At 41.4% G+C, this 116704-nt stretch overlaps 1 protein-coding gene across 1 annotated transcript; it reads left to right on the forward strand.

Annotated features, from left to right (window-relative positions):
• The first annotated feature begins 32174 nt into the window (after positions 1-32174).
• On the forward strand, positions 32175-97690 carry LOC140357798 (adhesion G protein-coupled receptor E5-like). Its single transcript, XM_072442313.1, has 23 exons — positions 32175-32257; positions 32508-32625; positions 35019-35633; positions 85054-85185; positions 86503-86653; positions 87818-87943; positions 88129-88272; positions 88745-88924; positions 89539-89685; positions 89760-89797; positions 90200-90274; positions 90373-90402; positions 91017-91179; positions 91263-91376; positions 92174-92349; positions 93176-93358; positions 93837-94040; positions 94920-95158; positions 95230-95296; positions 96057-96148; positions 96279-96438; positions 97232-97297; positions 97384-97690. Exons 1-23 carry the CDS (start codon positions 32175-32177, stop codon positions 97426-97428), a joined length of 3348 nt encoding a protein of 1115 aa, XP_072298414.1. The 3' UTR covers positions 97429-97690.
• The last annotated feature ends 19014 nt before the right edge of the window (positions 97691-116704 follow it).

Genomic DNA, 116704 nt, shown 5'->3' on the forward strand with positions numbered 1-116704 from the left:
AATGCAGAGGCTCTGAAATAATAACGAGCGCCACATTTACAGATGAGAAAGGCTGAGAGTGGAATTCAACATTTTATAACTTCATAAATAGATAGATTATTCTGTTGAATTTCACATGGACGATGGCAGAAGAAGTTGATCAAGTTTAGAAAGTTTAAAAAACACATCCTAGAAATGGAGAAAACTGGAGATGCACCGGACGAGGGGAAGACAACAGGACGAGGGGAAGACAACAGGATGGAGGGAAGACAACAGGACGAGGGAAGACAACAGGACGAGGGAAGACAACAGGACGAGGGGAAGACAACAGGATGAGGGGAAGACAACAGGACGAGGGAAGACAACAGGACGAGGGAAGACAACAGGACGAGGGGAAGACAACAGGATGAGGGGAAGACAACAGGATGAGGGGAAGACAACAGGACGAGGGAAGACAACAGGACGAGGGAAGACAACAGGACGAGGGGAAGACAACAGGATGAGGGGAAGACAACAGGATGAGGGGAAGACAACAGGACGGAGGGAGGACAACAGGACGAGGGAAGACAACAGGACGGAGGGAAGACAACAGGACGAGGGAAGACAACAGGACAAGGGAAGACAACAGGACGAGGGAAGACAACAGGACGAGGGGAAGACAACAGGATGAGGGGAAGACAACAGGACGGAGGAAGGACAACAGGACGAGGGAAGACAACAGGACGAGGGGAAGACAACAGGATGGAGGGAAGACAACAGGACGAGGGAAGACAACAGGACGAGGGGAAGACAACAGGATGGAGGGAAGACAACAGGACGAGGGAAGACAACAGGACGAGGGAAGACAACAGGACGAGGGGAAGACAACAGGACAAGGGAAGACAACAGGACGAGGGAAGACAACAGGACGAGGGAAGACAACAGGACGAGGGAAGACAACAGGACAAGGGAAGACAACAGGACGGAGGGAAGACAACAGGACGAGGGAAGACAACAGGACGAGGGAAGACAACAGGACGAGGGAAGACAACAGGACGAGGGGAAGACAACAGGACGAGGGAAGACAACAGGACGAGGGGAAGACAACATGGACGGAGGAAAGACAACAGGACGAGGGGAAGACAACATGAACGGAGGGAAGACAACAGGACGAGGGGAAGACAACAGGACGGAGGGAAGACAACAGGACGAGGGAAGACAACAGGACGAGGGGAAGACAACAGGACGGAGGGAAGACAACAGGACGAGGGAAGACAACAGACAACAGGACGAGGGGAAGACAACAGGACGAGGGAAGACAACAGGACGAGGGAAGACAACAGGACGAGGGAAGACAACAGGACGAGGGAAGACAACAGGACGAGGGGAAGACAACAGTGTAATGTCATCAGTTTAAAACCATAAACTAAAAGCACAATCATTGAAAAAAACATTTGTAAAGTAATTTCTGAATCTAATTGAAGAAGCTGCTGTAAGTCAAGGAAGACATTGTATTGATATATTTATGATTTGTTTTTAATGCATTCTAAATTATTTGTGAATTTTGTGCGTTTTTTTCTTTTCATTTTCCCATTGAACTATTTATGACGATAAGAACAGCTACTTTCAAGGTAAAAGCTAATGCACAATAAACAAATAATAGAGAGAGAGAGGGAGGCGAAAGAGAGTAGAGAGAAAGAAACAAAGAGAGAGAGGAAGAAGAAAGGGAACAGAGAATGAAAGCGAGAACGACAGAGAAATAAAGAAAGAGACAAAGAAAGAAAGAGAGCAGTAAAAAGAGCAATAAAGAGAAAAAGAAAGAGAGCGACAGCAATAAATGCTAGATTGATACATTTAATATCCTCTACATACAGAACATACAGAACATGCAGAACATACAGAACATGCAGAACATACAGATCATACAGAAGATGCAGAACATGCAGAACATGCAGAACATAAAGAACATAAAGAACATACAGAACATGCAGAACATACAGAACATGCAGAACATACAGAACATACAGAACATGCAGAACATGCAGATCATGTAGAACATACAGAACATGCAGAACATGCAGATCATACAGAACATGCAGAACATGCAGAACATACAGAACATACAGAACATGCAGAACATACAGAACATGCAGAACATGCAGATCATACAGAACATGCAGAACATGCAGAACATACAGAACATGCAGAACATGCAGAACATACAGAACATACAGAACATACAGAACATGCAGAACATACAGAACATGCAGAACATACAGAAAATGCAGAACATACAGAACATGCAGAACATGCAGAACATACAGAACATACAGAACATACAGAACATGCAGATCATACAGAACATGCAGAACATGCAGAACATACAGAACATACAGAACATGCAGAACATACAGAACATGCAGAACATGCAGATCATACAGAACATGCAGAACATGCAGAACATACAGAACATGCAGAACATACAGAACATACAGAACATACAGAACATGCAGAACATGCAGAACATGCAGAACATACAGAAAATGCAGAACATACAGAACATGCAGAACATGCAGAACATACAGAACATACAGAACATGCAGAACATACAGAACATGCAGAACATGCAGAACATACAGAACATACAGAACATACAGAACATGCAGAACATACAGAACATGCAAAACATACAGAAAATGCAGAACATACAGAACATACAGAACATGCAGAACATACAGAACATACAGAACAGAAACAGCACACATGCTGGAGAGAAGAAGCCTGAACCACAGTCCCGTGCGTCTCCTTTAAAGCTTTACATACAGTCTACACTCGTTTGATCACAGCCTGCTCGGGGCCACAGGGCTGCGCTGGAGCTTCATGCGTGATCGCTCCCCTCTTTGCCCCCTCTAAGGGCGTGTCTCTGGGGACGCACTCCGGTCAGCCTGCCTGTGCACGCCGCTACACCCCACACTTATAATTATGCTCCGGAGATACGCTTGTTTTGTATCTGGAGGATTGGGAAAAGCAAATGCAATATAAATGGATCTTTTTTCCTTATAGTTTAGAGCTGTATATATAATGTTCAGCGGGAGAGAGTGTAAAGGATGATGTTAGTAGATGTGGTGGACCTTTAGTTTTTAAAGCATTTACATCATTTATCGCATTGAATTTAAAATGGAAGTAGTGTTGACTTTTTGTACCACTCTATATGTTAAATTCAACCAAAAGAAGTGGTTTAACGATCAGGTGTGGAACCACAAGTCATCTGGTGTCTGGTGTAAGTTGTAAATGTTTAAATTTGTTCAGGGGTTGCTGATGAGGTGCTCCCTCTGCTGGTGATATTTTAATTTTTTAATTTTTTTTTAGCTGTATTTGAAATGCTTTTACACACTGTCAATCTGCTGTTACTTTGTGCAAAGAAAAAATGCCAAATAAATTCATAAATAAATGAACAAATAAATAAATTGCACAATTCACACAAAGGCAATTTCAAGTCCTTTGCAAACCAAAAAAATACATCACAACAAAATACAGAATGACAAAAATAAAAGTATTAATAGTCTTAAGCAATGTGCTAAAAAGTGACAAAAACAGGTTAATAAATACAACACACTGGTAAAAATGGTTGGTCTAAATAAAAATCTTGATTGGATTTTTTTAGACTAAATACAAATATCTACAGTATTCAGTTAAAGTTCCATAAGTTCTTGATATAGTTCTGTGATATTCAGCTTTAAACTTTTATATTGTAAAAATGCAATGGGTCTTATTTCAATGGCAGTCATGTAGATGGATGGTTTCACTTCCACATGCACTTATGCTCGCTGTTGTTACATCACAGAGCTAGTTAACGTGCCACAATTGACTTTTCTTGTCACTCACAGTATAAAACATGTCCCCTGCTCCCAGGAGCCGCGACTCATTACTATTCACCGTCACTCAAGCACAGCACAACACGTGTTTTTGAGGAGACAGAACTCAGCGTCCAAGCACAAAAAGCATTCTCATCCGGCAATCATACTCATCCCATTCCTTTTAACCTCCAAATACACAAAATATATGACTTGGCTGCGCAGGTATTTTGTACTCTAGAGGTTCTATTGTCGAGGATAAATCAGGCAGTTAAAATTCAAGTGCCCGACCCAAATCATAATCGACAGTGAAAAAATGAAAAGGGTTATATTGTAACTTAATTTGAAAATGGACAAATTAGACCGACTTTGGACCAAATGGGACAATAACACCATATACATATTTACGACTATGTGTTATTTCATGTTATACCTAAAAAATTATAACAAATAACAATGCAGGAATGTTAATGCAAATGTAACGTCTTGCACATTAAATTAATTTTAAAAAAGCTTTTTACATTTTTAAACGTATATAACAAAAAATAAGATATGAACAACATCCATTAGTTGCTAAGTACAATGGTTTATGTTCCATTTAGCCAATCCAGTGTTTAAAGACGCTCCTAAACGCACAAACCAACGTCAAGACCAGCAGTTCTTTGTTTAAGTATGATTGCAATAGTTCAAATCAGTTCAGCTAGATACTCTGACATCTGATGATTTACACATTATTTAAAGTGGGTCTTTAAGGTCATGCTCAAAGACATGACAACACGAACCCCTCTGCAGGATGTTGTCATTGTTAGCTTTGGTTTGAATTCAATTTGTCATTTACAAGTGAATTACAAGATAACCTTATAATAAATATAGCCATGCACTGGAGGGTAATCTAATATCATCCAAAGCCAAATCACATCACATAAAGAGACGTTAAAATGTGATGTCGAGGTGCAGAGAAGTGAAATAAAAACAGCTGACAATAAAGCTCAGCTTTAGCCTCATCTCACAGCCACACACACTTAGAATTATTAAACATATTTTTTTGTGAATTGCGGAAATTTGACCTCATTATGAAAAAGTCTAATTCAAGTACAATTTACAATTTTTTCTTTGAAAACTTTAGTTTGGGTGAAGTCAGCTGCTCACGAAGCAGACCTCTGCCTCTGGACCCAGAGCCATGTGCATTTAGCTTTTAAAAGAACCACTTGAAGGAGCTCTAAAGTGAACCAGAGGCTTATATTTAGGGGCAAAACTCCTCTCACCATATCCACATATCTCTTGATAAAGTCGCATGTTTCTTCTCCATTGTTTAAGCAAATGAGCAAGCCGTAATTATAATCCTTTTAAATCTTAACGTTTCAAATGATGTCTCCTCTGTAGACTTGCAGACTTAAACAAAAGAAAGCCTTTGTGCAGGTGCAACCATGCCTCGCTTTTATCCTCTTTGGTCTTCATGTGTCACATTATACAAAAGAAATGCCCAAATTAGAAGTATGCTGTGGAGGTGTCTTTGCTTCATTTATGTTTTATCTGTGCTTAAATTAAATTAGTCACAGTTTATCAGGTGAAGAATCCAGCCTACTAACCACTCTAATATGTGTCTCTGGGGTGCAGGAGATTGTGTGAGTCAGATTACAAAAAGAACTATTTCTAATTGAGGTTTAAAGAAGTGGGAGTAAAAGACACTGGTTATTAGAGAGGGAAAAGAGAGAGAGAGATTTTCATTTTAGATGGGATTGTGCATATTGGCAGCCACTTTTCTGTCAGTCTGCTCCTGGGCATCTGTGGCAAAATATAGTAGAGCATATTATGTGGATTAATAAATAGAGTAAACGGCTAGCTCACTGTTAGCGTCAAAATTAAATCCAATTAAATCTCCATACTAAATACTTAAAGATCAGGCAGGGGACAAGTGCGCCTCAATGCTAATGCTAATGCTAATTTTGAGCCATAATCAATAATTTGTACAACCACAAAATTAGGTAAACTTTGTGTAAAAACAATCAGGCAGTCTTTACTTATAGTTTAAATTTAAATAAGAAATAAAAAAAATTGCATTAGCTTTGAAGTGGCGTGAGCTAGCTTGTACAGTATTCTGCACAGAGCTAATTTATAATCAACAAATAGTTTATTAAGAATAATTCAGGCTTAGTAACTACTTGATTGAGCCCTAAATCCTAACCTATTAATTTATTCTTAATAAACTATTTGTTCATTATAAATTAATTATTTGTTGCTTTATTAAGGTGAACCTAATTAAGGTGTAGTTATTAGTTTGAATAATAACAGGATGAATAAATACGACTAAATCTGCATTAAATTGAAAAAGGCAAATTTACTGAATATGCTCTTTTGTGACACCATTGCATTTTGGGGTCTCGAGGAATTCCAAGTGCTCAAAAATTAAGCATCAAGTTTATTGCGAAACGAATGAAAACCAAACAACCTGTGGCTGCAGCTGGCGTACTTGTCTACGGGTTAATTTAGTTTCCATGAGCATCAGACCAATGTAAAATAGGCTCGAGAAATACATGATATATAAGCAGTATGAGGAGAACCATGACCGAGGAGGCCACGCACACGGCTCATTTAGATCATTCCCGTTCATGGGCTTTGTAACAACAGTCTGAGGAAGAACAAGCCCTGGACTAAAACTGTGAGGAGACCTTGCTCAACACCCGGTCTGGAGAGACGGGAGATGGCGGAGGAGAGTGGATCGGGGATGGAAGACATTCTGGACGGCGTGGAGGAGCAGCCTTTTCTGCCTGCACGTGCCCGGAAACGTAAAAAGTCCCTTAGCTCGTCCGAGGGTTCTGGGAATGAGCAGCAGGATGAGGCTGAAGCTATTGATATCCGGGGTGAGAGCAGAGACTGTAAGGTGATCATAAAGCTTGCACAGGATAGTGCATCCTTTAAGGAGTGGAATTCAGTGGCATTGTCAAAGAGCCTAACTGTAGCTGTGGGAGTGATCAAGAGTGCGAGTGTCCTTAGAGATGGCTCGCTGCTGGTCGTGTGCAAGGACGCGGCTCAGCAACGGAAGGCGATTGGAACTAAACGTCTGGGTGGAAAGGACATTCTTGTGTCTGATGCTGAAAGAAACACGGTCAGAGGAGTTATCCTAGGTGTCCCTACGGCGACGTCTGTGGATGAAGTTAAGGAGAATTTGACTGGAGTTACAGTGGTGGACGCTAGGCGTTTGAAGGTGACCCGGTTTGGGGTAAGATGTGACAGCTTGTCGGTAATGGTAACACTTGAAGGGAGGTGCCTGCCTAGTAAGGTGTTCATTGGGTACATGTGCTATAGCGTCAGGCCATATGTTCCGCCGCCCCTGCGTTGCTTTAAGTGCCAGCGCTTTGGGCATATTGCAGCGGTCTGTAGAGGGAAGCAAAGATGTGGTAAATGTGCAGGAGATCATGAGTATGGGAAGTGTGACGTGGGTGCAAAACTGAAGTGCTGTAACTGTGGGGAAGAACATAGCTCTGCCTACGGGGGATGCAGGTTTAGCAAAAGAGCTGCTGAGGTGCATAAAATAAAGGTCTCTCAAGGTATATCCTATGCAGATGCAGTCAAGAAAGTTTCAAGTAACGAGTTTAGAGTAAATACAGAGAGAGGAGCCAGCGCTGCTCCCAGCCAGGGCGAAATGAGAAAGGCCAGCGTGGCTCCCAAGAAGTGTGAAGGTTTCAAGAGTGGAGGTCCCAAGTGTGCAGGTTCCAGAATTAATGAGAATACCCTGGTTGTGGATAGAGAGGATTTTGTACTCTTTATGGTGGATGTTGTAAACTGTGCTGCTCAGACTCAAAGCAGAACTGAAAGGATCAGGATCATTGCTAAAGCTGCAGGGAGATTCCTTGGAACAAAGGAGCTTGATTGGGCAGATATAGAAAACAGGCTAAAGGCGCTAAATGGGAGTCGGAGTGATGGGGGTCTGCTTTTGGGGAGTCAGAGTGATCAGAGTGACGAGATGGGGGTGGGGGTGGTCTCCTGTCCTCGCCCAGTCTCGTAGACGCACGGCTACCAAGCAGCGACGTCAGTGGACATATTAAAGCCTATAGAATGAAGCCTAAAGAATAAAGCTGTACGGTGGAAGCACCGAACGTCAAAGAAGGAGAGGAAGATGAAGAAGAGTCTCCCTGGAATAAAGCCGGTTGTTGTCTGAAACAACAACAACTGTTCTAGTCACAGGGACATATCATGACCTCATGGGCTTTGTAACACCAAAGCAATGGAAGGAGTACTTTTACGGACTACGACAGAGTCTGAGGACTACGACAAAGTCTGAGGAATAAAGTCTGGCGGTAATGCAACACTTGGATGCCAACCGCCATAAAACAACAACAACAACAACAAAGTCACAAAGACATATCATGACCTCATGGGCTTTGTAACACCAAAGCAATGGAAGGAGTACTTTTACGGACTACGACAGAGTCTGAGGAATAACGTCTGGCGGTAATGCAACACTTGGATGCCAACCGCCATAAAACAACAACAACAACAACAACAACAACAACAACAACAAATTGATTTGATCAGGCTGCATAACCTTCAGAGGATTAGCCATGGAGAAGGAAGAGGCCGTTTTGTGTCATGAATGTGCGATAAAGACGCTCAGCATGCGGCTCATATGCCCACGCTTTTGAAGAAATACTGGATAAAAGATTGGATTGGAATTTACACAAGTGGAATACTCTCTTATTTAGATGTTTTAGGTATTTAATATGTAATTTGTGTACTTATGTAATGAATGAATCTATGTATGTATGCATTTTATGTATGTGCGTTTGTATTTTATGTGTGTATTTTTGTAAGTATGTTTTTATTTATGTATTTTTTGTATGTATGTTTGTATTTTATGTATGTTTATATGTATTGTCTATATATATGTTTATATTTATGTATCTATTTTGTATTTAAGATAAGATAGGATATTCCTTTATTGTCCACACATGGGGAAATTTTGTTGTTGCAACGCAGGTAGATACAGAGGAAAAACTCCTATAGACAAAACCTCTTATTTCCTAATAAGGAATGGAGGGGAAAAATAAAGATAAAATAAAAATAAAAACATCAGATAATACTAATAATAATGGTAAAATAAACACTCTATTTACATCAGGGTTAGGGTTTATACATACAATACAGTATACAATGTAAAAGAAAAAGGTTTTATTTAAAAAAAAAAAAAAATAAGAAAAAACTAGGTGAGGGGAAATATAGCATTTTAGCATAGAAATCTGAATCAATGCCTGAATAAAAATAACATGTTTTAATTTTTTTCCAGGGGGGAGAGAGGAGAAACATTGAACACAAAAGATGTGATGATGCAACTCAAAGGCCAGTGTTCCTTTTTAAGCATTTATCTGCAAAGACATTTCAGATTAAATGACTGTCCTTTTAGAGGAATAGACTGGTTTGGTCTCATTTGTCACAACTGAAGGCTTTTCACCACAAAATGGAGTAAAATAATACACTCCTTATAAAACTCAGCACACCTTCATTAGCCAAATTAATCCCTCAAAAGAGAACGTTCGGCCTGCGAGCCCCTTTTTGGGCACCCTGACCTGACCATCTGGCTAAATTCCCGAATATAATAACTGCTTTTACGTCTACAGTAATCATGTACCCACCTTGTTGTGCTTTCCCTGGCGACACAGTAAACAGGTTTGTTATTGACAAGCGAGCGACTCCCCCTCTGAGAGAGACGGAGCGAGTGTGGGTGAGGATGTGTGAGAGCCGGGTCACCTGCCGGTGCAATTTTCCCAAAACCACACCATCAATCACCAGAAATGACAGGATATAATAAGAAGAATGTATGAATTTGAACTGCCTGTTAGCATAGTATCTACATGAGTCCATGCAAACAAATGCATGTTAAAATCACCATGTACTCTTTACTCAGATTTCACAAGAACAGCACATTCATGAACATTATTGCATATTGTAAATTAGACATATTTTATCACATTTGAATCCATTAAAACAACATTTTCACAAGCCCAAAGTTGCTCTTTTTCTCTTCCTTCTACCATTTCAGCCCAATCTCCACCACCGCAGCAGCAGAATCATGAGCCTCTTTAAGTCGCTTCACTACCAAAATTAAACTACAAAACACTCTTAAAGGAGCTGTAATTTTTTACTTTCATGTAATTAAAGGTTTTTTTTTAAATTGCCCAAGTGCAGAAAGATTGTAAAAGTAGCTGTTCGGGTGAAAACGAGATAATGTAGCACTGGAAGCATTTAATTATAGAGCATTTTATTCCCCCAGAAGTAGAAAGTGCGCTGTTAGCATGCTAATTGTTGTTAGCGTTATCGTCGCTCACTCCCTCTGAATGTTGTGAAAAAGGGCTTATATTAACTCATCATGGGGAATAATTAGTATGTTCAAAATGCATTAGGAAAGTGAGCGATAGCTGTGGACCGCTGCAAGGAGTTTAAAATGTGTGTTTAAGGCAGTCAAAAGCAGGTGCAGCGCCTTTAATATAACTGGAAATCTTGTTTTCGCGGTACTTAAATATCGATTTTTGATATTCCATACCACAATGTGTAACACTCCATAATAACGACACTTTTATTAGCCTTAATAAAGCATGAAGAAAGACTTAATTCATTATGAACTGATTGTTTATGAATGATTCACGCTAAGTAATTAAAATCCTAACACAACATTTTAATACCAACCTTAAACTAAGTATTTGTTCATTATTAATTTGGTATTTGACCATGCTTTACTCAGGCTCATTAAGGTGTAGTTATCATAAAATAGTATTAATATGATATATACTTTGATATTAGTAGTTACTTTGATATCATACAGTGCGCTTTTACTAATTCTGAATTATAAGACTGTTAACCTTTCAGAGACAGTCCAACTTTGTCCTTTAATATCTTCAATAATAGCAAAGAAATTATTAAAATTGCATAGACACTTATTTAGTATGAGTACCTGTTCAAATATTATCTAGTGTTGATTATGGACATAAGAACTGAAATATCATAATATTGTATCATATAACATGGAGATATGATTGTTTATAGCACTTTTAATTCATTTTAAGTCTTTGGAATCCATTTAACCAGTCTTTTTAAACATCAAAAGTAGAATTTATCAATACTAGTTTTGGAATCATATCTAGATATCATTTATTTGTCAACCCAACCTTAAAGTTTCCCATAGTTACAGACTGAAATGTCATGAGAGCTGACCAACACCCATGAAATATAATAGAAAAATGGCTTGATTGGCTGTCGAATCTGCAGTGCAGTCTTTGTCAGTCTACATTACGGTCTGCCCCAGGGCGGGTACAGCAGCTCGTACACACTCCCGCACGTCCCTCTCCCTCCGCGCTCCCCTTGGGGTCCTGTTTAAAGCAATATAGTTGCCGGAGTTTGTGACAACACTGCAGAAACTAGTACGCAGTTTCAATCAAGAAAAAACAATGGTTGACGGTATCTGACGGGCCAATCAGATTTAGTGTTGCACTGAGGTGAAGGAGGGCTGTTCAGAGCCCACGGAGAAATGTGTTCCCTGAATTTGGTCATTAAAGTGTTGAGAGAGTCAGTCAGGTGAAGCAGGGGACAGAAGTGAACTTAGGGACCCGTGTAGAGCTTGGCCTCGCGTACCAAGGATTCAACTAAATGTTATGGTTCACAACAGGCACGTTTCCACTGGTTTAAATAGTTTTGTTTAGGGATCTGCAAAAAATGTAGTCTAGTTCTGATAAAGCTCAAGATCCTTTTAAAACTGTTCAGGAAAAGTCGTATTTTTTGTATATCAATAGACACTGAAATAGTGAGTAGAGTGTCTAGTTTCGACACTAGTTTTAGTATTGATTAATAGCAGATTTCTGATGCTTTTGACAACTTTAGTGCTTAGAGATCGTAACCATTATGTTGAGCCCTCATGCTTAGCCAAACTAGGCTAGCGCACGTTAGCATCGACAGTTTCCTGTTTTTCAAAGCATGGCACGCTCATCAATCCCGAAAATACCATATTTGCAATGGATAATGCATCTAACATTATCCACACCCAATGCCTGACATAAAGAAATATGAAATTGTCGCGCAAAGGCACAGAGAAGTGAAATAAATGTAGGGGGAAAGCTGTTTCCCAAGCATGAGAAAGCAAAAACGAAAAACAACTTAAGTCTGCAATGTCAAACCCCTATAAAAGGGAAATGGTACTTTAAGGATTGGGATGAAGCGAAAGTTATTTGGACAAAGAAGAACGAACACCACCGCTGGATAAAAGAGGCAGTAGAAATCCCAAAACGTGCCCATAGTCGCCAAAGTCTGTAAATCTGCCGGCAAAACACAAACAAACACTTGTCTGATGGAAATGAAAGTATCTAGAAACTTAATTAACCAACTTGTGTTATTTACTATTTTGCATATACTTTTTAATAATCTTGTTTTGTATATGAATAGTATGTGGACATTAAAACACCATTTAGGGTTTATTATTGCTTGAATCAATAGCAATTTACTACAGAGCGCTGAAGTGTTGTTTGCTTTCAGGCTAAACGCACAAACGGATATCAATAGAAGCAATACACTCGCTCACTGTTTTGAAAGGACACAAACCACAATATGCAATATTTGAATTGTTATTGACCTTTAAACATGATCTTGAGTACCTCTGCTTTGAACTTAAAATAATTCCTACATATTGATTTCCATCAGACCTATGTCTACATTGGGAGTTGCCATGGGGGAGGAAAAATAGCTAGCCATTAAGCTAATGTTAGCACACAGTTGTAATGAACTTGATTTGACGTCAGAAATGCCCAGAAATGTGTCAAGGTGAATATTTATGGACTTAAAATCAATGCAAGAAACCTCCTGATGTATATAAAACCTCATAAATGAAGCTAGATACAACTCAATGTATGTTTAAGATGAGGGAACAACATTATAACATTAAAAAAACTCAAAAAAGACCACTCTCCATAATAGTTTTCTGTAAGGCGTTGTTAATTTATTGATTATACTGTAGTAAGTGAGAATTCTAATGCTAACAGCATTATTTTTGTACAACCGCACAGGTAGTTCCGGCAGCAGTTAGTCACATTCTATATCACTACGCTGTGGACATCACAATAGCAGCGAGTGTACTAGGAGGGACTAGAATGAAGTAAACAGAAATAACTGATCCCTCGAACAGCAAACGCACAGCAAACTGTTTGTTATTTGCTATTGCAGTTGGCGGGACCATGGCATGAGCGGTTGAAACAAAACGGAGCAGTGCGTTATACATTTTAAACTCTGCTGCGCGTTCTAGACTTCAAGACGCCGCGTCACGCTTTACGACGCGCTGCTCCTCGTCATTTGTTCTTGTTTGTACAGATTCTGAGACTATTTTTGGTCGAGTAAAATGAGAAAATTGCTGTTCAAAATTGCTGTTCAAAATTGCTGTTCAAAATGCCTCTCAAAGCCGCACTGAAGGCCATATTCTTAAAGAGAAATATGTCAAGCCTAGCAACTGGTGCCAAGAGCATGACGACCACATCATAATCATAACAGCATAATGTAACTTCAGATTCCAAAACGGCTTTCTCTGCTTGAATTCACCATCATCTCATATTATGCAAATACTTTAGTTTTCACGTCGCATGTCAAGAGTTCCGTAACAAATACATACATTATTCATTCCCTCTCAGGGGCGCTAACACAGAATGTTTAGTATAATAATTAGGACTAAAATATATACTGTACATATAACTGACAATTTTCAAATGCAATCTATACTACATCAACTTAAATGTAAGGTAGTTTGTTTTTATTTGTAAACCATTCACAAAGTTGTATTTCATAAATTACAGGAATGAAAGTGAATGAAATACTTCACAGTATTTGATTTCACTGTTGTCTGAATACTCGTGATTAACTGTTAAATATCGATGCTTCTTTTCACAATAATCATAACACTAAACTTCGATAATGTGACATCGCTTGTGGTAAATGCGCGTGATGTCGTGGGAAGTGTTCCTGATAAATTCTCCCATCAGTCAACTAACAATATTTTATAAGTGCAGTTTTGCCCAAAGATCACACTCAAAAAGTGTGACTCAACCACCAACATTCAATATTTACTGCTGTCCTTATAACTGAAACATATTTTCTACATTCAAAGGTGAAATGCTATGCAACGGTATTTTTACAACAACATTTTTAAAGTATTTAAAAGTCGAATGATTCTTAAAGGAAACATATTCTGCATTGTTTTATTCTTTTTTGCATTGTTATTGGCCTTTAAACATGCTCTTGTTCCTTTGCTTTGGCATTTAATTTTTTTAAACTTCAAACTTTATACCTGTTGTACATATAAATTATAGTTTTCCACCAATCGAGTAGGTATTTGTGGATAAAAAGTAGAAAAATCTGTAGAAAATGACAGGAAGTGACATCACACTAGAGATAATCATTCCAGTCAAAGTTTATGCAGAATTTACACAAAGAAACAACTATTTTGACACTAAACATTAATTCAACAAAATTAAAATGCTCTCATATATTTTTATTTGTCAAATAAATGTTGTGGTGATTTTCTAGTGTGATGTCATCAATTGCAAACAGGAATTAAATTATAAACTTAAAAAATGTGCTAGTCTGTGATAACATTTTAATAATTTTTATCAAAATTTTAAATATATTTATCTTAACTGCATTTTAGCTCAATGAGTCCAACATGGCATAGGCCCTTTAAAATATTGTATCTACTACCAGGGGAAAATAACCAAAAGCTAGCTTGACCCCAACATGCACGCAGTTGTAATTTACATAATTTTTACAGCAGAAAGGCTCAAATGAGGAGAAAATGTATTGACTTAAAAAAAGCGCAGAAAATGTTGGATGTCTATTTATGACATCACAAAACTGAGAAACCGAATGCTTTGCGAGGCTCAGGGGAAGAGGACGTACTAAACAGGATTCAACAAGCGTGAATGAAGCTAAACACAACTCCAACTATGTTTTTGATGAGAGAATACATTTTTATTACTTAAAAAAATTCATAAACACGTTTCCTCGTATATAAATTAAACACATTCATTTACTGAAAACAACTGTGTAATTGATTAGATTTTTTTCTTTCATAAAACATTTCTGTCAATATAAAATGATGTTTGAAGCGGGTTGAATAATGAAATTTAAAGGAATACTATACTTGCGGCATCTTGCTCTGGACTCACCATGTTTGTGTTTACATTTTGTCTTGGTTTTCAAGTTGATTATGCAATTAGAAAGCAGAGTGAGCTCCTCGCTTTGGAAATAGGGACCATTTACAATATCGCACTGCCACTATCAAACCAGCACATGTTGCAGCTTTTAAATAGCTTAATAAATCATAACACGCCCCTTGAAGGATTGAAACTGCTATAGTTTGTATTTGCTGCCCACTCGTCTCGCTCCCTTCCTCCCTTGCTGCATGTGTCCTTCTGGTCGGGCAGAATGTTCCGGGGCCTGCACAGCTTGAGGCCAGAGCTGAGAAAGAGGGAACAGTGAGTGACAGGGCAGTAACGGATGAGATATCTATAAACCATCAGTATGATATACGCTATTCAAGATGAGTTCTTCTGCTCGTGTCGTATCAAAAAGCTATCGTTGAAAAAGGCTGTGGTTTTGAATGTAAATTGTGGTGTTGTCAATCACTGCCACAGTCGACTGTTCCAACGTATGTTTTGTATCCAAGCAACGCAGTACAAGAACAAGGTTTCTTCCATTGTTGTTTTATTTGGTGGTGGTGAAGAAGAAGAAGACCAAGAAGACAAAGAAGGCCAAGAAGAAGAAGACCAAGAAGTAGAAAACAAACAAGAAGAAGAAGACCAAGAAGTAGAAAACAAACAAGAAGAAGAAGACCAAGAAGTAGAAAACAAACAAGAAGAAGAAGACCAAGAAGTAGAAAACAAACAAGAAGAAGAAGACCAAGAAGAAGAAGAAGACCAAGAAGAAGAATACCAGGACCAAGAAGACCAAGAAGAAGAAGACCAAGACCAAGAAGACCAAGAAGAAGAAGACCAAGACCAAGAAGACCAAGAAGAAGAAGACCAAGACCAAGAAGACCAAGAAGAAGAAGACCAAGACCAAGAAGAAGAAGACCAAGAAGAAGAAGAAGACCAAGACCAAGAAGACCAAGAAGAAGAAGACCAAGACCAAGAAGACCAAGAAGAAGAAGACCAAGACCAAGAATACCATGAAGAAGAAGACCAAGAAGACCAAGAAGAAGAAGACCAAGACCAAGAAGACCAAGAAAAAGAAGACCAAGACCAAGAATACTATGAAGAAGAAGACCAAGACCAAGAAAACCATGAAGAAGAAGACCAAGAAGACCATGAAGAAGAAGACCAAGATGTACCATCCCTTTGACGGCTCATACAGAAGGAGATTTGTTGATATTTTAAGCCTGATTTATTGATGTTTCAACCTTTAAAACTGTAGCAAAAAATGTAATTTTTACGAAATCTCCTCTGTATTCTTTGTTTTTAATTCAAGATATTCAAGCTCAATTAAATGTTCCGATTTATGTCCCAAATACTGTATGTTTTTTGGGCTATTTTTTACATAACACACCTTATTTATATATAAAACCATTATAAGATGAAAAATGATATGTTTTCCTTACATTCATGTCAGTGATCTACAGAAGATTCACATTTAAGCTTTTTCCCCCTATTCCCCTGCAGTGTCTCGGCACAATAAAGTACTAAACACCCTGAAAAAACTCTCTTGCCACTTTCTTCTGTTCAACTCAAGCTTGCATTTCTGGCCCAAATCCTCCAGTTGGACTACAAATCCGCACTACAAATCCCCACACTCCTTGCACATATTGTATAAGTAATAACAATTGAGTGAGCTCGTGCCAGTTCGGTGACAAGCTTCGTAGTGAGTCAGAGTTTCGACATGTGCACCGGTACAACGGCGGAACATTGTGGATTAGTCGAGCAGGGGCGTTCAATAATCCCACCTCTCTGTTTCGCACAGGCGGGAAATGCTCCACAGCCGGTCGGTTTAGATTCGTCCTGGCTGAAGACTGCACGAGCGTGAACAGCGAGATTAGTTTGGGATTTTTTTGGGATGCAAGGGGAAAGATGTCGGTGTAATCCCTCATTCGTCCAGGCGTGTTCCATAGTAGAAAAAGCTTCAGTTGTAGTCATCTGGACTCAGTTTGAAAAAATAGACGTTTCGACTCTCATCCAAGAGTCATTGCCAATAAAATAATTTAGATCGAGAACTCCGATATTAATACTGTTCTGTGGTAAGACCCGCCCATTGGGAGGAGCCTTCCTGAAGTAGAAAGAGTTGTTTGTTTCAACAGAAACTCCCCCCTTGTATCTACCGAGCTAGCCTATTCAGAATTTTAATGGCCTATTAGAATCCTCTTTGTCTTTGTGAGACCCTGGCTCAACCACCCTGAGTACCTAATTAGCATCTACATGTCCTGGTCCTCTACCTTTCCAGGGGTTCAGTATTCCATTATAGATACCAGGACGATTAAACCTTAGCCCTCCATTTCTGTTTAAAGAAGGTCTTTCTTTTTTAACAAAAATAGCTTCCTTGACTCCTCTTTCAAACCATCTTTTCTCCCTGCTTAAAACCTTCACCTCACCGTCTTCAAACGAGTGATTAGAGGCTTCAAGATGGAGATGCACGGCACTCTGAGGTCCTGAACTTGTATTTCTTCTGTGCTGATAGAGCCTCTTGTGTAGAGGCTGTTTAGTCTCACCTATGTAACGTTCTTTACAGCTTTCTTCACTGCATTGGATCGAATAAACTACATTGCTCTGTTTTTGAGTCGGCAACTTGTCCTTAGGATGAACCAGTTTTTGTCTTAAAGTGTTTCCTGGTTTAAAATAAACAGGGACTTCGTGTTGTCTAAAAATTCTCTGCAGTTTTTCCGACAGGCCAGACACATAAGGGATAGAAACACCCTTCCTTCTCTGTCCAGTTTCCCTTTTGTCCTGCTTCTTGGTTCTCTTCACTCTGTTGAGAGCCCAAGCGGGGTAACCACAGGCTGAGAGGGCATTTCGGACATGTTTTTCCTCTTTCTTCTTGCCCTCTGAGCTGGTGGGCACACCTTGAGCTCTGTGTTGTAAGGTTCTGATCACACCCAGCTTGTGCTGTAGTGGGTGGTTGGAGCCAAAGAGCAGGTACTGGTCCGTGTGTGTAGGTTTCCTATATACTTCTATTTGGAGTTTCCCGTCCTCTCCTCTGATCGTGGAACAATCAAGAAAGGCCAAGCGATTCTCCTTAGCGTCTTCTCTTGTAAACCTGATATGTGGGTCCACAGCATTGATGTGATCAGAGAAGGTTTCCAGCTCTTGTTCCTTGATTGTTACAAACGTATCATCGACATAGCGAAGCCACAGTTTTGGAGCTATGCCTGAGAAGGAGGCCAGTGCCTTCTTCTCAAAGTGCTCCATGTACAGGTTGGCCACTATGGGAGAGACGGGCGAGCCCATGGCACAGCCATGAATCTGTCTGTAAAATTGTCCCCGTAATTGAAAGTAAGTGGTGTTCAGACAGATGTCCAACAGTTTACATATGTGTTCAGGTGTCAGTTTGGTCCTTTCCTGTAGGGTGGTGTCTTCCTGCAGTCTGATCCTCACTGCTGCTTACTGCATCAGAGGTCGGGATGCAGGTGAACAGGGACACAACATCATATGAAACCATGAGGTCATCTGGGTCCAGTTGGAGATGTTTCACTTTATCCACAAAGTTGTGCGTGTTTTCCACATGATGTTCCGAATTCCCCACAAGCGGAGCCAATATAGTTGTTAAATGCTTGGCCACATTGTAAGTGATGGAATCTGTGCTGCACACTATGGGTCTGAGTGGAATATCCTTTTTGTGTATTTTTGGAAGGCCATAAATGCAAGGCATGGCTTCCCCAGGATACAGTCTGTAATACAGAGGCCGGTCTATCGCTTCCTCTTTTTCCAGCCTTTGTAAACAGTCTATCACTTTCTTCTTGTAGCCACTGGTCGGATCTCTTTTCAAGCGTTCGTATGTGGTCGTGTCCTCGAGGAGGGTGTGAACTTTGGCTTCGTAATCAGCTGCGTTGAGAATCACAGTGCAACGTCCCTTGTCTGCTGGGAGGATGTTGATGCTATGATCTTTTTCCAGTGCTGAAAGTGCTTTTCTCTCTTCAGATGTGAGATGTGAAACTCCAAATAGAAGTATATAGGAAACCTACACACACGGACCAGTACCTGCTCTTTGGCTCCAACCACCCACTACAGCACAAGCTGGGGGTGATCAGAACCTTACAACACAGAGCTCAAGGTGTGCCCACCAGCTCAGAGGGCATGAAGAAAGAGGAAAAACATGTCCGAAATGCCCTTTCAGCCTGTAGTTACCCCGCTTGGGCTCTCAACAGAGTGAAGAGAACCAAGAAGCAGGACAAAAGGGAAACTGAACAGAGAAGGAAGGGTGTTTCTATCCCTTATGTGTCTGGCCTGTCGGAAAAACTGCAGAGAATTTTTAGACAACACGAAGTCCCTGTTTATTTTAAACCAGGAAACACTTTAAGACAAAAACTGGTTCATCCTAAGGACAAGTTGCCGACTCAAAAACAGAGCAATGTAGTTTATTCGATCCAATGCAGTGAAGAAAGCTGTAAAGAACGTTACATAGGTGAGACAAAACAGCCTCTACACAAGAGGCTCTATCAGCACAGAAGAAATACAAGTTCAGGACCTCAGAGTGCCATGCATCTCCATCTTGAAGCCTCTAATCACTCGTTTGAAGACGGTGATGTGAAGGTTTTAAGCAGGGAGAAAAGCTGGTTTGAAAGAGGAGTCAAGGAAGCTATTTTTGTTAAAAAAGAAAGACCTTCTTTAAACAGAAATGGAGGGCTCAGATTCAATCTTCCTGGTATCTATAATGGGATACTGAACCCCTGGAAAGGTAGAGGACCAGGACAAGGACATTTAGATGCTAATCAGGTACTCAGGGTGGTTGAGCCAGGGTCTCACAAAGACAAAGAGGATTCTAATAGGCCATTAAGATTCTGAATAGGCTAGCTCGGTAGATACAAGGGGGGAGTTTCTGTTGAAACAAACAACTCTTTCTACTTCAGGAAGGCTCCTCCCAATGGGCGGGTCTTACCACAGAACAGTATTAATATCGGAGTTCTCGATCTAAATTCTTCTTCTTTTATTGACAATGACTCTTGGATGAGAGTCGAAACGTCTATTTTTTCAAACTGAGTCCAGATGACTACAACTGAAGCTTTTTCTACTATGCAAGGGGAAAGACAAAACGGGCGAACAGGAACAAGTTTTATGTGAAAAATAGTTGCGACGATCCATTTCCAACATGTATTTTGCAGTTTGTAGTGTGTAATTTTCTCGACAAGCAGCAAAATATCCCGTCTTATTAAATGTAAAAACTGCTTACCCTGTAGTTTAGACCTTTGTGAACCTGCTCTGAAATGCATAGAATTCTTGTACTAGTTCAGCAATTGGAGTTTCAGTTTTTTCTCAAACGTTAATACTCCTGGGCATGACTAGAATGTGCGCAATGTGAACAGAATCTTAAAACATACATTGTAAATCAACTGAGAGGTTTACACACTGAACAATGACTTTTAACGAGGCTTTGACCTAAATGTGATCGATGGGTTGGTACTTGTCCAAACACTCATGGATTATTCATAATTAGCTTTTTTTGAGGGCTATCGCTTACAGATAAAGGAAAAAATACAAGTTGCTACGCGAGCGATAGCATTAGCATTGAACGCCGCTTTTACGAACTATATTTCTACTTATAAATAATTATCTCGACGGAGCTACAATGTTCGGAAATCCCATTAAACACAATTTATTTGAAGATATTGTTGTTTTTACTGTTCAATTTGAGTGACAATGCAAAGTAAATTGTCTCCAAAACCGCGCTTGCCCATATGCTTTATGTTAAGTGGACAAACTACATCTTATTATGCTATACTTCTCTTTAAACATGTATATTTTAATTTAAATATGAGCGTAGAAACACACATTTCACTGGTAATAAAGAGATTGGTGAAGAACAGTCAGAGAAACATCAAGGTCAACTGATATTAGTGTGATTTTTCACACTTTGTGGCCTATTTTCTTCCAAAAATGCCTGAAAAAATTACCCCCAATTATAACTGAAGCAGTTCCTGAACCTCTGGAGCCTTTGTGAAGCTGAGACTGTAGTTTTGGACTTTGATGTCAGGTTTACTTTAATTATAAGTAGAAACAAGCGCTGCGGTTTCTGGAGGGATCGGCTGATTGACACTAGTTTGAGCATTTTTAGGATTGTGACAAGTATTTTTTAAAGGCTGAAGGTAAAGTCACGAAAAATGAGTTTTGGGGACTTGTAAAAAAGCAAAAATGTGCAGGCGGAATCCATCATCTATTATTTTTAGTTTTTTATTTTGACTCTGACGCTTCCAAGATTGATTGACAGGAAATAAGTGGGATTCAGCTTTATTTGTATGTACAGCATATCAAGCAGCTTGAGAGTTACTTTTATCAGATGGTGGCCAAAATGGAATACATCAAGAAAAACACCCTAAAAGTAAAAGGTTAGCAAACTCTAAGGTAGTTAATGGGTAGTGGGCAGTTATTTGGATGAAAACGAAACCATTCTTGTTTCAACTATAGCGTGTTTTACTCTCCGCAAAGCAGGAAGTGTGCTGTTAGCATGTTAGTTGCAGTTAGCTTTATTGTGAATGGCAAATTGTGACTTCAAGCGCTTATGAACTCATCGCAGAGAATCATTAGAATGCTTGGACTGCATTAAGTAAGTTAATGATACATACGATCTGCTTCAAATCAACTCGTTTTGTTTTTCATGTAGTTAAAAATCTGTATTTTATGTTAAAGGTGCTGTAGCTAACTAAAGCTAGCTATAGCTATGACATTTTTAGCAGTTTCTGGCTGTTTAAATAATGGAATGATAGTAAGGCTAATGGCTAGCATGATCGACCCAAATTTGGCTAACGTCTCAAATTGGGCATAAAAACGTATTAATACAAGAAAAAATTTCCTTCAACTACATTTTTCGCACTGTTTTTCCTTTATACCAGTAGTACTTTAACAGGTTTTTTTGGAACTGTGCTGGTACTTTTTCAACAATAGCCAGTCCTACTCTTTGCTAAGTGCGTTTATGCTAGGTTAGCGGTACACACAGCATTAACAGCATGCTTCTCTACTGACTATTACGATGACTGACTATTAGCATTTGCTTGTAAATGTCTGAGGCCGTCAAAATCTGCAGTGACTCAAATTGCGCTGTCCCTCGAGCACATGAGCATTTAGATGAAACGCATTTAGAGCCTGCTGCGCATTGCATAACTCGCCCGACTCTGCAGCGCTTTCATGTGACGCCGGGAGATGACTCTTTTGATTGCAATGTTTATTTGGACGTGATGCATATATTCTTTTACCTGCCTGTAGTGAATTATCAAACACAACATTTTTCCAAAGTCTAATTAGCTTCACACGCCATAACACTCCAGCGGATGTTTACTGCCGCTTCGAATGCACCACTCGTCATTGTTTTTTTGTGCAGGTATGCTACGCTAACGGGTATTTCTGAATGTATTATGAGCAATTATGACCAATAAATAGAAAATAATGTAAACTAAACTAAAAATCTTACCTAGTTTGACAATGTTGGTGCAGTTTATAGTGTTATTTTCTGGACGGACATGAAAATAGATGTTGTCGTTGCCCAGTTTGGCAGTTTTACACACGGCACATGCCCAGATAATTTGGCGCAAGAGGTGACGTTTCTAAAATAATCATACTTGGGACAAATCTAACTTTTGAGATTTGTTTGATCAATTTTGCTGTTAGAATAGACAATATTTGGTCAGAAACAAAGCTTTAAAGTCTGTAAAAAGGCTGGATTTGATCATGAGCTGAAACGGTCCTTTTGTTTTCTAAGATGAAACTCTGAAATATTCAAACTTCCATGTGACGCAACCAGTTCTCAACAGGCGAGTTCGTGTGTAGCTGCGGGTCGCCTTGATGATCGACGGCAGTTGGAGTGTCCGATGGGGGGAAAAAACACCCAGCGGCCTCGTGCAGACCAATAGAGTTAAACCAGTAACTTCACAGAGAATAATTGCCCCCTACTGGTGACCCTGGGGAGTGAAGCAGCGTCTGTGAAATCTGTGCTTTACAGTGAAGAAGGTTATAGTTACAAGAATCTGGTGATGTTGTGCTCACATGTTTATTTCAATTGCTTGAGAAACCAGGGACTAAAGTATAAGGCAAGTCCAAACCAGGAACCAAAGTGCAGTAGTCCAGATCAAGTCCAGACCAGGTCCAGACCAAGAAGAGATTAATAAGGAAATAATATGGAAAAGTAAAAATGTATGTATATAAGTCAACTTTAGGAAATATTTTTTTTTAATAATACAGCATCAAAACTTCACATTTCTGTTTTCCAGATTCAAAGATAATGGACCTAATTTGGCGACATAAAGATGGTTTTGAGTTGTGAATTTGTTTAGTCTTTTTTACATAATATTATGCACTTTACTAATACTTTTCATCCTAAAAGAAAAGCTCTTTAGTACCTGAGATTTAATGAGTTAAACATGAGCAGGTACAGAAAGCACAAACCAAGCCAGAATCTACATCACACAAATAGAAAACACACTATTGTTTAAGGAAATGACGGTTTGGGTGGATCTCTTTCTGTTTCAAAACTGTACAAAAACACTTGTAGCCACATGTGTACAACGCATTCTGAGTTGTCTAGACCACAAAACTATTTTTTCTCTACAAATTTGACCACATTTGAGGTCTCTATACTGCGGTTTAGTGGTGACAAAGGTTTTATAGAGTTTAGAATGTTCTGAATGTAATGTTTTACTTTATCAAAGGCTACGTCTTCCTGCACCTGTTCAAATGAGCCACTTTATTCCAAGAGGCACAGTTGTTGTTCCTCATGTTGTTTTTACTCTCTGTCACGCTGTGTTCAGGCACTTAATGAATCGTTTGTGCAATTCATTATTCAATTGTGGATTTTTTGTGTTCTGTCAAAATGATTAAAACCTAAAACAAATGAAGCCTGCGTAAATTCAGCCTGGAAGACCTAACTCCATCCATCTACGTCAAGGCCTCCATGGAAGGACCCCTCTCCATGGCCCCTGCACCTGCTCCTCATCCCCAATCAACGCTCCCAGTGACTCCTCCCCTGCTCCCAATCAGCACCAGGCGGTCACATTTAAGCCCTCAGGCAGATGGTTCGGCCGCTCAAACCGTACTGCGACCCACCACCTCCCCAGCTCCTCCTCTGCATTCCCCTCATCCTCTACCTTCTCTTCACATCTACCACCACCAGTCTCCAGGCTCCGGGGCGAGACATCTAATACAAATAGATCATGGAGTGCCCATGATTGCAACGTCTTCCGCCGGGGTCTGAGCGCCAAATAACTCTCGAATAAAGCTTGCTCAACAGTCCATTCTCGTGGTCTCTTTGTCTCTCCAGGGTGAAATGTCCTCATGTGCACATCATTTTTCTAAACCACATCATGTGAAAAGATAATTCTCAGTATTTACACTCATCAGGTCCAATCAGCCCAAACAAAGAGAAATGAATAAAGCGTGCTATGCAAAGAGGTCGGGAGGCTAAAAGATTTACCAAATCATGTTTTGAAAGTTGCTGCAATAAAAGCATTTACTAATTCATGTATTAAATTGTCTTCAAAAACACTTAAGTTCTGAATTCAATCATCTTTTAAAGACTCCATTGATTAAAGCTTTACTCCATTAAACATAGCAAACCGAGTCCTCTTGATTCCGATGTATTCAGAGATGCTCAAAACACAACACCTGTGGAACAGACACGCAGTGTGAAAAATGGACTCCTCGGTTTGGTTTAAGAGAGAACGTACCACAGTCGATATTCTTATTGACCGAAGGGAGATGTAGTATTTGTTTAACTATTGATTTCCACAACACAAGCGCTTATTTGTGCGTTTTAGCCTCCAGACTGCACGAGCGAGCTGAGTCAGCATCTCCTCACGTGTACACGCGCTCGGCCGTGAGAATGAATGGAGAGGCATTACGCTTGTAAGTCTTTATCATTTTCTTTATTATGGATGAATGGATGTGTTTGAAAATGAATAATATAAGGCAAAAAGAGCTATTCAAACTGCAAAACTACAACAAAACTAGTTCATTTTAAACGTGTGTATTGCTCAGTTACCTATTGCAATCCTAGCATCTGAGAGCATGGTCAATATTTAAACAGCAATAAATAATAGATGTTATTAGGCCCGAGCCCCAGCAGGGGGAGGGCCTATTGCTCCCGCAACGCTGCCGAAGGCAGCGTTGCAACTGTCTGACCAAACATGCGGGCGCAGCCCGCATGTTTGGTACCCCGTCGCCCCTGGCAAGTACAGTGAACTAGCCCATGCCGAAGGCATGGATCATGCATACTTACTCCTGCTATGACAGAAATAGTCAACAATTAGTGAATGGGCTACGCCCATTCACTAATTGTTGACAACAGCAGCGCGAAGCGCTGCATTCCTCCAAAAACCCTCCTGGCATCGTCCCGTATGCGAGAATCCATGCCGCAGGCATGGGCCATGCTTGTATCTGCTCAAATCAATGGAAGTCTATGGGGAGTGGGCGGGGCATCCCGACGGAATAGGGAGTGACGAGCGCGTAAGCGCTCGTGATGATAATTCCACCCCATGGCGGCATCGGGAAGGCTTAGAGCTTTCAAACGATGTATCATTTGTTGTTATAGTAAAAACGGCTATATTGTTTTTGCTAAAAATATTATTATTATTATTAGGCCCGAGCCCCAGCAGGGCGGAGGGCCTATTGCTCCCGCAACGCTGCCGAAGGCAGCGTTGCAACTGTTCGACCAAACATGCGGGCGCAGCCCGCATGTTTGGTACCCCGTCGCCCCTGGCAAGTACAGTGAACTAGCCCATGCCGAAGGCATGGATCATGCATACTTACTCCTGCTATGACAGAAATAGTCAACAATTAGTGAATGGGCGTAGCCCATTCACTAATTGTTGACAACAGCAGCGCGAAGCGCTGCATTCCTCCAAAAACCCTCCTGACATCGTCCCGTACGCGAGAATCCATGCCGCAGGCATGGGCCATGCTTGTATCTGCTCAAATCAATGGAAGTCTATGGGGAGTGGGCGGGGCATCCCGACGGAATAGGGAGTGACGAGCGCGTAAGCGCTCGTAATGATGATTCCACCCCATGGCGGCATCGGGAAGGCTTAGAGCTTTCAAACGATGTATAATTTGTTGTTATAGTGAAAACGGCTATATTGTTTTTGCTAAAAATATTATTATTATTATTTTTCCTGTTCTTCTTCAGCGCTTTGATCTCTAATTTGACCCCCTGAACATGCTCAAAAACTCACCAAACTTTGCCCAAAATTCAGAATCGGTGAAAAATTTTATTTTTTCTGGGCCATTTTTTTTTTCGTTAAAAAATGGCGCGACAGCGCCACCGACAAAAGTCAAAATACATTGCGCCTATGGGAGACGTCCCGAGGTCAACTTTGGCGTAAAGCTACGAAATTCGGGACACGCATTCCTCTCGTGAGGATAAACAAAAAAAAACATTGTGGCCACGCCCCCAAACTTACCCTATGGCCGCCATCTTCCTTTGAAAATGAAAACAAGCTGAGTTAGCCATTTTGTTTACGTCAAACTTTGACGAACTCCTCCTAGGGCGTTTTGCCCACCGACTTCAAAATCGGCGTACGTCCTCTGGACAAGTGGGGCATCTAAAGTTATTCAATTTTTTGAGATACCTTTTACGGTCTGTGTGCGGCGCAGCCGCAAAGTTGGACAACTTATTTTGGAATATTGCAGGTCTAAAAATTGCTCCCATTTGATCAAAACCAGTCCGATTAGGACCAAATTTGAATCAGTTGTTAAACTTTCTAGTTTGGACCAGTTTAGGCTGACAAAATTGAAATGGCAGTGATAGCGCCCCCTACAGAGTGACCTTTAAATTAACATTGAAGGTCAAAAATTAGTTTTACCAAAATTGTCTAAACTTTACCCAAAATTCTATTTTGCCGTCCCGATCACAAAAGCCAATCACAAAAATGCCTAAATTTTTACGCCGTAGTCGTAGCGATGACAGAAACCTCCCATGTTATCCCTATGGGAAAACCACAAAATCTCTCAAATTACCACATTTTTATGTTTTACACTTTAACGAAGTCCTCCTAGTGCGTTTTGCCCACCAACCTCAAAATCGGTGTACGTCCTCTAGACAAGTGGTGTATCTAAAGTTATCCAAATTTTAAGGATAACTTTTACGGTCTTTGTGCGACGGAGCCGCAAACGTTTCCCAGAATTCTGACTATTTGGCCTTCAGAGTGGCCTATAAACAATAGAGTTTTTCCAAATGACATGATATTTTGAACAAAATTCTAATTTGCCATCCTGATCATAAAAGTATGAGAGCCAAAGTCATATTTTGTACGGCGTAACCGTAGCGTTGACAGAAACATCCCATGTTATCCTTATGGGAAAATCGTAGAATCGCTCAAATCACCACATTTTTACGCTTCACACTTTAATGAACTCCTCCTAGGGCGATTGTCCGATCAAGTTCATATTTGGAGAATATCATCTACACAAGCGGGGCATCAAAACTTACCCATATTTTGATTCTAAGTGCTACGGTCTCTGTGTGGCGGACCCGCAAATATATGTCAGAAATGGGAAAACAGCGAAATCTCTAAAATCACCACATTTTTACGCTTCACACTTTAACGAACTCCTCCTAGGGCGATTGCCCGATCAAGCTCATATTTGGGGAAAATCATCTACACAAACGGGGCATCAAAAGTTATCCATATTTTGATTTTAAGTGGTACGGTCTCTGTGCCGTGGAGCTGCAAATATACTGTCACAAATGGGAAAAACGCCAAATCCTTGAAATGTTCACATTTACGCTTCACACTTTAACAAACTCCTCCGTGGGCAATAGCTCGATCAAGCTTTACTTTGGGAAAAATCATCTACACAAGCGGGGCATAAAAAGGTATCCATATTTTTATTCCAAGTGCTACGGTCTCTGTGCGGCGGCGCAGCAAATTTGACTGACACTTGTGTTCATTTGCACTGGATTGGCCATGTCCAATGTGTCGCCGTCTGTCAAGTTCTTTTTTTATTCAAGACACAATAAGGGCGCCATCTTTATCAAGTCAAAAGCGCAGAGTCGGAAGGCCGGCGGCCCGCGAGGGCCGTTGGATGCCGCTTGCGGCTTTAATTATATTTCTTTTTTAACAGTGAAAGAAATATAAGCGCCGCAATCTTCAAAACGTAGGAATAGTGGATTTTAAAAACACAGAGGAGCTGTTACGGGTTTCTATTGCATATAAGCATTCACTTTTTCAAAAGGACAAAACTACATCAAAACAAACATTTAAAAACATATATATTGCACTTTTTTGAGGAAAAAATGAAGCTGCAAAGTGGCAAGATGAACGTTCACAGCGTTTATGTGCCGATGATGAAAAGAGTACCTTCAATGCACTATTTCCTCTTATTTCTCTCTATTCCTCTCCTCTTTTTTCACTACGCCACAACTAACGCACAAGGTAGAAATTAAAATGACAAAGCTTGACAGACGCAAAGACTAAATCATAGATGAGACCAAATACACAAAAAGACTTTCAACTTAAAATACTGGAAACACTTTTCTTTTTCTATGGCATTGTCCCGAAATTACTCTAACTTAGCCCAACCCGGCACGTTTCTTCACTTTACGAACCCATTTTGTGAGTTGATGAAGCCTCTCGTATTTGCTGTTTGTTTGGGAAAATGACTGTCAATAATGATGGCCTTTCAGCTAGTGTCATGTTTAATGAGCCTTATGAATATTCATAAACAGTTGGGAAATGGCTGATTTTATATGTCGCTGCCAATATAAATGGGTAAATAGTGCTTGAGGTTTATGCATGGGAAATTGCATAGTGTTGTTGCATAGAATACCCAACTCATTGAACTAAAATGCAGTTAAGATAAATATGCTTTAATTTAGCTAAAAAATGTCATCACACTTTATTACTCAGCAAACACTGGGCAAAAATGTCACTTCCTACCATTTTCTACAGATTTTCCAACATTTTCTCCACAAAAAACACTCGATTGGTGTAAAACTATGTGTACAACAGGTAAAAATACACCAACTACAGTAGAGTAACCTGCTTGGTTACAAACTCATATATAATTGTTCTTTTGATGTTATTATGTGATGTTCCTCCAATCAGAAAGCAGAATGAGCCTCACGTGAGTCTCTCAGTTCCAGTTTGGAAGCTGAAATCCTCCGGCTTCTGCATCGATCATGAACCAGAGCTAGTTTGGTCCCTTCATCTCAGCGAGTCTTTAATCCTGGAGAAGAAGCAGCCGAACATGAGCCGTGGCCTGAACACAAACTGAGAATGACAAACACTTGAGTCTCTATCAAACAATGTCTTTTGCCTTATGCTGCCATCCCTGTTACTTTTCCTATTGTCTAACGTTATTATTCCATAGTTAAGTCACTTTTTTATTATCGATTTTAGCATTTAGTATTGCTCTTATCCTCTTTTAAATCATAACAGGGCTTTGAGTGACACATTTTCGTTCTGTCATGTTGTTTTTGCATGCTGGAATGACCATAAATTAACCTTGTAACCTTGTATCTACAGGTTAAAGCTCAGTTGTGATTATAGTACAATTGTTAAGATCCTTATAATCACTTTAATATCTATAGCCAAACGTAGCAACAACTTTAATTTGCTAAAGGTTGCGTTCACGTTCTAGCATTTGTCCAGCATTAAGTCATAATCTCAGATGGAATTCTTTGTTTGGCATTGGCTCCACAAATCTGCTATAATAAGTCCTTTCAACAGTTGTAGTTGGTTAATGGCACCACTTTCTTCATACGCTCGTTTGTGCTGACGGAGAACACGTTGAACTTTGTGACGGTTTTTCTTTCATGTGCATCGGCCCTCGAATTACAGAAGTGAACCATAAACCAGCTCAACAAATCTGCAATCTGACCGTTAAACAGCAAATTCCACAACAGAATTCTTCCTGGAATCTGTTTTTTAGATTCATTTAAACTGACAATAACATTACAATTAACACTATATTTTAAACAATACAAGAAGATGCATGTAGCCTAACTGTGTCTTGTTACGTAATACTTTGATGTCACCAGTGCCACAGCAGAACTCCCACAGGGACCCATGATGCTGTGTTTTGGCACGGGGCTCATGGGTAATGTAGTCCCAAGGAGACAGAATTCCCTTGAAGGCAGAGCGAGCTTCAGTGCAGCACAAGACAAAAGGCTATTGTTGACACGGGACAATAGGGCTCCATTATATCCCCCCTGAGTAAACACTGTAAGCTTTGATGCACACGATGAGGCTCTTTCAGCTTGTTTTTTTATCCAAACGACTTTCAAGTCTGTTTGATGTGATCTGTAAAAGCTTCTATCGAATATTCACCACGTGTTTTAGTATGTCCATGTTTGCTTTTTGTATTTCCAATCTCATTTTAGTTTGTAAACCTGTGTGCGGGTGGCATTTGTGCAAATTCAGAATGATCCTCTTCTGTGCAGTGAATACACAAGCTTATTTTTCATGTAAATTGTTTGTCATGCAGGTGGGTATATCAACAAACATTCATGTTAGCATTCAAGTGGTAATACTGAAATACTTTCTGCAAGGCAAGTTTACCCAAGACATACTCATACATACAAATATAATATCTCTAAATCCAATTAAATGAATGGACAATATTTAGTCAGAGGTATCATGGCGCAGTAATGGGGAGTTCTCTGTTAAACATGTTCTTACAATTACAACTAAACCTGTGTTCAGAGCCTTAACCTCCTCCTCAGTCTGTGTTCAGGCCCATGTTCAGCTCCTCCTCCTCCAGAACTCAAGTCTCACTGAGCTGCAGAGGTCAAACCAGCTCTGATTCATGATTGGTGCAGGTGCTGGGCTTTAGGTAGTGACCATCAGGTCAGAGACAGGACAAAGCAGAGCTTTAAACACACTGGATTTTGGCTTTGAAGCTGGCGACACAATCATGTGAGGCTCTGCTTTCTGATTGGATAAAAGTCATAGGAAGTAAAACACCAAAGGCTTGTTTGAGATAAGCTAGACCTTCACAGATCAGATCGGTGTCAATAAACTTCCCCCCGACTTCCTTGGATAACAGAAAGCTGATCGGACTTCTGCTGTGATTAGACACATGCTCGACTGCCTCCTCTTCCTGTTTCCTCAAAGCAGAGATCAACTTTAGATCTGGGCAAAAGTCTCTTTTATGAGATGCAAGTCTTATATAGATGTCTATGATTCATAATATATATCTGTTTGATCAAGGATGCTTAGACTAATAAGATGATGTGCAAGAATCGAGCGGTATAATTGCTGCTCTGATGAGAGTGTGGAGGACACAGAGAGGGTGTACACACTTGTACTTTATTATTGAAGAAATGACTTTAATGAACACGAGACCTGAGTGTTGGTGGTGGTTAAGTGCAACGCTCATGGATCCTGCAGGCGAGATGCAGTTTAACTCCAACAAGCCTCAAATGAAAACATAAACTTCACTTATCTGTCCGATGTTTTTGTAACTATTAATAAATCAAGCTGCTTTGACTAATGTTTGACTAGTGTTAGGCAAGTGCAAGACAAACAGTCATAATCTAGGACTTTTCTGCTTAAACTTGCCAAAAGTATCACTAAAATACACTATCATTGTGCTGTGACTTGGGAGGTCAATCTTTTTTTTGAATCAGAACGTTACCGGTTTGAGCCCAGTACATACTTTTGTTGTGTCCTTAGGCTAGACACTTGCCCATTTACCTTTCCTAGATATGAATTCCATGTGATTATAGGAGAGTAGCTACATTAGCTTAACACCACCGAATATGAAGAGTGACTAAATTTAATCCAGAACAACTTCAAATGTCAAAAATGCCCAATTCAATTGAAGACTAATACAAAATATATCACTATTGTCATTATTATTATTATTATTATGTAACAAAAAGACACTAATTGCAGCTTCAACTCGAGGCAAATTCTAAAACTTTCCAAACAAACCCTGTTGGCACGCTGCACACCGCTGAAGACTAACTGCAAATATTGAGTTGAAATATTAATTCTATGTACAGATTGGAGACACAAATAAAGGGCTCAGTAACTCTTCCACCGCTCACATCATCGCCATAACAACTCTCAGCCAGGCATTCACTGGAGACGCTCACAGGGGGGAGCGAGTTAGTATCTCCTCCAGAGTGCAGATGTAAAAATGGGCGACAAGGCTAAAATATTTATACGCGGATCTTAGCCAGCGCGCCGGGAGATACATAGACGGAAAGATGGCGAGCGATACGGCCTGCCAGGGAAAACGCATCGCTGAAAAAAAGAGAAAAGAAACGGTGACGGCGCGAGATGATGAGATGTGTGTACGCCACAGATGCCAAATAAATCTAGGGCAGGGCGGGGGGAAAAAACAGAAAAAGTAGGGCATTGTTCCAAAATCCACTCTGGCCAACTGTGCGATTATACTGTGCGTAATATAGTGTCTGTTTATCGCAATGTTTCCATCACCTGGATATGCAAATGGAGCAAGAAGAACAAGTCATGCTAGTTTTTGTTTGTTTTTTTCCGCGTTCACATTGCACGCTTTGATGAGTCCATTGTGATTCCAGCCACACACTTGTGCTCTGTCATTACCCGCGGAGAATCGCTCGCTTTCATTCGGAGGAGGATGGCGTGGGAGATGGAGAGCCGGGCACGGTGTTACTAGGGGTCAGGAGGGAAAAGAATGTCTGTTTCGGAGGGGGGGGGGGGAGGGGGACTGGAGTAAAACGGCAGATGGCGTCCTGACTTAACCGGTAAACAGCGATGAAGTAAACAAACTGCAAAGAAGCTAAAGAACCACTACGTGAACATACAGTGAGCTTTAACAAGGCTTAACGGCCAAGTGGGAACAAAATGTTGAGTTGCAAAAAGTATCTTTAGGAATTCCATTAGCGTTTGCTGGGTGATAAAAGTTAAGAGTTATTCATGTGCAAAGCAAATAATAAAGTAAAATGAGCTGAATTGGAGTGATAACTATTCTATGAGGGGCAATGGGCAGCAAAATAGTATAAACATAACATCTAACTGAAAGCTGAGCTGATGTTGGGTTGTAAAAACACTGCAGTTTTATGCTGTATATCATTTTCTACAGTAGTAATGATATTACTGTTAAAAGTCACTTCAATTTAATGCAGTACCTGATCACCACCTCAGCACTAGAGTACCTCATCACCACCTCAGCACTAGAGTACCTGATCACCACCTCAGCACTAGAGTACCTCATCACCACCTCAGCACTAGAGTACCTGATCACCACCTCAGCACTAGAGTACCTCATCACCACCTCAGCACTAGAGTACCTGATCACCACCTCAGCACTAGAGTACCTCATCACCACCTCAGCACTAGAGTACCTCATCACCACCTCAGCACTAGAGTACCTCATCACCACCTCAGCACTAGAGTACCTGATCACCACCTCAGCACTAGAGTACCTCATCACCACCTCAGCACTAGAGTACCTGATCACCACCTCAGCACTAGAGTACCTCATCACCACCTCAGCACTAGAGTACCTCATCACCACCTCAGCACTAGAGTACCTGATCACCACCTCAGCACTAGAGTACCTCATCACCACCTCAGCACTAGAGTACCTGATCACCACCTCAGCACTAGAGTACCTCATCACCACCTCAGCTGTAGAGTACCTGATCACCACCTCAACACTAGAGTACCTCATCACCACCTCAGCACTAGAGTACCTGATCACCACCTCAGCACTAGAGTACCTCATCACCACCTCAGCACTGGAGTACCTGATCACCACCTCAGCACTAGAGTACCTCATCACCACCTCAGCACTAGAGTACCTGATCACCACCTCAGCACTAGAGTACCTCATCACCACCTCAGCACTAGAGTACCTGATCACCACCTCAGCACTAGAGTACCTCATCACCACCTCAGCACTAGAGTACCTGATCACCACCTCAGCACTAGAGTACCTCATCACCACCTCAGCACTAGAGTACCTGATCACCACCTCAGCTGTAGAGTACCTGATCACCACCTCAGCACTAGAGTACCTCATCACCACCTCAGCACTAGAGTACCTGATCACCACCTCAGCACTAGAGTACCTCATCACCACCTCAGCTGTAGAGTACCTGATCACCACCTCAACACTAGAGTACCTCATCACCACCTCAGCACTAGAGTACCTGATCACCACCTCAGCACTAGAGTACCTCATCACCACCTCAGCACTAGAGTACCTGATCACCACCTCAGCACTAGAGTACCTCATCACCACCTCAACACTAGAGTACCTCATCACCACCTCAGCACTAGAGTACCTCATCACCACCTCAGCACTAGAGTACCTGATCACCACCTCAGCACTAGAGTACCTCATCACCACCTCAGCACTAGAGTACCTGATCACCACCTCAGCACTAGAGTACCTCATCACCACCTCAGCACTAGAGTACCTGATCACCACCTCAGCACTAGAGTACCTCATCACCACCTCAGCACTAGAGTACCTCATCACCACCTCAGCACTAGAGTACCTCATCACCACCACAGCTGTAGAGTACCTCATCACCACCTCAGCTGTAGAGTACCTCATCACCACCTCAGCACTAGAGTACCTAATGACCACCTCAGCACTAGAGTACCTCATCACCACCTCAGCTGTAGAATACCTCATCACCACCTCAGCACTAGAGTACCTCATCACCACCTCAGCAATAGAGTACCTCATCACCACCTCAGCACTAGAGTACCTCATCACCACCTCAGCACTGGAGTACCTCATCACCACCTCAGCATTAGAGTACCTCATCACCACCTCAGCACTAGAGTACCTCATCACCACCTCAGCACTAGAGTACCTCATCACCACCACAGCTGTAGAGTACCTCATCACCACCTCAGCTGTAGAGTACCTCATCACCACCTCAGCACTAGAGTACCTAATGACCACCTCAGCACTAGAGTACCTCATCACCACCTCAGCTGTAGAATACCTCATCACCACCTCAGCACTAGAGTACCTCATCACCACCTCAGCAATAGAGTACCTCATCACCACCTCAGCACTAGAGTACCTCATCACCACCTCAGCACTGGAGTACCTCATCACCACCTCAGCATTAGAGTACCTCATCACCACCTCAGCACTAGAGTACCTCATCACCACCTCAGCTGTAGAGTACCTCATCAGCACCTCAGCTGTAGAGTACCTCATCACCACCTCAGCACTAGAGTACCTCATCACCACCTCAGCAGTAGAGTACCTCATCACCACCTCAGCTGTAGAGTACCTCATCAGCACCTCAGCTGTAGAGTACCTCATCACCACCTCAGCACTAGAGTACCTCATCACCACCTCAGCTGTAGAGTACCTCATCACCACCTCAGCACTAGAGTACCTCATCATCACGTCAGCACTAGAGTACCTCATCACCACCTCAGCTGTAGAGTACCTCATCACCACCTCAGCTGTAGAGTACCTCATCACCACCTCAGCACTAGAGTACCTCATCACCACCTCAGCTGTAGAGTACCTCATCACCACCTCAGCTGTAGAGTACCTCATCACCACCTCAGCACTAGAGTACCTCATCACCACCACAGCTGTAGAGTACCTCATCACCACCTCAGCTGTAGAATACCTCATCACCACCTCAGCACTAGAGTACCTCATCACCACCTCAGCTGTAGAGTACCTCATCACCACCTCAGCTGTAGAACACACCATCACAACTTTATATTTTCTTTAGTAATTATTCTATTAAACTGATAAAATATAAACTGAACTCTGTCACGTCTGTTTTGGATTGATTCAAAACAAATCCTCTTAAATGGAACAATTGTCTTATTTATTTTCATTTGCAACAATTCCAGATTTTTCACTTTTAATCATCTGAAAAATTCCGCTTCTCACACAAAATACCTTTGTTTGTGAGATCGGAAAATCCACTCGACACATCAATGGTGGATTTCATTTACAGCGCGTATCACACAATAATCAAATGAATTCATTTGATTATTGGAGCCTCAAAGTCTCTTCACATTGCAACATTCATTCACTCACTCTCCATATAACATTACCTGAGGCTCATATGGTACTGCATGCATTTATCATATATCATTTATCATATATCATATCCATATTGTTATAGCATGTACAAGTGGTTTAACTGGGATATGAGATAACTGAATGATAAAAACGATGAGTTGCTGAATATCTAACAACCAAAAGACCAAATTTAATGCGTACAGGAACATTTTGTTGACGTATAAGAAACAAAATCTTGTCATTTACTTATTTTATGTTCCCTGTGTTAGCGTTAGCATACGTCATGTAGCTTAAGGTGTTAGCGTTAGCATACGTCATGTAGCTGAAGGTGTTAGCATACGTCATGTAGCTGAAGGTGTTAGCGTTAGCATACGTCATGTAGCTGAAGGTGTTAGCGTTAGCATACGTCATGTAGCTGAAGGTGTTAGCGTTAGCGTACGTCATGTAGCTGAAGGTGTTAGCGTTAGCGTACGTCATGTAGCTGAAGGTGTTAGCGTTAGCGTACGTCATGTAGCTGAAGGTGTTAGCGTTAGCGTACGTCATGTAGCTGAAGGTGTTAGCGTTAGCGTACGTCATGTAGCTGAAGGTGTTAGCATTAGCATACGTCATGTAGCTGAAGGTGTTACGTTAGCATACGTACACCTATTCACCATGTTCTTTAATCTGTTATTATTTTAAACTGCATTTCAAGATGAAATGTTTGTTCTTGGTCTTGGATTTTATCAAATACATTCATCCCAAAAAAATGCGACGTATCTATGTTTTTTTCTTCTCTATTATGTATTTTTGGGCTGCATTTTTTGACTTATACTCCGGAGCGAAAAAATACAGTATTCAGAATGTTCGAAAAAGTAAACTTGACAATGTAAAAAAATCACATACGCACTCAACTTGGAAAAAAACAAGTTTCGAAGAGACAGGACTAAATGGGATTATTATTTAGAAGCGCATTTGTTCTTTTCATGCGATGCCCTTTTTTATCTATTAAAAAAAATGTCATCATTAAAACTGTATTTTCTAAATTACCCTCTCTGTTTTTTTTTTTTCTCTTAACTTGCTCTTGGTTTGTTTGTCTTGTGTTTTTTCTTTTCTTTTCTTTAAATCAAAAAAAGAAAATACTTTTGTGAAAAGGAAACTTTGTGGTTAAAATATAAACATTAGATAAGTGCTGTGAGGAGTAGGAGACCGGTAGGAACTGCTGGTTTGTACTGCAAATATGTGTAAAATATTACACAATCATTACATAAGAAGACTTATTTTCTATATTTGACTCTTTTAGCATCTGATATCAGAACTGTGTCAGACTTGGACCTGAGAGTCTCTGGTTCAAAACCTGGTTCAGAGGATTTTCACTTCAGAAGTATTTTATGATGTCTTTATTACTACTTCAGTGTCTGATTATCGAACGTCTTCTTCAGAACAAAGAGAGTTACAATTGCCATCTGTGTCTAAATAGATCATTGTGTTAAAGCTACTGCAAAAGCACAAAATATAAGATTGTGCCAACATGATATGAGGGTTTAAAACTTGAGTGACAAGTTGTGGAATTTGCGCCGAAATATATACATTAGTTTCAAAGTGATTTAAAAAAACACAGTAATTTGACAGACATCGCTGAATTTTCCGTCTTATATAAAGATGCTTGTTTTGTTCACAAATTATGCTGTTTCTTGAGAGGCTCTATTATACAAGTCTGTGAAACTTCCTGTATGAGAGCCACTTCATGTAGCATTGGGGACAGGAATATCCACCTCTAAACAGCTGCAGAGAGCGGCCTGAGTCATGTGCAAACAACATCAAGCTCCATCATTATGTGGCCAGTTATGCAACATAGCTAAGATATTACTAAATCACTTTGAAACATTTATTAACATTTTTTACTCAAGTTTATCAGCCACTCTACGGACTCTACCTCCTCTGCTGCCCTCCAACGCAGCAGCAGAACCAGCCGCCTCCCCATCTCCTTCACCATTACAAATATCTAAGGTGACAAATGGTCTACCTGTCGCGTACCAACGTTAAAAACTGTATTAAACGACCAAAATCGCACATCTTACTTTAGGTTTCCGGTGGTTGAAATGAGATTCGATGGTGATAAACGGCAGTAGCTACTTCTATCACAGAAGAAAACATATATATAACATTTGTAATTATCTGTATTTGAGGTCATGTTCACCCAGAGGGAAACAAAAATAAACAGCCATTCATTAGCCGCGGTTTAGAAAAATGGTGACCACCTTTCTCCCGGGCATCTTTTCAAAAATAAATAAGACATTGTATTATTTTAGTCCATCATTAACGATTGAAATAAAATATCTGTAAAATACATGGAAACTGCAGTAAATTGTGTTGAATTACAAACATACTCTGTAGAATATTATGCAAATAACGAAATACTCTAATAATCTATATATATATATATATATATATATATATATATATATATATATATCAGTATAATGACTATGTAAACATGCTTTGGTGTGTTCTTGTTAGCTACATTTTAATGGCTGACCTTGAACCCCACTTTGCACAACACACTGTTTTAATGAGGGTTTTATAACAACTTGTCCTCCTCTGACTCTCTTTCCTTTGAATTTGTCTGTCCTTCATGCAAATTGCGAGCTCCTTTTGTAAAAGGCCTCGCTCAAGTCTCACTCACTGTTTAATTGTTTTCTCCTTCTCTCCTAGTCTCACTCTCTTCATCTCCTCTCTCTCTCTTTAATAGCAAACAGTTGTTATAAGGGCCTCTTTCTCTTTCTCCGCAATCTCACTGTCTCTCTTTCTTTCTTTCTTTATCTCTTTGTGTACCTTTCACTCAATTTCTCTCTCCATGACTGTCATTCTTTATCTCCTTTTTCTCCCTGTTTTCTGTCTTTTGTGCCTATCTCTTGGTTTATCTCCCTCTCTCTCTCTCTCTCTCTCTTACCCTCTGTCTCTCTCATTCTCTCCTATTTTCTCTCTCTCTGTTCATCTCTTTCTCCCCCCCATTCCACTCTCTCTTTCTTTCTTACTCCTTGTCTGTTTCTTGCTTTCTTTATCCCTTTTACAATTTATCATTCTGTTGTTCTCTCTCTCTTACGCTCGTCTTAGTTTCTCTCTCCGTCTCCTACTCCGTCTTCTACTCTTCCTTCATCTTTCTCTCTATCTTCTACTCCATCATTGTTTCTTCCAGTGTCTCCTATTCTATCTTGATCCCTCTGCCTCTTTCTCTTTCTCTTGCTGTCTCTCGTCATTTCTCTCACTCTGTCTCTTGCTCCTTTTTCATTCCTTCTCTCTCTGTCTGTATCTCTTTGTCTCTCTCTATTTTCAATCATTATTTCTCTCTGTTTCCCCTCCGCTCCATCTGCCTGTTTCTTTATCTCCCTATCCCTATTTCTCTCGCTTTCTGTTCTTTGTTTCTCTCTCTCTCTATATATATATATATATTTCTCTCCTGATCTCTCTTGCTTTCTCTCTCTTTCCCTCTTGGTTGCTCCCTTTTTCATTTTCTTTCTGTCTCTCTCTTATCTCTGTCTCTCTCTGTGTCCTACTTTATCTTTGTTTCTCTCTTTTCCTTTCTCTTTCTCTGTTCCTCATTCTTTCGCTCCAAATGTTCGTGCTCTCTCTCTTTCTCTCTCTCTCTCTTCCTTGTCTGTCTCTTTATTCATTTTTCATTTTCTCTCTCCCTCTATCATGGTCTCCCTTCTCTTTCAGTCATTTTCCTCATCTTTATTCCTCTCCCTTTCTCTCCATTCCTCTCCCTTTCTCTGCCATTCCATGTACCATTCCCTCACTCTTACTATCTCTCTTTACCCCGTTTTTTCTTTCTCTGTTTTGCGGCTTCTCTCTTTGTCTCTCAATCCCCAACTCCATCTTTTATTCTCCCTTCTCTCTTTGTATCTCTTTCTCCGTCTTTCACTCTCTACCTCTCTCTCTCTCTCTACCTCTGCCTCTACCTCTCTCTACCTCTACCTCTCTCTCTCTCTCTACCTCTGCCTCTACCTCTCTCTACCTCTACCTCTCTCTCTATCTCTACCTCTCTACCTCTACCTCTCTCTACCTCTCTCTCTACCTCTCTCTACCTCTCTCTCTACCTCTCTCTCTACCTCTACCTCTCTCTCTACCTCTCTCTTTCTACCTCTACCTCTCTCTACCTCTACCTCTCTCTACCTCTCTACCTCTCTGTCTCTCTCTCTGCCTCTCTCTCTCCTATTCTCTCTCTCTTTTTAATCCATTCCAACAGTTGCATTCTATCGAGTTTTCATGTCAATCAGCGCGTTGCATTGATCGAATCCTCGGACAAACATTACAACAAACACCCCTTTCAGTTGATTGCTGTTTTTCATTGTTCCCCGGGGCCCAATTCCTTTGCCCCATAATTCACCCGTGTCGTATTCCCCCGTCGGGTGCGTCGCGTGGCTTTCCTTTATGTCTTTTAATTGAAATGAAAAGGCGTCGTAATGCGAGCTGACACTGACTAAACGCCGGCGATGCGGAGGGATGTAACACGTGCGGTTCGATGGACAAGCGTGGAAGGTCAGCGTGAGAAACCCTCGCCGCCTGTCGTGGAGTTGGATGTACACAGAAGGCAGGAGAGGCCGTTATATTGGAAAAAAGAAACATTACATAAGGTCAAAAGAAAAGGACACATGCAGTTATGAGTCACTACGCGAGGGTGGGATGTAAAGACCAAAGTATATGATGGGCGATATTGACAAAAATGAAAATCTCTGGGTAGGAAATTATCCAGATGATTCTATTTTATATTGTGGAAATCTATCAGAGTTGTGCGGGGAAATAATGGGCAGGTAATGTCTTGGTTGTTAAGCACACAACGTGAAATTAGCTACTAATGTGCATGGATATTACTTTAAAGCCTTGTTTGGAAGCACACGCCCCGAGTTATTATTATTTTGGCAGTGCGTTACATTAGTTTTTACTCTAGAGAAATCGTTCCTCGGCATTTTTGCATCCTCAGTAATAACAAGCGTTGCCATTTGAAGGGTATCAAGCTTTATTTAAAGGACATATTATGCATTATTTATTTGATTTGCCTTTAAAAATGCTATTGAGAGACTTTACTGTGGCTTCTTCTGTTTTAGAACTTCATTTAATGTATGTACTGAAAACCACATGACTTTTGTACTGGCGGAAGAGGGATTTACCATGGGGATAAAAGCAAAACCTAGCTTCCACGACATGCTGAAGAAAGCAAGCTTGCAGTTTCAGTGAACATGATTTGTTGCAGAAATGCTGGTGATGATTTACAGACTTAAAAACACTGGCGACCTCCTGATCTCTATCTTAGATGTCACAAAACTGGGCAATTTGAAACCCGTTTTTTGTGAGGTTCAGAGAGAGAGCAGAGAAGACGACCTCATACTCACGATTAATGAAAAGTGTGAATGAAGCTAAATACAACTCCAGGCGTGTTTGTGATGAGGGAACAATGTTATTACATGGTTAAAACCTCACAAATGTTCATTTTGCATAATATTTGTTCTTAAAGACTATTATTTATAGTATTTTTTCATCATCTGGGAAACACTTTCCTGATCTAGACAATATACTAAAGCAACAATTACAATGTTTTGCAATATTTATTGAGTGCAGTGGAAGATGTTCTGCAAGTTCGAAATTCATTTTAGATTCCCTGCAATATTACTGTACCTACACTAATCATTTTTTCTTGTCGTTTTTCAATCCATAGTATTATTTACCGTGATTTTAAACATGTCTTTGAACAAATGACCGATATTCTTTTTTAAATATTAACCGATTGATCGATTTTCAACCAGATTTTGACAAGTATATTGTTTTTCCAAGGGCATTTTTACCTCTTTCTTTGCTCAAATGTCAATATGAAAGGAAAGCAACATTCAATCCTCACAATTTTCTTCATTGACTTATGACCTGAACACATGCATGTATCCTTCAACTCTTGGTAAGTACTCTTTGCAGTACTTTCATTGTAAATAGCATTTCTTCCTACATAACATAACATAACATAACAAGTCCTACTCTGCCCATCATTTGTGTCATTGTTTCTTGAGGCGGTCTAGTACAGTTATGTGCAGCTCCCTATCCACCTTACTACTGTCATCCGTTGTAATCCTCCTTCTGCTGCATTGTAGCTGGCGATCTCAATTGCAAATCCGTTGTACACAGACACAAGCCGTTATCAGGCTGTCCAGGGAATCATTGTTGTCTTGTTGCTGCTAATGAACACCGGACATTTGACACAAATCAATCTATTTTATATTATATTTTAGCGTCAAGACCCTTCCCTTGTTCTACGCTCAACCAAAAGTGCCAATAAAACGGTTAGCAGAACGAGGAAAAGATGAGCGGGAAGGAATAAGGTGAATATTAATATTTGTGTCAGAGCACGGACAGTTTTTCATCAGAACAGGTGAGTACGAGCCAGGTTCGCTCGGAATCCCCAGGGCAAAGTTATTGTAATAAGAATCTCCGCTGTATGAAAAAGTCTGACATCATCACTTTACCTGAACAGCTTAATATTAGATGAATATAGGCCACTTTTCACATTAAAGTAAGATTAGTTTGATAACAGGTTCACAATTACCCAAACGAACCAGACTCTCAAGGCAAATGGATCTTGATTTGAATCAAAAGTGTATTGGCAAATGTCCAAATAAAATAATGATAATATTACAAGCTCATAAGACCTGTCATTTGATTTAAACTGTGTATCTCTGTGTTTTTTTTACTGAAAACAAACAGGTTTTGCGTACCACTGGTTAGCCTCTGTCATGCATTTAAACTCTTAATATTTCATTTTTTGCAAAACTCTATGGGGAAAAAGAGTGCTGCACTTCACTATCAGAGCAGCTGTGGTATTATGAAGTTGAAAATCGAGTTCAATTATAAAGATCATCCTTTTCCCTGTTTTGCATTAACATAATATTTGCACCAGTTAAATAATTCTAATTCTAACACTTATCTCTCATAAGTTTGTGGATTGAACGCCTGTTTTTGTTGCCCAGGAGGAACCACTTACAACCTCAAACATCGAGGGCAGGAATAAACCAGATCTTAACCGCATTTTAACCCAAACTAACCTAAACCAGGTCTAAAAGCAAAGATCCAAACCAGGCTTGGTGGCACAGCTCTCAAATATTTGTGGCGTACGCCTGGTTCTCTGTCTTTACGAATCACCCAGAGCTTTATTGAACTAAACAAGGCCTGAACCAGATCCAGACTACATCACCCCAGGACCAGACCTTGACTTGCTCATTGCATTGCATCCATCTCACTTCACTCATCACTGGAGGCTTTCTGTCAGAAGAATGACTAATCTTTCACTGTGAAGTAAACGTCACATGTTCTCTGCCCACGGGAACCACGGGGACAACCCAGAACCTTCTAGAACAAAACCAGGACTAAAGCCGGTCAAAAATGCTATTCAGTATTGACCCTTCTAGTATTGATCCTTCTAGTGTTCTTTCACGATTACTGAGAACGTGACCAAACAACTGGAACATCTTTTTTAAATGTTTTATTACCAACAAATCATTATTCCACTATTGTTGTTGTTCGTAATGACAAAATGATTTTAAAACAGCCGGATAAAATAGTACTTCACATTTTCTTCAATTTTTTTTACAGCATGAAGTAAAAAGACTTCTGAAATAGTCACAATTGTTTCTTTACTTTAAAACATTTTTAGTTCTTACAATTCTGACTTGAATAATCACGATCGGCGTCGCTTGCTGCCCCATTAAAATGAATGGGATAAACTGTTTACATAAGTACCGGGCTTTATGCGCGACTGTTCAAACCCATCACTCCTGTAAGGGTTGATAAAGAAGAACTAAATAAGGCACAGGACTGAAACAGGACTGAAACAGAGCTATGACAGGGCTAAAACAGGACAGAACCTGAACTGGACCAGGACTAAAGCAGGATTAAACCATGTCTAAACTGGGGCTGAATCTAGCTTAACCAGAACCAAACTGGGTCCAGGAAAAAAAACAGGACTTTACCCATGCACTAACCAGACTGAACCAGGTCTAAACAGAGATTAAACTAATAATACTATATCAGGAGTAAAACCAAGTTACTATAATAAGAGAAGACTAAAATCCAGACTAAACCAGGGCTAAACATCTCTTCTTAACCAGGTCTAACGTGCCTCTCCGCAGGACTAAAGCTCCACTCGCTCATTGCAGTGCATCTCGCTTCACTCATTACTGTATTGGACGCCTGCTGTCAGATGAATGGCATGAGCTCTCCTAATATTGTGGTGTATGTGGCTGGTTTTCTGCCCGGGGGGGACCACCCACTGCCTCCTGACAGCGAACCACTCTCAGCTGATGTGAGACATGACGCCTTCGATCGCTCGCAGCTCCACAGCAGCTCCAGGCAGAAAGTGAACACTGAGACCTCGATATGCGGAGGGGGAATTCAACCAACAGTCGAAACTACGACGAAAGAGAGTATTAGGAGTTTTGAAAGCAGGGCTAAAGTGAGAGTTAGATTTGACAAAAGCGAGGCCAAGCCAGGACTAAATTAGCTAAAACCAGGATTAAAATGATTCAAATCTCAGGTGTAAACGATTATAAACCAAGATAATACTAGGATGAAGCCTTAAGGTCTTTAAACCAGTTCCAAACCAGGACTAAATCAGGTCTGACACAGGAAGTCACCAGGACTGAACCAAGTCTGGACCAAGTCTGGACCAAGATGACGCCAAAACCAACACAGGACTAAACTAGAACTAAAACCAGCCCTGGTCCTATCCTCCAAAACCAGGACAACATCAGGACTAAAACAAGACCTAAATCAGGACTTAAGTAGGTCTGAACCGAGACTTAAGAAGAACTAAATCCAGCAATAAGTTTAAGATGTGGTAAACCAGACCTTAAGCATACATATTTTCCATTTTTGTTGCTTTAATTGTTTTTTAATGATTAGGGATAAGTATTTTGCTTTTTTTAAATTTAAAATAATGTCTACATTTGGAAAACACTTGCACATATTTGAGGTGCATAATATAGGCATTGGAACATTAGCACTGGGAATGAACGATGAAAAAATAATAATTAAGCCCTTAGGCAATGTGACTGCTATGCGTTTGTTTTGAATACATTTTACCACAAAATGAGTTCAGTGATGGTTTATGGACTTAAAACTGCGCTGGAGAAGTCCGAAATTTTGACTATGAAACAAAAATATAGGGAAAATTGAAACTGATGATTTTCTGAGCAATTTTCTAAGACAACCTCGTAAACAAGATTAAAGAAAGTCTGAATGAAGCAAAACACAACTCTAGATATGTTTTTGATGAAGGAACGCCAATGTAACATGCTTAAATGTAGAAAATAAATAGATAATAACATAATAAATATAGCCGCAAGCGGCAATGATCGGCCCTCGCCACGCCGCCGCCACGCCGCAAGAGGAGGGGGCGCTAACGCGCCCCAATTGTCCTTTTATTACGCCTACTGCTGAATCTGTGACGCTGTCACATCTTCTCCCCTTTGTTTTACCATCAAAAAGCTATTTTATTTTGAATTCTTGGCAAAATGTGCGGCTTTGCCGCACAGACACCGTGACTCTTTGAATAAAAATGTGAATAACCAAATTTCAGGTTAATAGGGCTGACGCCCTGGGAGGAGTTTGTGAAAGTCTAAAGTGTAAACATGTTCTGGCGATTTCCCCATTGGAATAACATGGAAAGTTTTGGTCATCGCTACGGCAAAACCATAACAATTATGACATGGGTCTCATTGACTTTTTTGATGGGGATGCCAAAATTGAGTTGTGTGTCAAATTTCATAAAATGTCGCAAAACTAAACATTTAACCTCCATATAAAATCTGTAGGGGGCGCTGTGGTGCCAAATTAATTTATTTCACTTCAAGTATGTTTAGCGCAAAGAGTTTAACAACTGATTCTAATTTGACGCAATTCGGACTTTATCTGCGCAAACGGCAGAAATGTTAAATTTGGGAGAAATTTGAAATTCTAGCTAAAGTTTGCGGCTTCGCCGCTCAGAGACCGTGACAGGTATCAATGTAATTTGAATAACCTTTGATGTCCCACTCCTCAGTAGCATTTTCACAAAATTTCAGCTTTTTAGAGCCAACGCCCAGGGAGGAGTTCGTAAAAGTACGACGTTTGGAAAAACTCCCGATTCCTGCTTAGCCATTTTTGAATCAATATGGCCGACATTTGGTTGGGTGGACGGCGTTGCCGTAATAATATTTTTTACTTCTCTTGTCACCATCTACCTCTGCGGCAAATTTCATGATTCAACGATCAGATTTTTTTGGGGTCATTTCCCATCTCTCAATGCATTTTTGGTACATTTGGGGGCGCTGACGCGCCAATCTACCTGCGTTGCATCAATGGAATTTCCCCATGTGGGACAATAAAGGATTATCTTATCTTATAGCCAGAATGTAGAGAGGCACGATTTTTAGAGGTATGCAAAAATGTTGTGACTTTTCGTCAATGTTCACTGGGTGAAAAATAGGGGGGTTGGTCCCGAGAAGAAAGAAGAAGAAAGAAAGAATAATATTCCGATGCGAAAACAATGTTTCCAATTTTTCAAATATCATAAACTATACATTTTCGGAAAGCGCTCGCGCTTTCCTACCTCATGGTGTGGGTCCCTGGTCACTGACGGGTACTTTCGTTAATTTTGAGTGGGCTCCGCCCACTTTGTGTTTTTGGCCCTCTATACAGTAATAATGTTCAATTTTTGCATTACATGCTTATATGCACGGAACATGCAAGATATGGGGAACGTATTCGTGAGCTACTTGGCGCAAATGAGTGCTTTATATTCGCGGTCGTCATCCCAATGTAAAGTGCTCGTTTAGTGCGCACTTTTGCACGGGCTTTGCCCATTTACAACGGTAATGTTCCATTTTCCTACTACTAATTAGTCTGCACGGGGCGTGCGTGAGTGAAGGAGTGCGTTAGTGAGTGTTTGGAAGTGGGCGAGCGCTTCGCGCTTGATTTCGTGCGCACTACGTGCGCACTTTCGCAGCCGTGCTTCACACGGCCTTACGAGATTAATAGGCCTCTCGCCAGCTTGTGGCGCTCGGGCCTAAATAGATAAATACAATGAAATAATGAGTTTTGTATGATGTGTCGCATGAACATAACATGAACTTAGGACTCAGCACTCCCTGTCTCCTGTCTGACTCGCTCCTGTTTTAATCAAACAACATCATAAGTGAATCTTTTTATGTACTCTCGGAAAACATCATCAAATAAACAGTGAGTCCCTCGGTGTTGCGGCGGTGTTCTTTCGACCGTCTGTTTTATTAGTTCGTTACAGATCGTCAAGCCAAAAATCAGACAGAACACGTGCTTGATCCACTGACAGTTCTATAAAGCAAACTCCCTCCTCATGTCGTTTATTGTATTCTGTAATTAGCATTGTAGATTTGATTGTATTTACTTTATCGTGCTCACCTCTATGAACCTATGAACATGTTTCTGATGTTTCACTGTGTAGCATTCAAATTGTTTATCTCCATGGAGACAAGCAGATGACGCAACTAGGCTGGCAACGCTTTAAAAAGAGCTTCTTTAGTAAACTATTTATAAAGCATTAATAGGCAGTAGTTATTTGTTCATAAGCACTTAGACAAGCACATGTAGATGGTTTATAATACTGCAATACATGTTAATAAACCATGCACAAAATGTTTGCATTAATAATCTACCTATTAAACTATTGCCTGTACTTTTAAAGGCCTTATGAGTGCTTATAAACAAATAACTAATGCGCATTGACCCATTATAAATAGTTGAATATGGTTTTAAAACGTTACTGAATGTATGTTATTCACAGTATTTTAGAGCAATAAATATGTACTTTAATAATTGAACGATATGTAGATTTAGTGTCGCGCAGTGGAACATTCCAGGCAAAGCAATTAAATCCCTGGCAAACCATCAACCAGTAAAGTTACATAGTGTACCTTTAATTTACTGCACATTTAGGCAACACTTAATTCATCTTAATAAAGCACGAACAAATACTTAAGTCTTAATTAACTAATAATTTCTTAGGAATGAATCAGGTTAAGTAATGCACTTTATGCCAAACTACTTAATTCCGCAGTTACTTAGTCTGAATAATTTTAAATAAATATCGTTATAGAAGTCGCCCCGCACACAGAAGTCGCCCCGCGCACGGAAGTCGCCCCGCGCACGGAAGTCGCCCCGCGCACGGAAGTCGCCCCGCGCACAGAAGTCGCAGTCGCCCCGCGCTCGGAACCCGCGCTCGGAAGTCGCCCCGAGCTCGGACGCCCTTCTTCTTTTGCTCTGTGGTTAGTGATTCTCATGGCTCAGCCTTCAAGTGAATGATTACTTTTGTCAGAGTGTAGCCTCCGGGCTCTGCAGATTTATACTACTCTTGTAGTCAGCAAAGGCCGCATGGAGTGAAGCAAAGCATTTTAAATTAGACTAAAAACAATAGCTGTTAAAAGAGCACGTTTTGACACATAAGCATTTTGAGCAGTCATTTTGCCAGGTAAAGGTGTACGTATGTGGACTTTAAAAACAGAGAGGAGCACTTCCTTGAGAGGGAAGGCCAACGTCAGGTGGAACAATACTTTTGTTTTGTTTTTATGGAACTACAGAACCAGGCCAAATGAAACACACAAGTTTCGAATAAGGAACACTAACTTGGGGGTCAGTTTGTTTGCCCCTTTAATTTGTTATAAGGCTGCATCACCCTCATTATAAGGAGACTATGTAATAAGCAAGCAAATGTAAAATGGAATCAAACCCAATGTCGCTTGGAAAAATCCCTTGAAGGTGCCGCCCGGTGGTCCGACTATCTGCTGCATGTCCTCCCTTATCTCTCATCCCCCAGTCCACACTACTTTACTGTCAATAAAGCCGACGGGCACAAGATCTTTAAAAAAAAGAAAAGAAAACTCCCTTGTTGGTAATATGTTGTAGCCTGAAGCCATCACGGATCAAAGAACTGCTCACCACAGAGAAGTATGAATAATTTATTACTTCCCCCTCCACACCAAATTAGGGATAGTAGCACTACAGCTGAAAGAACATACAGAACATACATTTAGATTTATATTTGACTTTTTTGAAATGTAAATATTAAACAGGCACATTTTAGCCTGTCAAAATTGTGGACACATTTGTCTAACTCTCATTTAACAGCAGTACATTATTTTGTTGATTCCAAAATATTGATGATAAATGAGTCGTTTGCTACTGAGGTTTTTTTTCAGCATCAGCGCTTTAATTTTAGCAGAGAAGGCTCAGATTGTAGTGTCTGGCGCCCTCTACTGGCAACATGGAGGAGTGAAGCGTGTTGAAAATAGCAGCATCTATCGAACTACAATAATCTGAAACACTTTAAAAACACAGAGAAGCACTGTCGAGTTTCAATTACTTGACATCAAAAGCTAAAATGTTGCATATTACAGTACCGTACGTAATGTTGGGGGATGGTCCATTATCAGCTTGTCTCCATAGAGATTGGCATTACTGTGCTGCCCAGTGGTCGAGTGGTTATGGCACAGCACACGTATGCCAGGCTGACATTAATGTATAGATCTTGCATTTACGTTATTATGTTGGTTATTTTTGCTATTAAAACACTCTGTGAATAACTGTTGTTTCCCTTGGCCTGGTGGTGTCAGCCTAAAGCAGAACTAAGTAACATTTTCACCATATGGAATGCCTTTGTAAGTCCCTGTGATGGTTAAATATGTATTTCCGGGGCCCTTGAAGTGTCCGTCGCCCCCTGCTGTGTCTGGGCAGAAAACCAGCCTTGCAACATCGACCCAAAATCGACCCGAAGAAAACTCTCCTGAGAAACCCTGGCTCTTTTTTATGTTTGGCAATGTGCATGTGTATGTCTTATTACGATAAAGAAAGATAGAAAAGAAAAGTGAAAAGTGCATCTATTTAATGACAATGTCTTTGACAAAGGAGCTGCAGGAGGAGCTCTGTTGCTTAGTTCTGTTTTAATGTCATACTGTGGAACATTCCGGGCAAAAGCTGCACATTTAAACAGACGATGAACTATAGAATATAGAGAATGTATCAATTGAGCTTGAGGTGTGCAATGAATCTAAATGTAGCTCATATTGTGAATGTTGTTTTGAATAGCGTGTTTATTTTTATAGTAAAAAAAAATCAAAATGCTACAAAAAAAACGTCTGAACTTTTGTGATTCATTTTACCGGCACTTCACATTTCTCAAATAACTTGGATCTGTTGGATTGACATAACTGACTATTATTCAATAGTCAAATTATTCAATCACAAATTATTGTTCTGTCAATATCGCCCACCTCTAAATCCAGCTACGTTTTTAACCTTCAAGTTTTAAACATCAGTAATATTGATCATTTGTGATTTTCAAAACATTCATTAAGCCATTCAAGAAAACCAATAGCACAACAGTTGGGGGGGAAGCACTTGGCAAAGCAGGCACGTTACTGTCTGTAGTTAGCCTAAGTGTGCGCGGAATGAATTGCTTTGGCCGGGCCCTAAGCGCCGTGGCCTTTAGCGAGCGAGGTCAGGAGCAGCTATCGTCTCTAATGGCTGCCATCTTTAACCGCTCAATTACCATCGCGGCAATGCATAGGCTGTGGACTAATGGCGCGGCTGCTAAAACAAGCTACTGGTTTAGCATATACTCCATCAAGAGCCTATCAATACCAGTCGACTTGCTAAGTAAATTGGTAAGTGTATCATATCTCCTGTGCGTTTGTTCGGCCATGCGCTAATTCAACCGAACTCAAACCCGTCAGACCAATCCTGTCCCAGTCTACACGCAGCGAAAAAAGCCAAAAAGGTGCTAGCGGCGGCTAACAGATGTCTACTAGTTTAGCATTAGCATTACTAGATTTAGCGGTAATTGCTAATAGAAACGTCTGTCGTATATATATATAAAAAATCACACTTTTGGTCAACATAGATACGTAGGCCTGTCACTGTAATTACTATATCGACTATTGTTTGATAAATGAGAGATGGAACTATATATTTTTGGGTCTGTACCAATTTTTTAGCACGTGTAGGGACATTTTTGTAACGTTTTTGTGGTATAATAAGATTTGAGCAGTAGAGAGTTGAAGAAAGATACTAACTATTCAAATTGGATGCACCGGATCTTTTGGAATATAATAAGTACAGTACATATGTCTAATTATAAAGAGTTTAATTCGCTGTGAAGCAGGAAGTACGGCGTTAGCATGTTTGTACCGTGACGGAAAAACTCGTGAAAACGCTCATAAACTCATCGTGGTGAGTAATTGGGAGGCTCAGAAGGCTTTAGGTAAGTGAGCGGTAAATAAGCTGCAGCAAAGTGTTTAAAATGAACCAGTTACATTTTAAGACAGTACCAAATCAGGTACTGTGCCTTTAAATGTTTAAATTTTGCTTATAATTTGTCGTAGCTCATTTTTTAAATCAACATTGTACATTTAGAAAAGTATTTACCCGGATTTTCCTGCTTTTGAGTTTTCGTGTCAGTGGCAGGAAGTAGTTTCAATGTTATTTTCCGTCACACTCAAGCTACTGTAGGTTTTACTTTCACTTTTGACTTTTCACTGGACCAAAACAATAAAAAACACACATTCTAGTCTGAGATGGAGGGAGTATAGTTTGTCATTTCTGCCGATATTTCTGTCTGTCTGTTTCTTGAATTCCTCTCCTAGTTTGCTCCTACTCCAACTACACACACACTTCTCCACATGTGCTATTGGGATCTTTCAGATGTATAATATGCATTTTGAAAATCTGTTTGAATTCAGTTCAGTCAGTTTCAAATAATGCTGACAAGTTTGAAAATTGGATCTTTGTTGGATGCTTTGTGACTGTTTTTAGGGAACTAACTGCATTGAAAAAAAATCAATGGAACTTTCCTAGTTTAAAACAGGTTAAATAAAAATGAAATAAAGTGTGCAGTAGTTACTTTACTTAGGATTACTTAGGATACTAAGGATTCATTTTAAGTATGTCTATTCTTACTCAAATTTCAGTATATATTACATTAACATTAAACATTAACATTAAATACTTCACTGCATTTTGTATAAAGTATAAGTCATTTCTGCTCCATTATATTTGGAGCAGTATTCACTTGACAATAATAATAATATTTTTAATAATAATAAACAATAATAATTCACACATTCAGTCATTTCAGGTGATGTAGTTTAGGTTGTAGACCTGGTTTAGTTTCAGATTGTCTGGTTAGTTTCAGTCATGTTTTAATACTGGTTTATTTTTGGTTTACATGTCATTCAGATCTGATTTTGTCTTGGTCTATATTTTGGGTTAATCCTGATTTAGATCTGGTTTTGTTCTGGTCTCAAACTGGTTTCGTTTTGTTTCACACTTGCACAAACACCACATGAAAATTAGGACAAAACAAAGACAGAACCTTGAACAAAACACGGACAAAACCTGGGCTAAACCAGGACTAAAACGAGACCAAAAGTACAAATACTTGTACATTTAGACCTGGCTCTCATTTATCAAGGCAGCTTCAAATTTGCATGATATTTCTGAAAGCTTTTCTTAATTATAAGCAATTAAGACCTTGACAATTTCGAATTGATTTGACTGTTCACATGCTATAATCTTCAAGTCAATCCTTTGTTTCTGCTTAAGTAAATATTTGAAGACTGCACTGACTCACCAGCGTGTTAGAATCCAGGCGGCACAGCAGAAAATTGCACGTTTAGTATTTTTCTAATAGCGGCATCCATCAAGCGCGGTGAGCGGGCCAAACAGGCACCGCACACCGCACACAGGGCCCCGCAGTGAATTATGGTAAACATCCACCCTCCAATATCCTCATGATGCGCTGATTAAACGGCATCCAGGGAAAAAGTCGGCGTTTGGGCCGGGCTGGTCGTTATTTAAGCTCCCTCCCCTTCTGCTGATCACCTCGACACGTTTTTCTTTTCTTTTTTTATGGCTCTACTGGTGTGTGATTGCCATTGATTTGGAGACAGCGAGTTTCATTCTGTCAGTCAAGGCCAACGCCGGGGGAAAAGTTAAACGGTGTGTCGGGAATAGGAGATAGGAGAAAATGGGGATTCACTGCATTGGCAACTGTCAGTTTAATAAAGCGACAATAAAGTAGACATATTATGCTTTTTCCGGTAGTTTGGTATAATCTATAATAGTGATCTTCAACCTTTTTTATCCGAGGACCGGTTGAAGGGGGCCGGGCCAGTAACAACAGTGTAAAATATGTACTTCCCTTGTTTTGAATATTAAGTATGTGTCTAATTGCTAATGCGTGCTGTTTATTTGACTTTATTTTTTCATAGTAAAACACAGGGAGATAGCACTAGACTAAAGAAAGTACATTTTAAACGAGAAAAAAGGACATTTTAATATATAACTTTTGCATCTGTGGCCCTGTTGCAGATGTCCTGGTGTTTGGGGACCCCTGACCTATTACACACATGGTCAACTATTTTGGAGATGAGACAATGTAAGGGAATAAGAAAAAGTTTTACGTTCAGATAGATAAATTGAAAAAAAATTAAGAAAAAAATGCATCACACATTTTTCTTTATGTAGGTATTTATATGTAAAAATGAATATATTTCTAGGTTAATTTTGTTAACATATTTAATACAAAAGTCTCACAGAAGGGGTTTTATTATCATATTAATTTAGTATTTGAGTAAACTACATTTGACTGAAAATAAATGTAATTCCAATTCAAGTTTTGCCTCATTTTTTGGAGTTCAAACTTAAATAAATGAGGCTCGGATTTAGATATGAACAAATCCTTGTGAACGTGTTGTCATGATCTTGCTGAGTAGAAGATTGTAAAGTGTAGGAGCTGCTTTAAGGGCTGATGATGACGTCTCTGTGCGAGATAAATGCATTAGGAGAAAACAGCCTTTGAAGATACATGGATGAAAGCAAATATTTGTGAAGACAGGATTATATGTTCAAAGAGCAAACTGACCAGACCTTCATTTTACATTGTGTCCATTTTAAATTGCAATATTGGTCTAAAGCCTGATATGGGGGTTGTTGACTTCAGCTTCAGAGCATTAAATAGAGTGACTCCTACATGTCTCACAGTTGTTGGAAAAAATCTGAAGAAGCAAAAGTATAAAAGGTTGAAAGAGCAGGACAATAAAGATGACTGTAACATGCATAAGTCTCTCAAAATACAACTTTGAGTGGTGGAAGAATATGGTTAAAATGTCTTAAAAGTCGTTTTTGGCATAAGTGTTACCTGATGAATCTAGACTTTTTTTTTAAAAGAGAAAAAACAATGAAAATAGGAACGTTTCTTGTTTGTCTTCTCATCAGATTGTGACAAAGCAAGTGTAAAATGTAACTTGGGTCATAAGAAAAGAGGTGATATTGAGATGATTTGTACAACTAATCTAAAGCACAAACACACTCTTGGCTTTTGTTTATTGCTGCTTTAATGTTCTCTCAATTAAAAGCCTGCAATAACAACAGTGATGAAGTAAAAGGAAATCGTTGCCGTTCTAATTTAGACATAGATTAGACTTGGTTTAGTCTTATTTAGTACTGGTTTAGATCTTTTTAACTGGTTTAGCCCTGGTTAAGTTCTGATTAAGTAAGGGCTTGGTTTTGTCCTGGTTTAGATTTAGTTAATTTCAGATCTTAATATACTTTGCTAATGAACGATATTAATGCTTGATTTCATTCATTTTAGTGTACAAGAGAATATTATCTTTTTGATTTGATTTTGATATGATTTTTTTTCCATTTTATTTTTGTAGTTCAAACGTCTCTAAACCTCATTAACTCCAAACACAGTCAAAAACTATCTTTTCTCTTGGCACACATTGGGAATTACTGCCATCATAATTCCTGGAACGTCGCGGATTAGAACTGCAACACTTGCACTTGGTGGAGATTAACCAGCAGCGTATCAGATTTATTTTTTCTTCGACGTACCAGGAGGGTTCTACTTACGGAACGAGAGAGAATTTACAGCAGTGTCCGTCCCTGAATCCATTTACTTAGCAAAGCAGCTTCTAAATCCTGTGCATTCTGAGCCCCGGCTGATGAGGCTCTTATTAACTATCGATTAGCCACAAACAGCGATGTCGTATTGACGTTCCTGTCTTTACGTTAAGACTGATATCACATGACAGCACAGTTAGCAACAGAAAATATTACGCATTTTGGTTTTGTTATTGGCCTTTAAACATGCTCTTCAGTTTCACTTTGGCATCTCACGTTTTAGAATTTAAAATCATATATGTACTGAAAACATGCATCGCTCAACAGAACGTGTGTTAGAACTCCATCTGCTGGCTTCAAACGTGTCAGAAGCTAGCTTGCCCCGCCATGCTAATAAACGCATGCAGTTGTAATGAACGTTATTTGATGCAGAAATGCGAGTGATTTAAAACCGCACCGAAGATTCTCAGAGCCACGTCACGGATCGAGGAAACGTCAGTTATCGAGGAGATTCAGTCTGTTTTTGACGCTCGGAGGGGAGAGCTTTTTCCAGCCAGGATTCCTCCAACTAGCGTGAATGAAGCTAAATGCTACTCCAGGTACAGTATGTCTTTGATGATGGAACAAAGTTAGAACACGTTTAAAAGCTAAAAAAAAAAAAAAAGCATAATATGTGTCTTTTAAGGAAATATATTGATTTGTAAATATTGTCCAGATGATTGAAACCTTTTCTACCATTGACCACTCCTGCACAAATGAGCAATTACATCCACTTTATGAAGGCTATTAAAAGTATTGCTGTATAATATCATTATAAAGTCTCACAACAGGTGTTACTTTTGCATAAAAATACCCACAGGGACAATATGTTTTCTGTAAACATCTTGGTGCCATTTCTTCTTTGTCTGCATGTGGACAGACACTGTAGTAATGCTTTACTGCGGAGCATTCAAGGCAAAGCAATAACATCACTATGGAGACAAGCAGAACCGGAACCTCCACAGAGTTATTTATTCAGGCGTTCAACTGTGAGTTTATTATTTATGCTACCATGTGGTTTTATACTTCATTCTAAGATCATTTGTCCCGTTTAGTTTTTCAGTATCGATACTCGCGAAAGAGCAAACATTTTAGTATCGATTAGTATCTGATTTTTAATTCCAACCCAGGATAATAAAACTTTTAATATCTTTATTACTGGGCCTGTACACATGAGACAAAAACGTTGCACAGTTTAACACCTTCTCTGTCAGCATGTGGATATCATAGCTGTTTAGCATAGAACAGCACACAATCAGGTTTTTAATCACTTTAAAAAAAACAATGTCTAATTGATTAACACTTTTAACTAGGGATGGTCCGATATTGTATCTATTTATTTATTTATTTATGTATGTATTTACTTACTTACTTACTTACTTACTTACGTTCTTGCGCATTCAATTTGTCTTGCTGTTGAGGACGATAAACGACATTTGCCGTAACGAGCACTCCAAAAAGTTATTGCAAAGTTCAGAGTTTAACTGTGTTTATCTGGGATATCAAATCATTTTTGACATGATCGTGTAAACATGCATCCGTATTTCAAGCCTAATTGCGCTTTTATTTGTTTATTTTCCCACCCATTAGTCTGTTCAAAAGGACTAATCCGATGCCCTGAGGACAAACTGGGACCGACACATGAGCAGACCATCAACAGGGACATAACCCGCTCTCTGTGTGAAAATATGACATCATAATATTCTCACCTGGTCAGTACAATCATGGAACATTCCTCTATTAACAAATTCTTAACCAAAAATCATGTTTTTCACCAAAAGGTTGCATGGGTCCATCACCCTACACGTGTCTCGTGTGAGGAAGCACACATGCACATCACACCACATAAAAATTGGGATTTATCTGGGAACCAAACCGGGACTAGAACAGAACCAAACCAAGGGTGCGTTTCCACGCGTACGCTCGTCCTGTTCTAGTCATTGTTCAGTCCTGGTCTAATCCAGGTTTTAGTTTTATGTTCACATCAAACAAGTCCACACCAGGACTAAAATGGATCATTTTGGAACCAATAATCGATAAATGTGAACAAACCTCTAATCCAACTGAACTGGTTTCAAACCAGGACCAAACCAGGATATATTTGCACACACACCACATGACATTACATTTACATGACAGTCAAATTGGGACTAATTCAGCAGCTTGTGTACATGTCTCTCCATGGCCCACATGTTAGTGTCATATGAACCATATCAGACTCTGAGGACCTCAGGGACCGGCCTCCTGCTGGTGCCAGAGTCAGGACTAAACATGGACCGGCCTCCTGCTGGTGCCAGAGTCAGGACTAAACATGGACCGGCCTCCTGCTGGTGCCAGAGTCAGGACTAAACATGGACCGGCCTCCTGCTGGTGCCAGAGTCAGGACTAAACATGGACCGGCCTCCTGCTGGTGCCAGAGTCAGGACTAAACATGGACCGGCCTCCTGCTGGTGCCAGAGTCAGGACTAAACATGGACCGGCCTCCTGCTGGTGCCCAGAGTCAGGACTAAACAGACCGGCCTCCTGCTGGTGCCAGAGTCAGGACTAAACATGGACCGGCCTCCTGCTGGTGCCAGAGTCAGGACTAAACATGGACCGGCCTCCTGCTGGTGCCAGAGTCAGGACTAAACATGGGGAATCTGCGTTTCAGTTTTATGCAGCTAAAATCTGGAACAGTCTTCCTGAAGATGTGAGACAGGTTCTACTCAAATCTAAGCTAAAAACAGTTTTGTTTAGCTGTGCATATGACTGAAAGGATTTTATTTGTACTCTTTTCTTTTATTGTCTTATCTGTTGTGAAGCACTTTGAATTGCATTGCGTACAAATTGTGCTCTACAAATAAACTTGCCCTGCCTAAACCCGGAATAAACACAACAAGACTAAAATTGGCTAATTTTAGGACCAAATATCGACATGAACCCCAAGACTAAACCTGGACAAAACCAGAACTATGTAACCAAATCTACATTAGGATTAAACTGGGGCCAAAACAGGACCCAACCAGGAAAAACCTTCGGCTGCGTGAACACCCATAACTAAACTAGACTAGACCAGGACTAAGCCAGAACTACGACAGAATCAGGGTTAAAACAGGACCAAATCAGCGTGAACGTACTTGCACATAGACCACATCAAATTTGGAATTTAACCGAGACTAAATTCTGAATCAACCAGGACTGGACCTGAAAAAACCCAAATCTACATGTGGATTAAAACTGAAGCCAAAAAGGACTAAACCAGGACAAGTCTGAACGCACTTGTACATAGACAGCACCAACATTGGAGCTGAACTAAGAATTAGGGTGCACTGTTGTTATTTGGTCCCAAATCGAGCACATTTTAGTCCTGATTCTGTTTAATCCTTGTTTAGTCCCAATCTAGTCCAAGTTTAGTTTCCTGGTTTAGTCACATTTTTGATGTGGTGAATGTGCAAGTGTGAATGCAGACCTTATATTGGGTATTAAACCTATTAGGTCTTAAACCAAAAGCACATATTGAATCACACTTGGTCGGCAAACCAGGACCAAACCAGGAACAAAAAGTGTGACCTAAACCTAATAGTCTCGCAAGCTGCCGAAGCCATTTTCGCTTGATCAGCGTGATGCGCTGTCCATGGTGCTTAAGTCAGTCGTCCCGGTCTTTCTCTCTCTCTCCCTCTCCCCCTGCAGTCTACGGTATTTCCAACCAAGCAACCAACCTACCGACCTACTCCGACCCGGGCCACCCATGCGAGTAAACTGCGCAACAACCCCCCCATCCGCACCAACCCACACTGCATACTTTTTCTCTTTGCATTACAAAGACGAAAAGAGCGCGTTGTATAGAATCGTCGTAAACTAGACACTGTTGATTCAAGCTCTCACGCGTGCGCCCAGCTTTTCTTTTTACATTCCAAACCCTCTTTTTCTCTCCCTCTCTTTCTCCCTCTCCTTCTCTTTTTTTTTTTTTTTTTTTTTTTTTTTTGCGTTGCAGGTGAAATGTCGCGCCACGCAACGACATCGCTATCTGTGTTTTTTTATTTTTTTATTTTTTTTATCTCTTCATCGACACTAAATCCCCCTCGCGCGCTTTAGACTGACACATCTGTTCCGTGGCGTAATGCCAGCAGCAGGCTACGTCTCGTTTCTACCGCAATCAACACGATATCAAAACGTAACGCGCGAAAGAAAAAAATTAAATAAAAACGGAAAGATTCTTTAATTATTTATTTTTTTACTTTACAGGAAAACGAACCATGCCAACGCGTTATAAGGGCGGCTTACAACAATTCCATATATACAAAATAAAACTACATGCACACGGTGTTGCAGCAATGAGTGCAGATGTCCCCGTTCACGTCACACAATATCAACAATCCGTCATTTCTTACCTTTCTTTCGGCGTGTTCCGCTCGCTCGTTCGCTCCGGGAGTAGTGCGTAAAAGGATGGATGGTGTGTTTTGTTTTGTTTCTTGTGTGTGTGCGTGTGGTGTGTGTTTTTTTTTCCTCCATGCAGCGTTACGGGCAGTAGCGGCAGCGGCAGTAGCGCGGCGGGAGAGCACACTGACACATCCTCACGCACACACACGGAGAGAGGCGAGGGAGGAGAGGGAGAGACGGAGCGCGAGGGCGGGTGCGTGTGAGAGAGGAGAGGCGGGATACGCGATGCGATCATGATCCGAGTACAGTGGAGCTGCAGTGAAAATGACCAAAAATAAAAAAATAAATATAAGAAGAGATCTCCGAGTGATGTGAATGAAGGAGTGATGGGTCACGTGGTGTGAACTGAAGAGCTGCGATTCGCCGGGTCGAATATGTTTGACCTGTTTTTTTTTTTTTTTTGGTTAATATCCAGAGTAGTGTTTAGGAATGTGGAGATTAGTCGGTTAGTCGTTGTTGTTCAGGTCACAATGTAATCTTTAAATCTAAATAATAATACTTGTGACTGTTTTAGAAGTAACGTTAAGTCAATTTACAAATACAAAACAGTAAGAATTGAAGGACAACAAGAACAAAAACAGCAAAAGACAGACAAACACTGACATTAGACAAATGTAGTCTATAAACCTGTGTGCGTGTGTGGAAAGTTTGATTTAATAAAGCTGGATACATACTTTTGCAACATAGAATGAAAGAAAATGAAATTGTTTACTTTGGTTTGTCATGCATCAATGATTCAAATCATAATAGTTATGTTGTGATGTTTTGTCTTACGATAATCGTGAATAATACTGAAATTCAATATTGTAATGTCCAAGTGATGTAGCCTGAACATTTAGTCAAGGGAGAGTAGTGTTACTTCAAAATAATAGTACTCAAGAAGTACAAGCAAGTGGTCCAAGAAGTAATTCAAGTAAGAGTAAAAAGTATTGGGGAAACTGTCACTCAAGTATAAGTTTTAGGATTAGAAATGAATGTAACTGGAACAGTGGTGGAAAGTCACTTAAGTAAAAGTATACAGTCATGTTGTAGTCTGATGTGAGTAATCTGATTTATTTCTTATTAAAGTGCACAAAATAATAATAATAATGTGACAAAGACAAAAAAAACATTGTATTTTGTCTTCCAAATACACAAGTTACTCCAATGATGATCAGATTTCTCACACATCTTGTTGTGTCACCTGAGTTTTACCGATCACGTAAATGTACCCAGTGTGAAATATTGAAGGCAAGCTAACAAGATCTCCATGGAAACGAGTAGTTAAACAGAGCACTTTTAACACGAACGCACGTCACACACAAAAGTAAAAGCTCTTGGGTCTTGCACAGTGAAAATATCGTGGACTGTTTCAAATGTCACCACGTTGGCGCGGCGCCATCTGAACGCTCTCCAACATTCGTCTGGGAAAGGTTTTTATCAGTATCTCTTTTCGTTTTTTTTCCCAGAAACCCAAATAATTCATGGCGTCAACCCTGAGGAGAAGTTGGAAATAATAAAGCGTAACAGACACTCTCACCTGTCAACTCACAGGAAGAAGGTCCAGGGTTCAGTTCCCAAGGTGCATTTCTGCTCTTTAAAGTGCTTTCGACAGGTTCTCACGTCTCAAGTGTCTCTTCGTTTGGTCGGGTTGTATTTGTGCTAAATATTTATCATAGCTTCACATAAATCGGTAAAATGAAAGTTGAAAAATGACATGAAGTAAAGCTGAGGTCTAAAAGAGAATCCCTCTGCCAGTGTTGGGCATAACGGCGTTACTAAGAGGGTCATTTTTACCGCTTTATGACTCTTTCCTTTGCAGTTACTGTCAGTGTCTTGTTATTGACTGTTTCTCATTCACAGAACTTGCTTTGGTTTGATTCGTTGTGTGTTTGGAGAAATAAACACGAGCACAACAACCGGTATTTTGATAACTGGTTTGGTTGGTGGTTGTTCATGTCTGGTTTTATATCCATGCGTGTAAAAGCGCTGTCATATGCTGATGTTCTGATATCAGCGTGTGATTGGAGCGTGTGCTGTTTGGACTGTCTCTGCTGCGTTAAGGCGACCGTTGGGTTTTATTTTAGGGGGCGATTGTGACTGTTTGTCTATTGTCGTGTCTCTCTTCAAATGATGTTGTGTGTAGTGTGCGCTGTTGTTGTTTTATTCTACTATCTTAAAGTGCCTATTACAGGTTTTTATGATCTTCTAATTTTATTTAGTGTATTTCTACCTGTTGCACATATAAATCATAGTTTTACAGTAATCGAGTAGGTATTTTTTGGAGATGACCGGAAGTGACATCATACCAGGGACAAGTATATGCGGAATTTACACAAATAAACAACTTTTTTTTTTAATTAATTCAACAAAATAAAGTCACTGTTATATATTTGTATTTGTCAAATAAAATAAATGGTGACATTAGATGAGTTTTTGCCCAGTGTTTGCTGGGTATTTCCTACTGTGATGTCATCATTTACAAACAGGAAGTGAAATTAAAAACCTAAAACATGTGCATTTTAACCCTAAGTATATTATTTCACTGATCCTCATTGTACATGATTAATGTGCACTGGCCCATCATTTCATATGTAGACGTAATCACAGTGAGAAGAGGAACCAAAACGTTTACTCAGGTAAGATACATTAAATGTATTACTCAAGTAGCTAGAAAAGTACTCTGTAGTAATAGTACAATTGAACTGAAAACTACTGCATTTAAACCTCTGTCATGAACAAAGATCGCAATTTTGAGTAACATTAATTCAACAAAATGAAGTGCGACAACACTGAAATATGTAGTGTGTGTGTGTGTGTGTGTGTGTGTGTGTGTTCCATTAACACTCCTGCTCTTCATCTCTTGCTTCCTTCTTTCCTTTCTCGCTTCTCTACATCTTCCATTTCCTCAGTGCCTGGTCTCTCCTCTGTGACTTTCCCTCTTCCTGTTTTCTTTCTTATTATCTGTTTCCAGTCTGTCTCTGTCTTCATCCTTTTTTATCCCTCCCTCAGTCTCTCTTTTTTCCCCACCTTTTAAGTTTATCTTAAACTTGAATTTAGTTTTAGCCTCAGTTTTTTGTTGTAGTGTTTAGTTTTGCACTTAGTCTTCAGTTTAAGTCTTTAGTGACATTTACTGACTTAATCATGTGCAATACTGACTTAATCATGTGTAATACTGACTTAATCATGTGTAATACTGACTTAATCATGTGCAATACTGACTTAATCATGTGTAATACTGACTTAATCATGTGTAATACTGACTTAATCATGTGTAATACTGACTTAATCATGTGTAATACTGACTTAATCATGTGTAATACTGACTTAATCATGTGTAATACTGACTTAATCATGTGCAATACTGACTTAATCATGTGTAATACTGACTTAATCATGTGTAATACTGACTTAATCATGTGTAATACTGACTTAATCATGTGCAATACTGACTTAATCATGTGCAATACTGACTTAATCATGTGTAATACTGACTTAATCATGTGTAATACTGACTTAATCATGTGTAATACTGACTTAATCATGTGTAATACTGACATAAGCATGTGCAATACTGTCATATTCATGTGTAATACTGACTTAATCATGTGCAATACTGTCATATTCATGTGCATATAACTGCTGTAAATAAGAGTGTTTACTTTTGCCACTATTATTATTATTTGTATCTTATTTTTTCTTTCTATTCCTTATTAAGAATGTACAAGGTTTTGTCTATAGGAGTTTTGTTTATAAGAGTTTTTCTATTAAGAGTGTTTTTTTTTAAAACACTCTTAATAGACTGAACAGTTATTAATAGACTTAACTGTACTTTTACTTCTGTATCTACTTGAGTTGCAACACTGAAATTTCCCCATTGTGTGGACAAACAAAGGCTTATCTTATTGTGTCTTAGTTTTAGTCTTTATTTTTAGTCTTCAGCTTTCATTTTTAGTCTTTCGTTTTAGTCTTTAGTTTTAGTCTTTTATTTTGTCCTCACTTTCAGTCCTCAGATGAAGTCCAGTTATTCTGTCTCATTTTATTAAAAAAAATATAAATAATAATGCAATAATTGGTCCCTAAATTGGTCAAATGACTGTTACAATGTTCTAATAAAATGTGTAGCATTTGTATTTTGGGGGAAATGTGAAGATACTGCACGATCACAGAGACACAGCTGAAACGATTGGATGAATTCCCAACTCAAAGAAGAACTATTCAGCATAAAACCATCTCTTTAAAACGATTATAGACACAAATGTGAGGACAAACGCAGCGGTGGACTTCGGTGTTCTTCTGCGTTGAACGGCTTAAACGGATAATGAAATCGCTGGAGTTCCCGCTCGCTGTGACGGCGCATTTTCTGCACGGTCATAAAACAAGCTGTGAATCTGGTCCTGCAGGTTTTATGAGCGCCCGGACGCAGAGCCGAGCAGAGCGATGCGGTGCACTGTCCGGCCCGCTTTTCTGTTTATATGGAGGACTTGTATTTATGTGTTTATCTTATTTTGCTTACAACCCTGTTTATATTATACTGTAAGTGAAAAACAAACCACATCATTATTGTGTGTTCTGGGGGACTGTCCTGTTACATCAAAATATTGGTTAGAAATGAACGAGGCTCTGCAGACTGTGCCCGCTCAGTTTGGGCCTTCAAACTCCTGACGTGGACAACAAATGGATACTTTTGGAACATAATGTTGGCGACTGGGAAAAAAGGCCATCACAGAAAACAGATGAACATATGAAATAAACAGCATGTTTAAAGGACAATAACAACACAAATATTGCATAATGTGTCCTTTAAGTTACAAAACGATGACATTCCTTGGATAAGGTGTTAAAAATGTATTTAGCTGAATAAAAGATTGTGCTTTAAAACGAGACGCTGCAGGTGAATATGAACAAACTTACAGATATCAATTTGAAACTTCTTATATACTTTAGGATTTCCATCATGTAAAGTTATATAAAAAAGACATCTTATGTGTAAAATGCCAAAATTTATAGAGCCAAGTGTAAACTTATTTTTATTTGTTGACTTTTTTAAACATGCACAGAGGTGATTTTATAAATTCTAGTCAGTATTCAAGTAAATGGCAAAACAAATTCAAACTTTTCCCCAAAAAATGAATAAAACTTCTTAAACAGTCTTAGAATTAGATCTCACAAATCCTTCTGTGGTGCTGCTTTAAGGGATGATCTTTATGTCTATCAGAGCGTAAAATGAATTTAAAAAATACACGCTTTTGAAGTTAAACAGTCTCTTCAAAATCCATGCATACAAGTTGAAATGAAAATAAAGAATAAAACATATTTAGGTGCAAACAGGATGATGATGTTCTTTCCAGGTGAAATCTCAGAGCAAACAAACAAACAAAAGATGGCCAGTGAAATAAGAAGCGGGCTCTTAATCACGGCTTGTACACAGTAAAACGCTGAAGATTGGGGGTCTTCAGTGACAATTCTTTGGTTATATGGATAATTATAGATATCTGCGTTCACATATCTGACAATGCGCACGAGACAATGGGAGTGGGCGGGACCGCATCCGAGTCCATTTGATTTGCGCTGGCACTGCTCTAGCGGCACCTGCTCCATTTCGCTTTCATCAAATGCTTTTGAAACGGTGTTTATTTTGAAGGCTGAGAGTTTTAACAGTTTGAGTAACATTCACATAACTTTAAAACAACAGATTTTAAAATGATTGGTGAAAATCCTGGCAGAATTGTAAACCCTTTTTGTCATAGCCTTCCTTTCTTTATTCTACATTGTTCAGTACAGATGTTAAAAATAAGAAAGTGCCTCAAAACAGATATTGAGACCAAAAAAAAGTTGATATACTGCAATTATTATCTTACACAACAAACTTTATTTTGAAAAACCTGACAATTCTGCCTTCTTCGATCTTCCTAAAACATGAAAAAGTGGCTACAGTCTATTGACATATTAATATAAAAGTCTACAACTCTGTTCAATATTGAGTTTGTGCCTAACAATTAAACAAATAAATAAATAAAGAGTTGCAGTAAAACGGATAAACAACGGGAACACTGCTGCTACGCTCACATCCATCACTGACGCAGACTTTGAGACCTTTCTGTCTTTAAATAAGATTTTTTTTTTACTTTTTTTGCAGTGGGGCGAGTTAATGTGTCCTTTATCTCCCCCTGCTGTTGCCAACTGAGTTAGTAAAGCTCTGCTCAATGGAGAAACTACTTAATTGGTTAATTTAAGCAACAAAAAACAGCTCCACAGACAAAACTGAGGCCATTAAATGCAAAAGACGCAAAGAACACAATCAAATCGAACGCTCCTTCACAGACAAATTAACGGTGATGCCAATCTCTATTTTAAAGTATATAAAACTTGTATTTCATGATATTTATGTCACTGATCTGGTCTCCTCACTAGTAACATATAAAAAAGTATGCTCAGTGGTCACTAGACTCTGACAAGGAGCAATTTTTGCCATTAAAATCTGGGCTTAAAATAATGTATCAATAGAAATACTTACACTAAACTTATATTTTTTACTGTGTTGTGTGTTTCGTTGTTGCTTAATGTGTCTGTAATTCTTCAAGAGGCTCAGAAAAAATCCCTGCTTGTGCTGTTTGTGTCATTTAAACCCGTTATGTCACACTTAACGCCCCAATAGCACTTTTATCGAGTCGTTTTACCGACGCCGCGTGACATATCGCCGGCGAATTCCCGACGACTTTCCGTAGGGACTGTTTACCAAGACGCCCCAATCTCGGCTGACTCTGGCCTCACGACTCGGCAAGTTCTGCACGTGTTTCCATGGCAACCAAGTGTAGTTATTGAAGAGAAGAGAAGCAACGGATTGCAAGAGAGGGACAGAGAGAGAGAGAGAGAGAGAGAGAGGGAAATTGCATTATCTTTACCTTACTCTCTCTCTCTCTCTCTCTCTCAAACCCTCGCCATACCGACCACATAGGACAAGGGACTTTATGCACAGCAATCATTCCCCACAAGTGGTTAGAAAACTATTGATTTATATAAGCAATTTGTGGGACTCTCTAAGCTGTAAGCGTCTTAAAACACTAAAACAATATAGTCTTCTGCAGAAAGTCGATTCAGAAAGAATTACAGCCAAGCAACGGGACTATAATGAGGTCCTTTAAGACCAGAGCAAACTAAGTGCACGGCTGTATTTTCAAGTTAAGCTGTCCCTTTCCCAGTGGCATAAAGATGTCACATTTTGTTGGTGAAGCATACGCCACCCGCTTGTCTCCACGTAGCGGCTGCTTCTCGTTCCCGGCCCGGTTTGTCGCCCGGCCGTTACGTTTTGTTGCACAGTTTCAGCCTTGTCGAGTTTTTCGAGATGCCCTTTCCGAAATGAGTACCGAGCAGCGGAGTGTTGGTCCAGAAATGACTTACACCGTTACGCACAAAGTAAAAAGATTTTATGCACTGACAACAAATGCTTAACATTTCAACTGAGTGGCAGAATGATGGGCAGCACAACTGATAAAGCGTGTTGCGTTTTTATCCATGGAGCTATCGTTTTTGCTCAAATGACCTCTAGACTGGAAAATGGAAACTGAAAGTAGTTTCTCCATTGTTGCTACGACTACAGTGCAGTAGAGTTGCTAACGTAGGAGGATAAATTACATCTTATATAGGCAGAGAAAGTTCAACTGTGTGTGATCCCAAAGTCTGAATCAGTGAGAAATGTGAGCGTAGCTGTGTTCCTGTTGTTTAACAGTTTTTTCTATTGTTTATCTGTTTTTTTCTATTGTTTATCTGGTTTTTCTATCATTTATCTGTTTTTTCTATTGTTTATCTGTTTTTCTGTTCATCTGTTTTTTCTATTGTTTATCTGTTTTTTCTGTTCATCTGTTTTTTCTGTTTATCTGTTTTTTCTATTGTTTATCTGTTTTTTCTATTGTTTATCTGTTTTTTCTATCATTTATCTGTTTTTTCTATTGTTTATCTGTTTTTTCTGTTCATCTGTTTTTTCTGTTTATCTGTTTTTTCTATTGTTTATCTGTTTTTTCTATTGTTTATCTGTTTTTTCTATTGTTTATCTGTTTTTTCTATTGTTTATCTGTTTTTTCTATTGTTTATCTGTTTTTTCTATTGTTTATCTGTTTTTTCTATTGTTTATCTGTTTTTTCTATTGTTTATCTGTTTTTTTGTTTCTGTTTTTTCTATTGTTTATCTGTTTTTTCTATTGTTTATCTGTTTTTTCTATTGTTTATCTGTTTTGTTTATCTGGTTTTCCTGTTGTTTATCTGTTCTTTCTATTGTTTATTCTATTGTTTGTCTGTTGTTGTTTTTTTGTGTTTTTTGTTGCTGAAAACATACCATAAAAAACGGTTGCGTTCTTACTTACGTCGTCTTTTCACAGATCTGACCAGTAACCAGCAGTGCCCTAAGCTTCAATGGCCACAAAGTTAGCTGTATTTCTGCTCGGTAACTAATGAGGCTGCAACTGACCTTTATTTATTTAGTTTTTAAATTTATGGAAAGAAAAAAAACAGCACAGAACGAGACACTTAGAGAGAACAAAGGGAACCACGGCAACAGAAGTAATCAAACAAAGTTACGGCAGATATTATCCATCATAATTGTCCTCTTTAGTCCAAAGTTTGTCACATTTTTGAATGTCTGTTACTATGTCAGTCCAGGCTTTGGTTGTTGGTTCAGGTTAATCCATTATTTCATGATTGTCTTTTCATCTGATGCTAGAATTGTGCTCCAAAGGGATCCATTTAAGAGTTTAGAAACTCAAATAGTATAGTTCTGAAATGGAGTGGGATGCCAATGTCAAAAACAAGCTGCAGTGCTTTAATCTCAGTCCAATATATTAAAATAATATTTATATTGTACATTAAGACTATTTTTAAATACATTATCAACCAAATAAAGGTTGAAATGTGGTGAATGTAGGTATTATTGATACAAATCTGAAATAGTGTATATTTTCAGGCATTTTGAATGAATAACGCTGACGTCTTTGTTATAAAAGTTCTTGTCTTATGTGTTTTTGAGTCTGTGGCCCAGATAAGGATTATTGCAATTACCAAAATATGATGAACATTTCTTCATCATTTAACTGCAGATTTTTAAAACATTTTCTTTTTCTAAATAATTTTACTATAGAAGCTTGAAAGTTTCTACAAAAAAAAATATATTTTTCTTTCTTTTTTTCCGATTATGTAACTTTAACACAAAAGGCCAATTACCAGAACTATTTACTGAGGAACTGAAAAATGAGCATGCAGAAAGTGCATCAAATTATGATTTGTTTTCTCCTGCGCGGTCACAAATACAATATGGAGTAACAATGCCCCCTAAAGGTAGATGAGTGTGCTGCAGTGTGTTCCTGAGAGGGAAAGAGAAAGAGATTATCATGAGATTTTACAATCACTCTTTGCTGTCTTTCTCTTTTTAAGACTTACAAACTGAAAAATGAATTTAATATAACATTGAAATACCTCCATAGAGCTAGCTTATTGACTACATGTATTACAAAAAACAAGATTGATCAATGTTTGAGCTCAGACGGTCGTTTAATTTTATCTAATAATTTATCTTACATTTGCATCTTAACATGTTTATGCTTATTAAATGTAGGCCTGTTTTTAACTACATTCTATGCCTGCTGTTGTTGTACTGCTTTGTTGACAATTTATACTCGACAACAATTATAGGTGCTACTTTCTTATTTTACATGTAAATAATGCCCATAACTGCAGTACATATAACATTATCATCACTCTGAGAATATAACACTGATATTGTCTGTTTGTGAAGCATGGATTCACTTAAAGGTGCAATGTGTAAATATTTTGTCAACATCAACAGCTCTAAATTAATTCCGCTTCTAAACACCAGCAGGCATATTTTTTGTGCACTTTTTTACATCATCAACAGGGGCCACTTGGTGATGTAAAAGTGAGTCCAGGTTTAGGCTGATAGTCAGAGAGAATGCATTTCTCTTTCCTCGCCTCCTCGATTACTCAGTTCCTCCACAAGAAGTAAAGTCCCAGCCGCGAGGAGAGAGAAACAAGGCAGGAGGAGACACAGTGAGGAGAGAGGAGCGAGGCAGGAGGAGACACAGTGAGGAGGGAGGAGCGAGGCAGGAGGAGACACAGTGAGGAGAGAGGAGCGAGGCAGGAGGAGACACAGTGAGGAGAGAGGAGCGAGACAGGAGGAGACACAGTGAGGAGAGAGAGCAAGGCAGGAGGAGACACAGTGAGGAGAGAGGAGCGAGTCAGGAGGCGACACAGTGAGGAGAGAGGAGCGAGACAGGAGGAGACACAGTGAGGAGAGAGGAGCGAGGCAGGAGGAGACACAGTAAGGAGAGAGGAGCGAGGCAGGAGGAGACACAGTGAGGAGAGGAGCGAGACAGGAGGAGACACAGTGAGGAGAGAGGAGCGAGGCAGGAGGAGACACAGTGAGGAGAGAGGAGCGAGGCAGGAGGAGACACAGTGAGGAGAGAGGAGCGAGGCAGGAGGAGACACAGTAAGGAGAGAGGAGCGAGACAGGAGGAGACACAGTGAGGAGAGAGGAGCGAGGCAGGAGGAGACACAGTAAGGAGAGAGGAGCGAGGCAGGAGGAGACACAGTGAGGAGAGGAGCGAGACAGGAGGAGACACAGTGAGGAGAGAGGAGCGAGGCAGGAGGAGACACAGTGAGGAGAGAGGAGCGAGGCAGGAGGAGACACAGTGAGGAGAGAGGAGCGAGGCAGGAGGAGACACAGTGAGGAGAGAGGAGCGAGGCAGGAGGAGACACAGTGAGGAGAGAGGAGCGAGGCAGGAGGAGACACAGTGAGGAGAGAGGAGCGAGGCAGGAGGAGACACAGTGAGGAGAGAGGAGCGAGGCAGGAGGAGACACAGTGAGGAGAGAGGAGCGAGGCAGGAGGAGACACAGTGAGGAGAGAGGAGCGAGGCAGGAGGAGACACAGTGAGGAGAGAGGAGCGAGACAGGAGGAGACACAGTGAGGAGGGAGGAGCGAGGCAGGAGGAGACACAGTGAGGAGAGAGGAGCGAGGCAGGAGGAGACACAGTGAGGAGAGAGGAGCAAGGCAGGAGGAGACACAGTGAGGAGAGGAGCGAGGCAGGAGGAGACAGAGTGAGGAGAGAGGAGCGAGGCAGGAGGAGACACAGTGAGGAGGGAGGAGCGAGGCAGGAGGAGACACAGTGAGGAGAGAGGAGCGAGGCAGGAGGAGACACAGTGAGGAGAGAGGAGCGAGGCAGGAGGAGACACAGTGAGGAGAGAGGAGCGAGGCAGGAGGAGACACAGTGAGGAGAGAGGAGCGAGGCAGGAGGAGACACAGTGAGGAGAGAGGAGCGAGGCAGGAGGAGACACAGTGAGGAGAGAGGAGCGAGGCAGGAGGAGACACAGTGAGGAGAGAGGAGCGAGGCAGGAGGAGACACAGTGAGGAGAGAGGAGCGAGACAGGAGGAGACACAGTGAGGAGAGAGAGCAAGGCAGGAGGAGACACAGTGAGGAGAGAGGAGCGAGTCAGGAGGCGACACAGTGAGGAGAGAGGAGCGAGACAGGAGGAGACACAGTGAGGAGAGAGGAGCGAGGCAGGAGGAGACACAGTAAGGAGAGAGGAGCGAGGCAGGAGGAGACACAGTGAGGAGAGGAGCGAGACAGGAGGAGACACAGTGAGGAGAGAGGAGCGAGGCAGGAGGAGACACAGTGAGGAGAGAGGAGCGAGGCAGGAGGAAACACAGTGAGGAGAGAGGAGCGAGGCAGGAGGAGACACAGTGAGGAGAGAGGAGCGAGGCAGGAGGAGACACAGCGAGGAGAGGAGCGAGGCAGGAGGAGACACAGTGAGGAGAGAGGAGCGAGGCAGGAGGAGACACAGTGAGGAGAGAGGAGCGAGGCAGGAGGAGACACAGTGAGGAGAGAGGAGCGAGACAGGAGGAGACACAGTGAGGAGAGAGGAGTGAGGCAGGAGGAGACACAGTGAGGAGAGAGGAGCGAGGCAGGAGGAGACACAGTGAGGAGAGGAGCGAGGCAGGAGGAGACACAGTGAGGAGAGAAGAGCAAGGCAGGAGGAAACACAGTGAGGAGAGAGGAGCGAGGCAGGAGGAGACACAGTGAGGAGAGAGGAGCGAGGCAGGAGGAGACACAGTGAGGAGAGAGGAGCGAGGCAGGAGGAGACACAGTAAGGAGAGAGGAGCGAGGCAGGAGGAGACACAGTGAGGAGAGAGGAGCGAGGCAGGAGGAGACACAGTGAGGAGAGAGGAGCGAGGCAGGAGGAGACACAGTGAGGAGAGAGGAGCGAGGCAGGAGGAGACACAGTGAGGAGAAAGGAGCGAGGCAGGAGGAGACACAGTGAGGAGAGAGGAGCGAGACAGGAGGAGACACAGTGAGAAGAGAGAGCAAGGTAGGAGGAGACACAGTGAGGAGAGAGGAGCGAGTCAGGAGGAGACACAGTGAGGAGAGAGGAGCGAGGCAGGAGGAGACACAGTGAGGAGAGAGGAGCGAGGCAGGAGGAGACACAGTGAGGAGAGAGGAGCGAGGCAGGAGGAGACACAGTGAGGAGAGAGGAGCGAGGCAGGAGGAGACACAGTGAGGAGAGGAGCGAGACAGGAGGAGACACAGTGAGGAGAGAGGAGCGAGGCAGGAGGAGACACAGTGAGGAGAGAGGAGCGAGGCAGGAGGAAACACAGTGAGGAGAGAGGAGCGAGGCAGGAGGAGACACAGTGAGGAGAGAGGAGCGAGGCAGGAGGAGACACAGTGAGGAGAGAGGAGCAAGGCAGGAGGAAACACAGTGAGGAGAGAGGAGCGAGGCAGGAGGAGACACAGTGAGGAGAGGAGCGAGGCAGGAGGAGACACAGTGAGGAGAGAAGAGCGAGGCAGGAGGAAACACAGTGAGGAGAGAGGAGCGAGGCAGGAGGAGACACAGTGAGGAGAGAGGAGCGAGGCAGGAGGAGACACAGTGAGGAGAGAGGAGCGAGGCAGGAGGAGACACAGTGAGGAGAGAGGAGCGAGGCAGGAGGAGACACAGTGAGGAGAAAGGAGCGAGGCAGGAGGAGACACAGTGAGGAGAGAGGAGCGAGACAGGAGGAGACACAGTGAGGAGAGAGAGCAAGGCAGGAGGAGACACAGTGAGGAGAGAGGAGCGAGTCAGGAGGAGACACAGTGAGGAGAGAGGAGCGAGACAGGAGGAGACACAGTGAGGAGAGAGGAGCGAGGCAGGAGGAGACACAGTGAGGAGAGAGGAGCGAGGCAGGAGGAGACACAGTAAGGAGAGAGGAGCGAGGCAGGAGGAGACACAGTGAGGAGAGGAGCGAGACAGGAGGAGACACAGTGAGGAGAGAGGAGCGAGGCAGGAGGAGACACAGTGAGGAGAGAGGAGCGAGGCAGGAGGAAACACAGTGAGGAGAGAGGAGCGAGGCAGGAGGAGACACAGTGAGGAGAGAGGAGCGAGGCAGGAGGAGACACAGCGAGGAGAGGAGCGAGGCAGGAGGAGACACAGTGAGGAGAGAGGAGCGAGGCAGGAGGAGACACAGTGAGGAGAGAGGAGCGAGGCAGGAGGAGACACAGTGAGGAGAGAGGAGCGAGACAGGAGGAGACACAGTGAGGAGAGAGGAGTGAGGCAGGAGGAGACACAGTGAGGAGAGAGGAGCGAGGCAGGAGGAGACACAGTGAGGAGAGGAGCGAGGCAGGAGGAGACACAGTGAGGAGAGAGGAGCAAGGCAGGAGGAACACAGTGAGGAGAGAGAGGGAGGCAGGAGAGAGAGAGGAGACACAGTGAGGAGAGGAGCAGGCAGGAGACACAGTGAGGAGAGAGAGCGAGGCAGGAGGAGACACAGTGAGGAGAGAGGAGCGAGGCAGGAGGAGACACAGTGAGGAGAGAGGAGCGAGGCAGGAGGAGACACAGTGAGGAGAGAGGAGCGAGGCAGGAGGAGACACAGTGAGGAGAGAGGAGCGAGGCAGGAGGAGACACAGTGAGGAGAGAGGAGCGAGGCAGGAGGAGACACAGTGAGGAGAGAGGAGCGAGGCAGGAGGAGACACAGTGAGGAGAGAGGAGCGAGGCAGGAGGAGACACAGTGAGGAGAGAGGAGCGAGGCAGGAGGAGACACAGTGAGGAGAGAGGAGCGAGGCAGGAGGAGACACAGTGAGGAGAGAGGAGCGAGGCAGGAGGAGACACAGTGAGGAGAGAGGAGCGAGGCAGGAGGAGACACAGTGAGGAGAGAGGAGCGAGGCAGGAGGAGACACAGTGAGGAGAGAGAGCGAGGCAGGAGGAGACACAGTGAGGAGAGAGGAGCGAGGCAGGAGGAGACACAGTGAGGAGAGAGGAGCGAGGCAGGAGGAGACACAGTGAGGAGAGAGGAGCGAGGCAGGAGGAGACACAGTGAGGAGAGAGGAGCGAGGCAGGAGGAGACACAGTGAGGAGAGAGGAGCGAGGCAGGAGGAGACACAGTGAGGAGAGAGGAGCGAGGCAGGAGGAGACACAGTGAGGAGAGAGGAGCGAGGCAGGAGGAGACACAGTGAGGAGAGAGGAGCGAGGCAGGAGGAGACACAGTGAGGAGAGAGGAGCGAGGCAGGAGGAGACACAGTGAGGAGAGAGGAGCGAGGCAGGAGGAGACACAGTGAGGAGAGAGGAGCGAGGCAGGAGGAGACACAGTGAGGAGAGAGGAGCGAGACAGGAGGAGACACAGTGAGGAGAGAGAGCAAGGCAGGAGGAGACACAGTGAGGAGAGAGGAGCGAGTCAGGAGGAGACACAGTGAGGAGAGAGGAGCGAGACAGGAGGAGACACAGTGAGGAGAGAGGAGCGAGGCAGGAGGAGACACAGTGAGGAGAGAGGAGCGAGGCAGGAGGAGACACAGTAAGGAGAGAGGAGCGAGGCAGGAGGAGACACAGTGAGGAGAGGAGCGAGACAGGAGGAGACACAGTGAGGAGAGAGGAGCGAGGCAGGAGGAGACACAGTGAGGAGAGAGGAGCGAGGCAGGAGGAAACACAGTGAGGAGAGAGGAGCGAGGCAGGAGGAGACACAGTGAGGAGAGAGGAGCGAGGCAGGAGGAGACACAGCGAGGAGAGGAGCGAGGCAGGAGGAGACACAGTGAGGAGAGAGGAGCGAGGCAGGAGGAGACACAGTGAGGAGAGAGGAGCGAGGCAGGAGGAGACACAGTGAGGAGAGAGGAGCGAGACAGGAGGAGACACAGTGAGGAGAGAGGAGTGAGGCAGGAGGAGACACAGTGAGGAGAGAGGAGCGAGGCAGGAGGAGACACAGTGAGGAGAGGAGCGAGGCAGGAGGAGACACAGTGAGGAGAGAGGAGCAAGGCAGGAGGAAACACAGTGAGGAGAGAGGAGCGAGGCAGGAGGAGACACAGTGAGGAGAGGAGCGAGGCAGGAGGAAACACAGTGAGGAGAGAGGAGCGAGGCAGGAGGAGACACAGTGAGGAGAGAGGAGCGAGGCAGGAGGAGACACAGTGAGGAGAGAGGAGCGAGGCAGGAGGAGACACAGTGAGGAGAGGAGCGAGGCAGGAGGAGACACAGTGAGGAGAGAGGAGCGAGGCAGGAGGAGACACAGTGAGGAGAAAGGAGCGAGGCAGGAGGAGACACAGTGAGGAGAGGAGCGAGGCAGGAGGAGACACAGTGAGGAGAGAGGAGCGAGGCAGGAGGCACCCTGTAGAGAGAAGACTTACATTAAAGTCAGACCAACTTTCTATTTCCATAAAGCTGTTTAAACAATATATTTAAAAGTATTAATGTCATTTAAAACATATTCTGTGTTGTGTTTCAAACCTCCTTTAATGCTGTTACTGTATTTGTGCTGAGTTGAAGAGACGAGGAGAGGAAAAGGAGCATAGAGGGAGAATTGAGATGCGGCCTGAAAATTCCCTGGAGCACACACTTCCTGGTTTCTAGCAACGCAATCCCATTGGCCGCTGGACATCACATGGTCTGAATGTACAGGCTTGTGTGCTTTAGTACAACCTTTAATGGCCCAAAAAAAATTAGAATTCTGATCTAGAACAAAAAAAAAACATGTATTTATGAGCACAATTAATGTAAGGTATATTTTTCATTGAACAAATACTGTCAAAAACCTTTAATTCAACCCAAATATGTGTTGTTTATGTGTTTGTTTAAGGGAATTCTGTATCTAGAATGTTCCTCAATATTACATTGTCCATTTAAAGGAGCACTGTTTCTTTTCTGCTTGTCTCCATGGAGATGTTATTGCTCTGCCTGGAATGTTCCACAGTATAACATTTAACTTATCTGTCATACATTGTTCAAGTACAGGTGTTTTTCATTGTTCACAAAACTTGGAAAACATGTGTTCTTACTGTTTTTGTATGGAACTGTTGACAACAATTTAAAATAAAATATGTGTTTTGATTGGGGAAAAAGTCCTCAAATGTTGTTTATAAAATGAAGCATTTTTTATTGCCTACTTTTTTATAGTGAAATTAAAAATGGTTAAAAAATAAACTGGTTATTCAACAATTCAGAAGGGCTCAAAATAAGTTATGTAAGGTGTACTTTGTTTTCCTTATACCCGGGCATAGATTTCACGGCGATAAATCTTTCAAATGAGGGCTATTCTGTCCCATGAATGGTCAAAAGTCCCAAAACGGTGTGAGGAAACCCACACAAGGACCTTTGCTGGAGGATTTGACCTTTGGTACATGTGTTGGGTTGTTAGGGGAAACCAGAGAAAACCAGGTCCATGGAGCAAACCCACCCGGCCAAAGGGAGGAACATGCAAACTCAGACATTTGCATGTTCAGTGCAAGGCAAGTTTATTTGTAGAGCACAAATCATTCAAAGTGCTTTATATAATAGGAAAAGATGCATTAAAATCTCAACACAATCAGATTCAAACGTAAATATTCATAACAAAATATTCATATATCATCATAAAATGTACTTGAAAAGAAAAGAGTCCAGATCAAATGTGCAGAGCTAAAGAGAACTGTTTTGAGCTTTCATTTGAACATCGGTAGAAGTCTGTCTCCCTTAGTCCTGACTCTGGGCACCAGCAGGAGGCCGGTCCATGTTTAGTCCTGACTCTGGGCACCAGCAGGAGGCCGGTCCATGTTTAGTCCTGACTCTGGCACCAGCAGGAGGCCGGTCCATGTTTAGTCCTGACTCTGGCACCAGCAGGAGGCCGGTCCATGTTTAGTCCTGACTCTGGGCACCAGCAGGAGGCCGGTCCATGTTTAGTCCTGACTCTGGCACCAGCAGGAGGCCGGTCCATGTTTAGTCCTGACTCTGGCACCAGCAGGAGGCCGGTCCATGTTTAGTCCTGACTCTGGCACCAGCAGGAGGCCGGTCCATGTTTAGTCCTGACTCTGGCACCAGCAGGAGGCCGGTCCATGTTTAGTCCTGACTCTGGGCACCAGCAGGAGGCCGGTCCATGTTTAGTCCTGACTCTGGCACCAGCAGGAGGCCGGTCCATGTTTAGTCCTGACTCTGGCACCAGCAGGAGGCCGGTCCATGTTTAGTCCTGACTCTGGCACCAGCAGGAGGCCGGTCCATGTTTAGTCCTGACTCTGGCACCAGCAGGAGGCCGGTCCATGTTTAGTCCTGACTCTGGCACCAGCAGGAGGCCGGTCCATGTTTAGTCCTGACTCTGGGCACCAGCAGGAGGCCGGTCCATTTTTAGTCCTGACTCTGGCACCAGCAGGAGGCCGGTCCATGTTTAGTCCTGACTCTGGCACCAGCAGGAGGCCGGTCCATGTTTAGTCCTGACTCTGGCACCAGCAGGAGGCCGGTCCATGTTTAATCCTGACTCTGGCACCAGCAGGAGGCCGGTCCATGTTTAGTCCTGACTCTGGCACCAGCAGGAGGCCGGTCCATGTTTAGTGCTGACTCTGGCACCAGCAGGAGGCCGGTCCATGTTTAGTCCTGACTCTGGCACCAGCAGGAGGCCGGTCCATGTTTAGTCCTGACTCTGGCACCAGCAGGAGGCCGGTCCATGTTTAGTCCTGACTCTGGCACCAGCAGGAGGCCGGTCCATGTTTAGTCCTGACTCTGGCACCAGCAGGAGGCAGGTCCATGTTTAGTCCTGACTCTGGCACCAGCAGGAGGCCGGTCCATGTTTAGTCCTGACTCTGGCACCAGCAGGAGGCCGGTCCATGTTTAGTGCTGACTCTGGCACCAGCAGGAGGCCGGTCCATGTTTAGTCCTGACTCTGGCACCAGCAGGAGGCCGGTCCATGTTTAGTCCTGACTCTGGCACCAGCAGGAGGCCGGTCCATGTTTAGTCCTGACTCTGGCACCAACAGGAGGCCGGTCCATGTTTAGTATTGACTCCGGGCACCAGCAGGAGGCCGGTCCATGTTTAGTCCTGACTCTGGCACCAGCAGGAGGCCGGTCCATGTTTAGTCCTGACTCTGGCACCAACAGGAGGCCGGTCCATGTTTAGTCCTGACTCTGGCACCAGCAGGAGGCCGGTCCATGTTTAGTCCTGACTCTGGCACCAGCAGGAGGCCGGTCCATGTTTAGTCCTGACTCTGGCACCAGCAGGAGGCCGGTCCATGTTTAGTCCTGACTCTGGCACCAGCAGGAGGCCGGTCCATGTTTAGTCCTGACTCTGGCACCAGCAGGAGGCCGGTCCATGTTTAGTCCTGACTCTGGCACCAGCAGGAGGCCGGTCCATGTTTAGTCCTGACTCTGGCACCAGCAGGAGGCCGGTCCATGTTTAGTCCTGACTCTGGCACCAGCAGGAGGCCGGTCCATGTTTAGTCCTGACTCTGGCACCAGCAGGAGGCCGGTCCATGTTTAGTCCTGACTCTGGCACCAGCAGGAGGCCGGTCCATGTTTAGTCCTGACTCTGGCACCAGCAGGAGGCCGGTCCATGTTTAGTCCTGACTCTGGCACCAGCAGGAGGCCGGTCCATGTTTAGTCCTGACTCTGGCACCAGCAGGAGGCCGGTCCATGTTTAGTCCTGACTCTGGCACCAGCAGGAGGCCGGTCCATGTTTAGTCCTGACTCTGGCACCAGCAGGAGGCCGGTCCATGTTTAGTCCTGACTCTGGCACCAGCAGGAGGCCGGTCCATGTTTAGTCCTGACTCTGGCACCAGCAGGAGGCCGGTCCATGTTTAGTCCTGACTCTGGCACCAGCAGGAGGCTGGTCCCTGAGCTCCATGTTTAGTCCTGACTCTGGGCACCAGCAGGAGGCTGGTCCCTGAGCTCCATGTTTAGTCCTGACTCTGGGCACCAGCAGGAGGCTGGTCCCTGAGCTCCATGTTTAGTCCTGACTCTGGGCACCAGCAGGAGGCTGGTCCCTGAGCTCCATGTTTGGTTCTGACTCTGGATGTACTGCAGCTGTTTTACAACTCGTTTGGAGAGGCCAGTGAGCAGGCCGTTACAGTAGTCTAATCTACTGGAGACAAACACATGGATAAGTCTCTCTAAATCTGGTTTAGACACTATATTTTTGATTTTGGCAACTTTTTTTAGATGGTAAAAAGCTGCTGATGTTATTGATTTGACGTGGCTATTAAAGTTCAAGTCTGAGTCCATTATTACCCCCAGATTTCTAATTTGGTTTGTAGGTTTTAGAGCGAGACTCTGGAGGTGACGCTAACACTTTCTCTTTGTTTCTGTGGGCCAAAAACGATTATTTCAGTCTTGTCTGAGTTCAGCTGGAGAAAGTTGTTTTGCCTCCACAAACTGATCTGTTGGATGCAGTGACAGAGTGAATCTACTGGTCTATATTCACCTGCCGATAGTGAAACATAGATCTGACTCGTCTGCATCATTGTGATAGGACACATGACCATGTAGAGGTTGAACAGAAGGGGACCCAAGACTGACCCTTGGGGTACTCCACAGGTCAGGGTCATGTGGTCTGAGACACAGTTACCAATTTCCACAAAGTACTTCCTGTCTTCCAGATAGGACCTTAACCAGTTTAGGGCAGTGCCAGTGATGCCCACCCAGTCCTCTAGTCTCTGTAAGAGGATCCCATGATCGACAGTGTCAAACGCAGCACTCGGATCTAACAGAATTAAGACTGAGGCTTTGCCCGTGTCAGTGTTCAGGCGGATGTCATTTGTCACCTTGACAACAGCGGGCTCAGTGCTGTGATGAGGTCTAAAACATGACTGAAAAACATCAAATGAGTTGTTTTTTAAGAGGAAAATCTTTGAACTGTGGGTTAAGGCCCGAGAGCTGAATTGCTATGGCAACTTTACTATGTCCATCACTCTGAAACCCATTTATAAGCAAATCAAGTACTGGGCTGATGAGTAGGCTATTGTTGTTGGTAGGTTGAAATTGTTTTGGTGCTGTAATATTTTGTAAAAAGAAAAAAAAGGCTCCATGTACAAACCTGATCCCATAATCCATTCACTTAAGAAGCACTGTAATGTACTTTAAAAAATGAACTGAACATATACTGTTTAAAGTAGTAAAGCTCTAAACAAACTTGCCCAGGCCCGGCCTCCTCCTGGATTTGTCTTGTAAAGGCTGCTCACCTGAGAAGTGAAGTGCAGATGTAAATGGAACATAAACAAGAGCAGACTGAGGGAAAGGAGGAACATTTGACTGGTGAGAAACACTGTTTTGACAGCACAAGGTGTTTGTGGAGAGATCGACGCACAGGCAAATCAGCCGCAGGGGATCTCAGGCCTTTTCTAACCAATTTGTCTCCATTTTTCTTCTTTACTTCTTCACCAGTTGTGTGATTTGGTGATTAATACACACAAAAATGACATTCTGACCATGTTTAAACCGACACTCTAAATAGATCATCTAAAAGTCTCAGTTATTTGCTTTGGATCAACAGAAAATAATGATATGGAATACAATGACAGTACTTGTTGTGTAGTTCTTCTTTTAAAATATAAACAACCCAGAAATATTACGTTATGGAAGATTTTATTTTCCTTATAACAACAACCTAAGGGAAATGCTTCCTGACGCAATGGAATATGACGTCTGTAAAATAAGAAAACAACGATTTGAATGTATCCCATGAGTAAAATCGATCCTTGTCTGAACCATCACCAGTCATGTGCATGTTGCGTTTTGTCGATTAGATTTTGTCATATAGTTTATGTCAATTTGATAGGTTTTTACTGAAGAAATAAAACTTAATGTCATTTGAAATTACAAAACGCCAACAGAGAATTTACTAAAGAAACTTTGTAATTTAATGTCTGACATCATTTTATGCCATTTCTATCTTGTTTATTGAAAGCATTTTAACGTTTGATTTACTGTATTTTCCGCACTATAAGGCGCACTTAAAAGCCTTTAATTTCTCAACGACAATGTGCCTTATATATGGATTCATTCTGGTTGTGCTTACTGACCTCACAGCGATTTTATGTGGTACATGTTTTGTTTCACTTAATGCGCCTGATAGTCCGGTGCGCCTTATAGTGCATAAACTACGGTAATCCAAAATCATTGGAGTCCAACAGAATGACTTTGGCGCATATTGGTGGAAGCAAGTGGTAGGAAAGGCCCAGCGAATCATAAGCCAACCAGAGCCCACCCTGTCCGCTCCGCCCAAGTTGATTGATTTGTGTAAAATGTCCAATGTTCATGTGCATCAACACGTCAACAATGCACCCATTCCCTGGTCGGCCCCAAAACTGCTTTTTAGTCCGTGTAGAACTTATCAAATACAACCGGAAAAAGGTTTACATCAGATAGTTGCGCCCAAATGGACTTCCGGAAATGTTCATCATAGGTGCATTTCCACTGTGAGAGACTGAATCTAAACATAATCCAATATCCGGAAATCACAGTGTAAGGTTTTTAAATAATTAATTTGTATGTTATTGCTGCAAATAAGTATTCGAACACCTGCCAATCAGCAAGAACTCTGGCTCTCTATTAGACCTGTTAGTCTGCCTTTAAAAAGTCCACCTCTACTCCACTTATTCATCTTCAGGTGCTATCATGAGTAGCACCTGTTTGAGCTTGTTAGCTGCATAAAGACACCTGTCCATGGGCAAGAGCAAAGAGAGAACAGGTGGAAAAAGTGGCTTTGGTGTATTTACTTTACAAAGTCCAAAACGGAGGCAATGGGCTTGTCTGGGTCCCGCAGATACTTCAGAGGTGAGCAGAGTTTAGTCAATATTATTGTTTGCTCCAAGAGCTGCATCTTGTTTTTTTAGTTTTATCGTTGTGGGGTTTGTTTTGGGTCTTCTTCAAGCGTAATCTCTGATTGGCTAAAAAAAAAAAAAAGTTCAGCTTTGTTCAACTTTTCTACGTCTGCTTGACACTCAAGCACCTCCGATGCGCCACGTCTGACGCTCAAAACGCTGGACGCACAAGACGCTTAGACTTTGAATGTAAACAGGACGCTTTGACGCCGCGGTCTGAACAGGCCTTTAGAGACGAGGAGCAAGCTGAGGTGACATTGGTCATTTCTGAGATCTGCTCTAGCAGACAGTATAAGACCTTTTCATAGGGTTCAGGCAAATGACTCCTTTCTGATTTGAAGGTTTTTATGTGGACTTTCCCCGTTCAAGATGTATAATAGAGTAATTGAGGACTGTTGACACAACTTAAAGCCATGAATAGGCCTCACTACAGTGTTTGTGAGTGTGTGTTGGGGGGGTATATGTTGGATTTGCAATGCTGAAATTGCTTTTCATTTAGATTTGTAGTTAGGCAACTAATTTCACTAAAACATAGTTAACAAAATTTGTTGCATAAAATCTTGATTTATAATCGTACTTCCTAGTTGAAAAAGAGCAGCAGATTTGACATAAGTAGTATCAACTGTTACCTAGCAACTGTAAACTGCAAACAAGGGCCAAAAGTGAAAATACACCATTATTTTGTTAAATGGAATGTGCATTGATGACATAGACAGAAAAAAAATCCTCTATAAATTATTTTGAAACTTTTCTTGTAAAAGTACAATTAAGAAAAACTTTATGTAACGTTTATGTGACCGGATCGTTCCTGCGTTGTGTCTTAATTGAGTGGCCACGAGACACGGTTTTATCCGTTTATTCTGGTAAACAGAAACACAAAAATAAAGTCAAACGTGCCACGAGGCAACTCCAGCCCAAACTCTTCCCCGCACGGAGATAACAGAAGGTCAATAAAACATACCTGGTAAACAGAAACACAAAAATAAAGTCAAACGTGCCACGAGGCAACTCCAGCCCAAACTCTTCCCCGCACGGAGATAACAGAAGGGCAATAAAACATACCTGGTAAACAGAAACACAAAAATAAAGTCAAACGTGCCACGAGGCAACTCCAGCCCAAACTAAAAGGGATATAACACAATTAAATCAACACACTACATAGAAAACATGAAGGACGACCCGAAGGATGACTGACCTCTTCCCCGCACGGAGATAACAGAAGGGAAGAGGAAGTCACGTCCATCACATTTATAGGAGAAATATAAGGGAACACACGAAGAAGAAGAAGGGGGCTGGAGGACATCTACAGCACAATAAAACAAACACCAGGCATGTTGAACATAATATTAAACAAAAATAATATAAGATTTTGTGTGATTATACATGAACTGGTTACATTTATACTTGTCTTTCAGTCAAGTCTAAATGCATCAGCATGAGGCTACAGGCAGATCCCTCCTCTCAAACATGCTGCATGACTGCTGTTCTTACACTTTGCATTCATTTTTGCATCGGAACCACCCAATCACAATGAAAACAATTTTTGGATGTTAAGCAAATTTTTTAAATATACATTCAGAGCCTCGTTTACAGTCATACCAGTCTCCTCAGGAATTGCAACAATGAGCCTCTTCATCCTTACACTGCTCGGCAAGTTATTACATTTAATTTTATTATGTATATATTATGCATTTTAGAAGGTTTGGCATTTTGTATATTAAATATTCAAGAAAATTTGTATATGAAATATGTCTTCAATTCTGTACTACAAAAAGTTGACTTTACTTACTTTTTAGACCATGGTTTGTGACTGGTTCAGATATAAGTTACATTCTTGTTCCAGATTTTGTCACAATTTCAGTTGGAGGGCATGAGCATCCACGGGAAATGTAATGCTTTTTGGACAAATTTATGATCCACAAATGTTGATTCTTTGCCTGCTCTTTATTATTTTATCACCTTACGCCTTATCTTCTCACAATAACTACAAAACAGAATTATTTGACATTGGGGTGAGAAAAATTGCACTGAAGACAATATTATTTTACTCGCATCATTTCCCGTTTTCTCCCTCAGTCATTTTGAGAAACATGTTAAATATGCAGCTTTTTTTACAGGTCTATTTGGCCAGTCCCTGTCTGAAGTTCTCGAGCTTCCTTCTTCAAATGGTATGTGTGGTATGCTATACGTACGTAATTTAAAGGCTTTATATTTCATTGTTCACTCCGATTCCATATGCCTTACAGTTACAGTTACAGATCCCATTACCGTTCCCGTTCCCACCCTTGCACCCAGTCCATGTGATTTCTACACAAAAATAGAGGATTCTTGGCGCAACGTTGCGTTCAAATCAACTGGTTTCAAGGCTTACCCCAACTACGACTCCAAATTGGCTGAAGAGTGGATACGCTTTGTGGGAATCGGAGGCGACAGAATTATCAGCTCTTGTATTTGTCGAAGCTGTGGTGGCACGCCAAATCCTATTAATGTGCCATTCACGTATCCAGAAGACAACATAACTACAACATCAGGGATAGCCTATATAGACACTGGGTCAGGCTGTCCTCACAGTCCTCACTCAATGCAAATGGAAGTGATGTATTGTCCTGAAGAATTCTTCATATACAAGTCTGCGCCATTTTCGACCACCTCTGCAGGCTTTGTAACATGTAAGTTTATTTGATTTTTATTTGATTTAGACCGTTGTGAGACAGGTTAGTTTTACCCTACTGATGATGTGTTGTTGCAATAATAATGTGTTGAAGTGTTTAAATGAGGCTATTGAAGGCATTGTACCTCATTTTTACTGTTTTGAAATGTGAAAAAGAGAACTAGTTCATGTAATAAAGTTTGGCCCTGGTACGGATATGTTGCAAAAACATCTATTCAGGTGAAAATGAGACCACAGCGCTCTCTCTGCATCTAAACATACCTTGTTTTATTCTCCGAGAAGCAGGAAGCGTGCCTTTAGCGTGCTTATGTTTGCTTATGCAGGGCTCAGAGTGAAAAGAGTGAAAAGTGCGTAGAAACTCATCACATTCACGTATTTAGTGTGCTGGGAATGCAGTGGGAAAGTGATCGACACACGTGGAGCTTTAAAGAGTTTAGCGTGAACTAGTGCTGTTTTTTACATCTCAGAACAGTAAAATTCAGGTGCAGCTGCGATATTGGTATTATTGTGATATTTGAATATATATTGAAGTATACTTTTTGACACCGCTATTTCAGTTTATGCCTTAATGTACTTTGAACATACACGCCTGCACTTATCTAACAGAGAAGAAGTTTATGGATTCGATTTTTGATTTGAAATTATCTTTTAAAAGCAAATCCGCGACAAAACATTTTTAATTTTTTTTAATTAAAGCATATTAATGAACATTCGGAACGTAAATATGTAACGATTACAACTAAAAGAATACATTTCTGTTAGATGGTGGACCTTGGTATTATAATGCGATATCGATACGTTTTCGATATATTATGCGGTCCAATCTAGTGATGTGTCAAAGGGTTCGTTAGAGATTGCTGGTCGGATGGTCATTCAAATACTTGAAATATTTTTTCAAGTCTTTTAATAACGTGTCTGATAACATTTTTAGATATTCCCTTAGCTGAAAATGTGATGAATCTTTGTTTCTTGTGCTCAGATCATTACGAGTGCACAGCGTCTTCCTGTGGGCCTCTCGCTGAGTGCGACAAAGCAGGAGGATGCGTTTGTGTCTCTGGTTATAGACTGGATCCAGCACTTCAACCAGAGCCGGACAGCTATGGTTGTTTTGGTAAATGCAAAAAAATCCACTGCATTATTTGTTCAGCGTGTAACCTACAGTGTTAGTGGCAGTCGTTTTTAAGATATTTTACATACACATACTTACGGACAGTAGAAGAAGCTGTATTCAATGTTGTTAAAGTATAAATATGTGTGCAAAAATGTACTAGTAGAAGTATCATATTCTAATTCAGTCAAAGTTTTGATGTCTGTGTGATCCCTCATTCAAACAGGAGTGATCTGTCGTAGAAAAGGTTTCTATGGACAAATTTTAAACTTTTCTATAGAGAATTGTGACGATCCTGGTTAGAAAATCTTCTCCCCTCCCCAGCTCGGTGATCACTGAAGTTTCCTTGATAACTGACGTGGCTCTGGCGTAGCTCTGGCGTAGCTCTTACGTGGCTCTTACGTGGCTCTTACGTAGCTCTGACGTAGCTCTGACGTAGCTCTGTCGTAGCTCTGAGAATCTTCTCTGCTGTTTTTAAGTCCATAAATCATCTCCAGACTCGTCATGTGACTTTCTGTCGTCTTATCATGATCAGTACAACTGCGTGCTGAGACCAGGAAATAAACAGTGCCATCTACTGGCTACAATAGGGAATTACATAGTCTGAAGTGTTGGAAACAGGCTCCAAATGTAATTTTGTTTGTTGTAAATGTTTTCTCTTTTTAGTTCTAGAACACGAGATGCCAAACTAAAGATACTCAAGAGTTTAAAGGCCAATATCAATAGAAATATTGCATCATATTTTCCCTTTAACTAACAGATACCAAAATGTATCTGGTCCCACATCTTTTACCTATAGTTGAATCTATGTTTTGGCAGATGAAGAAAAAGGCAAAACGTGACACAGCCTGCGCCCTAAAAAACTGCACTATTTATAATGATATATAATATAATAATACAATAATATGAAGGCCCAAAGTCACTGGGATAGGCTCCAGTCACCCGCGACCCCGAAAGGGAACAAGCGGTAGAAAATGGATGGAATAATATGATATAATGATTCTCCAAAACAATGTAGTATAACAACCATTGTAAATGTTCATCTATAAAAAAAAGCATCACTAAAGCACATCAAGAACACTTATGATATTTTTGTAAAAGAGCATTCAAAGCCTTAGGAAGGGTCACATCAAGCTAAATTATAAATACTGTTTGTAATTAATGATTCTATTGACCCTGAAGGTAGTTATGACATCATTGCAATACACTAGACTGTGAAGATCAAACCGATAATGGTTTCGAGAGTATAGATTTGTGTCGAGGTATTACATGTATAGTGAATGAATGCCCAGTTCATAATCAACGTTTCCTTTCATTTGCTTAGACATTGATGAGTGTGCTGAGACTTCAACTCTGTGTGGGTCCGACTCCGAGTGTGTGAACGACCCTGGAAAGTACCACTGTCTTTGTCTGGATGGATATCAGGCAACCAACACTTCACTGGCACCGGCAGGCACCAACCCATGCATAGGTAATGTACATATAATAAATCTGTACGACCCGTGGTCTGAAATGTTCAAAGAATCGCAAGTAAGAAGCAGGACTGAGATACTGTAGGAGGAAGGTGACAAACTGAAATATTCTGAGCCCTCTAGTATTAATATGGTTACTCAAACATGCATGAATCACTCAAAACACAACTATGAGCAGGCTTTTAATGAGGAAGAAACATTATAACATGATTAAACTCTCATGGAAGCCTCATACACATACTATGCAAAATTGACCTTTTTTGAGTTTTTAATGTTATACTGTTGTCCCCTCTTTAAAAAGATAATTTTGAGCTCCATTCATGTCATGTTTACTAGGTCTTCCTCAGAGTCTCAGAAATAACTTTTTAATAACTTTTAAAAAATTTTGCATCAAATATTACTGTATCATTTTAATTTTTTTGCCAGAGACCATGCAGAAAATCATTAATCTTACAAGAGAAAAGATAATCTCCACCTGATTTAGGTACTTGGGCAGATGACAAAAACATAAGTAAAAAGTACACATTTACAGTAAAAATCTGGACTTTTCGTGCTCAGTGCGGTCCATAAACCATCACCCGAATGCTTGTCTCTATTAGAATACCAGTCACGCTGCCTAAAGGCTTCTTTTTGTGTGTGTATGTGTGGTATTTTTTCATTCCCACTGCTGACAGTAGAGGGCGTTCAAATGACTATAACCTCATTGGAAACGGAGGCGTAGTTTCTAAGATTTTAAATGTGAAATAAATGTGAAATACTAACGCTAAGGAGATTTTTCCAATTCAAGCAAGAATCCAAAAAATTTACACTTTTGTATGTATCATGTATTTTAAATTCCTCATCTACATTATGCTTGAAGATGTTTTTAGTGAAGTGTATATAAGTTTTAATTCCAGTCTTTTTCAAGCCTCATACACCTTCACCGAACTCTTTCATCATCGGTGCTTTTATTGAATTGTAATATAAAGAACTGATATATAATTAGCTTTAACTTTTCAACATGGTTCAGTTCCAGCTGATGCCTGTAGAGGGCGTTTTGCATCGTAGCATTATTTCAAACCACATGACAAACCTTTGACTAAACATAGACATAGGAGGAGTTACCCAGTGTATCACTTAACAATTTCTTAATATTTGACCTTTTGTTTTATTGTTTTCTACAGATATTGATGAATGCTTGGACAATGCTTGCGGACCGTACGGTGACTGTACCAATACCGTGGGAAATTTTACATGCGATTGCCATGACGGTTTTGAAATTATCAAAAAAGGGAAACCACCATGTCAAGGTTTGAGATTGAAATAATACAAATAATTACAGCTTGCATATGTTTTAGCGCGTTTAAGATACTCTGTTTTAATTACGATGTTGTAGGCTACCTTGTTTAGAAACTATTTAGGTTGAAAACAGTTCGTAAGTTGGTTTGCCAGCATTATAGCCAAGTCGAGACTGATTTTTTTTTTTTTTCCTCAGACATAGATGAATGTTTGGACAAGAAGGTGTGTGGTCCAGACTCAACTTGCACCAACACAATCGGAGCCTTCACCTGTAAATGTGATATCGGCTACGTACCAACGAATGAATCCAGCATGGCTCGCGCTGACAACCCCTGCATAGGTTTGGCTCGTCCTCATGTTTAAATCAATAGTATTTTCACCAAATGTGTTGACTTCAGTATATTTTAACGTCAAATTGGACATAAAGTGTCTGTCTGTATGGTAAAATGTTATGAAAAAGACAGGGGGGAATCTAATTATGATTTTCTTTTTAATAATTATAATATATTATTATATTTGCTTTAAATCTGTAATTTAATGTAGAAAACTTTCACTCTTTAAAAACAACTACTTCAAATAAATATTCAAAAATGTTTTGTTCTGTTTTTCTTAATTATTATGAATTTTCAATGAAACAATGACATTTCCCCATGTAAGGAATATTGTATCTTATCTATTATCTAGTATTTGTTTTGAGTGTAAGGGCCTTCAGTCAGGAAATATATATATATATATTTAAAAAATCTAAAGATAGTCATTTTTAAATCATTTGAAATTTGAACATGTGTTTTTTTTTTTTTTTTTTTTTGCAGATATGGATGAGTGTACCAGATTTTCCATCGAGGTTGACCCATTCAAAAAGTTTTTTCAAACCATCTGCGGGCCCAGTTGCAACTGCACCAACACCATCGGCTCCTACTACTGCACCTGCTTCAGCGGGTACCGAATCAGCAACAGAGAGAAGATGGCCAGCCGCTCCAACCCCTGCATCGGTAAACTCATTCCCTCTATATTCTGCATTAAATTATATTTGATTTGGTTTAGCAGGGTCTCTACACGTTGGATCACCACCAGACTGAATGTTTGTACTGGAAAAGTACTGCCTTAAACTAAAGCATTGATTCATTTATGCATTAAGTACTTTGTTATTTAGTCTTCTGTGTACAGCAATCGTCCATGTAGGTTCCAGAAAAGACAATTAACTGCAGTGGACAAAGGTTTAGCACGAGGATGCGTTAGTGTTAGTGCAGAAAGATTCTCTCTTCAGACAGATATTTAAGGCAGTGAAAAAACTACCTGGATGAGTGGCGAAACATTCTTAAAAATGTGTGTCTAGTTGACTTTGTTTTTTATTAATTCAGTAATTTATTTAATTTGTAATGGATGTATTTATTTTAGGTTTATTAACCGAATATAAGCAGAAAATCGTTTCTCACCCAACGCTGACCTGATCTTGTGATTAAAAAAAAACAATGTATTTCTGGTTAAGTTATTTCTGATTAAATGTTTTGTTGGTTGTGGTGGTCTGAGGTGGTCTTGACTCAGACAGGCAGCCACCCTAACCCTAACCCTAACCCTTAACACCAATTTACTTTTGACTCGACAGATATTGACGAGTGCGTGGAAACACCCGGCATCTGTGGCGTTGACACTATTTGTACAAATTACCCGGGCACGTTCTATTGTTCTTGTCCAGAGGGGTACTACCCTGACACAGGGCTGTACTGGACTGTGGGGGTCACTTATTGTCAAAGTAAGCAACAAAAACTGCAGTTACCATGACAAGTCATAGTAGTAGTAATCATTGTACTTTTTCTACTCTGACAGATGTTCAAGAAATAATAAATGAGCTTAAACCTCCAGAGGTAACACGATTTCTACAACAAACGGTTGTTGTTTTAAGGTCTAAGTCCGTCATATGTCCAACAGTGTAATAGTCTATTGTATTTTACACAATTATTAAGAAGGTTTTACAATGCTTTGTGAGAAAAATAAAATTGTTAGGGTAAAATAATAATTGTCAAGCAGTTGTATTTTTGGAGAGATGTATTCAGCAAAATGTTAGATTTCAGAACTTCGGACTGATACTTTACTTTGAGATTAAAAAAAATAAATGTAGCCGTAACTCAACGCTAAGCCTGCCCAGGGATGTTATTAAGTCCCACTGAGATGTAGTAACTCTACATAAGGCTCTTTTATTTTTAAAAATGATAACTATTATGTTCGGACATGATTGAACTTCATGAATTGATTTCTTTTGTTCACAGGGCCAAACAAAAGAGGGGGTCTTTCTCGGGAAAATTGACGAGCAACTGAACAATCTCACAGACATACCAACACCGGTGAGTCTGTTACACACTTCTTATTTAGCTTATGTTTATGAAATAATTTCTATAATTCATATAATGGAAACTGATATTTGCTTACTTTCTCCCCACAGACTATTGCGAACAGTTTTTCAGCATCTATGGTAACAATTCTACACCAATATACATCCTAAATGCCGAAGAGAAAAGATTAAAAAAATCAGTTCTCTCTCAGATGTTACTGCTCCTAATGTGTTAAAAGAAGATAATTATCTTACATTTTGGTAGCTCTGAACCGGAATCTTGATCTGAAGTGACGTCAAACGTGAAACTGAAGAAAAAAAAAATATATATATATATATATATAATTGAACACTGTCCGGTTTTATTAAAGCACCGTTTTACACAGCACAGTTTAAATGAACCTAAAAAAAATAAAGGTGTTATATGGTATTTTTGTTTGTCAAATCATAAATGCTGTGTTATTTATATGGATTTTGGCTCTTGTTTTCAGTTTGGTTGCTAGGGAACCTGTGCTGTGTCATATTTGCTGCTGATGTCCAACCAGGAAGTGACATGATAAACTTACAAACAAAAATAGTCAAACTGGGGACAAAAAGGCAAAATATGTTATATAAATTGTGTTCACATTATAATGAAATTAGTAGTCTAACCTGTCACATAAACTTTAATCTCTGCACTTTGAAATCGCACTTAGAATTGCGTTGTAAAAATGATTTAAATAGCTCGTCCATTCTACAATGTTTGCACTGTGCAGGAAGTGGCTGGGGTGGGGCCACGTGCCAGGTCCAGCCGGGTGAGCAGCTCCGGAGATGGCACAGTGGGCAGCCTCATCCTGGGCCTTTCCGATCGCTTGGTGGCCACAATGAGGCACGACGTTTATAACCAAACCACTCTTAACGTCAAGAATTCAGCAGTGGGTAAGACGCGTGTATGAAAACAATACGAGGTTGAAATCACGGTTTGTTAAAGGAAGCTGAAATGATTGTAATGTTCGTCATAGATTTAAGCATGGAAACCTACGGATACTCGGGGAACAACAAGAAAAGCGCACCCCTCGTAGCCAACGGAAACGCCATGCAGCTCAATATGGACGATCTGGCGGAAAATAATAATGGTGAGTGTTTTCTTTTTGTTTGGAATGGATCTCAATGCATACTCAGCTTGACCTCCCTTTCTCGCATTTCCATTCGTCGCTACCTAACTCGAATCAGGACTTCTTAAGAATCTGCTTCTTCTTGGTTCCAAATGAGACATGTATGTGCTAAAACGTGACTTAAACAGACTGCTGACCACAACATCCCTACCCCATTTTTATTTAAATATTCAACAGCAGTAACTTCTTGTATATACATGCGTTCGCACATCTGGGAACTTGTGCAGTGGCAACCGAGTCCACCATTTTGAAAGGGGCATAACAGCACGTCTACTACATACGAAATCCAGGAAATATGAGGCCAAAATGGCAAAAACCTGCGTTCTGTAAGGTCATTGTTCTGTTAGGACATTGTTCTGTTGACTGACCACGAAATGATAGCTTTGTCGTGTACCTTTGTCTGCCGTTATCGTCTAAAGAATCAAAGTATTCGTAGCTCATTATGCCGTAGAAAAGTATGCAGTCGTGTTCGTTTTATATATCGCGTGCCCCTTTTAAAATGGCCGCTATGGGGAAGTCCCTGCTGTATGACGTCACCGCGAACGCATGTATTGCACACGAGGCTGTAAGCCGTTATTTTCAACGGGCACAAACAGCTAGCATTAGCAATCGATAGCTTATTTCCATACATTTTAGCTTCCTGCTTCCTGTGATCTTTAGCTCTACACTACCGAATAAAAAGCAACATTTTTCCCAGTAAGGCAGAATGAAAAGGACTACTTTGACGCAAACACGCATACCTATGTTCACATGTCCAGGCTCTGCGGCAGCTGCCTTCTTCACTCTGAATGGAATGGAGAGCCTGCTTAGTCACCAGTACCTGAAAACAGAGAACCGGACGGAGATGTTTTCTGACGTGATCAGTGCGGTCCTGCCCACGATGAACAATACCAACATCTCAGACCCGGTCAATTTCACCATCCAACACAAGAAGGTATAGCCCACAAACCGAAAATATGCAAAAATGGTTTTGAAAATGGTTAACCCGTTCCAGTTGTCCTCATAGGGTCCGACCTCGGAGAGACGTTTTCACAGAGTTTATGCATTCCAGCGTCAAGTTGTAAAAATCTAAGAGCAATACTTAACAGTGTATGGACTGTAATCAAACAATAAAAACCCAAAAGGTGCTCAAATCAACCAGAATATAGATTCAATTAAGATAATTTCTCATTAATAACTACATCTGTAAGTTTAAAAATCAAGATTTGAATGTGAACTTTTGCTTTATGGTTGTCATAAGCTCCATGTAGACGTTAGCAACATTAGCACAACAAAGCTAATCTAACTGCAGAGGCTCAACAGCAGCGCAGGAGTTTGTTTAAAGACAGCAGGAGGCAGTAGAGAGCAACGAAAGGGAAAATAACAACTGTCAATATTTTTATAAACTTGTCCATAATTGTATTTTGATTTCCTATGTAAGTTAAGTTAGCATTGGCATTGTAGCACAAACACCTACCCTATTAAACACAGACATATTATTCAATTAATATTATCCAACTGTGACTTGTTGTCTGTTGCGTGATCTTTAAAAATTGATTATTTTAGCATAGCTCCAGAGAAAACCCCGTAAACGTAAGGGTATTCACGGACAAGCTAACCAACCGGAAGTAGCGCCGCGTGGCTATGCACAGAGCCCATTGCTTCGTCACAAAAACATCACAACACATCCGTTTTGGCGTCATTATTCAATCACCCTTTTTCTCTGGGGTTAAGTCTTAGGGGCGAATGAAGTCTGAACTCGTATGAATGTTGTTTTCCAGTCCACGTATGAATCCGGCATGGTGACCTGTGTTTACTGGAAAGTGGAGAAGAACGATGAGGGCAAAGTCTCTTCCATGGGCTGGTCTACAGAGGGCTGCACCATGACCTTCTCCAACGAGAACTACACCGTGTGCAGCTGCATTCATCTCTCCACGTTCGCCTTGATTCTGCAGATAACAGATGTAACTTTGAAAAACGGGTTGTTTGGACACAGCTCACACGTTACAATATATAACAACAAATCAATTAAATAATGGTGTTTATTTTTATTTTTTTAAGTAGCAAAAATAGTACGATTTTAAAAAATAAATTCATAAAAATGAGGTACAAATAAGTATATGTACGCTAAGAAATGGAGAAAAGTAAATGCTAAATGATACATGCTAAACAATTGCACTGTTGTGAGTGTAAATTATAGAGTAATTGCAGTCATTGTTACGTACACATTAAGAGAAACGAACGAATTAGGAAACAAGGAAATGAGAACAAAAACAAGGTGGTAAACCAGAAAAGCTGAAGGATGCAAAAACACAAGACATTTAGGAAACACAAGACATCTAGGAAACAAAGTTAATAGAGCGCAAAGAACAAATCAAACGTACATAACTTGATTGAGGTCTTAACATTTTCAGTGCTAATCATGTCAGTGTTATTTTCCAGCCTCCTCCGCAGAACGACTTCCTGGACTGGCTCAACAGGATCTGTGTGATAGTCGGGCTCTTCTTCTTCGCTCTGGCCGTTCTGACCTTCCTCTTGTGCAGCTGGAACCCCAAAATCAACAACACTGCCCGCCTCCACCTGTGTCTCAATCTGGGCTTGTCCCATCTGCTCATGCTGTGGAATGACCGCTATCTAGACGACAAGGTACAACGCTCACAGTAAAAGGTGTATGACATTTTTTCGGAGCGGGAGGCGAATGTAGGGAACGAAACGCTGTATTCCCGCTACTGTGTGGGATCATGACTGCAAATGGTTATATAAATGGCGGGAAAGGTTTAAAAGGTAGTTATTTGGACACTGTTTCAAAAGGTCATGACAACCAGATAACAGTGAGGTAAGGATGGTGAGAAAGAGGAGGAAAGGAGGCCATTTTTGTTGAGAAAGTAAATCCTTCTTTAAATAGGAATTGTGGTCAGATATAATCTTCCTTCTGTCTACAATAGCATCACGCAACCTTGGCAGAATTCAAACCAGTCTGACGGTAGTGAGGTATTTGACAGGTCTCAAACTGTTTGGTTGGTTGGTTGGTTGGTTGAGACAGTGTGCGTTAATGAACATACTGGATTGTAGCTAAGGGCTCATTTCCTTCTCGCATTCACTCTCACAACACACTCTTATTCATACACCAGCAGACTATTGTACATGTTTTAGTGATAGGGGAAACTGGAGGAAACTTACACAGACACGGGAAGAACATGCAAACATAGTCACAGAAAGGCTCCACGCTACAGGTCCAAGAACCCTCTTGCTTCTTGGTCCCCTCTGAACCTGATTTTTTTTTTTTTTTTTTTTACACCATTTTCTAAAAGCTGAAGCTTGACTATCTTTATTTTCCTCAAATCTGATACTTGAACGTTAAAGAGTTTCTTGGATGAGAATCCAAGAAGCTCTTTAATGTTTCGAAGTAAAGTTATCTACAACAGACTCTTTGTAGTTCTCAAATTCAACTCTACAAGTAACCAAAGCATCTATTCTATTGCTTTTGTTAAATCCCAATTCATTCTCCTGTTTGTATGTCCACAGCTGGCCTGCAAGGTGATGGCTGGCCTCCTCCACTTCCTCATCGTAGGCAGTTTTGTATGGATGTTGTTGGAGGCGACGCAGCTCTTCATGCTCGTGCGGAAGCTAACCAAAGTGCAAGTGATCAAGAGGGACGGCCTCCCCAGACCTTTGCTGTACTTCGTGGGATACGGGGTCCCATTGGTCGTAGTGGGTGTTTCTGCGCTGGTGTATTCCGATGGATACGGGGCAACTGCAGGAGCGTAAGTAACCGTAGGATAGACGGGCTGGATCCTAAATGTTATTTAATATTAAGTGTGTAACTTCATTCTAGGTGCTGGTTGACAACGACGAGGAGTTTCAACTGGGCTTTGACAGGACCTGTGATCGCTATACTGGGAGTGAGTGATAAAACAGTACATCAATAAGACCATGTTTGATTCAATATTGTTCAGTTGTGCTGACATAAGGGGGAAAGGTTCAGTTAAAGATAGAGATGTAACAAAAAATGATAAAAATATCATGATATCTTATCATCAAAACGCTCACAAAATAATCGAATTACAGGCGCCTTTGCTTAAAATCCTTGGTCTGTGTAGTTCCTGTTTCTTTAATTGTTGCCAAAACAACAATGATCCTTTACTCTACTTCAGTGCAGACAACATGAAAAAACAACTGTTATAAAAGTGATCACTTTATTTTTTGGAGTATGACTAATGATTATTAATGATTCAAACCAAAGGCTTATGAAATAATGACATTCTGTTTGCCTCAACTATAAATATCACGCAGCGATATGAATGTTGTGATACTATCGTACTGTGGGATTTGCAGATTGTTACATCCCTAGTTAAAGATATGATGTAACTTTTCTGGTGTGGAGTCCACCAACTGCTTGTCTCCATGGAGATGTTAACGCTTTACCTGGAATGTTACAAGTTTTGACATTAAACTTATCTTGTACGGTACATATTGCATTCATTAAATTTAAAGTGATTTATTTTAAATTTGCCATGATTTAAAAATATCTTGAAAACATGCCTTCTTATTGTGAGCAGGCTCGCTTCTCCACAGATCTGACCTGTAGCTTGACCTGGCTAAAATCAAAGTTACTAATGCTAACCTTCCTGAGCACGCCTCTGTTGTTTGTTTGTTTTTTAGATGAACTGCGTTCTGTTCGGTGCCACACTGTGGAGCCTGAGGACCACCTTGGCCAACATGAAGAGCGGTGCCTCGGATTCCAAAGATGCAAGGTGAAAACGCATGAACATACAATAGTGTTCATCCCAACATAGAACGCCTTTACTTTGAAACTGTGGCTGTATTTAATGTGTTTGGACTTTTGTTTTTTGTTTTTGACCCAAACTGTCTCTGACTTTGCAGATTAGTATTGTTCAAGATCGTGGCCCAGTTTGTCATTCTGGGCTGTACCTGGATCCTGGGTTTGTACCAGTCAAACCTTTTCTTCCAAGTTGCCTTCATAATCCTCAATTCGCAGCAGGGCACTTTGCTCTTCGTCGTCCACTGTATACTCAACAAGGAGGTAATTCATTCTCTGCAGTGTTATCTCATTTAAAGGACACTGTGACTGAATAGCACTGTTTCACTTGTATCTAAATTTGAAAGTGAAACCGTGTGATCATGGGTTCAACTTTCTGTTTATAGGTGATATTTTGAGGACTTTTACCCATTCAGAAGATATCATATTTTGTTTTGAACTGTTAATTGCCATGGCAACAGTGCAACATTGCCATCACTCTCAAACCATGGATACTGACATGAATATAAGAAATCCAACAGAGCCTTCCAGTGTTTGTAACCAAAACGCCACGTTCCAAAGCCCAGTACCATTCCATGTATAAGCTCTAGTGCATTTTCAACAGGGGAAGCCTCCAAACATCAAAAACTATGACAAACCAGGGCTCATTTGGTGACCGATGACCACTCGATTGCTAGTGTTAGAGATTCACACACACACTAACAACCTAGTATTAAACATTTCTTAAATCTACAGTTTTTTCTGGACAATAATGCACCAAAAACAAAGCCGGCATCAACATTTTTGACAGGAAAATGTGTGTTTTGTGTCACTAAGCGCCACAAATCCAAAGTTTATTTCCTGCGCCGTTATAGTGAATAATGTAAACACAAGAACCAGGCTGTTTAAGTTTAATGCCATACTGTGGAATATTCATGATAGCGAAGCATCCATCAAAAGGTTACACAGCACATCTTTAACACTGTGCATTTGCTTTATCAAACAAAAAACGTGAACAATTATAAAGTGATGTTTCTATTTGATCTCAAAATGTTCGTAATTGTGTATTTTGTTTTAGATTCGAGATGAGTACGTCAAATGGCTGACCTGCTCCTTCAAGAACAAAGAGGATGACGGTGAGGAGGTAAGTGCTGCGGGTCCAGATGCTTGACTCTGAATGTGGAGCTCACCATGTATTTTGACCTGTTATTGTCCCACTTTGTCCCACAGAATGATCTGCCGTCTGTGTCCGAAGATATGGACAAAACCAAATAAGAAGCAGAGAAATATCACCTGATTACATAAAACATGACTAGATAAAATGCATACGTATCCGTGGTGACACACAACTCTCTGTAAACCATGTGCTTTTTAGTCTGACAAACTCACTGTAGATTGCTAATAGTCCTTTGTGTACATTTGTTAATATAACACACTGTATATTTATTATGCATGATTTATAATGGCATTTATGTATAGTATCTTCAATGATTAACATGTTATATGTTATACAATGAAATAAAATTCCTGAACTTTATGGTTTAAGTGTCACAATTATTTAAAAAAGACAATTCCATCACCTCAGGGCGACTAGTTTGGGACATTTTTGGTGAATAAATTAGTTGGGGGATCTCCTCAGAAGCAGTGGGGGCCAGAGCGCTCGGGGCCCATCTCCAGATCTTGAGCGAGGCTTGATCAGGACAACTGAAGCTGGAGTATTTTACCTATGGTAAAAACAATATGGAGAAACATGCAAACTCCACACAGAAAGGCCTGGGGCGGCGAATATGGAATCGTCTTGCTGTGAGGCGAGAGGGCCACTCAGTCGATAAGAGCCATAATGAGGCACCGAACTTGGAGTGACATTGACCCACCTATTGTAGGGTGCCTCATTATCCGGCCCATCTTCCAAATGTAAAAAAATAAATCTTGTTTAGTGGTTTAATTTTGAGTAAGAACTAGTCTTGACTCGGGTTAGTCTTGTTTAGTCGTTGATTAATTCTGCTTTAGATCTGTTTTGATTCTGGGTTAGTCCTGGTTCAGACCTGGTTGGTATGATTCTAGCAGGGCCGGCCCAAGCCTTCAGGGGGCCCTAAGCGAAAACATATTTGGGGGCCCCTCACCACATCATCAGAATAAGTTTTATTGCCATTGTCAGTAAACCATTCACATATGGGAACTTTCTTCAACGCAAACAAAGAGCACCAAAACTCCAGGGCATCCGTTTGCCAGTTAGTTTATTCTCAACACCTCACAAGCTCAAATATTGACAACTTAAATCCCACAATGCAACTTGGTATTCCGCTGACATCACCTCTACTCCCTGTACAAATAACACACATCCCAGATATGTTTTTGGGCGTATTTGTGGGCATTAAGGGTCGACAGCCACATTAGCACATTAGTTTAAATTAATGAACAGGGGGGGTCTGGGGGCCCTTCCCCAGAAATTTTCAGACCTTTTTTGGGTCTTCTGCTGCATTTTAATGTGGCTAAAGTAAGAGTAAAATGTTGAGGTTGTAATGCTATAAAATGATGAAACTGTGCCAGGAGAAAATGATTAAAGCCAGTTGTTAATACATTAGTGTACTTAATTACTCAATACAATATTGGCTATGAAAAATAATTATGGTCAAATTGATTCATTTTAACTGAAAATGGAAAAGTAATAGTTATCCTTACTAATTTATCTTTTACAGCTCCAACTGTTCCTTCTTGCTAAAGTGACAAAACAAGTTATATTAAATTAAACAAATGGCATAAGCATTGCTTGATTAACGATTAACAATTAACACTGATAAAACAAACATGTTATTCCCAGAGAATGAACAGAACGAGAAGTGAAGGTCCAAACCTCGCTATAGTGAAGAGACTGCGTTTCTGCAGCTTTGCCACTTTTGTATAAAAATCTATAGTATTATTGTATAACAGACGTAATCATAATATGTCTGGTTATTTTTCACTATCAATTTATTATAATTTATAACAAATAGTCTAATGATGCTTTTAAATCAATTGAAAAGTTTTATTGCTCTATCAAAAGTGAATTACAATATAAATGTTTGTTCTGATCAGAACACCACACACTGGACTCCTGCATGAAACAATGCTGCGATGTGATTGGCTGATGGACCTTACGTGCATAAACCTTTACGTTCCTCTTATTGCACTTTAAGAAGTCAAAGTAAAACAGACATCACGAGTCACGATTGATCTCACACATGGTGATGTGAGAGAGAGGGACGCAAACTCAAACCCGCTCATCTCTAGGTGAGGCTGCACAGGGGCCCGGGACAGGGGCCCGGGACAGGGGCCCGGGACAGGGGCCCGGGACAGGGGCCCGGGACAGGGGCCCGGGACAGGGGCCCGGGACAGGGGCCGCACACTGTTCACTCCAAAGTCTCACGTCAGAGGTTCTGGACGAGACGGCGCTCGTCCGGACCAGATCTCTGCCTCTTAGTGACCGGGCCATAGACGCCCCTCCCCGGCCTCACCTGCAGCTGACACTACCGGGCTGGTGTAAATGTTCAGCTTATTATCTTTCATTCAGACATATTATTGTGCGCGGTGCAGAGCTCATGTCGCCTCCAGCCTGAGTGAACTAACGTGACAGAATCGTGTTGTTTCAAACAGCAGCATTAACCGTCTCTTTGTAAGAGAAGTTCAATACCTGGAGAGTGTTGTTGAGTTTGCAGTTTCTTTACATCGTCAAGAAGTTTCTTCTTTCGTTTTTCGGCATCGGGGGGATATATTCCTCTGGACATGAGGACCACGCAGGGACCACGTACTGTTGTGTTTATGTTTGGCTCTCGAGCTCCTCGCGCACAATGAAGTTGACCAATCAGCGCAGGTTTGGTGTCTTGGTTGCCAGATTGTCATTACAAATAAATGCGGTTTGTGCGTTATATGTTACCGCTGTGTGCGCTGCCGCGCCAGCAGCACTTCTATACCAGTGGCGCCCGCTGCGCTTGCACTTCGCATAAGACGGGTTGCCAGATTGGGGGCCCTATTAAAGCCTCGGGGCCCTATGCGGCTGCTTAGTTCGCTTATAGGCTGGGCCGGCCCTGGATTTTAGTCCTAGTTTAATTCTGGTTCAGTTCTGGATGGGCATTTTTGCATGTTAGTAAAACATTTTGTATGTTATTTCACACAAAAATCTACTCTACTAAATTAACTACTATCAGTAGTTATTTTACTGTATTAACTCAATTCATTGAAACCGTGTTGGGTATATTTAGTGCGACCAAAAATGTTGTTACAGTGTTGTCCACCTCGTTCCCTGAAATATCTGGCCCACGGGAAAATTAAGTTGAACAGCCCTGCTCTATGGTGTCTTAGAGATCTCCTAACTTCACAAAATGGTAGCAAAATGTTTCCATACTTTTAGAATAACCTGCACGAAGCCAGGACTAAAATCTAAAGAATAAAGTCTGGCGGTAATGTAACGCTTGGATACCAACTACAATGTTGTTGTTGTTGTTGTTGTTGTTTTATGGCGGTTGGCATCCGAGTGTTGCATTACCGCCAGACTTTATTCCTCAGACTTTTCGTAGTCCTCAGACTCTGTCGTAGTCCGTAAAAGTACTCCTTCCATTGCTTTGGTGTTACAAAGCCCATGAGGTCATGATATGTCTTTGTGACTAGAATAGTTGTTGTTGTTGTTGTTGTTGTTGTTGTTGTTGTTTTATGGCGGTTGGCATCCGAGTGTTGCATTACCGCCAGACTTTATTCCTCAGACGTTTCGTAGTTGTTGTTGTTGTTGGTGGTGTTTTATGGCGGTTGGCATCCGAGTGTTGCATTACCGCCAGACTTTATTCCTCAGACGTTTCGTAGTTGTTGTTGTTGTTGGTGGTGTTTTATGGCGGTTGGCATCCGAGTGTTGCATTACCGCCAGACTTTATTCCTCAGACTTTGTCGTAGTCCTTAAAAGTTCTTCTTCCATTGCTTTGGTGTTATAAAGCCCATGAGGTCATGAGATGTCTTTGTTATTGTATCCTATAGAAGTTGTTGTTGTTGTTGTTGTTGTTTTATGGCGGTTGGCATCCAAGTGTTGCATTACCGCCAGACTTTATTCCTCAGACTTTGTCGTAGTCCTCAGACTCTGTCGTAGTCCGTAAAAGTACTCCTTCCATTGCTTTGGTGTTACAAAGCCCATGAGGTCATGATATGTCTTTGTGACTAGAATAGTTGTTGTTGTTTCAGAGACCAACCGGCTTTATTCCAGGGAGACTCTTCTTCATCTTCCTCTCCTTCTTTGACGTTCGGTGCTTCCACCGTACAGCTTTATTCTTTAGGCTTCATTCTATAGGCTTTAATATGTCCACTGACGTCGCTGCTTGGTAGCCGTGCGTCTACGAGACTGGGCGAGGACAGGAGACCACCCCCACCCCCATCTCGTCACTCTGATCACTCTGACTCCCCACAAGCAGACCCCCATCACTCCGACTCCCATTTAGCGCCTTTAGCCTGTTTTCTATATCTGCCCAATCAAGCTCCTTTGTTCCAAGGAATCTCCCTGCAGCTTTAGCAATGATCCTGATCCTTTCAGTTCTGCTTTGAGTCTGAGCAGCACAGTTTACAACATCCACCATAAAGAGTACAAAATCCTCTCTATCCACAACCAGGGTATTCTCATTAATTCTGGAACCTGCACACTTGGGACCTCCACTCTTGAAACCTTCACACTTCTTGGGAGCCACGCTGGCCTTTCTCATTTCGCCCTGGCTGGGAGCAGCGCTGGCTCCCCTCTCTGTATTTACTCTAAACTCGTTACTTGAAACTTTCTTGACTGCATCTGCATAGGATATACCTTGAGAGACCTTTATTTTCTGCACCTCTGCAGCTCTTTTGCTAAACCTGCATCCCCCGAAGGCAGAGCTATGTTCTTCCCCACAGTTACAGCACTTCAGTTTTGCACCCACGTCACACTTCCCATACTCGTGGTCTCCTGCACATTTACCACATCTTTGCTTCCCTCTACAGACCGCTGCAATATGCCCAAAGCGCTGGCACTTAAAGCAACGCAGGGGCGGCGGAACATATGGCCTGACGCTATAGCACATGTACCCAATGAACACCTTACTAGGCAGGCACCTCCCTTCAAGTGTTACCATTACCGACAAGCTGTCACATCTTACCCCAAACCGGGTCACCTTCAAACGCCTAGCGTCCACCACCGTAACTCCAGTCAAATTCTCCTCAACTTCATCCACAGACGTCGCCGCAGGGACACCTACGATAACTCCTCTGACCGTGTTTCTTTCAGCATCAGACACAAGAATGTCCTTTCCACCCAGACGTTTAGTTCCAATCGCCTTCCGTTGCTGAGCCGCGTCCTTGCACACGACCAGCAGCGAGCCATCTCTAAGGACACTCGCACTCTTGATCACTCCCACAGCTACAGTTAGGCTCTTTGACAATGCCACTGAATTCCACTCCTTAAAGGATGCACTATCCTGTGCAAGCTTTATGATCACCTTACAGTCTCTGCTCTCACCCCGGATATCAATAGCTTCGGCCTCATCCTGCTGCTCATTCCCAGAACCCTCGGACGAGCTAAGGGACTTTTTACGTTTCCGGGCACGTGCAGGCAGAAAAGGCCGCTCCTCCACGCCGTCCAGAACATCTTCCATCCCCGATCCACTCTCCTCCGCCATCTCCCGTCTCTCCAGACCGGGTGTTGAGCAAGGTCTCCTCACAGTTTTAGTCCAGGGCTTGTTCTTCCTCAGACTGTTGTTTCAGAGTCCGACCGGCTTCGTAGTCCTCAGACTCTGTCGGAGTCCGTAAAAGTACTCCTCCCATTGCTTTGGCGTTACAAAGCCCATGAGGTCATGATGTGTTTTTGTGACTAGAATAGTTGTTGTGTCAGAGACCAACCGGCTTTATTCCAGGGAGACTCTTCTTCACCTTCCTCGCCCTCTTTGACGTTCGGTGCTTTGGAAGTACAAAGCCCATGAGATCATGGGACATCTTTGTTGTTTTACAAAGCCCATGAGGTCATGGGACGTCTTTGTCGTTTTATCCTTTAGAAGTCCTTCTTCCATCACTTTGGCGTTTCTAGGCCCATGAAGTCAAAGCGCGTTAGGACATCCTCTTGCTCCTCATCCTCGGCTCAGTCTCCAACACCCCCCACCTCTATAAACGTTTACCCAGCCCTGTGCTACATAAGTAAGCAACCACAGCCTGACACAAACCCTGTGACTGGATCGCCAGAACGTTCCGCAGATTGAACTCCCGCCCATTATTCCGAAACCACAAGGCCAACCCGGCCCTTTCCCTATCATAAGCCTCACAGCAAATCAGCACATGCTCGACAGTCTCTGGCACCCGACAGTGACCACACAGACCGGTCGGATGTTTGCCTATCCTACTCAGTGACCAATTGAGTCCAGTATGGCCAATCCTCATGCGGGCGAAGGCCCTTTCCTCCCACGCGTTCCTGCCCATAGACCCGCAAGTACCCACACTACCCTGTATGTGATAGAGATGCCGTCCAGTAACACAGTGGCTCCAAAATTCCTGCCAAAGGCCGACCACATGACTCTTGATAACAGGCTTGATTTCAGATTTGCTTAACTCAACCGCCACATCAATTGATGGCCGCCTAAGGGAACGTTTAGCCAGTGCATCAGCCATTTCGTTACCATCCACCCCCACATGCGCAGGGACCCAAAAGAAGGAAACCCTCACATCCTTCCTGGACAGGGAGAGCATCAGACAGAAGATGCCATTCAACACATCCTGTCTGCAATCCGATTTCCCAGATTTAATGCTTTGCAATGCAGAAAGGCTGTCAGAGGCCACCACAATGCCGCAACACTGCAAAGCAGATTCCGCCCATTCCAACGCCAACCGTATCGCTATAAGTTCCGACGTGAAAACAGAAAGGCGATCTGTCAACCTCTTCTTGACCGCCAGCCCCAGGTCAGGCTACTTTTGGAATAATTCGGCTTGAAATATTCTGTTTACGTAACGTATAATGATGGATTGTTATATCCATCTATAAATATACATGTATCATGTTGTAAAGCTCTGATATTTAAGAGAATTATAAAGAAGTGTTAAGATAAAAAGTCTGGTTTAATGACAATGAATTACATTTAGAGGTGGAATAACGTCCTCATCATTTTCTGTAGTTTTTGGTTTGGGTATTTATTTTGTTATTAACTTTTCAGTTATTTATTTACATAATATAATTTGGCCAATATGCATTTTTTTTAATCAGATGAGAAGAAATATAAAATATAATCATCGATTCTGTTACATAATTGAGTTAAGCAGTATTTAATTATATTCAGTTTCCTTTTGTGTCGTTTTTTTTATCATGTCAATCTTTAATAAATACAAAACACATTTGTTTATTAATGTATTTAATACAAATAATGAACATGAATGAACTTGTTCAATAAATGCAAATCTGATTATAACTACAAATGATAAATTGATTTTAGCCAGTTTTAGTTGAGTTTTAAAGCTCCAATGAGTTTTAAAGCTACAATGTGGGAGTCCCTTATTAAGGGGTTTTGGAGTCTGTGTAATGTTCATTATTATTATCATCATTAATATAATCAGAAAAGGTTTATTCCATTGTCAAAGAACAGAATTCACAAACAGTGGAACTTGCTTTGGTGATTCAGTGCGACATAAAAATATTAACAATGATAAAACAACCTGTATAAGTCAAATAGAACAAACTGAATAAAATAAAATATTCCTTTATTGTCCACACATGAGGAAATTTTGTTGTTGCAACACAGTAGATACAGAGGAAAAGGACAGAAAACTTATAGGAAGTTTAAAAAACACTCTTAATAGATCGATCTTAATAGAAGAACTCTTATAAGGAATATCTTATCTTATCTTATCTTATCTTATAAACAAAAACTCCTCTAGACAGAACCTCTCATACCTTAATAAGGAATGGAGGGGGAAAATAAAGATAAAATAAAAACAGCGTAAGACAAAATAATACTAATAATAATGGTAAAATAAACACTCTTTTTACATCAGTTATATGCACATGAATGTGACATTATTGTGTTAAATACTGAATATCTCAGTATTTAACAAGACTTTGTTTCCATGGCTACGCAGTCTTCTGTACTTCAGTAACTGCACCGTTCAGCTCCATCGTATGACAAACAGAACATGTCACAGCTTTAGATTATACAAGTCATATAACATACACTTCATATGTTTTAGATTATACAAGTCATATAACATACACTTCACATGTTTAGATTATACAAGTCATATAACATACACTTCACATGTTTGGATTATACAAGTCATATAACATACACTTCACACGTTTAGATTATACAAGTCATATAACATACACTTCATATGTTTAGATTATACAAGTCATATAACATACACTTCATATGTTTTAGATTATACAAGTCACATAACATACACTTCATATGTTTAGATTATACAAGTCATATAACATACACTTCATATGTTTTAGATTATACAAGTCACATAACATACACTTCATATGTTTAGATTATACAAGTCATATAACATAAACTTAACATGTTTGGATTATACAAGTCATATAACATACACTTCATATGTTTTAGATTATACAAGTCATATAACATACACTTCATATGTATTAGATTATACAAGTCATATAACATACACTTCATATGTTTTAGATTATACAAGTCACATAACATACACTTCATATGTTTAGATTATACAAGTCATATAACATAAACTTAACATGTTTGGATTATACAAGTCATATAACATACACTTCACATGTTTAGATTATACAAGTCATATAACATACACTTCATATGTATTAGATTATACAAGTCATATAACATACACTTCATATGTTTTAGATTATACAAGTCACATAACATACACTTCATATGTTTAGATTATACAAGTCATATAACATAAACTTAACATGTTTGGATTATACAAGTCATATAACACACACTTCACATGTTTAGATTATACAAGTCATATAACATACACTTCATATGTATTAGATTATACAAGTCATATAACATACACTTCACATGTTTGGATTATACAAGTCACATAACATACACTTCATATGTATTAGATTATACAAGTCATATAACATACACTTCATATGTTTTAGATTATACAAGTCACATAACATACACTTCATATGTTTAGATTATACAAGTCATATAACATACACTTCATATGTTTAGATTATACAAGTCATATAACATACACTTCATATGTTTTAGATTATACAAGTCATATAACATACACTTCACATGTTTGGATTATACAAGTCATATAACATACACTTCATATGTTTGGATTATACAAGTCATATAACATACACTTCACATGTTTGGATTATACAAGTCATATAACATACACTTCATATGTTTTAGATTATACAAGTCATATAACATACACTTCATATGTATTAGATTATACAAGTCATATAACATACACTTCATATGTTTAGATTATACAAGTCATAGAACATACACTTCACATGTTAAGATTATACAAGTCATATAACATACACTTCACATGTTTAGATTATACAAGTCATATAACATACACTTCATATGTTTAGATTATACAAGTCATATAACATACACTTCATATGTTTAGATTATACAAGTCATATAACATACACTTCATATGTTTTAGATTATACAAGTCATATAACATACACTTCATATGTTTTAGATTATACAAGTCACATAACATACACTTCATATGTTTTAGATTATACAAGTCACATAACATACACTTCATATGTTTAGATTATACAAGTCACATAACATACACTTCATATGTTTAGATTATACAAGTCATATAACATACACTTCATATGTTTAGATTATAGAAGTCATATAACATACACTTCATATGTTTAGATTATACAAGTCATATAACATACACTTCATATGTTTTAGATTATACAAGTCATATAACATACACTTCATATGTATTAGATTATACAAGTCATATAACATACACTTCATATGTATTAGATTATACAAGTCATATAACATACACTTCATATGTTTTAGATTATACAAGTCATATAACATACACTTCATATGTTTAGATTATACAAGTCATATAACATACACTTCACATGTTTGGATTATACAAGTCATATAACATACACTTCACATGTTTGGATTATACAAGTCATATAACATACACTTCATATGTTTAGATTATACAAGTCATATAACATACACTTCACATGTTTGGATTATACAAGTCATATAACACACACTTCATATGTTTAGATTATACAAGTCATATAACATACACTTCATATGTTTTAGATTATACAAGTCATATAACATACACTTCATATGTTTTAGATTATACAAGTCATATAACATACACTTCATATGTATTAGATTATACAAGTCATATAACATACACTTCATATGTTTTAGATTATACAAGTCATATAACATACACTTCATATGTTTAGATTATACAAGTCATATAACATACACTTCATATGTATTAGATTATACAAGTCATATAACATACACTTCATATGTATTAGATTATACAAGTCATATAACATACACTTCATATGTTTTAGATTATACAAGTCATATAACATACACTTCATATGTTTAGATTATACAAGTCATATAACATACACTTCACATGTTTGGATTATACAAGTCATATAACATACACTTCACATGTTTGGATTATACAAGTCATATAACATACACTTCACATGTTTGGATTATACAAGTCATATAACATACACTTCATATGTTTAGATTATACAAGTCATATAACATACACTTCACATGTTTGGATTATACAAGTCATATAACACACACTTCATATGTTTAGATTATACAAGTCATATAACATACACTTCATATGTTTTAGATTATACAAGTCATATAACATACACTTCATATGTTTTAGATTATACAAGTCATATAACATACACTTCATATGTTTAGATTATACAAGTCATATAACATACACTTCATATGTTTTAGATTATACAAGTCATATAACATACACTTCACATGTTTAGATTATACAAGTCATATAACATACACTTCATATGTATTAGATTATACAAGTCATAGAACATACACTTCACATGTTTGTCCTGAAGCTGCTTCACAGACACATGTGACACAGCAGTGGCTCTTTTGAAGAACAATTATCATTTAGTTTTTTTGGTCATAACAAAACAGACATTTTATAAATTCAAAATACTGATTCTACACTGTTTACTTTTAGTCGAGGCACAAGTTATTATTAAAATACCTTTTGCTTTGGAGTTGTCAGGAGTTTACTTGAGATGACTCTGTGTCTGCAGTGATTAGGTCTGCAGTGACCTGCAGTGACCTGCAGTGACCTGTAGAGCTCTGGACAGCACAGACAGACTAAACTCACTGGTCAGCACTCTGAAGATGAGAAAGATACTCATTAGAACATTGATATATTCTGCACATTTAACAGAGAAAAGCTGGAATATGTTATTGACAGATTTACATTTCGCTCTGTAACACAAAAGTTCCTCTTTTCACATTAATTTTTAAAGCTAGAACCAAAAGTCATTTGTTTATGCATAAGTTTAAACCTTAGATGTTAGAACATAACTCACATGTTTGCTAAATCTCTACATATTCCATGGAAGTAAATCCATGACATTCCTATAGAAAACAAGCGTGTGCTTTTCTGTTTAAACACAGCACACGTCATTATGAAATATGTAATAAAACCTTAAATGTGGTCTCAGCCCCTGTAAGTACAGCACTGTCACTTTTAAACACCTTTACATTTATATATGTAAGATATGACCCATTTCAGCAGGTTATATTTGAATTATTGGTTGTTTTTTATAGCACATAATACAAACATCACTTTATTTCCCTTCTTTCTCTAGTTTTCCTTGATCTGTGCATAACCTCTTGTCTAATAGAACATTTAGTAAGAGAAATAATTAGTTATTTATTTGCAGAAGCACGAGCCATCATGACGTGTTATTGCATCTTTGTGTAGCTAAACTTTAGCTTACGTTAGCTCGTGTTAGCTCGTGTTAACTTGTGTTAACTGTGTAATCGTTGTTTTACACTTCATATGGAACGATGTGTGAAACGTGAGGAATGACATACAAACACAACTTACGTGTATCGTGGTCTCGTCTGGTCACATTCTTCTGTTTGTGTTTAGTTTCCGTCACGTGTTGTTGTTGTTGTTGTTGTTTTATGGCGGTTGACATCCGAGTGTTGCATTACCGCCAGACTTTATTCCTTAGACTTTGTCGTTCTCCCGAAGCTCGTTCATGAGGGTTACGTGCGCGCTCGGTGCGCGTACCGTTCACCGGAAGGTTAAAAATATATTTTTTAAGTATTTTAGAAACAGTTGAAGAGTGAAATTCCTTCTATTTTATTTTTAGACTAAAAACAATTTAGCATGTTTGGTAATTTTAGAGGCCGAACTCCTGAAATGGTCCGACCAAAAGGCTGCATTCTGCGAAGTGGCCACTACTCAATTTGGAGCCAGCGGCAGAGGGGGCGTACCCTATCCAGATAATATAATAGATCCATGTCCCTGACCTGTTCGAGCACCTGCCCATGCAGTCGAAGGGAGACGTCCCTATGCCCATTGAAGAAACAGATCACTTGAGACTTCCGTACGGACAGTTTAAACCCCCACTTCAGGGTCCACTGCTCCACCTGCTGTATTGCCCTTTGCAGTTTCTCCTCGTAAAACCGGAGATTCCTCCCTCTCACCCATAGAGCGCCATCGTCAGCATAAAGGCTCCTCCCAACAGACCCATCCACGTCGTCAAAGATGTCCTTAATCATAACATTGAACAAGATAGGGCTACACACACTCCCCTGCGGGATCCCATTCTCCACCCCATAGACCCCAGAGTAAGCAGCGCCCACTCTGGTTTGGATACGCCGGCCAGACAGAAAGCTCCGGACCCAGTTAAACAGTTTACCCTTCACACCACACTTCCGCAGCTTAATGAGGAGCCCATCCTTCCAAACCATATCGTACGCCTTCTCCACATCAAAGAGCACCGCAATAACCTTTTCTTTCTGAGCCCTGGCCAGCTGGATATCAGATTCCAAACACAACACGGAATCCATGGTGTTCCTGCCCCTACGGAAACCACTCTGGTGCGCGGGAAGCAAACCCTGACTCTCCAAGAAGTAATCCAACCGCTCGGTAACCATGCGCTCCATCGTTTTCCCGAGCTGCGACGTCAAGGCAATTGGCCTATAACTTGAAGGATCAGACGCTGGCCTACCCGGCTTCAGAACCGGCACCACCGTAGACTGTTTCCACGCAGATGGAACACAACCTGAATCCCAAACACGGTTGAAAAGACCCAGGACTAGCCCAAGCGTGTCATCAGTCAAATGAGAGAGCATGTCATAGCACACCTCATCTTTACCCGGGGCTGTCTGTTTCGCCTTAGAAAGTGCTCTCCTTAGCTCAAACAAACTAAACGGAAGGTCAAGGTCATCTTGAGTCGAAGGCTGGTGCCCAATCAGCTCAGAATTCTGGGCCAAAGTACTCTCCCTGTAGTGCCTTTCCGCAGGTGAGAGATTGTCAGAGCTGTGCACCGACACAAAGGTGCTGGCCAACAGTTCAGCTTTGTCAACGTCGCTGACTGCTTCAACACCATTCTGTATTAGGACCGGGGTCCCATGACGGCGCTCAACCCCATGCATCCGCTTAATCATCCCCCAAACATCCCCGAGACGCGTTTCTCTCCCAATTTTGGAACAATACCGCCTCCAATAGGCACTCTTGGCCGTTCTTACAGTTTTCCGCACAACAGCGCGGGCCCTCTTGTAGTCAATGAGGGCACCCTCAGTGTGGGTAACCCTTAGCCGGTGAAACGCCGCATTTCTCGCCCTAACAGCATAACCACATGCTTCATTCCACCACGGCACCCGCTTCCTATGTCCACTACCACCACTCTTAGGAATCGTGCCTACCGCTGACTGCGTGATGAGCGAGACAATTGCACTATTGAGATCATCCACCTGAGTCAATCCTCCTTCCTGCAGAACCCTAGAACCATCATCAGCTTTCCTCAGGAAAGCCCCCCAGTTTGCCCTTGCCAACTGCCACCTCTGGATCCTCGTCCCCCTGACCACACAGCTCCCAAAGCCAATTTCGGTGCGGACTAGATAGTGATCGCTACCAAAAGAAAGATTACCAAGAACCTCCCAACTACAAACACCAGCTAACTCCTTGGACACAAGCGTAAGATCTATTGCACTTTCCGTACCGGTCCCCATATCATAGCGGGTCCCACTCCCATCATTCAGACAAACCAACTCCCTTTGATTGATAAAACCCTCTACCACCTGCCCATACCTATCGGTACCACTACCGCCCCACAAAGCGCTATGCGCATTAAAATCCCCACACCACATGGCCTTTCCCCGAACATCCTTACCGATACTATGTAAGGACTCTAACGTTAACTCACCACACGGATTATAAAGGTTAAAGACAGTAACAGCTTCACCACCCAGCCAGACCCTCACCGCCAGAGCCTCCGGCGCTTTACTCACACTGACAACAACGTAATTTAGGTCATCTCGGACAAACACAGCCACACCTCCGCCTCTGCCCTGCTCCCTATCATTCCTAACACACACATACCCTTGTATCCCAAAACCCCACCTAGGTTGTAACCAAGTCTCCTGCACGCACATAACGTGAGGCTTGTTCAACAAGGTAGAGACAAAATGCTTAAATTCCTGGCCATTAGCACGAAGACTACGCGCATTCCATTGCAAGACAACCACCGCCATTATGAGCCCCCGGAACCTGACGGCGCATCGGGAGCCCCCCCACTCCCACTGCCAGAATGGGGCAGGGTGCCTTCCCGCAGCGCATCCTCTATCTCCGTCCACTCGGGACCCCCAGCTCCAAAGTACTTCCCTGCAGCCTTAGCGATGATCCTAGTCTTTTCGGATCTCTTCTTGGTTTGACCAGTACAGTTAATCACTTCCACCATAAAGAGGAAGAAATCTTTCCTCTTCACAACCAGTACATCCTCCGCACCCACAGGGCCTCTGCCCGTGGAAGCCACACTCACAGGGATCCCAGTGGGGACCTCCCCCTGGCCGCGGGCAACGCTGCCCCCTCCCCTGTCGCCTAGGTTACCAGCAGCACTGGCAGCCCGCACTGCATCCACCTTCACCTGACTACCAGACACCTTCTTGACCGCATCCGCGTAGGATATGCCTTGAGAGGCTCTAACTTTTTGCACCTCAGTAGCCCTCTTGCTGAACACGCATCCCCCGTAGGCAGAGCTATGCTCTCCCCCACAGTTACAGCACTTGAGTTTTGCTCCTTCGTCACACTTCCCATACTCGTGGTCTCCTGCACATTACCACACCTCTGCTTCCCTCTACAGACCGCTGCAATATGCCCAAAGCGCTGGCACTTGAAGCAACGCAGGGGCGGCGGAACATATGGGCGTACGCCATAGCGCATGTACCCAACGCACACCACACGAGGCAGGATCCCACCTTCAAATCTAATCATTATCGACAGGCTGTCACACCTTACCCCATCCCGGGTCACCTTCAACCGCCTAGCATCCACCACCTTAGCTCCAGTCAAATTCTCCTTTATGTCATCCACAGATGTCGTCGTAGGGACGCCTACGATAACTCCCCTGACCGTGCCTCTTACAGCATCAGACACAAGAATGTCCTTCCCCCCCAGACACTTAGCTTCAATCGCCTTCCTTTGCTGAGCCACGTCCTTGCACACGACCAGCAGCGAGCCATCCCTAAGGACACTCGCATGCTTGACCACTCCCACAGCTACAGTCAGGCTCCTTGTCAACGCCATCGGATCCCACCCCTTAAAGGACGCATTATCCTGCGCGAGCTTTATGAACACCTTACACTCTGAACTCACAACCCCGACATCTGCAACCCCCCCGCCCTGCTCCTCACTGAGAGAGCCCTCCATAGACGAGCAAGAAGACGCCCTACACTGCACAGGATCAGTGGCTCCAGGGGAGTCCTCCCCGCTGTTCATATCGTCACCGACCAGGTCACGCCTCCTCTTCCTCTTCCCCGTCATACGGACCGAGGCATTCCTCTATGTTGCCGTAATATCCAAACAACGCTCAATAATCCACCGTCAGCGTGTATCTTCGTCGTTGTTGTTGTTGTTGTTGTACCAACTACAATAAAACAAGAGGAACAAAGTCTAAAGAATGAAGGTCTAAAGAATAAAGCCTAAAGAATTAAAGCCTAAAGAATAAAGCCTAAAGAATAAAGCCTAAAGAATTAAAGCCTAAAGAATAAAGCCTAAGATGTACGGTGGTAATCGCTGCGAAGTACATCTGGCGTGGGAGAAGGCCAGCTGGAATAACCCCACTTCAGGGTCCACTGCTCCACCTGCTGTATTGCCCTTTGCAGTTTCGCCTCGTAAAACCGGAGATTCCTCCCTCTCACCCATAGAGCGCCATCGTCAGCATAAAGGCTCCTCCCAACAGACCCATCCACGTCGTCAAAGATGTCCTTAATCATAACATTGAACAAGATAGGGCTACACACACTCCCCTGCGGGATCCCATTCTCCACCCCATAGACCCCAGAGTAAGCAGCGCCCACTCTGGTTTGGATACGCCGGCCAGACAGAAAGCTCCGGACCCAGTTAAACAGTTTACCCTTCACACCACACTTCCGCAGCTTAATGAGGAGCCCATCCTTCCAAACCATATCGTACGCCTTCTCCACATCAAAGAGCACCGCAATAACCTTTTCTTTCTGAGCCCTGGCCAGCTGGATATCAGATTCCAAACACAACACGGAATCCATGGTGTTCCTGCCCCTACGGAAACCACTCTGGTGCGCGGGAAGCAAACCCTGACTCTCCAAGAAGTAATCCAACCGCTCGGTAACCATGCGCTCCATCGTTTTCCCGAGCTGCGACGTCAAGGCAATCGGCCTATAACTTGAAGGGTCAGACGCTGGCCTACCCGGCTTCAGAACCGGCACCACCGTAGACTGTTTCCACGCAGATGGAACACAACCTGAATCCCAAACACGGTTGAAAAGACCCAGGACTAGCCCAAGCGTGTCATCAGTCAAATGAGAGAGCATGTCATAGCACACCTCATCTTTACCCGGGGCTGTCTGTTTCGCCTTAGAAAGTGCTCTCCTTAGCTCAAACAAACTAAACGGAAGGTCAAGGTCATCTTGAGTCGAAGGCTGGTGCCCAATCAGCTCAGAATTCTGGGCCAAAGTACTCTCCCTGTAGTGCCTTTCCGCAGGTGAGAGATTGTCAGAGCTGTGCACCGACACAAAGGTGCTGGCCAACAGTTCAGCTTTGTCAACGTCGCTGACTGCTTCAACACCATTCAGTATTAGGACCGGGGTCCCACGACGGCGCTCAACCCCATGCATCCGCTTAATCATCCCCCAAACATCCCCGAGACGCGTTTCTCTCCCAATTTTGGAACAATACCGCCTCCAATAGGCACTCTTGGCCGTTCTCACAGTTTTCCGCACAACAGCGCGGGCCCTCTTGTAGTCAATGAGGGCACCCTCAGTGTGGGCAACCCTTAGCCGGTGAAACGCCGCATTTCTCGCCCTAACAGCATGACCACATGCTTCAGTCCACCATGGCACCCGCTTCCTATGTCCACTACCACCACTCTTAGGAATCGTGCCTACCGCTGACTGCGTGATGAGCGAGACAATTGCACTATTGAGATCATCCACCTGAGTCAATCCTCCTTCCTGCAGAACCCTAGAACCATCATCAGCTTTCCTCAGGAAAGCCCCCCAGTTCGCCCTTGCCAACTGCCACCTCTGGATCCTCGTCCCCCTGACCACACAGCTCCCAAAGCCAATCACGGTGCGGACTAGATAGTGATCGCTACCAAAAGAAAGATTACCAAGAACCTCCCAACTACAAACACCAGCTAACTCCTTGGACACAAGTGTAAGATCTATTGCACTTTCCGCACCGGTCCCCATATCATAGCGGGTCCCACCCCCATCATTCAGACAAACCAACTCCCTTTGATTGATAAAACCCTCTACCACCTGCCCATACCTATCGGTACCACTACCGCCCCACAAAGCGCTATGCGCATTAAAATCCCCACACCACACGGCCTTTCCCCGAACATCCTTACCGATACTATGTAAGGACTCTAGCGTTAACATAGGGACGTCTCCCTTCGACTGCATGGGCAGGTGCTCGAACAGGTCAGGGAGGTGAGGTTCTTGGGGGTCACCTTTGACGAGAGGCTTAGTTGGCGTCGGCACATTGATGAGGTCAGTGGTAAATGCAAAAGGGTGAATAACTTGCTTCGTTGTCTATCCGGCCAGGACTGGGGGGCCAGCAGAAGGTCGCTCCTGGGTATTTATCGGGCCGTCATGAGGGCGGCTATTGATTATGGCTGTATAGCCTACATGTCTGCGGCTGAGACTAACTTAAAGAAGCTTGATGTGGAGCAAGCCCAGGCCTTGCGCATCTGCTGTAGGGCTTTTAGGACCTCCCCTGTCTCGGCGCTGCAGGTTGAGTTGGGGGAATTGCCGTTACGGCTCCGGAGGCTAGAACTTCTGTTGGCTTACTGGGTGAATGTGCAAGGTCATACGAGCTCTCACCCGGTGAGGGACTTTCTCAGGGTTGATGGGGGGCAGAGTGAGGCTGGCGGTATGATTTTCAGCCAGGTAGGAAATGCGAAGGCGCGGCTTGCGGGGGTTGGTGATCTGCGTGTGAGCCCGTCGGTGGCTTTGTCTGCTATAGCTCCGTGGAAGTTTGTCCCGGCTCCTGTTGATGTTAGCTTGCATGGCAAGCTTAGAGGAGTCGCTGGGAGGGCACCGCAGTTTGCCGTTCAAGCGCTCATCGATAAGCACTCAGGTGATGTGTTTATTTATACCGACGGGTCTAGGGATCCTGAGAGTGGGCGTACTGGCGCCGCTTATTTTGTGCCTGACCTGGGGCTAGCGGTCAAGAAGAGGTTGACAGATCGCCTTTCTGTTTTCACGTCGGAACTTATAGCGATACGGTTGGCGTTGGAATGGGCGGAATCTGCTTTGCAGTGTTGCGGCATTGTGGTGGCCTCTGACAGCCTTTCTGCATTGCAAAGCATTAAATCTGGGAAATCGGATTGCAGACAGGATGTGTTGAATGGCATCTTCTGTCTGATGCTCTCCCTGTCCAGGAAGGATGTGAGGGTTTCCTTCATTTGGGTCCCTGCGCATGTGGGGGTGGATGGTAACGAAATGGCTGATGCACTGGCTAAACGTTCCCTTCGGCGGCCATCAATTGATGTGGCGGTTGAGTTAAGCAAATCTGAAATCAAGCCTGTTATCAAGAGTCATGTGGTCGGCCTTTGGCAGGAATTTTGGAGCCACTGTGTTACTGGACGGCATCTCTATCACATACAGGGTAGTGTGGGTCCTTGCGGGTCTATGGGCAGGAACGCGTGGGAGGAAAGGGCCTTCGCCCGCATGAGGATTGGCCATACTGGACTCAATTGGTCACTGAGTAGGATAGGCAAACATCCGACCGGTCT

The sequence above is a fragment of the Eucyclogobius newberryi genome, unplaced genomic scaffold (genome assembly GCF_026437365.1).
Source record: "Eucyclogobius newberryi isolate DKJ021-1_F unplaced genomic scaffold, fEucNew1.0.hap1 SCAF_13, whole genome shotgun sequence".
NCBI lineage: Eukaryota > Metazoa > Chordata > Actinopteri > Gobiiformes > Gobiidae > Eucyclogobius > Eucyclogobius newberryi.

Coding starts and splice junctions, on each gene's coding strand:
- LOC140357798 (XM_072442313.1), top strand. CDS start 32,175: ATGGCGAGCGATACGGCCTGCCAGGGAAAACGCATCGCTGAAAAAAAG. Junction 93,359..93,836: donor TGATTCTGCAGATAACAGAT/GTAACTTTGAAA, acceptor GTTATTTTCCAG/CCTCCTCCGCAGAACGACTT. Junction 96,149..96,278: donor TCGGATTCCAAAGATGCAAG/GTGAAAACGCAT, acceptor CTGACTTTGCAG/ATTAGTATTGTTCAAGATCG.